The sequence below is a fragment of the Camelus dromedarius genome, chromosome 14 (genome assembly GCF_036321535.1).
Source record: "Camelus dromedarius isolate mCamDro1 chromosome 14, mCamDro1.pat, whole genome shotgun sequence".
NCBI classification, from domain to species: Eukaryota; Metazoa; Chordata; class Mammalia; order Artiodactyla; family Camelidae; genus Camelus; species Camelus dromedarius.
Window position 1 is genome coordinate 4,012,320 of NC_087449.1, and position 144,179 is coordinate 4,156,498.

The 144,179-nt window shown below is 39.3% G+C and overlaps 3 protein-coding genes and 1 long non-coding RNA gene across 10 annotated transcripts; 3 read left to right on the forward strand and 1 right to left on the reverse strand.

Annotated features, from left to right (window-relative positions):
• Positions 1-886: 886 nt before the first annotated feature.
• LOC105084527 (guanylate-binding protein 1) lies at positions 887-13,510 on the forward strand. Of its 2 annotated transcripts, XM_064493369.1 has the most exons (11): positions 887-1,045; positions 2,905-3,104; positions 4,960-5,087; positions 6,122-6,231; positions 6,827-7,023; positions 7,607-7,849; positions 8,703-8,983; positions 9,709-9,921; positions 10,697-10,799; positions 11,036-11,229; positions 12,358-13,510. In XM_064493369.1, exons 2-11 carry the CDS (start codon positions 2,915-2,917, stop codon positions 12,469-12,471), a joined length of 1,773 nt encoding a protein of 590 aa, XP_064349439.1. In that variant the 5' UTR covers positions 887-1,045; positions 2,905-2,914; the 3' UTR covers positions 12,472-13,510. The 2 variants fall into 2 exon arrangements, with proteins under 2 accessions (XP_064349439.1, XP_064349440.1); XM_064493370.1 differs by lacking the exon at positions 9,709-9,921.
• On the reverse strand, positions 6,815-25,406 carry LOC105084525 (uncharacterized). Its single transcript, XR_010383765.1, has 4 exons — positions 25,292-25,406; positions 23,318-23,407; positions 8,491-8,597; positions 6,815-7,887 (listed from the first exon to the last, which is right to left on the reverse strand). It is a non-coding gene; the product is annotated as an uncharacterized LOC105084525 (long non-coding RNA).
• On the forward strand, positions 25,401-83,069 carry KYAT3 (kynurenine aminotransferase 3). Of its 6 annotated transcripts, none has more exons than XM_010974665.3 (14): positions 25,407-25,461; positions 31,309-31,408; positions 50,885-50,943; positions 51,545-51,689; positions 54,870-55,019; positions 58,082-58,168; positions 58,941-59,066; positions 59,166-59,286; positions 64,070-64,146; positions 65,496-65,585; positions 69,658-69,844; positions 74,178-74,254; positions 74,522-74,608; positions 82,674-83,069. In XM_010974665.3, the coding sequence occupies exons 2-14, from the start codon at positions 31,310-31,312 to the stop codon at positions 82,734-82,736; spliced, it is 1,368 nt and encodes a 455-aa protein (XP_010972967.2). In that variant the 5' UTR covers positions 25,407-25,461; position 31,309; the 3' UTR covers positions 82,737-83,069. The 6 variants fall into 6 exon arrangements, with proteins under 6 accessions (XP_010972970.1, XP_010972967.2, XP_010972969.2 ...); XM_064493371.1 differs by lacking the exon at positions 25,407-25,461 and adding an exon at positions 44,670-44,787; XM_010974668.3 differs by lacking the exon at positions 31,309-31,408 and having other exon boundaries at positions 25,401-25,461.
• Positions 83,070-98,622: 15,553 nt separating this feature from the next.
• GTF2B (general transcription factor IIB) lies at positions 98,623-126,084 on the forward strand. The gene is made up of 7 exons (XM_031465536.2): positions 98,623-98,738; positions 102,792-102,898; positions 118,768-118,901; positions 121,213-121,359; positions 121,497-121,626; positions 122,624-122,905; positions 125,659-126,084. Exons 1-7 carry the CDS (start codon positions 98,722-98,724, stop codon positions 125,790-125,792), a joined length of 951 nt encoding a protein of 316 aa, XP_031321396.1. The 5' UTR covers positions 98,623-98,721; the 3' UTR covers positions 125,793-126,084.
• Positions 126,085-144,179: the final 18,095 nt, after the last annotated feature.

Consider the following 144,179-nt stretch of genomic DNA (forward strand, 5'->3'; position numbering starts at 1 on the left):
ATTTAAGGGTAAACAGGGTTTCAGATTCACACCCCACATCGATGACTTGCTTAGTGAATTTGAACAGGCATGCTGTTTACCCTCCCTCATTGTTTGTTTGTAGGCCTCACTGTTTGTAAGCCTCATTGTTTTCACTATAAGATGGAGACGACGCCACTTATTTTGCACAGTTGTAGTTAGGATTGAGCGAGGCATGTAATACATGTAACTCTTAGAGAACAGTCAACAAATAAAGCAGCTCCTTCTGTTGCTGTTTACCCCACAAACACAGAAAGGCAGTGCAGTGAACTGGTTTAACAAGAGGGTTTGGGATCAAGAATGATTTGGTGAGATCATTTACAGTACTGTGATTTGGGACAAGACATTAACTCTCTCTGTGCCTCAGTTTCTGTAAAATGGCGGGGAAATGTTTGTTATGAGATGTGAGTTACTGAACCCATGTAGCGCCGTCAGTGCTGAGCCTGGAACACGTGTGCGATACTTGGCGCCCCTTCCTGCCTGTGCACGGGGTATTCCGTTCCAGGTACTGTGTGTTCATGAATGTACAAGACATGTCCTTTTCCTCACCATATGCGTCAATGAGGAGCCAAGTTCACTGTAGGTGTGTCCATTATTTAAGGAAATTAAAACTAAAATTTAATATGCTTCCTCCTTCTGGCTTTCTCAAACTGACCCCCAATCCTGAAATACATTCCATTATATTTAAATATCTAATAGCCACTCTTTTAAACAGCAAATGGTTTCTAAGATCTCTTTAAAAAAAAAAAAAAGATAATGTGAAAGTTCTAGTTGAGAACTTGTGCCCAATCCATGTACCCTCCTATGAGCATAGCTTCCAAAAATTCCTTTTATGGTTGGTGAGTCATTGCTTTGTACTCAATGCTTTCAATTTCATTTTACTTGAAGTCTATAACAGAGCTTGCTTTACTGCTGACTGTCAGCACTCTAAAAGAAGTCAGGAGCGCTCCATGACTTTGGGTGGGTGAGATAAAAGGCTAACCACCTCGCGAGAGACAGAGAAGTCGCAGAACTGAGAAGAAAACAGGTAAGACCTCTCTGCTTTGTCCTCAGAGCAGCTCTCGCTCCAGGGCTGAAGGAGCTCTCCTTGGGGAAAGGAGCCCATGTTACAACTGGTGCGGGGTGGGAAGGGATTTATAAAGGTCAGCTAGTTTTCTAAAAAATGACCAGCATCAAGGTCGGCTGCAGCTGAGCGTGCCGTGCGCCACGAGGTCAGATGGAGCCCTGCTGTCTGCCCTGTGTCATCACTGTGCTGGTGTGGGATTAAGCACCTAGGACATGGGGCTTAACCTAAGAGCTTGAAATGCATGAGGACTGTCTTCTTCTTTGCTGGTGCTGTGTGAGCTGACTGGGAATATGATTAAATTACTGCTGTCTTTGATGGAACTCGCTCAATACTGATCTGCCTGCAGCTAAGGAACTGAAGGGGCTATAAATAAGTTATTTTCATGAGAAGGAAAGAATAGTAAATGAGAAGCAGGAAAACAACACTCACATTGCTAAAGACAAAGAAAAAACCCTGAAACCAAAGTGAAAGGTGTAGATTCATGAAGAGACCGCACTCCTCAATCGTGTATTTGAACTTCATTTCAAAGAACTGCTTTTAGAAATAGTGCGGGTTCACTAGGTCCAGCTTCTTGGTGCCAACTCACTCCCTACCCATTAGGCACTGAGTTCAGCCCCACTGCTTTGCTAAAAAGTTTCCTCCTTAAAGAATCCACGGTGGGGCAGCACTAAAGGCACCATCTTTGTTTCCTTTGTCCCTTCTGTGCTGTCAAGGAGCTTTGATCCTGCCTTCTGGAAACTCTTCCCCTCAACTCCTTGGCTAGGCGCCTGCTTCCTCATCACCCACTTGTCTGACAGCTTTCTCTCTTCTTTTCAGCTCCCTCCCGCCTCTCCCCTCCGCGACCCTCTCCCCTACCCTTCTTTCTCCTTTTCCTGCTTCTCCTTCTCCTCTACCAAAAGGGAAAAAAAGAAGAAACAGAAAACTTGGAAGTGTATGGCTGGAAAAATAGGTATGTCCTCTGAGCAACTTTCTCTCTTGCTCTCCTGATCTGCCTCCTGATCTTCTAATCTTTATTCCGTTGTCTTTTGTTCCATTACACCACACACACATATATGCGCAAACATGAGTTTTAGCAACGTGCAGTGATTAGAGTTGTGCAGTTTACCCCCCCTCAGCTGGAGGCTGATTTATTGGGAAGCTAATCAAGTCTAAGTGTCAGCACCCCTGCTCACACAAGCCCACACCAAGGCTTCGAAAGGGTCCCTAGCCTCGTGATTCACAAGGTCATACATTTTTATAAAATTTGCAATAGTAAGTGATATTGGTTCCACTTCCAAGATAGCAGTGTGAGAAGTTTTGGACTCTCATTCCAGCAAAAATAAGCATTAACTTGTAGGTGGGGGGTGGGGACACATTCAAAATCTCTGGAAATTGTTCAAAGACGTACATCAAATGATGGAACATTTATTCATGGAAGTCTTTATTGCTAGTAAGGGTTAGTGAATAAACACGACTGAATTTCTCACACATAGGTAGGATGTACAACAAATTCCTCTAAATCCAATTTTACTTTCCACTTAATGTCTACTATAAAATTTTTAATGAGAATCCTAAAGGAAAGTTTTCCATGATAAACTAAATGAAAGATTTTGTTCATAAATCACTGTGGTATCAATATTTTTAATGGACTAGTTTGATAATACTTCTGTAACTTTCTAAAATGATACAGATCTTTCCTCCTTCTACCTCAGGATTGACCCAAAACTTTTGGCCATGTTGGGGAATTTTATGACCTTCCTTCTGAATGCAAAGTAACCTGGTGGAAGTTCTTGATCCGTTTAGACTAAAAATTCTAATTCATCCCATCTCTTTTCTTGCAGACAAGGGAACATGGCTTCAGCGATCCACATGCCAGAACCCTTGTGCCTCATTGAGAACACTAATGGGCGACTGGTGGCTAATCCGAAAGCTCTGACCATCCTGTCTGCCATCACGCAGCCAGTGGTGGTGGTGGCCATCGTGGGCCTCTACCGCACAGGCAAATCCTACCTGATGAACAAGCTGGCTGGGAAGAGCAAGGGTAAGTGAGGACACCAGCAGAGTCTCCCTGAGTCCCTTCTGCCCACCCACACTCCCAGCATTCAGGACGGTGATAGGAAGAGAGGAAGTTAGAGATGGGGAGGAATATTGAAAGCTCACTTTCAAATCACAGTTATGCTCATATCTTCACTATGATCTGAAAGAATCAGCTCATGCCTCTTTGCATTTTGCATTTTGTCTTTTTTCTATCCTTTTTTTTAACTGTTGTAAGATATGCATAACATAAATTGACCACTGTAACCATTTTTAAGTTCTGTGGCATTGAGTAAATTCACACTGTTGTGCAAACATCACCACCATCCATCTCCATGAGTTTCCCTGAACAGAAACTCTGTACCCCAATAAACAATAACTCCAGCCCTTGACAACATCTTTCTACATGCTGTCTATAAATCTGACTGCCCTCGGAGTCTCATGTAAGAGGACTCATACATTATATTCCCTTTTGTGATGGCTTATCTCACTTAGCATCATATCTTCAAGGTTCATCAATGTTGTAGCATGTGTCAAATTCTCTTCCTTTTTAAGGCTGAATAATTGTATGTGCATATCAATTTGTTTATCCATTTATCTGTGAGTGGACATCTTGGTTACTTCCACCTTTTGGCTCTTATGAATAACATTGCTAAGAACATGGGGTTACAAGTATCTGTTCAAGTCCCTGCTTTCATGTACTTTGGGTATATACCAAGAAGTGGAATTGTTGGATCATATGATAATTCTATGTTTAATTTTTTAGAAATCACCATAACTTTTCCCCAGAAACATGACCATTTTACATTCCCACCAGAAATGCACAAGAGTCCTAATTTCTCTTATCAACATTTGGTATTTTCTCTTTTTTTGGCCGTCCTAATGGGTCTGAAGTATCTCACTGTGGTTTTCTAAATTAATAATTTTCTAATATTATCAAATATTCATTCAGTTTTACATTTTCCAATTTTCTTATACATATCTGTTAACTTTCAAGATTCACATAGGATCTACAATACACGTTTGGCTGCTCTGTCTTTTTTTTTAAGTACAGTTGATTCACAATATTGTTAGTTTCAGATATACAGCAAAGTGATTCAGTTATATATATATTTTCCAGGTTATTTCCCAGTATAGGTTATTACAAGAGAATTATGGTTCTGATTTGTGCTTCCCTAATGACTAGTGATGCTGAGTGTCTTTTCATGTGTTTATTAGTCTTTTGAATAATTTCTTTGGAGAATTGCTTATTTAGGTCCTTTGCTCATTTTTTAATTTGTTTGTTTTTTTAATTTGCTTTTTTGTTTTTTGTAGGAATTCTTTATATATTCTGGATATTGTTCCCTTAATGTATTCATGACTAGCAAATACTTTCTTCCCATTTGTTACCTATTTAACTGTGTTGATGGTGTCCTTTAATACACAAAAGTTTTAGTTTGATGAAGGACAACTTGTCTATTTTTATTGTTGCTTATGCTTTTGGTGTCATATCTAAGAAATCATTGCCAAATCCGATATTGTGAAGCATTTCACGTATGTTTCCTTTTAGTTTTATAGTTTTAGCTAATACATTCTAGGTCTTTGATCCATTTTGGTTAATTTTTGCAGAAAGAAAGCTTTCTGTCTTTCACCATTGAATCTAATGTTGCATACAGCACCTTTCTTGTGTTGAGTTAGTTTCCTTCTATTTCTAGTGTGTTGATTGATATCTTAACTTCCCTGCTTCTTTGATTTTAAGTAAGATAAATACTGGTTGTGATTTCAGTTCTCTCTCCTAAAGTTGATTTATTAACTTTTATCTCAATTTCCAGGACCTCCTGATATTAAAATTCCACCTCTTTTCTCCCCACGCCCCCTCTCAGGCTTCTCCCTGGGCTCCACGGTGCAGTCTCACACCAAGGGCATCTGGATGTGGTGTGTGCCTCACCCCCAGAAGCCAAACCGCACTCTAGTTCTGCTTGACACTGAGGGCCTGGGGGATGTGGAGAAGGTAAGCATTGAGGATTCAGTTTTGGAATAAGCCCCCCATCTCTGAATAGTCTCTACAAGATTTAATTTTTCTTTAAATAAAAGCTTGCACTCAATCATGTTTTTTTTTTTTTTTTCATTTCTGTGTATGTGCCATGAGACCAATCTTAACAACTATGGGTCAGGAAAATATTCATTAGGCAGAACCCTAGAAGCACAGCATAGTGGTCAGTAGAGAGTATTCTAATTATTAATGATAGGCTGGTTATAGGCTACGCCAGTGAACTCAGATGCATAAAGGTAGCACAAATAAAATCAGCGTAATGACTCTTATCCTGAAAAGAACTTTAGTTAAGGGATCAGGTTCTATCACATACCCCTGGCTTTAAATTTAAACTCTGTCAGTAACGCAGTGACCATCACAAGTTATTTGACCTCTTTTAAGCTCAGCTTTCTGATCTGTAAAACACATATAACAGATCTACATTTGCCTCATAGTATTATTTTCAATATTGCATAAGGTAAGTAGTGGGAAGTGTTAGGTGCATAATAATTGCTGAATGATTGATCCAAGTATTATTATTCTTATATTAAGACAATTTTCTGTAAAAATGAAGAGAAAAATTTAAATTTAAATTATACTTAAGGTCTTACAAAGTCTAACAACATTGACTATTTGTTTTGCAATTATCTATCAATCATCTTAAGAGGGTCTAGTCAGAATTAGTGTAAACGAAAAATCCCAATCAGAAAACTATTCAAAGTTCAAGCCCTGGGGGAGGATGTGGTTCAAGTGGTAGAGCGCATGCCTGGCATGCACAAGGCCCTGGGTTCAATCCCCAGTACCTCCTCTAAAAATAAATAAATAGATGAAACGAAGTTCAAGTCCTACTGAGAATCATTTTTGCTTAGATTTGGTTTCCTTTTATAGGTCATTAGTCTAAAAAAATAAATTAAAAAACCTCTAATTAAAGGAACATCCTTTTACTCCTGCTGATCTGGAAAGTGCCATGACAATGAAATATAATCTTGGCCCAAATGTGTTCTGATTCCCAGGGTGACAACCAGAATGACTCCTGGATCTTTGCCCTAGCAATATTGCTAAGCAGCACGTTTGTATACAATAGTATGGGAACCATTAACCAGCAGGCCATGGACCAACTACAGTATCCTTTTTGGGGTCCAGAACAGCATCACATTCAGAAGAGAGGACTGTATTTAAAAAAGATAGCTGCCTAACTGTGAATCCTGGAGAATCAGACCCAAAAAGAGAAACATAAAAAATAATTCAAGGGCAGGGAAAAAAGTCCTATGTACCCACTGAAGGATTGATACTTGGGTTAAGAACAAAGGTGGTAAGCCTAGCATTGCTCCCCAGGCGAAGAGCCCCCTCCAGATGTCCCTGGCAGCAAACTGGCAGTGCCAAAATAGCATGGGCCCTTTGGAGCATATCAAGGCTTTTTAAAAAGTTGAAGTATAGTTGACTTACAACATTGTTAGTTCCAGGTGTACAGCAACGATAGTCAGGTGTATATGTGGTTGTTTTCATATTATTTTCCATTGGGGGTGATTGCAGGACGTTGAATGTGGTTTCCTGTGTTTTACAGTAAATCCTTGTTGCCTGTCTACTTTATGTAGAATAGTTTGTATCCGTTAAAAAAAGAAAGGACAAACGCAAAACGACAGTTTTGAATATGTGGAACTACCGTAGGAGAGGCGACACTCTTCTTTTATGCTAGTTTTCCTGAATTTGCTGCTCAGCTATGTGACAGAGCTGACAGATAGAATCAGGGCAAAATCCTCCCCTGAGGAGGACGGGGTTGAGGATTCAGCTGACTTTGTGAGCTTCTTTCCAGACTTTGTGTGGACGCTGAGGGATTTCTCCCTAGACTTGGAAACAGATGGGCAGTGTATCACACCAGACGAGTACCTGGAGAATTCACTCAAGCTGAAGAAAGGTAACAAGGGGACTGAGAACTGGTAAATGAGGTCAGCACCCAAAACTATCATTCTTTAGTTTTCTATCCAGTTTTCTTGTATTTATGTTTTCTATTTCTTCTCGGGGGCCATTACTTAACCTGAGAACTCGTTTAATACCTGAACTAATACATTTGATTTTGAACTATTTTCTCTTGTTCTAAGAAAGAGTTGCTTTTTCTTTTACCTTTCCCTGTGCTGTGCCTAGATTGATATGATCTTCTTAGGGCTTGTAATGCTGTAATTAGCCAGATTATGGAGTAGAATGGTCATGTATTTGAAGAAATTAAATAAAAGCATGAACAGTGCATTAGTCCAGGGGTTGGCAGACTATGGCCCACAGTCAAATGATGGCCAATCCAGCCGGCCAGCTGTCTTTGTAAATAGGGTTTTACTGGAAAACAGCTATGCCCCTTCACTTATAGACTATCTAAGGCTGCCTTCATGCTGTGATGGCAGATAGAGTACTTGGAAAAAAGACCATCTGGCTTGCAAATGCCTAAAATATTCAGAAAAAGTGTGTACGCCCCTATATTAGGCAAATTCTCTTTTATCTTCTTCCAGGTACCAGTGAAAAAGATAAAATGTTTAATCTGCCTCGACTCTGTATCCGGAAGTTCTTCCCAAACAAGAAATGCTTTATCTTTGATCGACCCACTCAGAGGAAGCAGCTTAGCCGGCTTGAAGAACTGCGTGATGATGAGCTGGACTCTGAATTCGTGCACCAAGCTGCACTCTTCTGCGCCTACATCTTTAGCAATTCCAAAACTAAGACTCTGTCAGGAGGCATCAAGGTCAACGGACCACGTGAGTCCTCTTCCCAGTCTTCCCTCTCGCTGTTAAGACTAAAGGACAGTGTATAACATCCCCTTAGTTTTCAGCTTTGAAAAATGCAAACCTACTGCTATCAGCATATTAAGTTCTAGATGGCACCAACATTTCTAATAGACCTTATCACTCAGATTTCTTAGGTGAGAAAAGATAGGAAAGGCCAAAGGGAAAAAGCTCTAAGAGCTTAGTGTCCTAGACGCTGGACCTGCCCTGTCCAGTATGGCTGTCACTAGACAGGTGTGGCTATTGAAATTTAAATCTAAGTTAAAATGAAAGAAGTTTAGCATAATGATCACACAGCTGTATCTCAAGGGCTCATCTCTACACGTGGCTAGTGTCTACCCTACTGGATAGCACATACAGAGCACTTCCATCATCCCAGAAAGCTCTGCTGGTTAATGCTCTGCTACAAAAAGCAAGGAGGACTCCTTTAGAATTGTTCCCCACATATTCACCCAGGGTTTCCCATGGACTTACCACGGCTGATGATACAGACTTCAATGAGAGAGGTATGGTTTCTGTCCTAACAGTGCTTGGGAGTAAGGTGAATGCACTCAGTAAACACAGGCCTATGCTATCTACAACAGAGGTTCCCAGTCTTCGATGTGCATACATACCGCCTGAGGATCTTGCCAAAGAGGACGGTCTAATTTAGTTGAACTGGGGCAGAGGCTGAGAGTCTGCATTTTTAGCAAGTTTCCAGGTGATGCTGAGGACATGGATGCTGTTAAGGCAAACGGTTGGTAATAGACATGGTCAGGATCACACAGAATAGAATCTTTACTCATCCCACCTACAATAAACGTCATCATTTGTTCCTTATTCGTAGGTCTGGAGACCCTGGTGCTGACCTATGTCAGTGCCATCAGCAGTGGGGATCTTCCCTGCATGGAGAACGCAGTCCTGGCCTTGGCTGAGATCGAGAACTCGGCCGCAGTGCAAAAGGCCATTGCCCACTATGACCAGCAGATGGACCAGAAGGTGCAGCTGCCCACGGAAACCCTCCAGGAGCTCCTGGACCTGCACGGGGCCTGTGAGAGAGAGGCCATCACAGTCTTCATGAAGAACTCTTTTAAGGATGTGGACCAAGTGTTCCAGAAAAAATTAGCGGTATATTTGCTCTTCTGATTTATGAGAGGCAGGAGTTCCTTCAAAGATGTAGACCATTTATTTCAAAAGAAATTAGCAGTCATTTTTTTCTCAAGTTTATACAGATTAGGCTCTTGGAAAGCAAAGTACTACTAGAAAATGAAATGGGTGCTTATTTTGGCAAAAGCAATTTTACCCAGACTTTTAAATGGTGACAACCACTATTTGTTATTTAAAAAGAGGAACCAGTTTTATTATGGTAGACTTAATTATGATGGACTGAAAATTTATTTCTTTCATGAGTAATCTAATCTTCACTCTAATTTAATTACATGCATATAAGTAACCATCAGAGCTTCTGATCCAATTACATGCTCATTGTTATCAGGCTGACATGATATTGTAGACAAAAGCAAAGAAAACTGTAGTCTCATTTATCTTGAGCAGGCTTATGTTGAGCCCCATTTATTTCACATTTAATCACTGGTCCAATTCATAATGCGTAAGTTTATCCCCAAAGGCGTAGGGTAAAGCTAGTAATCTCTGCTCTGAACTCCACTTCCAAGCAGAAAGGGACTTGTAGAAAGTCAGGATCAGGAGGAAGGATACGGCCCGGCTGAGTGCCTGCAAGTTTCTCTAGGGGTCACAGAGCTTTTTCTGGTGGTGGGGAGGAGCCTTTCCAGAAATTCTGAGGTCAAGCTAACATCTTTTCCCTACTTTGCTTACTTCCTATTTTTACATTAAAGGCCCAGCTAAACAAAAAGCGAGATGACTTTTGTAAACAGAATCTTAAAGAATCATCAGACCGTTGCAAAGCATTACTTAAGGATATTTTCACTCCTCTAGAAGAAGGTGTAAAACAGGGGGTTTATTCTAAACCAGGAGGGTATCGTCTTTTCATGGAGAAGATACAGGAGCTGAAGAAACAGTATGACCAGGAGCCCAGGAAGGGAATACAGGTAACCGGGATTGGTTCTGGGAAGCTGCTGACACGCCTCCTTGAAACACCAATGGGACTAAGCATACTGCACATGGATGCGCACGTACAGGGCTGACAGCATTCCTGCTCTAATTCAGTAACCACGGACAGGGAGCCTGTTATACCAGATGCAGCCTATATGCTCACCCGAGAGAGTGCACTCAATTCACAATCAAGTTAGAAACTGGATTATCAGATTAATCAGCAGGTATTTCTTGTAGACCACTATTACAGCTGGATCTTTATGTCACAAGAGACAGAAACCCAATGATAGTTGCTTCAGCAAAAATGGTAATTCATCAGTTCAGCTATCAACCTGCTTGAAGGATCGATGTAGCCAAGATTTCAAATAATGTCATCGCATATCTCACTGTCTGTTGCTCCACTTAAGCCCACACTTCCCTCCCTCCCATTCTCCTCCTCACCCTCTTTCTTCTGATCCACTTTGTCCATGGTGGCTTCACTCTCCAGCGTGCTCACCCCATTGGGACCACAGCACCCACAGCCCCAAAATTAGAGTCCTCGGTCAAAAAGAACAGAGCATCTCAGTGTCTATCTAAGTCCCTGATAAAGGATTCTGCTCAGTAGGGGGCCAAGCCTGGCCAGCCTGGAGCTCGTGCTCACCCCAGTGACTGAGAATCTTGACCACCGGGCACACCAGGGCCAAGAGGAGCAACTCTTAGAGGGAAAGATGGTGGGCAAGTAAGTGCTCACAGCCATTTCCTACTGTTTACTCCATTTTCTCTGGGTCCTAGGCTGAAGCGGTTCTTCAGGAATACTTGAAGTCCAAGGAGTCTGTGACTGACGCAATTCTTCAGACAGACCAGACTCTCTCAGAGAAGGAAAAGTTGATTGAAGGTGAGGAGCGAATCAAGAGACCAGATAGCCCCAGAAGCCCATAAACTTCAAATAACTGGATGAACCTACAATCCTTGAACTATAGTGGGATGACATAAGATGCCTCTTACTTGCTGAAGTCATTTCCGCGCTGGGTATACGCAGTCAGTAGCAACAATGCCAGATCAGCGCACACGGAAGAAAGAAGCAATATGGTCACCCACATACATGTTTCTTTCTCCCTTTCCTCCTGACAGTGGAACGTGCGAAAGCGGAAGCAGCACAGGCTGCAACAAAAATGCTGGAGGAAATGCAAATAAAGAATCAGCAGATGATGGAACAAAAAGAAAAGAGTCATCAGGAACACGTGAGGCAGCTGACGGAGAAGATGGAGCAAGACAGGGCGCAGCTGCGGAAAGAGCAAGAGAGAACCCTCTCCCTTAAACTTGAGGTAATTAACTGCATCGCCGCAAGGTTCCTGTTACTCTGTCTTCTCTCCCCTCTCCCTGATCACAAATTTGCCGTGGCAGTGAGGACACGAACCCCAGAAGAAGGACCTCGCTTGCTCACCTGTACTTTTTAATCCCCATCTGCCTACCCAAACTGGCCCCTGCCAACGTCTGGTTATTAAAAGGTTTTGTGTTTTTGTTTTTGTTTTTGTTTTGCAGTTATGTCACACCCAGTCCGTTCTCAGTATATCCTTCGATCAGTGGTAGCTATTTCCTGCTACACATTATAAAAAACGCCTCATCTCTGATCTTGCTTAATCGTATATGAAGCAAAAACTGCCATGTCTCTGTTACCCAGGAGATGAAACAGAGGTTCAGAAAATAATAAACAACTTTTATAGGGTCACACAGCTTGGTGAGATGTCTGAACTATCTGCACCACTTAAGAGGAATCTTTTTAACTTTTTTTTTCTGTCACACCTAGTATGACTTTCAGCTCTCAGAGAACCTTTATAAGCAGAGGGGCTCCTTAACTCTCACACCTGTGTGTCAGTGTGTTACTCCTACGTGTTTTCTAGGTCCTGCTCCTAGTACGTGTTGAGCTGGGAATTATGTGCAGAAATCCACTATAGTCTTTATGGGGCCCTGATTCCCTTACCTTACCTGTATTTTGCTGTCCCTGCCACCAAGTTGTGGAAGCTTAGATCAAATTCCGTGATCTAAGATTCAGATACTTTATCAGATTTTGAAAATTATTTATTTCTCTATGTGTGTACGTGTGTGTATAAAATAGTCTAAATCCATAAACAGGATTTGAAGCTAAATATATCATTAAGATTGCACACAAAGGTGGTACACAATATTGGGAGAAAAATTAGGACTGGTAATTTAGGTTTATCAACATATTGAGAAACAGAAGACAAAAATCTTTCTTAACTAAACAAAGGAGACTCAGGAAAAGTGATCAAAGAGCTAGAAGGCCCAAGAGATTGTATAATAAAAAGTACAGTAGAGAAACTTTCAAGAAGAAATCAAATATTTTTTACAATCCATGAATGTGGATACTAGATAGAAGTTAAGAGACTTACTTAACACTATACTTTATTCAGTCTCCATTTGTACCTTTTTAGGAACAGGCCCGACTACTAAAAGAAGGATTCCGAAATGAGAACAAACAGCTTCAGAATGAAATACAGAAGCTCCAGCAGAAGATGGAAGAAAGACCAAGTTGTGTACTAATTTAAAGAACTGAAGAATAGCAGTCTCCTGGTCACTCTTAGCCAAGGCATTCCTCAAGCAGTTTAGAATCTAGAAAAAGTGTCACCACACTTGGTAATAATTAGGTCTTATATTTTTTAACACGAAAATTTCCGAAGTCATGCAGTAATAGGTGAAATCACGTCTATCTTCCTCACAGTATTGTAAACCGTGTAACGTGGATGCATCTCACCTCTTGCCAACCCTGGAGGTATCATAAGCTGGTACCACTCAGGAGCTTCTTCTTCTAGATGACCAGGTAAAGTCTCAGGTAAAAATCTTGGGACATAGTTGAGCATGAGTTTGGCCAAGTGCACAACAGGTTCCCATGTCAGGAACAACCATTCTAGCTTCTTAGTGAAGGCAATATATAGTGCACCATTGTTTCCGGACTGCTCAGGCTGTGGGTGATGGTGTCATTCCTGGGCACTGGGAATAGTCAGTGCTCACTAGTGGATTCCACGCTAAAGCAAATCACCTAATATAGAGCTCTCGAATCGCTACAGAATTTCCATAGGAAGATGGAAGAAACCATTGGCATGAGTAGGAGTTAGGTCATAAATAAAGGTGCTGGAGAAGCAACTTTCCCTTCTTACTCAGTTCACCCAGATTACAGTTTTAATGGGGCTCTTTAGAACTTTAGGTAAGTGACACTGGACTAAACATAGTAACAGGAAGGCGATTATGCATTGTGTGTTCCCAGCAATTTACAGTTTGCAAAGACGAACTTTAAATGGTGACAGATACCGTGTTAGGAAACTGAGCTAACTGAATTATGAGATTGTTTGTAACCCTGAAGTTTAGGCTGTCTTTTCCCAGTTCTTCACAGTCGTACTTGAAAGCCTGCTTATCTTCCCCCAAGAGAATATGGGTTCTTTTTTGACATTTTTGACCAGTAAAACAACACTCTCGGTATTACCTGGTATATATGGACTTTCTCACAATTGTTAAAATTCCTAAGTGGTTGCTGCTTCTTAAGGAGATTAAGAATTGTTTTCAAGCTGGAAATAAATTATGCTTCACTGAGCTTTATGTTTCTGATTTTTTATGTTTTCCACCAGAAAATAAGGTTTTAGTCTATATAGCCGTAAGGTTTGGCTAACTTTACGGTAAAAGACTGGATGGTAACTCTTCATGGCCTCTGTGAGCCATGCAGTTTCTGGCCCAACTAGTGAACTCTGCCACAAAGCAACCACAGACGATACGTAAATGGATGGGCATGGCTGTCTTCCAATAAAACATTGTTTTCAGAAACAGGTGGCACTCACAAGCCATAGTTTGCAGACACTTGCTTTATGGAAACATTAGTCAAAGTTCTATGCATCTGCCTTACGTTGCTTGCATTTGTAAGGAACATATGCATTAGATTGTCTATGTTAGCATCCTGAAAATATCATGCAGTGTTTCAAAATATTACATGAGGAGGGAAAAGCAGGGAAGCAGCTGATGCCACTAAATCGACATTAATAAACCTGCTTTTTCTGATTGCTTGGGACCTTTTATTCCATTGAATCCCCTTCCTTCCCATCGGGATGGAGAATGCCTGCTTCCACAGCTGGGCAAGTGTTGCTAAGCAGTGTTTCTTTACTTGTACTGCAATTTCACAGGGGACCAGGTGAGACCCACAGCCTGTTAGATGGAACATTGATGTAGATATGCCTTGAATTTTCCAAGCTGCCCTGCAACAAAGGCATAAACCAAATACATTTTTATTAGTTGAAGAAACTTCACGATAGAAAAGAATAACTCTGTCCTCAAGAGCAAATAGAGTTTCTTTATTAACCATTTGAAAATAAGAAAATTGAAACTAAATGAAACGAGGCAACTTCCTTCTTAGGTTGGTAGCGTGGGTCTATACTAGATCCCAAACCCTCTGATTTCTGGTTCGGTGCTTTCTCTATATCATCTCCAGAAACAAAATACAGCTCTCTCCCCGGGAAGGCACACTGCTTTCACCAACGGTCCTCAATCTAGCTGTACATTAAAGTACGTTTATTACAGGATCCGACAATATGCTGCCTGCAAGAGACTCACCTCTGCTTTAAGAACACCCACAGGCTAAAAGTGAAAAGATGAATAAAGATATACCACACAAATGGTAACCAAAAGAGAACAGGGGTAGCTGTATACATATCAGACAAAATAGACTTGAATTCAAAACAATCACAAAGGCAAAAAAGGTCATTATATAATGACAAAGAGATCCATTCATCAAAAGGACATAATACTTGTAAATATATATGCACTCAACATTAGAGTACCTAAATATATAAGGCAAGTATTAACAGATCAGAGGTGAGAAATAGACAGCAATACAGTAATACTAGGGGCCTTCAATACTCCACTTTTAACAATGAATAGATGGTCCAGACAGAAAATCAAAAAGGAAACAGCAGACTTGAATAACACTACAGATCAAATGGACCTAACAGACTTCTATAACATTCCACTCAACAGCAACAGAAAACATCTTCTTAAGTGCACACAGAACATTCTCCAAGAGAGGTATATATTAAGTCATATAACAAGTTTTAACAAATTTAATATGGAAATGACATCATGCATCTTTTTCTGACCACAGCAGCAGTACAGTTAACAGCATATGCATAGGTTTACTTTTGGCCTCTTATTTCCATCATCTGTATGTCTATATGCCAGCACTACCCTGTAGCTTTGTTACATATTTTGAGATTTGGAAGTGTAATGCTCCAACTCCAACTTTGCTTTCCTTTCTTAAGATTGCTTTGGCTATTCTGGGTCTTTTATAGTTTCATACGAATTTTAGAATAATTTTTCCTATTTCTCTAAAAAAATGCTCTTTGGGATTTTGATGGGGACAGCATTGAATCTGCAGATTGGGTAACACAAACATTTTAAACAACATTGTCTTCCAATCCATGGGATTGGACATGGAATGTCTTTCCCCTTATTTGCACCTCAAATTTCTTACATCAATGTATTATACTTTTCACTGTACACATTTTTTACCTCCTTGGTTAAGTTTACTCCTAAAATTTTTATTCCTCTTTGATGATATTGTAAATGGGATTGTTTTCTTAATTTTCTTCTCAGATTGTTCATTGTTAGTATATAGACATGAAACTGATTTTTGTAGGTTGATTTTTGTATCCTGTAACTCTGTTGACTTTTCTGCTAGTTCTAACAGTTTTTATGGAGTTTAGGTTTTCTACAAATAGGATCGTGTCATCTGTAAATAGAGATAATTTTATTCTTCCTTTCTGACTTAGATTTCTCTTATTTCTTGTTCTTGCCTAATTGCTCTAGCTAGGACTCCAGTACTATGTTGACCAGAAGTGATGAGAATGGGTAACCTTGTCTTATTTCCGATCTTAGAGAAAAAGATTTCAGCTTTTCATCCTTGAGTATGATGTTCACTGTAGGCTTGTCATTTTTGACCTGTATTACTTTCAGGAACCTTTATTTTTATACTTAATTTATTGAGTGTTTTATCATAAAAGAATGTTGAATTTTGTCAAATGCTTATATGTGCATATATTGAGATAATCATATCATTTTTATCCTTCATTCTGTTAATGTAGTGTATCATATTTACTGATCTGTGTATGGAGAACCATCCTTGCATTCCAGGTATAAACCAATATTTGACAAAGGTCCCAACAATATACAATGGAGAAAGGATAGTTTCTTCAACAAATGGTGCTGGGAAAACTACAATTCAATTGATTTTTAAAACACTGTCATTGTGTCCTGCAGCCTCAGTATGCAGATTTATTAAGATGTTCTGAATACAAGATTATTTTATGTTGTTGGGTGATGAAAAATATGGTATTGGAAAAACTGGATATCCATATGCAGAAAATAAAACCAGACCCCCACATACAAAAATAAACTCAAAATATATTAAGGGATTCAACATAAGATGTGAAAATGTAAAACTCTTAGAAGAAAATGGAGCAAAAGCTTTTTGACATTAGTCTTGGCATTGGTTACTTGGATATAACACCAAAAATACAGGCAGCAAAAGCAAAAATAGACAAGTGAGACTACATCAAATTAGGAAGCTTGTGTACAACAAAAGAAACAATCATCACTGGTAGAGTGTGTGCCTAGCATGCACAAAGTCCTGGGTTCAATTCCCAGTACAAACATTTAAACAAACAAACAAGCAAACCTGATTATATCTTCCTGCCAAAAATACACAAAAAACAAAAAACAATCAACAGAATGAAAAGGCAACCTGTAGAACGTGAGAAAATATTTGCAAGCCATATATCTGATAAAGGGTTAATTTCCAATATATAAGTAATTCCTACAACTCAAGAGCAAAAAAACAAATCACTTGATTAAAACTACAAAAAGGATGTGAACAGACATTTCTCTAAAGATTATATACAAATGGTCACCAAGTATGTGAAAAGACGTTCAACATCAATAATAATCAGGAAATGAAACTCAAGGCTACAATGAGCTATCACTTCACACCTATTAGACGGTTATTATTTTTTAAAAGCCTGAAAAGATTATGCATGTTGGCAAGGATGTAAAGAAATTGTAACTCTTATACACTATTAGTAGGAATATAAAATGGTGCAACAGCTATGGAAATAGTGTAGGCATTCCTCAAAAAAAATTAACAATAGAACTTCCATATGACCCAACAATCCCACTTCCAGGTACATATGCAAAAAAAGATTGAAATCAGGATCTTAAAGAGGTATCTGCATTCCTAGGTTTGTTGTAGCATTATTTACAGCAGCCAAGATATGGAAACACCCTAAGTGTCCATCAACAGATTAACAGACAAAGAAAATGTGATCTATACACACCAAGAAATATTATTCAGCCTTAAACAAGAAGGAAATTTTGCCATTTGCAACACGGATAAACCTGGAGGACATGATCTAAGTTTCAGTTGTGCTGCATGAGTAAGTTCCTGAGATCTGTGCAACATAACGCCTACAGTTTAAAAATATGGTATTGTGCACTTTGAAATGTGTTAAGAGAGTAGAAATCATTTTTGGTGTACTCACCACACACCAAAGGAAGGGGAGGACTTGGAAGGTGTAGGATATGTCTATTGCTTTGATTGTGGTGATGGTATCATGAGTGTTTGCATGTGTCCAAGCTCATCAAACTGTACACATTAAATGTATGCAGTTCTTTGTATATTCATTATACCTCAATAAAGCCACTTAAAAAAATCTGGAAAACAATTCTTTAGATCCAGACAGTCTTTCCTGACTGGTGAATTTTACCAAGCATTTAAAAAGAAATAACACCCATTCAAAATGGAAGAGGAATGGTTTCCCAGCTCACTCTACAAGCGTAGCACTATTGTGATACCACAATCAGACAGAAACAGCACAGAAAAAGCAAACTACGGACTATTATCCTATGAAAATGTATGCAAAAATCCTCAACAAAACACTAGCAAGTCAAATCCAGCAATATATAAAGCACCTCAGTGAAGTGGGGTTTATTCTGTGAATCCAAGAGTAGTTCAAAAATCAATTAATGTAATTCACCATACTAACAGTCTGAAGAAAAAAAAACTTAATTATATAAATAGATGCAGATAAATCTTGACAAAATATAACAGCTATCTTGATAAAACTCCCAGCAAACTAGGAGCAAAAGTGAACTTCTAGCTAATAAAAAGCAGCTACAAACAAAACCTATAGCTAACATTATATTTAATGATGAAAAACTGAATGCTTGGCTCCTATCTCAGGAACAAAGCAAGGATGTCTGTTCTCACCACTCCTGTTTGACGTTATACTGAAAGTCTTAAGCAACACGACAAGAAAAGGAAATAAAAGGCACATAGATCGTAAAGGATAAAATAAAATATCCTTTTTATCATATAGCATGATCATACCTACAGAAACTCCTAGGGAGTCTACCTCTTAGAACAAATAAGTGAGTTTAACAAGGTTGTGACACACAAGATCAACACACAAAAATCAATCTTCAACTGCATTTCTATATACAAGCAATGAACAGGAGACCAAAATTTGAAAAGCAGTACCATTTACCATAGCTACCCCAAAATTGAAATACTTAAGATATAAATCTAACAAAACATGGACAGGATCTCTATGTTGAAAACCATTCTAAGACCAAGAGATTATAAGATATATCCATGAATCTCCTTAGATTCCATCGTAGTTTCTACAATGATGCTTCCCCTCACTGTAGAGTAGAAAGTTTAATACCCATTTTCTAGAGTTAACCCTGACAAAAGCATGTGCTCAACATTGGTTAAATTCCACTGAGCAATAAAAATACATCCATTGTTGTGTTGGGCTTTTATCCAAATAGAAAGAGGCAAAAATAAGGGCTGGAACTCAGAACCCAAATAATTTGCCTATCATATACAAACACACATATCTCTTCCCATCTGCCGAGAGTTCCTTGACAGAGAGGCAGTCATAAAACACAAGACAGGCAAACTCACCCAGTTTTTATTACACAGATTTTTTTTTACAACCTAACTCCAGAACAACTCCCCTAGAAAGTCAGATGAGGCTACCTGGAAGACAGCAATTGTTCACGCTAAAGGGATTCATTCATTCAAAATACATTTGTTGAGTACCTACCATGTACTCTGCCAAGGACTGGGAAACACAGGCGAAGTCCCTCTCTTCAGAAGCTAACAATCTAGTGGTCAATACAGAAATTAGACAAATAAATACATAAAATTAAATGCCCAGGAAGTAGAGGATTTCTATGATTTAGGAAGGAGCTGATCTTATCCCCCTATACCAAGATATCTCAGATGACGCCTCCATATGTCTTAACTATGTTTTGCCCTATCAATTAGCAAATTAAAAAAAAATCCAAATTGGGAGAGAGAGATAGGAAGAGAGACAAACTAAGGAAGCAAAAGGTGGATTACCTAACCCTAAAACATAACTTTACCAGTGTTAATCATCTGAGTGGATTGGTAAGTGAAAGAAATGGAGAAGGCAATGAGCTCCATCTAGCGGCCATCATTTAAATTTTTCTTCACAGTAATTTATCACTACCAGATATGGCCTGGGTCGGTTTGTTCATTGCCTCTCTCCCTCAGCAGAACATCAGATCCTGAGGGGCAGAAATGTTGTCTTTTTTTTATCATGGAATCAGCAGAATCTATAAAGGTGTCAGGCACATAGTAAATCCTCCATACAATAAATATTTATCACACTGTTTATCATCCCAACTGCATCCCTGACACTTTTCCCTGAAAGTTTACCATGTGATTATTAAATGTCATGTTGCATGTTTCTGGAATTTTATAGCTATTTATAGTCTTGTACCATTTAGAAAGGCATCTTCTCCCTCCTTCTCTCCACAAAGTATTTCATCATTATTCCTTCTTTACAGACCTAAAGTATCTGGTGCTGATTTATGTTCCTGCCACTGCTCTGGAGATCTACCTGGTATGAAGCCTGCGGTAATGACTTTGGACCAGCAGCAGTGCCAAACGGACACTGCACACTAAGACAATTTGGCAAGCAAAGGGAAGTTGCCATAGACATCTTCCAGGAGCTGAGAACCTGCCTAAAATCCCTAAGAGACAGGCTTCTGAAAGCTTAAAAGCTCCATCATAAATGTGAGCTAGGAATTCCAGAGGCAAAGTCAGATTGAAAAAGGAAACACAACACCTTGCTGAGAAGAGCAATTTCTACCAGGTTCTAATGCACTGATACTTAGTGGTATAGCAGCGTTTTCTAACACCATTTAGCCAGAAGCCACAGACCTAATTCTTGTCTTGAAGGGCCCAGTACTAGTCAAAGTTTCCACAAGGACAATTTTTATTGCTGTATCTTACATGTAGCCTTCATGTTCTGAATGGATTTTTTCCTACCAAACTGATTTGTAAAGTCAAAATTCATTTTCTCCTTTTAAAAACTGTTCCACGACACTGAAAACTTTCTCATCTTGAGTAATCAATGGTAATAGTTCAACTGCTACAAATCTAGCCAAATGTGTATGTGAAAAGATAGGCAGACAGAGAGATAAATAGCTACTCAGCTACCCTGGGCAACGTTTCTGTGGGCAAATGTACAATTTCTATTATTGTCTTTGAAATACTTAAACTAATGTTTGTACAGCTATTATAATCTGGCTGGAAAGCATTAATATATACACATACTCAAAATATTGCACGAAAATATTGCATTTAAAATAGCTACATGAGGCTGAAAACTAAACATAACTCTTTTTTGACAAATATAATTGTTTACAATATGATGATTCCATAAATGTATATGTATACATTGTAGAATGATTACCAAGATCAAGAAAATTAACACATCCATTACCTCACAGTTAACAGTTAATTCTTTTCTCTCTCTCTCTCTCTCTCTCTCTCTGTGTGTCTGTGTGTGTGTGTGTGTGTGTGTGTGTGTGTGGAAAATGCTTAAGATCTACTTTCAAGAACGTAACCCTTGACAGCAGGAAAGTAAGACAGAAGAGGCTTCGGAACTTACAAACCTGGGCTTAGCTGTCTGTTTTCCTGGAGCAGGTCCTGCTTGGTACTGCTTGAGAATTATGAGTGAAGAAAGAACATAATTCTGCCTGCCTGCCTCTCAGTACTTACAAGTACTAGAAAGCCTCTTGAGAAGCATTTCCAGATAAAAAGACATTGCTAATATCTTCCACTTTGATCTCCTCTCGGTCACTCTGTTGTCACCTGGAAGGCCACGTAAAAGTGAAGTGAGATGCCTCTGGTAAGCAAACTAGAGGCGGCGGCGGTAAACCATCACAGCCGTACTATGATTGCATTTCCAAAAACCTATGTAAAAGAACTAAACAAAATTGAGGCTGATTTCTTTCTCACGCAAATTTAGTAGGTCTAGGGCTAAGGTGGTAGCTGCATGCCATCAGGGCTCAGGCACCTTCTCTCCCATCCTACTGCGCTACCATCTTCAACTTGAAGATTCCACCTGGTGGTTCGAGAGGGCTGCAGCCAACGTGTTCGCACTTGAATGGTAAGGAAACCACAAACCATGGGAGCAATAAGGGCACAGGATCTCTTTGAGACATTTCCTGGAAGCAGCATATATAGCTGCCACTCAGATCCCATTGGCCAGAACTTAGTCATCTGGTCCACCCAGCGAAAATAGAGGCTGGAAATGCAGTCTTTATACCAAACACCCATACACTCTGCTGAAATTTGGGGGTTCTGTTGCTAAAGAAGAGACTACTAAATACTGGGGCACAACCAGCAGCCCCATCCTAAAGATTCTTTCTCCTTTTTTTCTTAAGGAACAATTGTATAGTACTTAGAACTGGGCACAATTCTAAGGTTTTTGAAGCCTACTAAGTCTTTTAATGCTCAAAATAGCATTATAAGTAACATTCTATTATCCACATTTCACAGATAAGGAATTGGAAGCACAGAGAAATGAAGTACCTTGCCCAAGGTTGCACAGCTGGAAAACTGCAGAACTGAGATTTGAACCAGGCAGTTTGCTGTACCTGCCTTCTGTCTTCTGTATTTCAGAGTATTTCTAGTCCTCTCTGTGCAGCAATGGAAAAGGCTTTATCTACATAAGGGAGATAACGTCTTTTTATTCAGAAAACAAATGGGAACGAGGTATAAGAAAAGTATACGCATCAGCCATTCATTCCAGGGCGTTACTTGGACTTCTCTTCTGAACACCAACATGAGTATAAATGACATAAGATTTCACACATGAACAAAGTATCTGAATGCCCAGCATTTGGTCCTTCAGTCATTTAATGAACCAATAACGACAAGAGATGGCAAATCAAACACATCTATATTCTCTCTCTACCTAAGCCCCACTGAAATAACAGTGGGGAGGTTCCTTTAAGCTACAACCCCATGAGAGCAAAAACAAGGGGAAAGACAGTGAATCTAAAATAAGATTCTAGACATTAGAAAGCAAACAGGCAGGTAGAAATCAACAGCAGATTCAAATAAGCTGAATCCTAGACCAGTCACAAAGACGGCCAAAAAGGCAATTAGATTTTACCACCAAAGAAACCCCAAAGGTTCAAGACAAGACACAAGAGGCTCATATAAAGGCCTTTCTAAGAAACCGCTGGATCCCAGATCCCCACCCCAGGTTTGCACACCCCACCAATTGGTCCCCCTTCACCTCAGCAAGAGATTGGCAGTTTATACTCTGAAGAGGGTAATCAGAGAGTGTCTGAATTAGGAGAGACCAAGTGGAGGTGATGGTGGATGGTTAAGAGTGAATCTGCGATCCTCAGCCCTCTTTCCCTCCCTTGCTGCACCCTAGCCCAGTCAGCATCAGCTGTCCCTCTGACAACCTCCTAACAGACCTTCCTGCTTCTACTCTTGCCCACCTACAGGGCTCTTCTCCAAAGCAAACAGGGAACATTTTAAAAAATGTGATTAAGATTACATTATTCCTCTGCCTAAGATTTCCAGCAGCTCTTTCAGAATAAAATCTTAAAGATTTTATTCCTGGATCACTGTGCTGTAGACACACTGGTCTCTCTCTTGTTCCTTGCATGCCAAGTTTGTTTCCAAACCAGGGCCTTTTCAACTGCCATTTTCCTTTCCAGAATCATTTTTTGCAAGGTTGCCTCTTCATCATTCGATTCTGGGTTCAAATGTTACCTCTTCAAAAAAAAAAGCCTTTCCTGCTATCCTACTGAAACTGTCTGTGGTCTCCACCCCTCATTGCTTCTTTCAGAGCACCTATCACCATCTGAGGTCATTGTATATAAATATACTGGTCTATTGCCCGTTTCTTCCTCTTTCAGGTTTGAGACACACACTTTCTGAGCCTCATTTTCCCCAGAAGCCTCCGCACCTATGTTCTCTACTCGAGTAATTTCTAAATATGAGAAAAAGAAAAGCAGTACCTGGCATCAGGAAGTCAGCTGACATTTACCCTTTAAGGCTTCAGTGTTGTTAGGAACTAGCCGCGCTGTTCCCCTGCAAAATACAACAATCTGACAGAACACCAACATCAGTCACTCTCTGATTATGATGAAGTGAGACAACAGAGAGTATCACGTAATAATCTTGTCTAAACACAGATGAAAAACAAGGTCTTTGCAAACTAAACACCAAACTTCCTCCTCTCCTAGCTAGGAAAGCTGTTACTTTTTTATCAATTACAAAATCAGTCTGGCAATGTCCCTCCGTACTTCTACATGAGATGTGTTATGTTATGATACCCAATCTAATAATTACCCCCACTTCCTGAGAGCACCCAGAACAGCGTGAATCTCCCTTTCCTTGAACTCGCCCCCAAAATCGCCTCATACAAGCCCAAATCCTGTAAGTCTCTTCTAACACGCTGTTCTTTGAAAGGACCCGCGGTTCCCCGAGGAGTGTGCTCTCCATCTTTGCAGCGAGCAATAAACTCAACTTTTTGTCTACAGATGTGTTCTCAGTGGCCTTTTGGCGGGAGAGTATTGACAAACGAACGCGCCTCACGGCGGCTCACAAGCTAGGGGTAGGTCCCCTATTGTACACAATCATTGCTCCATTCAGAGGTCTTCTGAACCTCCCTATACCTACTTGGAGTGTATTCCTTCAACCAAAGGCTATCTTTGTCTTTTCTCCAGGACTTGAATGACAATGCTATGCCCCTCCCGCATTCTATCCTCCGATCTTCATAAAAGAGGAAAGGAAGAAAATCTGATTACAAATTTTTTTTTTTTTTGCTTCTTTTCCCTTTTTCAGTTTTATTAGGTAGAATTAGTACAGTTCAATTGCACATACACATTATATTGCATGTAAATACATATATACAGCATATTGCACTTGGTTTTACTTTAACATATGTAGATTATTATTTCTAAGAACAGATTAAAGCTTTAGCTTTTTAAACTTACATAGTTATCGAAGGAATAAAGCCAACTACAAAATCTGATTACAAATTCTTAACAGAAGCTCTCCTGTAGCTAACTTCACCCTCAGGAAAGGAGTAATTCACCCTATTCCGTTTTCTCTTACCCAGTTTTCCCTCTTCACTTTTAAAGTGCCCTTTGTTTTCCTCCTCAGTTTCATTCCCCCTTTCACTCTCAGTTCTCTGATCAAACTCGTTTTACTGTTCAGGAATGTAAAGTTCCTCTCCACTTTTTTTCTCACCGCCACCATAAGGTGATAAATGCAAATACAAACTCTCCCACACACTCTACTTCTAACATTTTTCTTTCTTTCTTTCTTTTTGGATGTTTAGGGCAGCTTTATTCATAATCGCCAAAACTTAGAAGCAGGCATCAATCACAACATTTGCTGCTTATTATTTACTCATTCTTTGTAGATTGCTTTAAATAAGATTGAATATTTCATTCACTTATTATTGTATTGTTTAATTATTTTCATTTTATCAGGCGGGGGGTGGGGTGGGTGGGCAGTAATTAGGTTTATGCATTTTTAGAGGTGGTTCTGGGGATTGAACCCAGGACCTCCTGCATGCTAAGCATGTGCTCTAAGACTTGAGCTATACCCTCCCTCTCTAACATTTTTCTAAACACAGCCCTCCCCTCGCCTAAGCCTTGCGAACCCACAGCTTGCCTTTTCTTCCAAATCAGTCCTCACCCTATAACCCGCCCCAGTCCGATTGGTCACATACACCCTGTTAGAGATCTGGACCTAAATTTCACACTCGATCCCCAGCCCAGGCCCCGCCCTACCCCACCCCCTTACCCAGGCCCCCTCTATCCCACCGCCCTGATCTGATTCCGCACCTCCACCTGCTGGGTCCAATCCCGGAGCCCGGCTCTCCACACGACCAATGGCGCCCGAGTCCAGACCCCACGGCCAATCCCCAGCTCCAACCCAGCGCCCTCCATCCCGCCCCTTTTGTCTCCTCGGCCCCTCACCCTTCATCGCCTCTTCCCTGCGCAGCCCCGTTGCGTCCAGTCAGCGATCCCCGCGACGCCTCAGCCAATCTGCGTCCAGGCTCCGCCCCGACGTCGGAAGCGCGCCTCACCAGGTTCTCGAGCCCTCGCGAGAGTAGAGCCCCGGGAAGTGAGGCGTTCGCTGGAGCAAGGTGAGCGGGCTGCGTTGGGGGGCGCTCGGGCCTGGGTGACGGCGGCGTGCGGAGCCCTGCGGAGCGAGGCCGGGAGGGACGGAGAGGAGTTGGCTAGGGTGGGCTGGCCGGGCTGCGCGCCTGGCGGGGCTGGATTTCCTTCAGGGCTCGGACTCGCCTTCCCGAGCGGAGGCGGGGGAGCGGGGCTGGGCGGCTGACCCCCGGCCCTGGCCCCCGCAGGGCGGGCTGCCGAGGCTCAGCGCCGGCCTTTCAGTTTCCTCCGGAGGGGGCATGGCGCTGGGGTGACCGGCCTTCCAGGGTAAGACGCCTGCCGCTGGGCTTCGCCTGCCCCTCGTGCTCTTGGTTTTGCAAATGGGGCGTTTTGTAAACGGCGTGGGAGGCTGACACGACTCCAGGGCACCCTTAACCCGCATTCCTCACGGAGGATACGGTGGCTGCTGACTGGCCGCTTACATGAATGCTGGTGGAATCCACAGTTTTCAGATAGGAGAGAAAAGCGGTGCAGTCTGTTGCTTTGGGAGCCCCCCACTCGGTGCGGAAATTCAGGGGTCTCGCCGGCGCGGCTCCTCCGCGGCTACCTGAGAGCGGAGCTGGGGCAGCTCGCCCCTTCCACACCCGGCCACTCGTCAGCCGGTGCTTTTAACCCACGTGATGCTGAACCCCAACTCCTGCCTAGTCAGCCATACCCCTTCCCTCTGCCGAAGTTTACAATCAATCACACGAATCCCAGTTCTACAAAACGGCGGTTCCAGGACCAAGTCTCCTTGAAGTCTTGTGCCGGCTCAATATGCTGTTTTTTCCCGTTCTTATCCTACCATATTGCTTTTAGGCGTGTTATTCCCGCTGTACTTCCGCAGCCAGGACCTTGTTCATCTCCTGCATGCCCTCTGTTGGAGCAGTAAGCCTTAGGAGCAGGCTAGAAGGGGACCAACCAGAGCATGAACTGGAAAGAGTCTTTCCGCTGGTCAGACTCTGAACCTGGGTTGTGCGTTAATTAGCACTGGCCCTTTTTGCGGTCACCTCATGTTAATCTTCATTGCTTGCAGTTAACCTGAACATTCTGGACTTTGTGAAATTAACTAAATCTCTGCCTACCTCTCCTTCCTGTATGCCAAGTGGTTATAAATTGATCACTTGGATTTAAGTCCAGCGCTTCAAACTATAATTCAACTCCACGGCTTTACTCACTTTTTCTGCCTCCAGCAATTTATCAGCTTTCTCAGCTTCAGGTCACCCCAACTATGTCACGCATATCTTCTGTATCTTTATTTTTAAAGTCTACTTCAATGATAATAGTTTAATTTTCTGTTCATCATGTGTATGTGACTCTGGAGTTTATCTTATGTATAATATGCCATAATCAGGTTTACTAGATCACCCTGATTGACAATTTCCTGATTTTCTTCATAAAACATTGTTTTTAAAAATAAATGCGAAAAACACAGTGGAAATATCGTTTAGAACTAAAAGCCATATACCTTTTGATTTTCTCCAACTTTTCAGTGACACTCAAATTTATTCGTTTAGTTTAGCGGTGAGTATACATAGGGAATGTTAATTGCTGTGGAAAAATGCTGCTCAAAAAGGGTTTATTTAAAGTACAAAAGGAAAAAAACTTCAGAGCTTCTGAATACGTATCTATCAGGCTGCTTAGATTTCTTTGGAGCCGTTTTTCACCCATGCCCCTACAGTTCCTTCCAGAATGAGATTACCTAGTGAGAGTAATTAGTGAGAGGAAAAGAGCGCAGATCTGAGCACTGAATTCTGTCATTGAAGGTTGGGGGAGAGGCAGGAGGAAAACAGACTGTCGTATGTCAAAAGCCAAGGGAATGTGATGTTTCTGGAAGTAGACAGGGCTTGACAAGCAGAGCTAAAGCTGCAGAGAACTCAAGGAAAGTGAGAATTGCAAAATGTTCACTGGATTTAACAGCATGAAGGTCAAAGTGGGCTTGCTGAGAGCTGCCTCTGTGGAATAATGGGTACAAAAATCAGATGGCACCGGGTTAAGGAGTGTAGGTTGAGGAGAAAGACAGTTAATAAAATATCTTTTTAAATTGAAGAGAGTTAAGGAAAGCTGAGTAAACAGAAGAGAGGCGTAATAATGAAGCAAGGTTTCTGTGGAGGTAAGAGAAATGACATCTAAGTCATGGGAGGAGGGATTATCCTTTTGTAACAGGGTCGCTTCCTTTATTACCTTTATTATAATAGGAAGGAAGAAAAAAGGAATATTTTAGGTTTGATTTTTTTTAGATGTGGCTAAGTTTTGAGTTCCCATCTGATGGCTTCTGGTTTCTATGTGATAGAAAGCAGTCATTTGCTAAAGAGGGTTTTAGGTTAGAGGAGTGTGGGAAAGAAAGAATTATTTCGTACTATGGGATAGAAATATTGCCTATTCTCTGTGGCTTTCGGCTGGGCCTGAGAATTAAACTGACGTAAGATAGGTTAACGGGAGAAAACCACACATTTAATATAAATTCTCTGTGACACAGGAGCTTTCACAAGGAAATAAAGCCCCAAAGAAGTGGCAAAATCAAATGCTTTTATGCTGAGTTGAACAAAGAGGCAATTGTGGAAAAGTAACCAAAAAATACAGGGAGACTAAAGGAAGATGAGAATTATTTTCACAAGGTCTGTTTGCAGCATTCCCTCAGCTTCAACTCCCTGTCTAGTGTCTAAGAATGTCCCCCCGGCAACCGCCCCCGATACAGGAAAGGCATCTTTCATATGGGAATTTTATCTCCTGTTTTCAGGAAGAAAGGGGCAGATTAGATCGCTCTTCTTGCCTCTGCTGTTTTTCAGGTGCCTTTAGCTCAAAATAATCCTTAGGCCAAAGTGGCATATTTTGAGGTGGCATATTCTTCCATCCTTTACCTATAGAATATAGTAGAAATGCTGGAGAGTGTTGGAGGTCCGTTTGAGATTAATGACCATGAACTTGTGGTGACACCAGTGCTATCCTTTGTGACTGTCTTCAGCAGCCCACACCTTCATGGGCTGTAGGAAAAAAAGACACTGTAATTGAGTTAGTTCATCCAGGGCTGGGGCTTTATAGATAGTGAAAGGCAGACACAGGGAGCTAGGGCATCGTCAAGAACATTATTGAAGTGGTGGAACTGGCATCTAAATTGGAAAATACAGAAAGGTGAGGCAGCCTTCTAGAGATCTTGTAACAGTCGGAATAATCAGGCAAGGATAATTGATTGGATAGGTAGTTTATGGCCGAAGAGCAGAATGCTTCAGTGAATTATTTTGGGATTAGACCACGCTGAGGTAGTAGCAAGGTACAGGGTGTGACTGTAGGAGAGAGTGGCTAGGGTGGAATATTTGAGAAGAGCAGTGGGCGCGGGGGTATCAGTTGTTGGGGGGGTCATCTCTGAAGACATTGGGATTACCTGGGATGGTCACAGTACTTGGAGCTGAGAAGAAAACTGTGTGCCTAATGACAGAATAATGAATGACAAGGAGTCATGAGCAGTTCGGAAGCTAACATCAGGGAGGCAGGTGAGGGAAGTAATAGTCTGGGGATGGTAAAATAGCAAGAAAGAGGCAAGTCGACACCAAGGGGTATAGAAATGGTATCTTAAGGGAGTAATAAGGGTTGAGTTCAGGCTAGAAGGTGCAGGGAATACTCAGAGAACATAAAGGTAAATGGGATTTGCTGATTATGGTGCAGCTGTTCCAAAAGACTAGGAAGTTTGGCAAATGGAAGAGCTGGGTCAGTGGTCAGACAATATGTTGCTTATGGAGGTGATGTGCTGTGTAGAAAGCGGGAGAGGAGGTGGGATTTAGTTTTCGGAATTTCCAGGTGAAAACTGGTAGTTAATGTCAACTCCTTAAGGAGAATAGGTACTGAGGTCTGGTGGCCAGAGGACATGGCTCACCCAACCTGGAGTGAAATCTCCCAAGACCTGCAGTCTGAGCTCACACATGACCAGCCAGTGACTTAATAGTACTTTCTGAGATTACCTTCAAACCAAGGATTCATTTATTCATCTGTTTTGAAATAGGGGGAAACTAAGGCCAAGCAAGAGTTAGGGACTTGTCTGAGGATAGAAACTTTTTTCAGTATCAAGAATAAGGACTTACGGGGGAAGGTATAGCTCAAGTGGTAGAGCGCATGCTTAGCATGCACAAGGTCCTGGGTTCAATCCCCGGTACTTCATCTAAAAAATAGATAAGTAAACCTAATTACCTCCCCCCAAAAAAATTTTAAAAATAAAAAAATAAACTTTTTTTTTTAAGAGTAAGGGTTAGAATCCAGTTATACTGACTCTTAGTCCTTTGTTTCCTCCCCGTTTGTCTCAATAAGGTAGAAGACTTTTCTCTCACCTTTCTGCTTACAAGAAAGCATTTTACTCACACTTTCCTTAATACCAAAGAAATTCCGTTGAACTTAAATAAATGCGCATGTATTTGCTGGAAAAAGATGTCCTGAATCAAAGAACTCCATGATACTGAATGAAGATTGTTCAGCATAGTTACTGTTGTTTGGGTAATATCTTTCCTCAAAACTCTTCCTCCTGCCTAATCCAGTTACTATTTTATTCATGAACAGAATTATTCATGACCCAAGAACAGGTATTTCTTGATTTAAGAAAACCTGGTCTTTGACTTGAAAGACATAAAACACGAGGTGATTATCCAATGAGGGAATGGGTGATCAGCCAAACAATCAAACAAAAAGTGCTTTGTAGAGGATTAGCATAGGCTGATAGAAGAGGCTGTCATTTTGGCTGAGGTTTTATTGACAAGGTCGGGGTTTTATATTTCACTTTTTAAGAAACATCCAGTATATTATTTTTCACAGCCAAAGCTCTCTGTAGCCTTAACATTTTGGTAACTTAAAGAAATTTGTAATTAGCTTCAGTGTCCCTTTGAGTCCATAAAGTGTCTTTTTTTTTTCCCTAAAAGTTTGATTATGAGAGATAAGGGAAGTGCCATCCACTGATAGAACATTCTTGGAGTAAAACTTTATGGGGCGGGAAGGGTATAGCTCAGTGATAGAGTGCATACCTAGCATGTATGAGGTCATGGGCTCGGTCCCCGGGACGTCAGTTAAGTAAAAAATAACAGTAATAAATAAATAAGCGTAATTACCCACCCCCCAAAATTTAAAAGATTAAAAAAAAAACCTTATGGGAAGTTTCTGCTGGCCTGAATGCTTCCACTTCTGAGTGCCAGTATAATAACAGAATTTCATTTTGCTTTGATCTCCCTATGTTTACCCATGATTGATAATGATTTCCTTACAGGTAGAGAAATTACACAGAATGTGTGCCGTTAGATTCCTGGGATCTGTTGAAATGGCTTGCCAGCTATCTTATTGAACTGTTTCTCAGAAGTACCATCTGAGAAAGTAACGCAAAGTTCATTCATGTATTCTTTACGCTTATCAGGGACCTACTGTAATCCTCTTCAAACAACTTCCTAAATAACTTGTTTCTAACAACTTTAATTTACCATTACAAATTGTGCTTTTACTAGTGACTTCTCCAGATGATTCCGAAATTTAACTAGTTCTTAGATTGAAATATTCTGGATTTTATGGCTACTAGAAATGAAACTTGTACTTATGTTAGTTTATTGCTTTTGACTAAATTAGAGCTTTATTTTTTGAATTCACGATAATGTTAAAGATCTCTAGTTTAAAATGGGCACTTGCATAAATTTGTGTAAGGATTCTGTTAGAATGATTCTAGTGATAAGAGATTATATCATAGAAGACTCAGCTATCAAAAATTTTTATTTCTATTTTACACAAGCTTACTGTGTATCTGCTAGCTAAGTGTCTAATAGTGATATAAGTATATATTTCCTCCATTTAAATTTTTTGCTTTTATCCCATAGCATGTTTTTGGCCCTGGGGAGACTCTGCACCCGTGGCAGTAGAGCTAAGTTCTTGAAGACAATTTATGCTTCAAAAATCCTTGGACTCTCTACTTCTGCTGTAGGTATTGCTTAATCACTTCCAGGTAAAACATCACACATATTCTTCAATGACACAGGACACGATTTTTCAGCTACTTCATGAGTACTTTATTAGAATGAGTATTTCTGTTACATAAGCTGAAGTCATCTCTCGGCAGCAGTTAGCACTGGCATTCACTGGGCAGCTGCTTGCCTGTCTGTGTATCAGGTACGGTGCAGGGCATTGTATTCATTATCGCACTGAATTTTTTAATTTTTTTTATTGAAATGTAGTTGAATTACAGTATTAATGTTAATTTTGGGTGTACAGCCTAGTGATTCAGTTTTTTTGCAGATTATATCCCATTATAGATTATTACAAGATATTGGGTATAATTCCCTGTACTGTGTAGTAAATCCTTGTTGAGTTTCTATTGTATATGTAGTTGTTTGTATCTGTTAATCCCACACTCCTAATTTGTACCTCCCAACCCTCTTTGGTGACCATAAATTTGTTTTCTATGTCTGTGAGTCTGTTTCTATTTTGTGTATACATTCATTTGTATTGTTTTTTTAGAGTCTACCTTTTAAGTGTTATGTAGTAGTTTTTTTTTTCCTGTCTGACATTTTACTAAGCATAGTATTCTCTAGGTCCATCCACATTGCTGCAAATGGCAATGTTTCATTCCTTTTTTATATCTGAGGGTAATATTCCATTGTATATATACCATATCTTAAGCCAGTCATCTGTTGATGGGCACTTGACTTGCTTCCATGTTTTGGCTATTGTAAATAGTTACACTGTGAACCTTGAGGAGCATGTATTTTTTTTAATTAGTTTTCATTTTTTTTGCAGATATATACCCAGGAGTAGAATTGCTGGAAAATAAGTAGTTCTATTTTTAGTTTTTTGAAGAACCTTAAATACTGTTTTCCATAGTGGCTGCACCAAATTACATTTCCATCAACAGTGTGCAAGGATTCCCTTTCTCCACACCCTCTCCAGCATTTATTATTTGTAGCTATTTTTGATGGGAGCCATTCTGACCACTGTGAGGTGATAGCTCACTGGGGTTTTGCTTTGCATTTCTCAGATAATTAGTGACGTTGAGCATGTTTTCATGTGTCTACTAACCTTCTGTATGTCGTATTTGGAAAAGTATCTATTCAGGTCTTCTGCCCAATTTTCAATTGGGTTTTTGGTTCTTTGGTACTGTGTTATATGATCTGTTTGTACATTTTGGATATTAACTCTTTGTTGGTTGCATCATTTGCAAATATTTTCTCCCGTTCTATGGGTTGTCTTTTTATTTCATTGATGGTGTCTTTGCTGTGCAAAAACTAAGTTTGGTTAGGTCCCATTTGTTTTATTTTTTCCTTTATTTCTTTTGCCTTGGGAGACCAATCTAAGAAAATATTGCTATGATTTATGTCAGAGTGTTTCACATATGTCCCCTTCTAGAAGTTTAATGATATCATGTCTTACATTTAGGTCTTTAAACCATTTTGAGTTTATTTTTGTATATGGTGTAAAGGAATGTTCTAATCTCGTTGTTTTATATGTGGCTGTCCAGTTTTCCCGCCACCACTTACTGAAGAGACTGTCTCTTCTCCATGTGTATTCTTGCCTCCTTTGTCGTGGATTAATTGACCATGGTGGGTGGGTTTATTGCTGGGCTCTCTCGTCTGTTCCATTGATCTGTGTCTTTTTTGTACCAATCCCATACTGTTTTGGTTACTGTAACTTTGTAGTATAGTCTGAAGTCTGGGAGGGTTATGCCTCCAGCTTTGTTCTTTTTTTCCCCCTCAGATTGTGTTGGCAGTTGTGGGTCCTTTGTGGTTCCATATAAATTTTAGGATTATTCTAGTTCTGTGAAAAATGTCCTGGATATTTTGATAGGGGTTGCATTAAATCTGTAGATTGCTTTGGGTAGTATGGCCCTTTTAACAGAATTAATTCTTCCAATGCAAAAGCACAGGTTATCTTTCTATTTCCTTGAGTCATCTTCACTTTCCTTTATCTATGTTTCATAGTTTTCAACATATAGATCTTTCATCTCCTTGGTTAAATTTCTTGCTAGTTTTTTTTTTTTTAATGGTATTTTTTTTTACCTTAACTTTCTGATATCATTCTTAATGTATAGAAAAGCAATAGATTTGTGTGTATTAATCTTGTATCCTGCAACCTTGCTGAATTAATTTATTAGTTCTAATAGTTTTTGTGTGCAGACTTTAAAGTTCTGTACATAGAGTATTGTGTCCTCTGCAGATAGTCACAGTTTGACCTCTTCCCTTCCAGTTTGGATACTTTTTGTTTCTTTTTCTTTTTCTGATTGCTGTGTTTAGGATTTCCAATACTATGTTAAATAGAAGCAGCAAGAGTGGGCATCCTTGTCTTGTTCCTGAAGTTAGCGGGAAAGCTTTCAGATTTTCACCATTGAATATTCTGTGGGCTGTAGGTTTTTCATAAATGGCCTTTATTATGTTGAGATATGTTCCCTCTATACCCACTTCAACAAGAGTTTTATTTTGTTTGTAATTTTTATTTTTTACGCTTTTGGGGGATTTTTTGAGGAAGTAATCAGGTCTATTTATTTATTTATTATTAGTTGGGTTTTGTTTTTTGTTTTTTAGTGGAGGTACTGGGGGTTGAACCCGTGACCTCATGAGTGCTAAGCACACACTCTACCATTGAGCTACATACTCCCTGACAAGAGTTTTCATCATGAGTGAATGTTGAATTTTGTCAAATACTTTTTCTGCATCTATTGAGATGATCATTTGATTTCTGTCTTTCCTTTTTATGTGACTGTAAGTGCAGGCGCTGTGACTTCCAGTTATAGGAAATACAGCAGATTGAGGACCAGGTTATGTGACATCATGGAAAACCAAAAACTCCAGAATGTGGGTCATAACTGCAGGATAGATGCCTTACTTGGTTTTTTTCAACTAATCAGTAGCATTAGGGCAAAGTGGGGAGGTAGTGTTTCAGAGCAACTGCACTGAGATGGAAAGAGGCTTAAGAACCACAACCACCAATGTGATGTGTGGACCTTGTTTAGGAACTTGATTAAATCAACAGAAATGTAAAAAGATATTTTGAAAGACTTTCAGAGAAATGTGACTGAATTGGGTATTAGATGATACCAAGGAACTGTTAGTGAGTGATAATGACATTGAAGTTATATAAGAAAATATCCACTTTGTTTTAGAGCTAGATGCCAAGTATATAGTGGTGAAATAACTTAAGGTCTCAGATTTGCTTTAAAATTACTGAGCAATAAAAAAAGAGAGAGAAAGAAAAGGAAAAGCAGGAGAGATGAAGCAAATGAGGCAAAATCTTGGTATCATTATTGAATCTGGGTAACGTGTGTGTGAGTGTTTTATATTATGCTGAGTCATATGAAATTGTCATTTTTGTAGGTTAAATAGGTGAATATTGACAGTTTCATATTGTTCAGCATAACCTCTCAACCTTTATATATAGGTATGAAATTTTCATAAAAACCATCGTCAACTTCTCCTTCTACATGTAAATGCTCTGATTTCTACCTCATAATCGTCTTGAGTCCTACCTCTCCTCTTTATTACCATCTTGAATGTCTTAGTTCAGGTCCTACATGCAGAGAAGTTGACTGAAGCCACAAAAGTGGGTGCAGTCACCCAGGATGAGCAGATAAAGCCATGGTACTAAATTAAGGCTGGTGTGTGCTGAATTATTATCTGTGGAACTCTGTTAGTATGCGCATGTCCAGGATCCATCCTGAGAGATTCTGGCTCTGTAAGTCTGGGGTGTTTTTTATAAATCGAAAAAGACTTGCCCGAACAAGCCAGACTACTTACTGTAAACCTGTTTGCACTAGAAATTCCATCTCATCCACACCATTGTTAACATTGTAGAAAGCTTACTGTGAAATTTATCTCTGGAAGGTAATGCGATAGGAGATGGGTTAGACTTTGTGTGGATCATTTTCTTTTTTTTACAAAAACAGTTTATTTTTTCTTTGTAGTTTCTTCTGTAATTTCATTTTTGCTTCTGTAATTTTAAATAATGGTTTAAATATTAAGAAAATATTATTGCTATACAGTAAGAAAAGAAACAAGGGGAACCCAGGATGAAAATCACTTTCTGTCCCCTATTTTAGTATGTAGATCTTAAAGGCCTAGAAACCAGGAGATAAGGTTTATATTATCCTCTGATGCTGGAAAGCCAGGGAATGAATTAATAGATGAGAGAGAGACAGAGAGAAAGATGGAAAGAAGGAAGGGGGGAAACAAGGAGAGAAGGAAGAAGTAATTGTTGATGAGGGGTCTCCTGGAGCACCAACCCCTACTCCCTGATGTGTCACCCTTTGTTAGACTGACTGGTCTTCATTTAAAGTTGAGTCATTCAGATGGCAATTTGTAGCCCTTTGGTTTTCAACTCTTCTTCCATTAATAATCTATTGTCTACTTCTTTTCCAGATAGCTTCCCTAGGTAGGACTTCTCAGGGGAACTATTCTGTGTGGTACGATAGTGATGTATATGCGTCACACACTTGTCAAGACCTGTAGAAGGTAGAACACCAAGAGAGGAACACTTATGTAAACAATGGACTCTGGGTGATAATAGTGTGTCAATGTTGTAACACGTGTAACACATGTACCACTCTGATGGGGCACGTCGTTGTTGGGGTGTCAGAGGAGTATGTGGGAACTCTGTATTTTATACCTGATTTTGCTGTGAAACTAACACTGCTCTTAAAACGTCTGTTTTTTTAAAAAAGGATTTCAAAAATTTATGTGCCCACTACAGAAACAAAAACACTTAACTTTATAGGAAGTAAGACAAAAACTTTCCCATTTTTAGTCTGTCCTTATCTAAGGACGTCACAGCTCTTTCGTTTTTTGGGTCTTTTTTTTTTTTTTTTATGTGAGCACATTCTCTACTGTACTTTCAGTTCATATGCAACATCTTACCCCCATTGGAGTTAAATTACTCTTCCTACTTGTATCTAAGAATTTTTTCTAGTTCCTGACTGAGCAGTAGTTTTGAGTAGATGGTATGTACTTTTCCACTGTGACGTTAGCTCACTTAGTCGTCATTACAGTTGCGTCAGGTAGGCATTCATTTTTCTTTTTAACGAACGAGGAATCTGAGTTTCAGAGAAATCACGTAACCCGCCTGCCATCACAGGTAGTAGTTTTGATCCTTAATTTTGAACTAAGGTCTGTCTGGCTTGAAAGCTCTTTACACAACCTTGGAAATTCGAATTATAATGTAGGCATTTGTTAGAGCACAGAGCTTGGCAGGTCAGTGGGGCATTGTGCACAGGCTTGCCCAGATTTAGCTTTGTAACTCTTCCTGGATTAAGTGACCAGCAGAAACTACCTGTCTCTCAGTCTCAAAATTTCCATGGTTTGTCCTGGTTGGTGCAGCCTCCATAAGGTTAGATTGTGTCAAACCCTAATCCAGTCAGCTGTGTGGGGAAATGGGAGGGGAGGATGGGATTGAACAGTCTAGGTGGGCAGAGGGGCTCACCCCTGTCAGTATGGGAGGGGGCAATACACCCACTCACTCCTGTAGGATCTTTGATTGGATCCAACTTTCAGAGACTAAATCAGGCATTGACCCCGTTCCCTTGTATGCCAGCTATCTACTTGCCTATTCTATCAGCTCCCAGGTTTAGAGAAACCCTTGTTTCCAACATTAAAAAACAAAGTAAATTTTAAGGATCTCATTGGCTTTACTCAGTGATGCATGAATCGGGCAGCATCCAATCAGCAGATGGAAAGGAGCTCCGAGGAGCTGTACAACTGAAAAGGAGCAGGGACAAGGAAGTTATACAAGCAAAAAGCAGATTGGTTGTGGCAGTGATGCTGGAAAAACGGGTGTGGGGCATGAGGAGGGCTGTGTCCCAGGCTTCGGTTGAGCCCTTGGAACATGCCCGCCAAGTATGGGTCCTTGGCGTTGTGCAGCAAAAATTTCAAGAGCAAGCCACAGTTGAGTAAAGGTAGATTTATTTAGAGATATACATCAAAAAGCAAGAGAAAGGCCATGAGGTGTGGGGGTTGGGTGCTCAGATTAAAGTAAAAGTAGGTACATGCTCCATAGTCAGAGTGTGGGCAGTCTCCAAAGAGGAGGAAGAGAGAGAGGGCCCTGAGGGGCAATGTTGCCAGTTTTTATGGGCTCGGTAGCTCCACACCTACAAGTGGGAGGACTGTTCTAACAACCCTGGGGAAGAGGCTGGGATTCCCAGGAACTGGGCCACCACCTGCTCTTTGACCTTCATGGTGCCTGTGGGCATGTGATTTATCATGCTGATATGTTACCAGGAGTGTATGAGGCTCAAGGTCCACTAGAAGTCATACCTCCTGCCATTTTAATCCTCAAGGCCTAGTTGGAGTTGAACTTTCTACCATTTTGGTATAATTACTGTTATTCATTGAATAGCTGTGCCCTGCCCCCTTCCTGTCTCAGCTGTGCCCTGCCCCCTTCCATATCTCACTTTTCTTTCCAGGGTGGCAGAGGCCTGTTAGGCTGATTTCTTCACTTGTGTTGACCAAGTGAGTCCTGATTGACTAGGTTAAGATTTGCTTCTGGGAGAGGCTGGCACTGTATTTAAGTTAGGTCTCATTTTGCTGAAGTGGGGCTTGGCATACGTGACTCCATTTGGAGCCTGTTGTTTTTAATACCGATAGCCTTGTTTCTCTACATGTATAGTTGAAACATAGGTTTCCAGAAAAATGTAAAATCATGAGTCATACAAGTATAAAGATGTGTTAAAGACTTATTATATTCATATGGGAGAATAATCAAACGTTACAACCAGTTCAAAGGAAAAGTCAAAAGGCACAAGTTTGTATGTAGTAGAGGAATTGAATTGAAAATGAAGGCAAAGCTATTTTCCTGAGGGTGTAAGGAAGTCAATCAAAAGTCAATGCTCTAGAAGGAGCATTTGCATGCTGGTCAGTTACCTTTAATCTACAAAGGTGCAGAACAGCTCAAGGCCCAATTCTGGCTGCTCCGATTGGCTCTGTAAGGTGGTGCTGTAGCCACTGCACACAGATTTTTTCTACAATATATTATCTCAGAAGGAATCCAAACTCCTTTTTCACTCATTTGGTTAGTCAACAAATACCAGTAGCTACAACATATCAGGCACAATTAATTGTAAAATAAATACCTAAATATGTGTTACTTACTTGGATGTTTTCTCATATATTTTTTAGTGTCCCTTGCTTTGCACTTCCGCTCAGTTCATCCATTACAGCAACATTCTGTCATTTTCCTCTGCTATCTAGTGGCAAAAGTATGTAATTTGTCTATTTTTTCAATGGATACCTTAGAAAACACCTAATGTCTGTGAAATAATTGTTAATGTCTGCTAGCTTGAGCAGCATTTTGTCCAAAGAGAGAAAGAGAACATGATGTCACCATACCCTGTAAGCTCTTTTTTTTTTTAATTTTTAAAATTTTAATAAATTTTTTTTTACAGCATTACAGGTTCAGAGCAAAATAGCAGAACCTGAGTTCCCGTGAGCCCCCTGGCCCCACACATGCATAGCTTCCCCCACTGTCAACATCCCTCCGCTGAGTAGTGTCCTTGTTAGGAACAATGAACCTACCTTGATACATCCTTGTTGCCCAAAGTCCATGTGTTACGGAAATGACAGGCCAGCCAAGAAATAAGCACCACTCAGAGGGTTGGAGTACTCAGATTTATTACGCTGGCGGGCTCAGAGGGGCTTCTGCTCCGAAGCTCTGAGCACCTCCAAGACGTGCACATGAGGTTTTATAGGGTTAATTACAAGTATGGGGCTATTAGCCAATAAGGTTCAAACACAAAAAGCAAGGAATCAGTACACTGGAGCTTATCAATTCGGAACAGATCACGTTACTGACACTTGTTGAGCTTGGATTTACGAGTTAGCTTGTTAGCCCAGTAAACTGACACTAAACTTCAGGTTTACGAGTTAGCCCGGCAGAACTTATATCAGTAAACCAACACTTATCACACTTAGATTTGTGACTTAGCTCGTTAGCCCATCTGGGCTTTTCCTTCACACATGGTTCACATTAGGGTTCAGTCTCGGTATTGTACGTTTTACGGGTTTTGACAAATGTGTAATTACATGAATCCACCTTCATAATACCATGCAGAAGAGTTTCACTGCCCTAAAAATCCTGTCTTCTACCCATTCATCCTTCTTCCCCCAAGTTCTGTAAACCGCTGATCTTTTACTGTCTGCCTGATTTTGCCTTTTCCAGAACGTGTATAATTGAAATCATATACCATATGTGGCCTTTTCAGATTGGCTTCTTTCACTTAGTAATATTAACATCTTTTTCTCCATGTCTTGTCTTGGCTTGATAGCGCATTTCTTTTTAGTACTGAATGATACTCCATTGTTTGGATGTACCACAGTTTATTTATCCATTCGCTTATCCTGTCTTCTTCCACATTTTGGCAACTATGACTAAAGCTGCTATAAACATCCATGTGCTGGATTTTATATGGACATAATTTTTCACTTCCTTTGGGTAAATACCAAGGAGAATGAGTGCTAGATTGTATAGTAAGACTATCTTTAGTTCTATAAGAAATACCCAGCAGCTTTTTAAAATCAGCTTTATAAAGGTACAATAAACTACATCTACTTAGAGTATACAACTCAATAATTATTTTTAAATGTATATACCATGAAACCACTGCCACAATCAACATACAGAATGTTCCCATCACCCCTAAAAGATGCCTCCTGTTCGTTTGCAGTCCATCCCTCACTCTCCTGATGGGATCATGTAGTATGTACTGTTTTGTGTATGGTTTCTTTCACACGCAAAATGCCTTTAAATTGACCCTTGTTGTGGTGTAGTTCATTCCTTTTTATTGCTGAGTTAGCATCCCATTGTACTGATACATCCTTTGTTTACCCATTCATTCACCTGTTGATGGACTTTTGTGTTGTTTCCAGTTTGGGGCTGTTTTGAATAAAGTTCTTATGAACATTTCTGTAGATGCCATTGTGTGGACTTAGGTCTTCTTTGCTCTTGGGTAAATACGTAACAGTGGAATTGTTGGACTGTGTGGTAGATTTATGTTTGTTTTTTTAAGTAACTTCTGGGCAGTTGTCCAAAGCGGTTGTACCATTTTACATTCCGGCAGGGTAGTGCAACCCTTCCAGATGCCTCACATCCTTGTCAACACTCCAGTGTCTATAATTCTAGCCATTCTGATGGGTATCTAGTGGCACCTCATTGTGGTTTTAATTTTCATTTCCCTGATGACTAATGATGCTGAGCATCTTTTATGTACTTTTTGGCCATTCGTGTATCTTCTGTGGAGTGGCTGTCAGATTTTTTTGCCTATTTTTAACTAGGTTGTTTGCCTTCTTATCAAGTTGTAAAAGTTTATACATTATAAATAAACTTCTTTTGTAAGATACATGTTGCAAATACTTTCTCTCATGTTATGGCTCATCTCGTAACTATTTAAGAGATATTTGAGCCTACTGAATATTGTAGGAGAGGGGAAAAATACAATTTTTCCTCTACCCTCCTAGGGTTTCTGGCTGAGGCCCCGAAAATTAGACTGACGAAAGACAGATTAAACAAGAGTTAAGCAGTTTATCAATATGTGCGTTGCACATGCACACAGGGGAACTCAGTGGGGTGGTTAGAGCTTGGGCTTATCAAGCATCTGAACAAAGAACAGTACATTTGCAGAGAAGTGACCAGACAAAGAAAAAATTTAGCAATAAAAGAGGAGGGTTATATTGACCAGGTTTCTTGTGCAGAGTCCTCTGGTGCTACCTCAGCTGGTAAGAGTCTAGAACTGTCTCTGGTGTTAGGAATTGTCCTGCCCTTCCAGGTAGAAAGCAGGGCGAGAGGCAGAGGTTTTCCTGTGTCTGCTTCTTCACAATTGCCTTTGGCTCAAAGTGATCATTATGTCAAACTGGAATGGCTTGGGGTGGCATATCTAATTTCCTATAGTATCATAACAGATTTTATGGATTTTTTTTTCAGTCAAGCAATAATAAACATACTGTGAGTGTTCGCCATGTGCCACTGTACTTTGCATATGCTTTACATCATATCCCACTTAATCTTTGTAACTGTCCTCTATTGTAATACTGTTTTATGTAGACTGCAAGTCCGCTGTGGCTTTGCCGCAGATTACAGCTCCACTCTGTGTGGTTTTTTATTGCAGAATCTGGGCTAAAGGAGTAACCCCCACCTGAGACATGGTCTTCTCACCGTGGAGGCTGAACCAAAACATTCAGACGCTTCTTAAAGCTTCTCCTGGACCTAGTCTGTGTTACATTCATTCACTTTCCACTGCCCAGAGCAAATCCCATGGCCAGTGTCAAAATTACTCCTTCTAAAAAGGAGGGGTAATTACATGGAATCGTGTAATGTACATCAGATGAGAATAAACCTGGAGTGTTTCAGACCCAGAAAGAAAACAGGCTCAAGGAGAATAGGGAATTTTAGTCTGTTCGGCTCACTGTTGTATCCCAAGCAGAAAAGTGCCTTGCACAAGATTAAGGATTCAATACGTATTTGCTACATGTGTGCATGAAGCCAGTGTGGTCAGAGGGTAAGGGAGACGTGAGATTGCAGTCACTAGCAATCCACGGGTTGGCATATAAGGGGAAGCTTAATTTCACCCTGCCTTAGAATTTGGTTCTCCATCAGCTCTTCCCCTGGCAATCATTCCAGATGGAGGAGTTTGATGCTGCGTGCCCTCAGCTCTGCTGTACGTGCGGGGGGTCTGCACCTCTCTCTCTCTCAGCCTTCCCATTTAGATGGACTTGTGGGGACTGCTGTGCCCTGGAACCCCTCCCCTTTTCTAAGGATAGCAGTTCCTCCTGTTTTTTCTGGAAATGCTCTTTTCCCCGTTTCAGCCTTATGTTTCAGTAGGCCCTAGTATATTTAGAAAGATATTATCCAGGGCATTGACAGGTTCTAGCTTAGCACACCTGGAGGGGCTGGGGAGGGGCTGGAGTCAGGTCTGTACCATTTTTTGATTGAGTAGTAAGTACATCAAAAAAAAAAAAGCATCAAAAAAAGTAAAAAGCATCATTTGACAGCATCTCTACTTCTCTCATGACCTTGCTCCACACTGCCCTAATATCTTTCATCATAGTCTTAATATATTAATATAGTACTTGTTAAATTGGGGGGAAATGCCACAGTTGATTAACCAATGCTAGGCCATTCAGAGCTCTTCCCTAGAATTTTTGAAAATAGAACCAGAGAAAGCAACTCTCGGGCCCTCTGTGTTGGTGAAATTAGGAGGCACAGCTGTGTTTTGTCTCCTGTGGAGAAAAGTGGATTGAGGCTGCACAGAAAGTAGATGAAGCAGAGACCTGGTAAGGTTCAAGTTTCTGGTTTCAAGTTACCCTTGAGGCTGGCTCCACTTCTTACCTTCCCATGGAGACATGAGCTTTCTAATAAATTCCTCTTCTCTCTGTTCAGATTGAGTTTCTGTCTGTGCAGCTAAGAGATCTGAGTCGTATAGTTTTGGAGCTTCAGAGGCATCCATGTGCTTGTCTGTTTCTTAGCCTTCAAGCTAGGAAAGAGTGTAACAGAGTTTGGTTTTAGTCAGGTTGGGGAACAGTCAGGTTTCTTGCCAGCTCTCAAACTGGCAATGTATCAATAAATTACCTTTCCAAAGGGAAAGATGCACGAAGTTTCTTTTTAAAATAGATCTGTATTCAAATTTTAAAAGACACTTAGGAAGTGGTGTAAGTGTTAAGGAATGAAGGAAAATGACACTAAGAGTCTGTGGTTGCTAGAACATCAAATATCAAATTATATGTATGTATATACACACTCACAAATATATCTTTTTTTAACATTTTTCATTGATTTATAATCATTTTACAATGTTCTGTCAAATTCCAGTGTAGAGCACAATTTTTTAGTTATACATGAACATACATATATTCATTGTCACATTTTTTTCTCTGTGAGCTACCATAAGATCTTGTGTATATTTCCCTGTTCTATACAGTATAATCTTATCTATTCTACAATTTTGAAATCCTGCCTATTCCTTCCCACCCTCTGCTCCCTTGGCAACCACAAGTTTATATTCTATGTCTATGAGTCTGTTTCTGTTTTATATTTATGCTTTGTTTGTTTTTTTGTTTTGTTTTGTTTTGTTTTAGATTCCACATATGAGCGATCTCATATGGTATTTTTCTTTCTCTTTCTGGCTTACTTCACTTAGAATGACATTCTCCAGGAGCATCCATGTTGCTGCAAATGGCGTTATGTTGTCATTTTTTATGGCTGAGTAGTATTCCATTGTATAAATATACCACTTCTTCTTTATCCCATCATCTGTCGATGGACATTTAGGCTGTTTCCATGTCTTGGCTATTGTAAATAGTGCTGCTATGAACATTAGGGTGCAGGTGTCATTTTGAAGTAGGGTTCCTTCTGGATATATGCCCAGGAGCAGGATTCCTGGGTCATAGGGTAAGTCTATTCCTAGTCTTTTGAGGAATCTCCATACTGTTTTCCACAGTGGCTGCACCAAACTGCATTCCCACCAGCAGTGAAGGAGGGTTCCCCTTTCTCCACAGCCTCTCCAGCATTTACCAGCCTTTGATTGATTTTTTTCTATGTTTTTTTTATCTCTATTTTATTTCCTTCCTAATCTTAATAATTTCCTTCCTTCTGCTGCCTTTTGGGGTTTTTTGTTCTTCTTTTTCTAGTTCTCTCAGCTGGTGGGTTAAATTGTTTGAGATTGTTCTTTTTTTAGGAAGGCCTGTATCATTATAAACTTCCCTCTTAGCACTGCCTTTGCTGGGTCCCATAAGTTTTGTGTGGTTGTGCTATCATTTTCATTTGTCTCAAGGTATTTTTTAAACAAATATATCTTACATATGTGTATATATATATACAAATTCCATGTGTGTGTATATATATTTATCCATAAAATTAAGCAAAAGTTATTATGTTTGGTTAGTTTAAATAAAACATTGAGGATATTTGTCATCTTTCTTGTGATAGTTAATACTTGTATTACAAGTGGACCTTCACCTTTCACATCAGACTTTAAAACTGAAGGAAACAGAGCAGGGACCACATAATTAAATACACAGTAGAAATATACCTACCTACAAATGCAGAAATAACATGCCTAAATAATGGGGGAATGGGTGAATAAGGTATGATATATAAACAACTTGAAATATTGCCTATTAATTAAAAGTGAAATTGTATGGTAAGAAAATTTATAAAATGTTTAAGATACTCTGTTAATGTTGCCGAGTCCAAACTCTTTCTGCTCACCGCACGACAGGCCAATAAATTGGGAGACGAGGTGTTGGGGCAAGGAATAGTGACTTTATTTGGAAAGCTGGCAGACCAAGAGGATGGCCGACTAATGTATTGGAGAACCGTCCTGCTCCAGTCTGAAAGTAGGCTCCTTTTATACAAAAAAACGGGAGGGAGTGTTGTTGGTTGTTGCAAACTTTTTGGTGCAGGAATTCTTTGTTTCTGCAGCCGTCCATGTGGGCTAGGTCATGGTGCTCCTGCAAAACCTCCAACAAAACAAAGGTTATTCTCTATTTTGCAACTTGCCATCTCTGCTTGAGTGCAGAAGAGCTGACATCCTTAAAGGTCAGAGCCTGGAGAATAATAGGCTCTCCTGTCTATTTCAGGCTAAAGGCAATATTGTTTCACAGAAAGTGCAGAGCTGGCAAGACTAAGCCTAGAAAACAGGGCACAGTGGTCAAAGGAACAGATGCAATACCGAGTCAGATTTGTTCTCCTCTATTACATTAAGAGAAAAGACAGTTAAGAAAAAGTACACGTGATTACAAGTGTAAATACCTAAGTCACAGATCTAAAAGACAGTGGACGTGTAGGCTACCCCAGCAGCCTAGCGCCATGCCATAGTGTAGGCTACCCCAGCAGCCTAGCGCCATGCCACAGGGCTGCCCACTACACGGGTGCTCACTCTCTGCTCCAGCCTAGTCTTGAAGTACTTGAGTCCATCTGCTTCTCTTGCCTGGTTATTGTTTCCACCTTTCCAGCCGTTAGTTTTATTATTTCTGTTTCTGGCCTTTTCTTGCACTCTTAATTTTTTCTACACTTGACTCATGTTAACAGCCTTGATTTCCCCAACTTCAGGCCACCATTTGGGAAGACTTTCTACACTTGTCCTATATCATCTAAATGCATCAAGTTGTAAAGGCAGGGCCCTCCCATTGTATACAATTGAAACGAGTGTTTTGGGGTCTTAGGATAATGGGTAATACTTTTTTTCTTTCCAAACTTTCCTATTCCAGTTCCATTGCAATAAACATTTTTTTTAAGTTGAAATCTAGTTGACACACAATATTGTGTTAGTTTCGGGTGTACTACATAGTGATTTGACGTTTGTATATGTTATGAAATAATCACAACGATAAGTCTAGTAACTGTCTGTCCCCATACAAAGTTACTGTAATATTATTGACCATATTCCATAAGGAATATGTATGTATATTATATCCTTGTGACTTACTTATTACATAACTGGAGATTTGTTCCTCTTAATCCCCTTCACCTATTTCACCACTCCCTTTCTGGCAACCACTCATTTGTTCTCTGAGTTTTTGTTTTCATTTTGTTATGTTTGTTTTGTTTCTTAGATTCCACATATAAGTCAGATCATGTGGTTTTTGTCTTTCTCTGTCTGACTTACTTTATTTAGCATGATACTTTCAAGATCCATAATATTACAAATGGCAAGATTTAATTTTTTATGGCTCAGTATATTCAACTGTACCTATATTTATATCTATATACCACATTTTCTTCATCCCTCAGTCTATCAGTGGGAAATTACCTTGGCATCATTGTAAATAATGATGTAGTAACATTGGAGTGCATTTATCTCTCAAATTAGTGTTTTTCTTTTCTTTGGTTAAATACCTGGAGATGAAATTGCTGGATCATATGGCAATTTTAAAGACTTAATGTTTTTGCTCATCTCTGCCAAGAGTGGCACCTAGTGGTGATTCTGTAGAACTGCACTTTTCAGCTTTACGTGGCAGCAAAAGATGCTGCTCGTTATTTCAGTAGCAGTTTTGCATTGATGCTGTAGCAGTGTTATGTGTGCCAGGCATTAATCTACCTGAGAACAGAAGCCACCTGAGGGAGTTAGCTGTCTAAGAATTATACATGCCCTATAGATGTTCCATTGTGCACCTGGGCTCATACTTAATTCCCCACGGGATTTGAGGTTTACTTTATTTTCCTACTACTGGATCTACTCTGGACAATAATTCTTAGACAGTGAGCATTTGCACCTGCTGCTGAATCATGATGTCTTGGGACACTGTAGGGTGACATACATTTTTCCTACTGTATTTGTTTCCTTGGGCAACCTTAACAAAGTAGCACAAACTAAGTGGCTCAAACAACAAAAATGTATTACCTCACAGTTTAGGAGGCTAGAAGTCCAAGATTGAGGTGTTGGCAGGGTTGGCTCCTTCCGTGGGCTGTGAGAAAGACTGTCCCATGCTTCTGCCCCGGCGTCTGGTGCTTGGTTGATAATCTTTGGTGCTCTTTGACTTGCAGGCGCACTTGCTCCTTGACTTGCAGATGCACTGCCCTGATCTCTACCTTCATCTTTTTTTTTATTTCCATCATCTTTTACTTTTAACTTTTTGTTTAGAAAAAATTATGTATTCACAAGAAATTACAAAGATAGTACAGAGGTCGTTTCTACCCCACCCAGTCTCCACCAATGGTTACATCCTGCGTAACCATAATACAATATCAAAACCAAGAAATTGACATTGTACAGTGCATTATACAATGTCCATTGTATATGTGGAGTTATCACAAGTACAGATTCTTGCAATCACCTCTGCAATCAAGATACAGAGCTTTTCCATAGCGACAAAGATCTACTCTAGTCCACATTTTACAAGTTTGAATGAAGTATAGAAGCCTTACCTCCCTTCAAGTCCTTTTGCACTGTCCCATTTATAACATAATTACCTTTAATATTTTCACCACATATTAAACAACATCACACAATGTTATACTTTTTGCTTCAAATGTCAAATGTAATATAGAAAAGTTCAGAGGAGAGGGAAAGTCTATTGCATTTATCCATATTTTTATCAAATTTGGGAAATTTTCAGCCATTACTTTTATGACCACCTTTTCATTCCCACCCCCCCTCTTTTCTCCTTCTGGGACACCGGTGACTCAGTAGCCACAACTTCTTCAATGGGTGATTTGAGCAGGATTTCCTTCAAAGAGGACGTGGGTGGGCAGGCACTACGTGGTTTTTGTTTTGTTTTGTTTGTCTCTATTTTACGACTTCTGCCTGTTCTGCCTTCATCTTCATCGGCATTCTCCCTGTATGCCAGTCTGTCTTCAAATTTCCCTTTTGATATAGCCACCATTCACATTGGATTTAGGGCCCACCCTAATGACCTCAGTTTAGCTAATGACATCTGCAATGAACTTAATTCCAAATAAGATCACATTCTGAGGTACTGGATGATAAGACTGCAGCTTAAGAAGTGGGGCGGGGTTGGGGGTACACTTCAACCCATAATAGCCACCTATCCTGTTACACGTGCAGACATCATTTCTGCCATGTTGGTGTCACACTTAGCCATGAAACTGCTTAAGCCAATAAAATGTGAGGAGAAACGATGTATAGACATCTAGGCAGAAACTTTTAAGAATTTTTTTCTTCTGCCATGAAACTGGCAGTATTCCAGATAGAGGCTTTTTCATCAGCCTGTCTCAGAGTGACAGTGACGGGAGCCAAAGCAGCAGTTGACCTTCAGTGGACATGCAGCATGAAAAAGAATTAAACCTTAATGATTTTAAGCAACTAAGACTTTGGGGTCATGTGTTACTGAAGCATTAACCTAAGGTAACTGACACCATAAGTTGACTTCTAATGTATGTTTTTTTTTAATTCATTCATCAGATATTTATTACAAACTTGCTAAGTGCCAGGCATAGTACTATGTGTTGGATACTGTAATGGTTAATTTTATGTGTCAACTTGGCTAGTCCACGATACCCAGATATTTGGTCAAACACCAGTCTAGATGTCTCTGGGAAGGTATTTTTCAGGTGAGATTAATGCTTCAGTCAGTAGACTTTAAGTAAAGCAAATTACCCTCCTTAATGAGGGTGGGCTTGATTCAGTCGGTTAGAGGCCATAAGCGAAGAAAGACCAAGGTTCCCCCAGGAGGAGGGAATTCTGCCTCGAGACCGCCTGCGGACGCCAGCTGCCACAGTCAGCTCTTCCCTAGGTCTCCAGCCTGCTGGCACGCTGCAGATTTCAAACTTGGCCAGCTCCCACAAAGCTCATGAGCCGGTTCCTTAAAAATAAATATATATATATATATATATATATATATATATATACACACACACACATGCACACAGACACACAGACACACATCCTATCGGTCTGTTTCTTCGGAGAAATCTAGTTAATACACACATCAGTGAACAGTGAGCAAGCTGGAAACAGTCCTTGTAGTGTTTATAGTCTAGGACGATTACAGACAAATAAACAGGAAAAAAAAAGTTATGTAGTAAGTACTGGAAATGCTGCATGGCGTAGGAGCACATAGGATGAGCATCTGACCTTGACGTGGGGAATCAGAGAAGACTGTCTGGAGGGATGAGGTCTAATTTGAGAACTGAAGGTGGCAGGTGGAATAGGAGTTAGCCGAGTGAAGAGACAAGGTGGTGGAGACCCAGGATTAGATCAAATATATATAGAACATGCATTCTTAACGGAGGTGCAGTTGACCCCAAGGGGGAGAAACTGGTGCTTGGCAGGTGAAATAAATCATAGTTAGTATAATGTTTTGTGATCATCCAGTACTCAACTTTACCTGACAAAATCTTGTTTCTTAATATTTAATGAGGGAGAGGGGAAGAGATGATTAGGAAAAAATGCCTAAAACAGTCTCCATGGGCCAGGATGGGGGTAGGAGGGTGTGGTAACCAAAAACAAAAGGCTGAGAAACTGGTATGGAAGGGCCATTGGTTAGAGGAAGTATCACATGTGGAGCCTGTGGGAGAAGGCGCTATAATATTTGAAATACCAGAACGGTTGAGGCATACAGTGGGAAGGAAGAGGCAGGGAGGGTAGTGAGAGAAGATGCTGTTCTAGACATACACTTAAAAGAAAGTTAAATCTGAAAATGCATTTGGATCTCAATTACCTAAATATTTTAGGTAAAATTATACTTTGTGTCTAAATTATCTACTGTAGACTGTGCTCACTTTTATACATGAATCTCCACTTTGTAGTCACAGACTGAATCATCGTTTCAAACATTTTTTTAGAGAAGACAAAGGACAATTACTAAAATACCGTTTTCTCTATCTTTCTGGGAGTTTTCAGTTGTATAATTGTAGTCTCTAAAATAGCATTATGTTCAGGTGGATACTTAATCATGACATTGTCCTGGAAGGCACGTTAACCTCTGGAGAATTTGCATGTGATTTACTTCACGGGAGTTTCAAAGATTAAAAATATGACGGTGAAATTGTATTTTTCTTGGTTCCATTATTGGAAATAGAACGAGAACAATGGTCTGTTTAATAACCATTATCATTGTCTTCCTCTTAGATTGAATTAAAATTACTTTAATATTCTATTAGGAAAATCTTCGTAGAGATGCTGCCAGTCATTTTTTTTTTAATTTCCAACAGCAACTTATTAACACTGAACTCAAAGCTAATTCAATGCTTTTGGGAGATTTGTAAACTTAATTTTAGAAGCTAAAGAATGAAAAAATTGTGTGCTGTGCCATGATTTTAACCTTTAATATTTTTCTGCCCCACTGTAGCTTGTTTGATGTAAGTAGATCTGACCTAAATGTCTAATACACTTTTTTAAATTTAAGTGTAGTCAGTTATACTTTGTCCATTTCTGGTGTGCAGAACAATGTCCCAGTCATGCATATATCGACATATATTCATTTTCATATTCTTTTTCATTAAAGGTTATTACAAGATACTGAACATAGTTCCCTGTGCTATAAAGTAGGGCCTTGCTGTTTATCTATTTTATATATAGTGGTTACCATTTTCAAATCTCAGACTCCCAAATGTAATACACTTTTTAAGAGGCAACATCCTAGTAATCTTTTTTAGAAAGTCTTATTATGTGAGGGACAGTATGTGGAAATAATACTGAGTATGTGTTCTGAAGTCACACTGCCTGGGTTCAAATCCGGAGTTGAATCTGAGTTAAATGGTACTAGCTTTCGTGATCTTGGGCAGATGTGTAAAGATGTGTGATTTTATCCAGTCTGATAGAACCACCACATAAGGTTGCTGTAAATATTAAATGAGTTAATTCTTTAAAACAGTTAGAACAGTGCCTAGTACGTACTCACTACCCAGTAACGTTACCCTACTGTGTTACTTGGAACTCCTTATTGAGTAGTTTTAAAACCATTTGTTTAGAAACCATTTGTTTTTGAATTAAAGGAATTTAAAAACCCTTTCAATATTTTTATCTTTCAGAAAATGTCTTCGAAACTCAAAAATGCGAAACGAATTGAAGGCCTTGATAAGAATGTGTGGTAAGTACCTTAGAATAAACAATAATAATGGGGTGAGGTTTTTTTTTTTCTTCGAAGTGTTTATATCCTTAGTTGGGAATTTTTAGCCTAGCTATTGTATATAAACAATACCACTTATTTTAATTTATCCATTAAATGGAAATGGAAGGAAGTAATGGTTCTTACACTGATTTATTCATTTAGCAAATGTGCCACGCCCTTTGCTAGGCACTGGAAAGGGGCAGAGAAAAGGACAGATTGGGTGGGCGCCCTCCTGGAACTTAACCTTCTAAACCAAGAACTTCTCCTCTCTAATGGGTGATAACAGAACATAGCAGTGGATGGTTAAGAAAAAATACACATACAATTAAAATACGAGTATCCTGGAATTGAAATTTGTAAGAAACATTCAGTTCATCAGTTCAGCCATCATTTTACTGGGTAAAGTCCCTTTGCAGATGATAAAATTTTTGTTAGGAGCTCTTTCTTTTTTTTTTTTTTTTTTTTTTTTTTGATCTGTAACACTTAACTAGGTCTTATTTTTCAGTTTTCTAAGACTATGCAGTAAAAAGGATAACTTTGTAATTTTAGCACCTACTAATATTAGTATTTTTAACCTTAGGATCGAATTTACCAAGTTGGCTGCAGACCCCTCTGTTGTGAATCTTGGCCAAGGCCTTCCAGATATATCCCCTCCTAATTACGTAAAGGAAGAATTGTCAAAGGTCGCAGCAATTGATAGTCTGAACCAGTATACACGGGGCTTTGTAAGTATTTGAGACCCTGTGGGGCGTGAGCTTGTATTTTATGGTGTGTGAATGTACTTCTGTACCACTTCTGTGTGATTGGCTTTCTGGAACCAACTGTCCCAACCTTATACCCAGAGCGACCCCACCCTTGCCCTTGTCTCCCAGGATGAGCTGTGCCCTGCTTCCAGCTTCTCCACAGTCCTGCCTCGGCCCCTGCTTTACTGTACTTCCAGGATGTGTTCCTCTGGCAACAAGGGAGGGAGAATATTCTCTTGAGACATGTTTTCTCTCCCATTAACGTTTGTGCAGCCTCAGCACTGGCCTCTTAATATCCATTTCCACCTAATAACTTTCTTCCTCTCTACCTCAGCCCAACCTCCATCCTTCTGTGATGAAATGCCTAGAACATCAAGAGAGACTTCCTAGATTCTACTAAAATAAAACCCACCACAACTTATTAAGTGAACAGACACAGAGTTGCAGGACACAAGGCCAATATATAAAAATCAGTTGTGTTTCTGTATGTTAAAAAAGACCAGTTAAAAAGTAAAAAATTTTCAAGTGCTATTTACATTAGTATCCAAACACATAAAATTTAGAACTGATTTTTTTAAAGATGTGCAAGGTATGTACACTGAAAACTACAACACTTGCTGAGAGAAATTAAACAATACCTAAATAAATGGAGTAATGTATGATGTTCATGGACTGGAAGACTAAATATGGGTAAGGTGTCAGTTCTCCCTAAATTGATCCATAGGAGAGTTTGGCAGGCTGCGATCCATGGGCCAAATCCAGCCCACCCCTGGTTTTGTACATAAGACTTTATTAGAACATAACTGTGCCCATTTGTCTATTTTCCAATTTTTGTGAATAGATATGAGTGTGTGTATGTGTGTGTGTGTGTTTATATGGATGCAATCACTGGGAATGGTGTTGCACCACCACTAGGTTGTGGACGTTGGTCACTTCGGGGGGTGGGAGGTAAAAGATTTTGAGGAGAGAGAATTTTCTTTATGTATCTTTGCCTAGTTTTACTTACTACGTGAAGCGTGAGTTACACTTGTAATCAAAAGTTTTTTAAACACAGATCCTTATTCTAAGGAAAGAAATATAGTGTTTACAGTTGCTTTCAGATCACCCTTTGCTAGAATTTGTTAAACCTGGTACTAAAATGAAATTCAAAGGAAATTTTGGATTTCTGGGAGGGGTGACAACTTTCTCTTGCTCTTTCCACAATTCATGTGCATTTTTTTTACCTTAAACTTAAGTGGTCTTTCTCTCGCTATTATTTTTTAGTTTACTGGCTGTGTTATATCACCTTTTCTATTATTAATTATAACCAGTTTCTCTAACATGATAATATCTCCTAATTTCAGAATATGAAAAATGTGCTTTGGTTTTATTTTTATTGATTTTAACTGGAAGGAGGGGTGGAGGGGATCTGGGACATACTAGCCAATATTCTGAAAAGAATAAAAATATGACAAATAAGTGCATCTTTGACAAAAAAATTCCTCGTTTCTTCATATAAACTGGGAAGACAACTTGAAGGAGCCAAAGACCCTTTACCTCCCAAACCTAGGGTATATCCAACCAGCTCCACCTTCTCCTGCATCCTAACCCAGTTTATTTCTCCAGAGCCCAGATGCTTTCCAAACAAAGGCACGTGACCTGCACTCCGACACTCATTCGCAAGTGACAGAAAATCAGGGTGGTTCCCAAAAGCAAAAAGAAGTAGATGATGGATAAAAAAGAAAGGGAGGGAGGGAGGGAGGGAGGAAGGAAGGAAGGAAGGAAGGAAGATTGACTTCAATACTAAATGAGAAAGTAGGGGAAAAGAAAGAGGAGAGAAGCAAACAGAACATGGAAAGAAGGTTGAGGAAGAGCTAATCAAGGGTTCATACGACTCCCCACGTGTCTCAGACTCTGGACCTTTACAGCCCTTCCTTCCCCTCGTGAAAAGTGTCTTCCTAGATGACTGCTGCTCTCTTGCTGTCACTGTGAGCTGCATTCCACGTCGTCCTAACGTTTGCTGTCACATCAACACTACTGTGTGTCTCTTGGGTGAATTTGTTTTTGCCCTCTCTCTATAGTCCATTGGTTGGCATGACTTTCTCTTGGGCGACTTGGAAGAACAGATTCAGAGGGTATACATTTAATGCAGGAGTTTCGGCTTATTTTAACTAGGGGGAAAAATCCAACTCTATTCAATATGATTTAATTACTGTTAAAAATGAAAGAGTTAAATGTGTTTTGATTGCTATTAAAAACACATGCTGTCATATAAAAGGACCAGCACTGACTATGTCAGATGGCTGTGAAGGATTAATGTAGTCAGTCAATCTAGCAAATATTATTAATGTAGTGGGGAAAGCTGTTAGTAGTAGAAAATGCCAGAAATACTAAATAAAAATCCCATTCAAAAACAGTTATTTGATGGTAAAGCTTAGTTGCATGAAAGTTATTAAAGTGTGAATGTTCTTTTTCTTTCCAAAAAAGTCCCAAAAACCTCTGACAGGTTTATTTAAAATGTGGACTGTTAGATTACAATATTGGAATATTGGGGGGAAAAAAAGAGTAAAAATCCCCCTTTTTGTTGGACATCTGATTAATTTACTTTAGTTTTAGATGCATTGTCACTGCAAAGACAAGAGATTTCTCCTGTGGCAGTATTTATAGTTTTAAATACATCGTGTGAAAGGCAGTATGACTTGTGCAGGACACTGGAACTCCTCTTATAATTTCCTATACATATGCAGTTCCTTTTTTGCAACTTGGCTCTGACCTGTTAGTGAAAAATGGATTAGGCTTTTGTACTTTTTGTAGGTTGCATGACAATTATCAATGTGAATAGGATAAAATAAATGCATGTAAAATAGAAAAAAAAACATACTGTCAAATATATTTGGCATTGAAGTCAGTTTTTATTAAAAGCAAATATACCTTGAGATTTTGTATTCCAGAATCAGTCATTTCATAGGAAGTTTTTAATCACTAGCAAATCCTCATGACCATTCATGTAGGAATCCCTGGAAAGTAGGGGAAATTTTGTTTTAATTTATTGCCATTTAAAAATATAAATTGGATATTATAAAACCTAAATGTTAAAAATTCTTACATTTTAGAGCCAAAAGGCCTCAAAGAAGTAGGCCCAATAATTAAATTCAAGGCTTTTTTCTTCTTTTCACTCAACAGGGTCATCCATCGCTTGTGAAAGCTCTGTCCTGCCTATATGAAAAGTTTTATCAAAATCGAATCAATCCAGACAAAGAAATCCTTGTGACAGTGGGAGCATATGGCTCTCTTTTTAATGCCATTCAAGGATTAATTGATGAGGGAGATGAAGTAAGTATATTAACATTGTCATGTTGCCTGTATTAATCATTATCATTTGTCCTGCTTTTACTTATTTTATACTTTTATTTTTAATTGTTTTTGAAGTATAATGCATGTACAGTCACGCTCACAAATCGTAAGCACAACTCAGTAAATTTTTACTTGAATGTGTGCACTTGTGTCTGCGTGTAACTACAGACCAGATGAACATGTAGGCACGGCCAGCACGCGGGAGGCTCCCCTTGCCCCTTCCTAGTCTGTGCTCTCCCAGAGGCAGCCACTCCCCTGTGTTCTGTCACCTGAGCTTCGTTTTGCCTGCTCTTTAACTTGATACTTGTCCGTGAGATTCATCCATTTTGTTGCATGTCATTTATTCTTACTTTTACAGGCTGTTTAGGGCAGGCTAGCTATGATGGGGGAGAATGAATCTTCGTTTTCTCTACTAAAATAGCCTTTAATCTGAACTCAGTCAGCAGGTGCTGGATCACTGTCTTTTCGTGCCCTGTATTGCCAGCAGCACCATGTGAGGGATGTATAGCAGGACTGCTATGGTTTATTTAGTGCTGTGATGTAAGACCCACCTTGGCACTGAGTTCAGTCAGTTCTGTCCCTAATTCCCCATTGTCATTCCAACACACTGTTGCACTATTTCCTCACCTCCTTCATTTATTCAGAAGTTATGGAGGATATGCTTGACACTGTGGTTTCTCTGTGGAAGGGATTCCCTGTCTAGTAGAGGAGATAGGCTTGTAAACATATGAAGAGGAACGCAGTGCGGTAGGCGGTGTAAATTACACAGTGATAAGAGGAAGAAGTGATCAGCTCCGCTCATGTAGGCCTGAAAAGCTCCAGAGAGTGGTTGCTTCAGCTGGGTCTGAAGAATGAAGATTTGCCCTGATCTGTTTGAGCTCTCCTAGTGCTTTATCTGTACCTCTTGTGTAAGAGAGACCACTGTTCCTTTGTGTTACGCTGTCCTTTACCATCTTGAATTCCCTCTACAATCAGCTACTTAAGGACACATGTTAAGGAAGTCCAGTCATACTTTCATGCACGTAATCTCCGCTAGTCCTATAAAATAGTTGAAAGTTTTGTCTCAGACTTGGGTGGTGGTAATCCTTTGTTGCTTCCTCTTTCTTGCTCTCTGTTGGTGTGTCCCAGCGCCCGGCCCTTGGCGTTCTTTCTTCCCTCATTTCCTTATCTAATATTTTGAAACAGCACACATCACTTTCTATCATACTGGCCTATTATCTTCCTTACAGTATTTACTACTGTCTGAAATTATTTGATTTGCTTCCTTGTTTTCTCATTTATTGTAAGTTTGTCTCTGTAGAATGTAAGTTCCAGGAGAACTGTAGAGCCAGCACCTAAGACGGTGCGTGCTCAGTAAATACCCTTCACAAAGAGGGGAATGATTTCCATTGTAAAAGTAAAGAAGTTACAGGGGAGGGTGTCAAGTATATTCCTTAGTTTCACCTCGCCGCCCCTCCAATTTATTTTCCTTCATTGGGCTCTCACCTCATATCAGGCAGTGTTTCTCACCAGCGTCAGCATTACAGAGACTGGTCATCTCAGTCCCTGAGAGTTTCACAGTCGAATTGAGGACTTGAGGAAAGGATCCATTCCTGGCTCATTTCTTTGTCCTCCACAATACTCGACACCCAACGAAGCGCACTGTGTAGTAACTACTCAGTGGAGTTGGTGGCTAGTACACACAAGAGGGGCCTTAGAGAAGGGCCTCCTTTGTCTCCAGTGAGGAAGGCCTTGAGCAGGTATTTCACATCATTGGAAATGCAAACAGTACAAAATGCAAATTCAGAATGATAATTACATACCGTGAATTTAACCACAAGTTAAATGAGGCAATTTAGTGTGGATGTGTAAAACTATAAATTGTTGCCAGATCTGATCTATGAAGAGCAATTTGTATATATATATAGTCACACACACACACACAGCACTATACATGGCAGCACTGTATATAGAGGTGTGTGGTACTGTGCATACATACATATATACATGGTGCTATACCATAAAGGTGTTTCTGCCCATTAGCCTAGCAATAGCAATCATGTGAATTTATTCACCAGATGATTTAAAAATGGAGAAACTATGCGTAGTCACAAATGGTCATAGCATTGTTATTCATACACACAAACTATAACAAAATTATTATAGAATTCAATAGATTCTCAAATAGCCATTAAAATAATAAATATTAAAACTATATAATATTGACTTTGTGCAATCTTGCTACATTTTTTAAAAAATGAAAAATTGAATTACACAACGGCTATAAATTATGTGTTCAAACTCTCCTTATAGGAAAGCAAAAAGTCAGAGATGGTAGGCCCAGGCTGGCATACCACAGGGGGAATACTGACTGGACCGGCTAGTCTGGCACACTGACCTGAAAGCCAGGCCATGAGTGACTGAGAGAGAGCCTGGAGGGGCAGAGGGGGAGGGGTATATCTCAACGGGTTAGGAAAAAAGAATCCAGAATAAGTCAGCAGGAGGGAAATTGTGGGTATCAGACAATAGCAATAGCACCCTGTCTCCCCGCAGCCACACTTTGTTTTGGAATGCTTTTGAGTAAAAAGCCTCTTCACTCTCAGGATAATACTTATAAATCAGTACTCCGTAACAGAGAGCATTGGGCACAGTGTTCTCTTTCCTTATGGTCTTGCTCTGCCACCGATAATTTAATTTCTAATTTGAAATGTAAAGAAACTCGGTGCTTTGGGCTGGAATGTCCCTTTGAGAATGTGGTGAGAGCTATGACTCCTTTCCCCAGAAAGATGTATGTGTGCATGTAGAAAATTTTACATACAACTTCAAGGGTCCCCACGGCAAGCCTCTCTGTAGATCCCCTTAAGAGGTCAAGGAACTCCAGTTAAGGCTCTCAGCAGGTTTATCCCTGAGGGCGTCTTCACCTGGATGTGCCCAGACAAGGCCCGCTGTCTTCACTGCTGCTTCCTAGCACATACTACAGTGCCTCGCGCGTGGCAGGTGCACAGTATTTGTTAAATGGATTAGTGATTGATGTGTCGTGTTCTTACTTGGTTTTATTCCAGGTCATAGTGATAGTGCCTTTCTATGACTGCTATGAGCCCATGGTGAGAATGGCTGGAGCAACGCCAGTTTTTATTCCCTTAAGAGCTGTAAGTTTGCCCGCATGACTCACGTGTTTTAAGAAGTCTTGAAAGTACCAATTACTTGGTTGCCAATGAAGTTTCTACTTTGATTATATGTTTGGATTTACTATGTATCTCTACTGTGACTGAAGGTAACCAACAACTTTGTGGGGGGAGCTTTTAGTACATTATGTTACGTTTACCGCACATCTACATTGTATGTAATACTGTTTTGGTTCTGTGTCTCCCCCACCAACTGTGAGCACCACCAGGGCAGAGACCATTTCTGACTCACTTTTATAGCACTGCTCCCCAGTGACTAGCAGTGCAGGGTATATGCTGGGTGCTCAATAAATGCTTGTTGAATTCTGAGCGAAGTGACTTTTTAAATTCTGCTTTTGTCTTTAGAAATACAATAAAATATCATTGTCTTTTTAAAAACTGTATCAAAATACGTAATACACTAAGGTGAATCACAGAACCTTCTCTTAGCCTTGTAGTATGTGACACATTGACCACATTGACAGCTGGCTCCGTAGAAGGAATATAGGCATGTTAACAGCTGTTAATGTTGACAGTTCATGTTTCCATTTGACGGTTATGAGCATGAGAATCAAGTTCTCTTGAGCTCTCAAGGCAGAAGTAAAGCTTAGTTATTTCTGTTTCTTTCCTTTGTTAGTTATTCAGTTACCTTTGCCATGCTTTTCTCTACTTTCTTTTTCCTTATTAGGTTATTGATCTGTAAGGCAGCAAACATGAATTAATTGAATTAAATCGTATCTTCATTCTTCATGCTTAGAAACCTGTTGATGGCAAAAAATGGTCTAGTTCTGACTGGACATTAGATCCTGAAGAACTGGCAAGCAAATTTAATTCTAAAACCAAGGCTATAATCCTAAATACTCCACATAACCCCCTTGGCAAGGTGAGTCTGTTACCTCCTTATGCAGTCTTGTGGTCCCTCACTTTCTCACGTGTTGAACAATGATTGGCCCTGCTCTTTTGTTCCCTTTAATTTGTGCAGGTGTTCACCAACTCGGAGCTCCAAGTGATTGCTGACCTTTGCATCAAATACGACACGCTGTGCATCAGCGATGAGGTTTATGAATGGCTCGTGTATACTGGAAACAAGCATTTAAAAATAGGTACCGGTTCTTATATAGAATCGCAGATCTAAGTGTGTTTGGGCACTTGTTTAATGTGTGACTGTTTAATGTGTGACTGGAAAGTCTCCCAGAACAGCTTTAAAGAAGTCTTCGTGATGGGAAAATGTCTGTATGAGCACTTAAAGTGGGATTTGAGTGAATGATGCTGGAGTGAATGAATGAACAGACTGAAACAAACTGTACAAGCTAGAGGGAGAGATTTTGGATCACACTACAAAGCTATGAAACCAGAAAAATGGTACCTCTGCCTGTATCCTTAGCTTTTCCCCAGAAATCTGGCTGTTACTCAGCACATGAGACATGGGCTTGCTTGTTCCTAAACTGGTTTGTCCCTGTTGAGCAAGTTGCCAAAACGCCAGGTCAACAGGAGGAAGCTGCAGGGACAGGAGGGGTACTACTGTGCGGCCCTTGCCCGGGATTTCACTGCACTACCGGGCCATCTCACAGATGCCACAGTATCTTCTAGAAGGGGTGATCCAGACCTTGATGTCAACTCTAGGTTTGTAAACTGGGCTGCAACCTTTGTGTCTTTGCACTTGCCCTTCCTCTACCTGGAAATGCATTTCCACCAAATACCCACAAGGCTCAGTCTCTCACCTCCCTCGGATCTCTATTCGTAGGTTGAATTTCGTTGACCACAACATTTAAGATGGTTGTATCTCTCCTTCCAGCATTTGTTTTGTCCTTTTTTTCTGTATAACAAATACCAGGATCTGTATATTTGACTTTTAACCTACAAGAAAGTAGGTATTTTCTTTTGTTTTGGTCTCTTCTCAATGTCCTGTTCCCCGAATAGGGTTTTGTGCGTGGTAGACCATCAGAAAGTCATTGTTGAATAAATGAATAGGAAGTATGAAAAGGAAAAGGGAAGGATAACTAAAATCAGCGTGGCAGAAACCAATACATTTTAAAAAGAGTGCTCTTGTATGTAAATAGTTGCACATATCATAATTACCCCTGTGGTGCATTACAAATGACAGAGACAGAGAGGAGAAAGCAGCTGCTCAAGGTGATCAGCAAAGGAGTGGGCCGCAGAGGTCACTTCAGCCGTCTTGTCGATCTGTGTCTCAGGTCATTTGAACTATTCCCCAGTTGAGAATCAGACTGACATGGACAGTTAACTTTTTCAGTAATTTTTTTAGATTAAGCAGAGAGAGAAAGAGGCATCTACCTAATGAATAAGTATAATTTTATACTCAGCATTTTATGTATTTTACAAATGTTCGTGTCTGTGCAATAATGACTGAAAGCTTTCAAATTTTAGTGAACTCAGTGTAGCAATTTTCTTTCCAAAAGGCTTGAAATTTGTTTAAACCCTATGTTGTAAGCCCTTCATGGCAAAGTGTAAACAATATTATTTGCTAAAGATATCAAGACATGTATCTTTAACTCAGATTTTTTAGTTGTTAGAATAACTCATAAAGTTAAAACAAGAAAAAATGAATTCACTATTTTATTATTTAGAGAGTGCAAAAGCACGAAAATGTATTCTGTTAAACACAGCAGCCTTCGTTACATGAAGGATGCAAAATGGCTACTCCATCATCTGCAGAGAGGCAGGTCTCGAGTCTGACACCGTAAGGCTTGCTGGCCACACATCATGCAGTTGGCGTCATCTCCATGTTGTCACAGGGGCAGTTTTCCCTGGTGTGGTTTTCACTCTTCATCATGTCTCTAATCTTCATCATGTCTCTAATCTTCATCTGACTTATACTGAAGCCTAAATTGCCAGTGAATAACTGTTACAGCTGCCGTGGCCGATTTAAGGATCCTGGGTCATAGAGGGGACGTGCAAAGACCAGTTGCCGTTTGATATAGTTGCAAGCTGAACTTACCAGTACTGGACACTGGATATAGTTTTTTGAAATCATCAGACCTGCAAAGATTTTTTTTCCCTCTAGGTTACTGAATTCACACGCAGTGCTATGGTCATCTGCTCTGCCTGTTTATATTCTGTAGCTCCCCAAATCTCTGAGATGGAGAGGACATGAATATCTAGATGTTTTTAAATTACTTATGGCCCTTTTTGTTGAAATAATAGAATTTGTTCTTATTGGATCAGATTTTTGATTCAAATGATGTCTCCAGGTAAATGACATGTAAGATGACATTTCAGTCAACAAAAGAAACTTCTCTTCTGGAAGAGACGGATACTGATACACTGGTATTTATGTACTAATCCATTGATGTATGGAAAATTAGTATAAAATTCCTTGTAAATTATCCAGCTGATTAGCTTAGTCTTTGAAGAAAAGACATTACTCTTTATTTATTTATTTTTTAGAGTTAACACTTTTTATGTGTTTTTAAAAATTATTTATTTATTCTGGGGGTGGGGGGTAATTAGGTTTCCTTATTTATTTAAACAGAGGTGCTGAGGATTGAACCCAGGACCTTGTGCATGCTAAACAAGCACTCTAGCACTGAGCTCTACCCTCCCCTCCAAAACATCTGCTTCTATATGGCCGAAAGAGACATCAAGAAATTAGTTAGCTCACCTTTTAAATACTATACTTAGATTTGATATTTTATGTTTGGAACCTACATTTGATGTGTATGTAGTTTTTATTTCCTTCATATGTAACTTATATTGAAAACATGTTAGAGGATTGTATTAGTGTCTCTGGGTAATCCTTATTTTAGGAAAATTTATTTTTAGATATTCTTACTAGTAGGCCTTCCTGATTTGGATATGTATTTTTATTTTAAAGGAAGTGATACTCTGAATTAAACATAGTTCTCTGGTCAAATAGGAAAGTGGGACATGTGTTGTATTCTTTGGAAATACCTTGGAAGACTAGAAATGTCTCAACTTGAAAAGATGTAATTATTTACATCAAATGTTAGAATATTCCTTCTTCCTCTCGCCTCTCTCTGAATATTTTCTTCATCTCTCGTTTTGGGTTTCCTTATACTCCACAGAAAATACAGTGATAACTTTCCTCATTTATATAGTTTTCCCACCTTTACAAATATTGGCAGGTATTTCATGATAGACTGAAATGTATATGCATCCATTTTGAACTTCCTTTAGCCACCTTACATTTTAGTAGGCACTTTGTTTGCTTAGGAGAAGATTACTTCAAGAAGACAGTAGCTTAGACCCTCCCCAGAAACGGGTATTTGTTTTCCCTTTGTGCATACTAATATTCCTAGAACAATGCAAGAGAATCTGTTGTACCTCTAAAAAACCAGGTGAAAACCTTGTGGGATTGTGTATGAAGAATTTCACAACGAAATCCCTTGAGGACTCCATCGAGCAGTGTTGTGGGTAGCGTCCCCGGAAGACTAACAGGAGCAAGGTACCAGTGCCCAACAGAGTTCACAAACTCTTGCATTTTATACCTCCATGACTTCGATACCTGAATCCTCTTTGGGCAAAACACCTTTCTTCCTCTTCTCTGCTGGGCAGAGGCCCCTGTGGTTGTCCAGGCCTCGCCTCAGGCGTCCCTGGCTGCAGAGGGTTACCCTGACACCTCCTCCTGCACACTGCAGCTGCTGCTCCGCTTGTCCCCTGCCCCCGCTAGACAGTAAGCCCCTCATCTTTGTTTTCTCTAGACCTAGCTTAGTCCCTGGCTCCTGATCATTGCTAATAAATGTTTAATGAGTGACTGAGTAAGTGAACGAATGATTTTTATTAAAGATGTCAGTCAACTTGAAAACTTTTACATAGTTGTTTCTCATTATTCGTGGAATTTTTATTTGTGAGTTCATCTGCTCACTAAAATGTATTTGTAACCCCCAGATGAGTAGAGTGCTCCAGTCACAGACATGTGCAGGGGAGGGAGACATTAGAGTTGCCCCATGTGCGTGTTCCCAGTTGAGGTCAGCAAGGCAATGCTCTGCCTTCTTATGGCAGCTCATTCTGTAAGCACATGTCCTTTTCACAGTGGTTTTGCTGTTTAAAGTGGCCCCCAAATATAGTGCTGAAGTGCTGTCTAATGTTTCTAAGGGCAGGAAGGCTGTGGTTTGCATCGCAGAGAAAATACATGTGTTAGGTAAGCTCCACTCAGGCGCAAATTCTAGGGTTACTGGCCATGGGAACATTAGTGGGTGATACCTAACAGATACGGAGCTCCTTTGAGGGTGAAAAAAAAAGTTTCAAACTTGATTGTGGTGATGGTCACATAACTCTATGGCTCTTATATACACTAAATGAATGAACTATACATCATAGGATTTCTGACTCAGTAAGTCGTTAGCAGAACACACACACACACTCTCACACGTGCATGCAGATCGCTGGCCCTTCGCCAGAGTTTCTGATGATCCAAGAATTTCCATTTTTTGCAAGTTCCCCAGTGATAACTGATACTGCTGATGTGGGAACCACATTTTAAGAACCATTGCCTTAGGAATCCTATAGAAATAGACTTGGAAAAGGAGCAGAGTAGAGGCGAGCTATACAGTAGCCAGGACCACAACCAGAACCAGAGCCGCAGAGTGATGGCGTTGGACACCCAGCTGCTGCTGACACCGAGCACGCTGGGTGCTCTGGCTCCTGTGACCACGGCGCTGAGCCGGCCCAGAGTGCTGCCTGCGGACACCTCTGCCGCTCCTGCCCTGGGAAGTAGTTTTGCCACTTAAATGTTTTCAAGCATGGTAGCATTTTCAACTGTGTTTGGGTTAAAAAATTATCTCCATGGAGATAACACTACTGACCACACCTTTAGGCATTTATGTTTTTAGGTTAGACTGACTGTAGACTGATTGGAAAGCAATTATTTAACCTTTTTTTTTTCTTTCTTTTTTTCCTGTTCAGCCACTTTTCCAGGAATGTGGGAGAGAACAGTAACGATCGGGAGTGCTGGAAAGACTTTCAGTGTAACTGGCTGGAAGGTGAGAGGAGCGAGAATTTGATTGTTTGAAACAGGCGTGCATTTTATTTCTTGTAGAGTTGTGTGTGTGTGTGTTTTAAATGCATATGTATTTAGTTTCACAGATTTTTCTACTCACTGCTGTTTTCCTTATTTACTCATCCAGTTTTCTGGTTGGCCTTTACCCTTTTTGAGACCTAATCATTCCTTTAAAAGTAAGAAAAAAATTAGGTGATTTTTTAATAAATAACCAACTAATGATACTTTTTTCTTTGCAAAGAATGTTCAGATTACTGCATGTTAATATAAAAGGAGAAAAAATAATAGCTAACATTTTGGCATTTACTGTGTGCCAGGTTCTAAGAGCTTCATACATACTGATTCCTTTTATTCTCGTAACCGTATTATGTGGTAGGTATAGTTTATTATTCCCATTTCACAGACAAAACTAAAGTACAAAGAAGCTGAGTAACTTGCCTAAGGTTACACTGCTAATAAATTTAAATTCCAGCTGGGACAGGCAGTCTAGCCTCAGAATCCATGCACTTAACCACTGCACTATGTAATACAGCCAGAAAATTTATTCACCACATGATATCACTTATATGTGGAATCTAAAAAAAGAAAGATACTATGAACTCATCTACAAAAGAGACTCTCAGACTTAGTAAACAATCTTATGGTTACTGGGGAAAGGGTGTGGGAGGGGATAAATTTGGGAGTTTGATATTTACAAATGTTAGCCACTATATATAAAAATAGATTAAAAAAAAGTTTAGCACAGGGAACTATGCTCAATATCTTGTAATAACCTTTAATGGAAAAAATATGAAAACGAATATATGTATGTATATGCAAGACTGGAACATTGTACTGTATACCAGAAATTGTTGACCCATTGTAATTGACAGTACTTCAGTTTAAAAAAAGGACAAAAAACCTTATCTTCCCAGCTTCACCTCTCCTGAATTTGGGTAAGAAGCAGGGAGTTTCAAAATTACAGCTGAATCCCTTACAGCCCTCATTCAGGCATACTTTTACCTGTATCTAATTCAAACAAGCTTTGTTCCTGGTTATGAGACCTCCAGAATATCAGAAGCTGCAACATCGCAGTGGAGGAGAAGATAATCTATTGTGGGCACTATTTCCCTTCTGAAGGCAGAGTTTAGTGACTCCAGTTGGAAACTATTCCACAAAAAGAACAGGGCTGAAATAATTCTACCTACTAAAACTACATGCCCTACTTTCATGGTGTGAGCATTTTGGAATTGCATATATTTATTAATTGCATTAAGCTTAGCTCGTCTGTCAGATTTGGTACTTAGAATTAGACTCATTTTTGAAATCTGCTTTTACCGTTTTCTTTCCCAGCTTGGCTGGTCCATTGGTCCTAAACATTTGATAAAACATTTACAGACAGTTCAACAAAACACCATTTATACGTGTGCAACTCCTTTACAGGTAGGTGTTGCAGTCACTTGGGGTTGAGCAAAGTCTTTGGGTGGTGTTATTTTTATTATGTGTACTTGAATTGCCTTAATTCTTCTCTTCATGTCCTTTTTGAGCAGGAATTCTAGTATAATTTGAGAATTTAGGCCAAACACATATTCACTGCTATCAAGAATAGTTTTTTTGTTTGTTTTTAATACATGAAGCTTTAACTTTGAACACTCATATATTGCTGGTGGGATCACAGAGGACTGCAAACTCTGGAGGACAGTGACAGCCCCAAGCAAAGTTGTAGATGTCCGTGCTCATGAAGCTCATGAAGGGAATTTACCCGAAAGCTGTCAACTGCACATGTCAGAAGCTTCGTGTGTACATGGCCATTTCATTTTCATTGCAGAAGTTAGGGGATAGTCCGTCTATGGATAATCGATTTAATAAACCATGATTTGTTTAAACATTTAAATATTATATGACTGTATTAGTATCCTGTTTCTCTGTACCAGCTTACCACAAACTTAGTGGCTTAAAACAACACAAAATTTGATCTTAAAATTCTGGAAGTCAGCAGTCCAAAATGGGTCTTAGGGAGCTAAAATCAAGGTGTTGGCCTTGCTGCATTCCTTCTGGAGGCTTTGAGGGAGACTCCACTACCAGTCTTTTCCGGCATCTAGGGGCTGCTTGCATTCCTTGGCTTGTGGTCACATCACTCCGACCTCTGCCTCTGTCAAGACATATCCCCCCTGTGACACCAACTCGCCCACCACCTTCTTTCTCTTATAAGGAATCTTTTTACTACATTAGGCCCACAGATAATCCAGGAGAATCTCTCCATCTCGATCCTTAACATTATACCATGCAGGGTAACATATTTACAGGTTCTTGGTTTTAAGACATGGATATCTTTGGGGGCCATTATTCTGTCTCATCATCATGGCTGTTTAAAATAAAAGGAAAGGGAAAGTGAAAAAAAAGAATGAGGAAGCTCTATACTTACTGATGTGGGAAGATTTCCAGGATATATTGTAAAGTAAAAAAAGCAAGATATGGAAAGAGCAGTGTATATTTATGCTGCATTTTGTATAAGAAAGGGGAAAGACTATTCACTTACATTTTCTTAAAGGATCTCTGGAAGGGTCCATAAGAAACCTTTTGTGGGGGTAAGAGGGATGTATGAAATTAGTAGACAGTGATGGGTAGGTTATAAGACTTTAATGTATGTCTTTTTATATTTCTTTTTTTTTTAATGTCTATAAAATAGGGATCTATGTACGATCATTCTGTAAATAATCAGAACACTGGGAAAAAAATTGGAAGGCAGGTAAGCAGCCAAAACAGTCAAATATATTGGCTACAGTAAACCTTTTTGCTTCCTGCGAAAAATAACTGCTGAATTAAGAAAAATTTCTAATTTAAAATTATTTTTCCAGTGGTTCTCTAAAGTGATACCATGATAAAGGCTAGCCTAACACTGGTTTTATTATATATTAAACCCATTTCATTTTCTCAAAATAAAACTGCACTTACTCAACAAATATTAACTAAGTATCAGAGACACATCAGACAAAACTCCTGCCCTTGTACGTCTTATGACCTAGTGGGGGAGCACAGGTAATAAACAAATTAATGTTTTAGTAATACAATATGTCAGATGTTGGTAGGTGAAGAAGAATGTAAGAGAGGAAGGATACAAAGTGCTAATGGGGAAAATACACAGTGTTAAAAGAAGTAATCTTTGAAAGCCTCACTGAGAAGGTGACATTTGCACAGAGAACTGAAGGAGGTTAAGCCGTCACTTGGTTATGAGAGAACAAGTGCAAAGGCCCTGGCAGGTGGCGTGGCTGTCATGTTTATACCACTGAGAAGCACAGAGGCTGGGACGGGATGATCAAGGAAAAAGAGTAGGAGGAAATAAATCAGAGAAGCAGCTGGGGGTAAGATCGAGTAGGGACATGTGTGTCACTATAAAGACCGGGTGAGATAGGAAACCCCTGGAGAATTTTGAGCACAGGAGTGACATGACCTAACTTGTGTCGTCAGAGGGACGCTAGCTGCTTTGTCGAGTTAGATGGAAGACTGTCAAAGTGATCTAGGAGAGAGAGACAGCAGTGGACTGAACCAGAATGGGGGTGGCAGAAGTCGTGGGAAGTGCTTGGGCCTGCATTTATTTTGAAGTTAGAGCTGACAGGATTGGCCAATGGACCACATGTGGGATATGAGGAAAGGAGAGGAGTGCAGAATAATTCTATGGTGGTGACAGATGTTTACATCTCCTGGGCTTTGAATTTTCTAGGGCAGTATCTCCTACCGTAGGGAATGGCCAGTTACTGAGAAAAAGGAAGATTCAACTAAGAATCTGGCGTATCTTTTTCCGAACTCTTATTTTCCATTTTGGCTAAGTGCCTTGTTTTTCTGTTTGTTTGTTTGTTTAATTTATTTATTTACTTATTTACTTTTTATTTTGGGGGAGAGGTAATTAGGTTTATTTATTTGATGGGGACCCTGGGGATTGAACCCAGGGAGGGCCTCATGCGTGCTAAGCATGCGCTCCACCACTGAGCTGTACCCTCCCCACCTAAATGCCTGGTTTTTTTTCCCATGCCCTCAGACAACTGTGTTTGGAAACTGGAGCCACAGATTCCGAGGCTGAAGCAGCTGATCCGTATTTATTCAAGATTGTTTTAGTTCTGGGGAACTATTACTGTTTCTGTTTTCCTGCTGAGTTCTTTTGGCATGCGGTCCTCTCTGGGGTCCTGTCCTCTCTCAGGGTCATCTCTTGCCACACTCTCCTGCTACTCGTTAGCCACACCGGACTTCTGGGTTCCTCCAGCAGAACAAATTATGTCCTGACCTTTTCCTGTTTTTGTTTTCTTTCTCTCCCCTCCCCCATGTCCACGCAGATTCAGGCTAATTGGAAGCTCTGTAAAGGCAAGGGCCGTGTTTATCGTGTACGTCATTACATTCCCAGCATTTATCACCAGTGCCAGGTGCACTGTAGGTACTCAGTATATACTTACTCCATAAGTATTTATTCATTTTTGTCCTTTAGTTCTTGATATCTCTGGATTCTGATCAATTTCCTTAAGATTTGACAACTTCGCTCTACCCCTCTATCTTAACTATTCCAGGTTCTTGATTATTTGTTTGGATCTCCTTGTTTGCTCTGAGAGCCAGTATTCTAGGTCGTCCCAGTTCAACTACCAAACTTATGCCCTCCTGCTTGTACAGATCCTTGTTGTTTTGTATGCCCTGATTTGGACTCCTTTACCTGTTCCTGACCTGTTGCCTTCTGAGACACCTGCCTGATCTAAACAACACTGGCTCTTTTCATTTTGCCCAATTTCTCTCCTTTCTCTTCTGACTTTCCTGAAGAATGGTAGAGAAGCAATTCCACATGTCCCCAGAAACTTGTTTCTAATCCCTGTGGGACTTACACTGCCTTCCCGGAATGTGAATGATTAGAGCAGGGATTTGTACACTTACAGGGAATGACACGGTGGGTCAGCTTTCATTTCCACTACGTCCTTCAAGGTAATGGGGAAGTGCTGGCTAGTTCATCATTTCTCTGGTAATCTTTCAGACTTAGAGCTAGCAAGTTATTCTACAGCTAACCTCAAGAGGAAATAACAATGTCTTTTCACTTCCAAGGAAGCTGTCTTTGTATAATACATTTGGTCCTCCTTGCTCACAGGTTCTGCATTCATGGATTCAACCAAAGACTGTGGATCCCCCACTGGTTGAATCTGCAGAAGCAGAATCTATGGGACTTGAGCATCCGTGGATTTTGGTATCTGTAAGGATCCTGGAACCAGTCCTCTGAGAATACCAAGGGACAACTGTACCTCTGATTCAGTTTGGATTTTCATGGTCCGTTCTCAGTTCTTCACATTAGAATTCATCGTTCACACGTAACTGATTCCTCCATTAATCTATAGAATTTAACATAGGTTCACAGAAATTCAGCTGTGATTCCCTGAAAGACTTTTTGCCAATAATGCTACTCAGTCTGTATTTATTATACCAATAAATTCAGCAGTAAATAACATTATCATATTTTCTTTTTATATTTTTCAATCTTGACATACAGGAAGCCTTGGCTCAAGCTTTTTGGATTGACATTAAGCGCATGGATGACCCAGAGTGTTACTTTAATTCTTTGCCAAAAGAGTTAGAAGTAAAAAGAGATCGGATGGTACGTTTACTTGAAAGTGTTGGCCTGACACCCATAGTTCCTGATGGAGGATACTTCATCATCGCTGATGTGTCTTTGCTAGGTTTGTAAAGGTTTTTATTATTTCAAATATACAGAAACCTAGGTATGGAATTATAGATTGGTGTCAAAGCCATATCAGCATTTCATTTATGGAAAAATGGATTTCCACAATGTCAGTGTTGTTTACAGTCATCTTGACAATTAGGTCCTTGACCTTAAATGCGACTGTTGTTCCATGATTATGGAGTTATTGGTTCTGAGTTTTCTGTTAAACGTAGAATTTGCTGTCATCTAGTTCTGGTGTGTAACTTATAACAGGTACATGAAGTAATACATGTTCTTTGTGTTCCTTTTAGTACAATTTTACGTTCCTTTTTACTTAAAAAAACATGATTTCTAGACTGTTGATGCAACTGAGGAATACTTGTCACTAGAGTATACTGAAATGAAGCATATTGATTGAGGGTCTACTATATGCCAAGCACTTTCAAATACTCTTTTGAAAAAAAGCATTGTTAGCTCCATGTTTAAAGACACGAAGACTTACAAAATCTTACATAACTTGCCTAAAGTCACATAGCAAGATTGCAAATAGTTTTGTCTCCAAAAAGCAGTGGTCTACACTTACCTGAAGCTGTTACGTGAAATTCTGACATGCCACACAAATCTAAAGTTAGAAGCATGATAATGTTTTATGTTTAACATCTTTCTTCCAAAAAAACTGTAGTGTTAATCGTAGTAAATTTAAAAGCATAATTTATTCTGACAGAAATCTTAGAAATTACAGCTATTTGGAACAGTTTTAAATGTTAAGATTCTATTACAGTGAAGTGATGTGCTACTGAACATGAAAAATGTTCTATATATACCAAATTTTATACATTTTATAAAGCTAGAAACTTTCAATTTTGTAACAAAACAGCGATTATTATTTCTTCATTTGTTGTGAGAGAAGCAGAGGCCATGTGTTTGTCAGGAGAGCTGTATTTGTCAGGCTCCCAAGCTCCATTCTTATGTAAAACCCCTTGAAATGTTCTACACTCTAAGGTTTGGAAAGCACTTTTACTATATTGAGCCTAAATGTGCAGCTCATTTCATGAAATGATAAAAAGAAATAGCACAGCTTCCATCACTTACCTTTTTGCTTTTGAATTGGAAATTCACAAGATTTTCAACATAAATTATTTTGTTTAAAAGAAAATTATTTTGTGGGTGGGTGGGACTAGCTCAGTGGTAGAGCGCATGGTTAGCATGCATAAGGTCCTGGGTTCAATCACCAGTACCTCCATTAAAAAAAAAGAAGGAAATTATTATACTTTATCTGCTTCCAGCAAGAATTTCAGCTGATTAATATTTAAAGTCTTTGACACAAAAATCTGTAAATAGAAATGTTAAAATATCAATGTATCATGGAGCAGGGGGAAGCAAATATTTTAGTCACCTAGGTTCATATGGTAGTTGACCCTTGAGCAATGCAGGGGTCAGGGGCACTGGCTCTCTGTACAGTTGAAAATCTGTGTATAACACATTGTTGAGCTCCGTTATCAGTGATCCCACTTTATATGCAGCCCCACCTTACCTGAGTTTCCACGTGGATTCATCCAACTATGGATTGTGCAGTGCTGTAGTATTTACTGTTGAAAAAAATCTGTGTATAAGTGGACTCAAGCAGTTCAAACCTGTATTGTTCAAGGGTCAACTGTATTGTAGTTAGCATTAACTTGAGCCCAAACCTCAGGGCAGCAAAGGCAAATAGAAAAATAGAATTAGTTACGTAATTCTTGGGTGAATGTAAATGTAACAGCTTTTTAGGTAAGAATAAATCTTCCCTGGAACTAAACTTTTTCAGAGTAGGTTCTAAAAGGGATTCACCATATTTGACATCAAGCATCAAAAGGACAGTAATGCAACTTTTGCTTGGATGATTGTATTAAGCTCTTAAGTAGTTTCCCATTCTATCCTCAGTTGATCCAGCCTGAAAGCAATACTGGTTTAGGTCCTAGATCTTAAACTAATGTAGTTGTAATAGGAGCAGAAAGGATTTTTGTTAGAAAACCTTTTGTGATGATGGAAAGGATGCCCATTCTTTATGATGCTCCCTCACCTGTAGGGGGAAAATGTTAATGTCTCTAAGACCCTTCTACATCTGAAGACAAGTTCGTTTTATTTTACTCTTTCATCTGTTCAGATTAATTTGAATGTAGAAATTCTTCCATATACTAGAGGTTTGTCCCACCATTTGCTAAAGACAAAAGCAAAAAAAGAAAACTTTCATTTGAAGGTAGCTTGAAAATAAAGATGAACTGTAAAATTCATGAACATAGTAATTCCGCGTGTAACTCATAGCAATGGCTAAATGGTTAATATTTTTTCAGTATTTATGATTTAGCCGGTATTACACTAAGAGCTTTACAAATATCACATTCTCACAAAAGCCCTATGAAATTGGTACTATTATATCTTCGTTGATACTTGAGAAAGATGAGATAGAAAATTAATAAATTTACTGAGGTTAATCAAATAATAAGTAGCAGAACTGATCTCTGAACCCAGAGATCCATGTCTTAACCAGTGAACTTATCTTTTTTCTGCTAAACTAAGCAACTTTCCCAACCAATGAGCTTCATCCTAGAACTAAAAAGGAAAACATCTGATTTAGAAGACAAGAAACAAACAAGAAGATTATTACAATTGTTCTAGTGAGATAATAAGGTCCAAAATTATGGAGAAGATGGTAAGAATACAACCACCAATTTTAATTTTCATAGGTTACTTAAATAAGCTAGTGTTATTATAAAATGGTTCAAACTCCTACCTTTGATAAAGAAGTATTTTGTTTAGTTCCTTTGAGGGTGTCTGACTCAAGCATTCAAAAGAAATAGATTCCAACTTTCTCTTCACTATAAAATCTTTAGAATTGGATTTATTCTCTTCTTTTTTTTTTTTTTGAATACCATGGCAATAAATTTCTCTTTTCTAATCTTTACAAGAATAAATGAGTAGTAAAGCCAGTGCCAATTACAGGTAGTTGATAACCTCCTGTTCTTCTTCCTACAGCCACGAGTAATCACTCCTTTCTCCAGGTTTCCTTTGCATATACTACCACTGAGTACTAGTAGTCACATGGCAGGCGAGAATTCTACCACTGAGCCACCCATGCAGTACTAGTAGTTTCACATCATTTACAATTAGTCTCTAACCATTCTACGTTGTCATTTTTGTCAGAGCCCAACCTGAATTAAACACACATACAGATAACTTGAAATAGTAATCGTCATTTGTAAAGTGAGGATTGTTGCGTCTCTCAGAATTGTAGGACAAATAAATGAGAGAATCATGTAACCTGCTTAACAAATAGGAGGTACTAAATAAATGGTAGAATATTATTAGCATTATCTTATGGAAATTTTATATTCTTAAAGCACAGGGGAAAATGGAAATAAAATCATTAAGGAAAACCATAGTAAGACATAAAAAAAAATGCAAGTTAAACTTTCTTCAATGTCAAGAATTTTACACTGTTAATTTAAAGAGCCAGTGATATTTAGTGAATGAAAGAAAGAAGATAACTGCCTCAATTTATTTTGAGCAATAAATTGTAAAATTTCATTGATTATAGTAACCATCAGTGTTAGTTGCTTTAGGGCATTCAAACAGATCTAAGTGTACAAATCAGTAAAACTGAAATAATATGAAATGTAGATTGCTGAAACTGAATGCCAGAGAAACAGCTAGCCTAGAATTTAAAGCAAGATTAGAGCAAGAGATAAATACAGGAATACATATTTGAAGTTTTTCACCAAATTAAAAAAAATTTAAGCATAATATTTGGAAGAGGAAACAATAAAAATATCACTTGGAAGAACTACACAGACATTCTCTCTTCATAAATAATATATAATATTCATTCATTCATTCCATAAAATGCTTCTCATTACTTGTATACTAGACATGATCTAGGAGTTGTGGATAATGATAGGTTGCATTGCCCTTGTGGAGCTTACAACCTAATAAATAATGAATTACTATTTGGGGGTATAATTATTATGGACGAACACTCTGTAAATTTAAGTTTTATTTCCATAATAATGATCGTAGAGACATATTATTTCTAAATGGAAAGGCAGCACTCCTTCCTTCCCCTTTCCTACTCTCTTCCAGTGCTAAAAGGTACATACACAAGCATGATCAACCAGATGTGTATTTGAGTACTGCCTCAAAGTGTCTGTAAAGCTCACCTGTGAATCCCTTACTTCCCACCACACCATGCAGGGTGAGTCTCCAGCAGATTCTGTGGATATCTTCCGAGGAAAGTTTGAATCTTCATAGACAAATGAGATACATGTTGCCTCAGACATAATATACAGGCCGTTCAAGTTTTACTGTTGTTTTAGATGCAGACTTCTCTGATATGAAGGACAGCAGTGAACCTTATGACTATAAATTTGTGAAATGGATGACTAAAAATAAGGTAATATTTTATTGGCCTTTGCAGTATTGTGCTGTGTTATACTTAATTTATGAAGGAATCCTGCTGATCTGCTTTAAACAATGATAACTAGTTTTGTTACATGATTGTCTACTCGTAGCTATTTGTAGGATTTTAAAAACATTTTTCTTTTAGACATTGTTAATATTTAGAAGTAACTATTTCTAATGTTTGTGGTCCTAAAATTAATATTTAAAATGTAAGTAATTTTCCTATTTTTCCTATTTTATCTTCCTATTTATTTTTCAGAAACTGTCAGCCATCCCAGTTTCAGCCTTCTGTAATGCAGAGACCAAATCACAGTTTGAGAAATTTGTGCGATTTTGTTTCATTAAAGTAAGTTCCCTGGTGTACTCAAAAACATATTTATAATACCCTTCCTTTTGATTTATAAAGCACCATATTTTTCAATTGCTAGACATGATGTGCTCATACGCAGTTTTTAAATTTTGGGCTTGCTGCCATAAACAGTTTTTAAATTTTGGCCTGATGCAGTAAAATTAACCTACCAGAACAAAAGTCAGCACTTTCTGAAGTTGAGCTTACTGGATTATAACATAATCAGACTCCTTGCTTGTAATGTTACAATGTCCTGAATAAAACCAAACATTACTACACATGTGAAGACACAAGAAAATGTAACCCTTAATGGGAAAAAGAAAAAAAAAAAAGCAGTCAATAAAAACAGATCTCGAGGTGATCCAGATAAAGGAATTAGCAGACAGGGACTTTAAAGCAAATATTATAAGCATGTCCAAGAAGTTAATGGACAATATGGTCACAGTGAGTGACCAGATTAAAACTATAAAAAAGAACCAAGTGGAAATTCAGGAATTTAAAAATTCAGTATCTGATATGAAAAATGGGGCTTAGCATACATAAGATGAAGGTGAGAATAAAAGGGTCCACTTGACTACAGATCCATAGAAATTGTCCAATCTGAAAAAAGAGTGAAAAGTTGTTTTTGAAAAATGAATAAAAGCCTCAGGTCTATAAGTCAATGTCAGCTAATAATATACATGTAATTGGGATTACCCCTCTCCTCTCAAAAAATAAAAGAGAATGTGGCAGAAAAAATATCTTAAGAAATAATGGCCAAAATTTCTTCATATTTGGTGAAAAGCAATTTAGAGATCTAAAAATTCGGTGAACTACACAGGATATAAAGAAAATTTCACCTTGACACAGACCAAAGGTAATGAAAGGAACCAGAGAAAAACTATACCTTGCATGCATAGGAGCAAAGATATGAATGTTAACTAACTTCTTACCAGAAACAGTGGAGACCAACTTACAATGAAATGACACCGTCAAAGTGCTGAAATAAAAAATTTATCAGCCCAGAATTCTGTATCCAGGAAAATATCCTTTAAAACTAAAAACAAAATAAACATCCAAGATTAATGAAAGCTAAGAGAATTCAGCACCATCAGATCTGTTCTTAAAAAAAAAAATCTGAATATATTATTGTTTTTAAGATGTTACCACTACTGAAAACAGTCTTACCAAGATTAAGGCACTCTGTATACCAACACACTCACCTGTAACTAGTCAGATTGGTGTAAATGCTGTTTTCAACTTTTAGAGACAAGCTTATAGACAAACCTAGTGGAGGCTTATCCAGAATAGGATATACATATTAACAGTCTAACAATGTCAACATTTAATTGACTGAAATGTAGAAGAAAGGGTAAGGCCATCCTCTTATAGTGGATCTAGAAATAGAGGTACAAATATATTATTTGAAGTTACAAACAGAACTAATAATAGAAAGAAGTACCATAAGACCTCTAGTTTTGTTTTTTTTTTTAACATTTTCTAATTGATTTATAATCATTTTACAATGTTCTGTCAAATTCCAGTGTAGAGCATAATTTTTCAGTTATACATGAACATACATACATTCATTGTCACATTTTTTTCTCTGTGAGCTACCATAAGATCTTGTATATATTTCCCTGTGCTACACAGTATAATCTTGTTTATCTATTCTACATTTTGAAATCCCAGTTTATCCCTTCCCACCCCCCACCCACTTGGCAACTACAAGTTTGTATTCTATGTCTATGAGTCTGTTTCTGTTTTGTATTTATGTTTTGTTTGTTTGTTTGCTTGTTTAGATTCCACATATAAGCAATCTCATACGGTATTTTTCTTTCTCTTTCTGGCTTACTTCTCTTAGAATGACATTCTCCAGGAGCATCCATGTTGCTGCAAATGGCGTTATGTTGTCGGGTTTTATGGCTGAGTAGTATTCCATTGTATAAATATACCACTTCTTCTTTATCCAGTCATCTGTCGATGGACATTTAGGCTGTTTCCATGTCTTGGCTATTGTAGATAGTTCTGCTATGAACATTGGGGTGCAGGTGTCATTTTGAAGTAGGGTTCCTTCTGGATATATGCCCAGGAGCAGGATTCCTGGGTCACAGGGTAAGTCTATTCCTAGTCTTTTGAGGAATCTCCATACTGTTTTCCACAGTGGCTGCACCAAACTGCATTCCCACCAGCAGTGTAGGAGGGTTCCCTTTTCTCCATAGCCTCACCAGCATTTATCATTTGTGGATTTTTGAATGATAGCCATTCTGACTGGTGTGAGGTGATGCCTCATTGCAGTTTTGATTTGCATTTCTCTGATAATTAGTGATATTGAGCATTATTTCATGTGCCTATTGATCATTTGTATGTCTTCCTTGGAGAATTGCTTCTTTAAGTCTTTTGCCCATTTTTGATTGGGTTGTTTTTTACTTATTAAGTCGTATGAGCTGCTTATACATTCTGGAGATCAAGCCTTTGTCGGTTTCATTTGCAAAAACTTTCTCCCATTCCCTAGGTTGTCTTTTTGTTTTACTTATGATTTCCTTTGCTGTGCATAAGCTTGTAAGTTTCATTAGGTCCCATTTGTTTATTCTTGCTTTTATTTCTATTGCTTGCGTAGACTGCCCTAGGAGAGCATTTTTGAGGTGTATGTCAGATAATGTTTTGCCTATATTTTCTTCTAGGAGGTTTATTGTATCTTGTCTTATGTTTAAGTCTTTGATCCATTTTGAGTTGATTTTTGTGTATGGTGTAAGGGAGTGTTCTAGCTTCACTGATTTACATGCTGCTGTCCAGTTTTCCCAGCACCATTTGCTGAAGAGACTGTCTTTATTCCATTGTATATTCTTGCCTCCTTTGTCAAAGATGAGTTGACCAAAAGTTTGTGGGTTCATTTCTGGGCTCTCTATTCTGTTCCATTGGTCCATATGTCTGTTTTTGTACCAATATCATGCTGTCTTGATGACTGTAGCTCTATAGTATTGTCTGAAGTCTGGGAGAGTTATTCCTCCAGCCTCTTTCTTTCTCTTCAGTCATGCTTTGGCAATTCTAGGTCATTGGTGGTTCCATATAAATTTTATTATGATTTTTTCTAGTTCTGTGAAATATGTCCTGGGTAATTGGATAGGGATTGCATTAAATCTGTAGATTGCCTTGGGCAGTGTGACCATTTTAACAATATTGATTCTTCCAATCCAAGAGCATGGGATATCTTTCCATTTTTTAAAGTCTTCTTTAATTTCCTTCATCAATGGTTTATAGTTTTCTGTGTATAATTCTTTCACCTCCTTGGTTAGATTTATTCCCAGATATTTTATTACTTTGGGTGCTATTTTAAAGGGGATTGTTTCTTTACTTTCTTCTTCTGTTGATTTATCGTTAGTGTAAAGAAATGCAACTGATTTTTGAACGTTAATTTTGTAACCTGCTACCTTGCTGAATTCTTCAATCAGCTCTAGTAGCTTTTGTGTGGACCTTTTAGGGTTTTCTATATATAGTATCATGTCATCTGCATATAGTGACCCTTTTACCTCTTATTTTCCAATCTGGATCCCTTTTATTTCTCTCTTGTCTGATTGCTGTGGCTAGGACTTCCAGGACTATGTTGAATAGGAGTGGTGACAGTGGGCATCCTTGTCTTGTCCCAGATTTTAGTGGGAAGCTATTGGGTTTTTCACCGTTGAGTACTATGCTGGCTGTAGGTTTGTCATATATAGCTGTTATGATGTTGAGATATGTTCCCTCTGTACCCACTTTGGTGAGAGTTTTTATCATAAATATGTGTTGAATTTTATCAAATGCTTTTTCTGCATCGATTTAGATGATCATGTGGTTTTTGTCCTTTCTCTTGTTGATGTGATGTATTACACTGATTGATTTGCGTGTGTTGAACCACCCTTGAGCCCCTGGGATGAACCTCACTTGGTCATGATGTATAATCTTTTTTATGTGTTGTTGGATTCTACTTGCTAAAATTTTGGTGAGGATTTTTACATCTATGTTCATCAGTGATATTGGCCTATAATTCTCTTTTTTGTTAGTGTCTTTGCCTGGTTTTGGTATAAGACCTCCAGTTTTAAAGTAGTAGACACAGCTTTTCCCCATTCTTTTCTTGGAAATTATTTTTACAAAACAGCTAGGAGAATAGAAAACAAATTCACAAATGCCCCAGTAAAGGAGGAAGAGTTGCCACATACAGTGAAGGTAATGGTAGAGGGAAGACACCAGGAAAGTCTCCTGCTTCTGCATCTTCAAATTAGAGCCAGAGCCAGTGGGTAGCCTCCTCATTATCGAGAGCAACAGGACATCTCAGCATGCTGGCAGCGGGAGCTTCCCCAGAGCCACGTGGCAGCACTGAAGAGGCAGAGCAGGAACACGCAGTCATGCCATTCAGGTCCTGTGCAAGCCAGGCTGGAAAGGAGGCTGGTTAGGTTATAGATTTGCTCCTCACCCCCATCATTTTGTTAAAGCTGTGTTAAGGCAACATGAAGGCAAGACATTAAATTGGAGGTAGCCAGTAAAATTAGTTGAGAAGAACTAAAATCTAAAAGAACTCTCCCTCACTGAATTCTCCACTAATCACATTAAACTGCACTGCGAGCTAGAGAAAATTTCTACTCCTTCCCGGTGCTCCCCTGGCTCCCCCCTTACACAAGTCTGCAAACACATCTTCAGGTCATAGACAAAGCCAGCAGGGAGCTTCCTCACTACCCAGAACAATAGGAGGTGTAGGTGTGCTGGCAGTGAGTATTAAAAGGAGCCATCTGTGAATCTATAAATAAGATACTATAAGGGAAGAAGGTACAGTGGAAAACAAATGTCAGACAATATTCAACAACAACAAAAAATTTTGCCATAGAGCAAATAAAATTTGTGGTATTTCAAATTCAAAACTTTTAAAACAAGATTACAGTGGAGATTTTTTAAAGTTCAGGGAAGATAGAGTAAAATAATATAGGAAGATGAAATGGCAGCTGTCAGAGCTCAGGTGAGAAATTAAAGGGAAAAATTAAGCTGTTGGTAACTGTGATGACATTGGATTCAGGACAGAGAACACTGAATACTCCTGTAAGCGCACTGAGGATTGAGAAAGGTAAGCAAAAGCAAGTGGAAAGGAACAAAGAGTTTTAAAATGTTGGAGAGAAAAATGGCAGCCATGTAAGACAGACGGAGCACCAAGCGTCCCCGAGGGAAGTGAGGAGCAGAACAAGTGGAACTGGGGAAAGACTGTTACAGCTTTTATTTTGAGAATGCTTTCCATTTAAAACAAAAGATAAATCTAAAAATTGGAAGCGAATGCCTCGTCTCAGGAAAAACTGTCACAGAATAACACTGATATGCCTTGTTTAATATACTGGATTTTAAAGAAATGATTCTTTGGCATCTAAACAAAATGATCAAGTCCTCCACGGAGGCAGGAGGGGAGGATCAGGGTGGATTTGCGTCCTTTTTGGCAGCAGTCCGTATTGGAAAATAACAAGCAACACCAGGAAGTCCCTAGGGAAAGTTGACACACCCAACCCAACCTCTTGGAAAGGCTAAAGATAAAAAGATGGCAAAACACGCCAAGAAAATGGAAATTGAAAGAAAGCAGGTTGAATTTAGGGCAAAATAAACCAAAAAGCAGCACTTTACAGTGGCTGTGGGTAAAACCCTTAGTAGCTGTCAAAGACATAAAAGGATCTTCCACCTCACTCATGATAAGAGAAATGACAAACACACTGCAGTGAAGTTTTATCTTATCTGTTAGGTGGAAACAACCAAAACAACTGAAAAGTTTTGTAAGACCCTCTCATACATTGATTTGAAAACAGCAGTGGAATTTGTAACTTCTCTGCAGTGGTTGGTTTGAAATTGTTCATCCAGATGGAAATGGCCATATCTTTTGACCCAGAAATTGTGCTTCTAGGATTTTTTTCCTGTGGATTCACTTGCACATTTACTGTCTTGTGTTCAAGGATTTTCAGTGAAGCGTTGTTTGTAATATCAAAGGATTATAAACAACCAAAATACTCACCAATGAAGGCTGCTTGAAAAAATTGTGGGACATTCACATTCATAGAATTCTGAGTGAAGCAGCTCCATGTAGTGATAGAGCAGGAGCTAAAAGCAAGGGGCAGACTGGTTTGCGAGGAACACTGTCATTTGTATAAAAAGGAAAAGGGAGGCATATATATACACACACACATTCTATGTCTATTCTGTTTGTTTCTATGTCTATCTAAACATGTTGAAATCACCAGAGTTTTTTCCAGCTTTCACCCTTTCCATATTTGTCACTCCCTTCTCTGACAGTAGAAAAAAAAAAAAAAAACCTGACTCACATCATGTAGCCACTCCTTTTAATCAGTACCTCTGTGTGTGACCAGTCTCCTGTCAGTGCCGCTGCCCCTCCACCCACCACCCCTGACAGGCACCCTTTACCTGACTCAGACTCAGACACTTTGCACCAGGCTGCTGCCACTGCCCCTCATGGTCACCAGCCTCACCTACCCTGGGCTTCAGCACCCTGTGCCGACCTGCTGCTGTCACTCTCCTGCAGAGACACCCTCCTCTCTAAGTCTCCAGCACCACATGCAAGGCTACCACTATCACCGACTGCAGAGAAGCCCTCCTCTTCCCTTGCGGGCTCCATCGTGCCATGCCCATCTGTGCGGGCAGATACCTGCCTCATCCCATCCAGGCTCCACGCTGCCTGGAACCACCCCGCCACACAGATGCCTCGCTTACCTTCCTAAGACCCTGACGCTGTTCCTGGTCAGTGCCACCAGTGCTGCCACCGCCACCCCCCACCACCCACATTGGAAAGTCCCCCCACTCCACGCTGGCTGCAGCATCCTGCACCAGGCTGCCAGGGCTCCTCCTGCCCCCATCCATGGACACCTGTCTCATTCAGCCCCACCTAATGGCTTTTGAACTAGACAATTCTGTAGAGGGAAGCGAAAGGAAAAGGAGAAGTAGAGAAAGCAGAAGAAGTTATCCATCAATTTAATTTTATACCATATGCAGGTATTACCTATTCAAAAAAAATGAATGTTATCAATACAGTTACCCTCAAACAGTGTAGCGCTTATAACTAAGAGACTTCAGTAGGATGGGGCAGTTTTATGAATGAACAAATTTCTCCTCGTTGAAAGCAGAGAATGGTGGACACTGAAGTTGAAAAATAAAAAATTAGAAATGTACATTAGTTAGAATTAAAACCAGAAATTGCCATAAAGGGTTGTCTTGGGGGATGCTGGGAGTAGCAGGAAGAGATGGGGAGGGAAGAAGCAGTTATTTTTCAGTGTAAACTCTTCTGTACTCTTTGTCCTTTTTCTATAATTGTGTACTAATTCATTCTTTTGTTCTTGGTCAGCCTGACGTCCTCTATGTGTTGGGAGCTAAGGGAGGAGTATTCTTTTGTTGTCTAGAAGCCTTTTTGAATGAGGTCTGTGATTTTGCACACTTCCCACCCAAATGGATGAAATAATAAATTTGGATTCCATCGGCACGTCCTCCAGACTGTCCACCTGCAGCAGTGTCTTTCATGAGTCTGGGTCTTTGGCACTGCAGGCCACTGGGGCTGCCCCAGGTGGTTATGAGTGATGAGAGCGCCCACACACTGATGGGCATGGTTTTAGATGGGATCATGTTAAACTGTATTCAGTCTGAGCTGTATATACAACTTGTCAGTCATTCTCTTGGTGATGCTCTTTGACCCCATGCGGGTTAATTTGTAGATTCCTTTGGTGTCAGGATAGTAGTAATAAAGTGCCCTGCCCTGGCAGCCGGCGTCACAAACCAGTATGATGTAGTGATTGCTGTGACGCTTCTCTAGCTCTCCTGATGGTGAATTCCTTGTGAGATTCATTCCCTTTCCCAGCCAGACAGCAGTGGGGTACAGCATTATAAATAACTGTTTGTCTGATTTGCTCCTGTGTTCCTTGAATAGCTTGAGATCTGTGTATTTGGCCACTAAGGTAAGGGATTGTGAACGCCATTTCCCGGTCTCTGTGCTCCTGCTGAGGTTGTGGTGTTTAAATCTTTACTTCATCTTAAATTTATTTTGACATGTAATGATGATTATTTCATTAATTTACAGAAAGATAGTACACTGGATGCTGCTGAAGCAATCATCAAGGCATGGAAAAGACAGGCGTCTTGATACGTGCAGACTGCGTTGTTTCTGTCAGATGACCTAGTATGGAGTCACTCGGTGCGGCCCCTTGCTGGTTATCGCAGAATAAAACTTTCAGCACAAATGAAATTTAAAGGAACATTTCCATTGTTTTTCCAAAGAAGTTAACCCCACTCCTAACAATATTCAAATCTGATTTTTTTTTTCAGTTGAGATATATTAAAGCACCTTTCACTTTATGAGTGAGTGTAATGGATAAGTGTAATGTAGTGGATAAGAACTGAGAGATGCTGGTTGGGGCTTAACTTCTCTGTGCTTCAGTTTCCTCAAAAGGGGAATAAAAGTGGCACTTCATATGAAGCTTTTGAGTTAACTGTTTATGAGGATGTAATGGACTAATGTACGTAAAGGCTGGCAAACAATAAGCACTCCACTGTTAGCCAGTTTCACTTCTCTGTCACTATAAAAACTCAACCAGTTACACCCCACACCCCAGCTCTGTGTCTTTGCTTTGTCTCCCTGCCTGTAGTTCCCATCCCTGCATTTACTAGTGGCTTTGAACTCTGCTCAGAGTTTTGCCTGTCTATCGCAGGCACCACCATCATCTGGGGTGGCTTCAAGGGGCACATGGATTACTTAGGCCTTAGGTGCTTTGACCTCCTCACCTCTGGTGATGGTCACCTGCACTCCACGCTCCACCTTAGCTGCCCACTCCCTCGGGCATACCCCGAACCTTCCACCCCTCCAGGCTGTTCCAACTTTGAGATAATAAATTAGTCATTTCACACTATAAACATCTATTCCTACTAAGTAAGTAAGTACCCCCCCACACTACTTCCCTCTCTGTTACTCTCAAAATATCACTTCTTTAAACTCACTATAATTTCAAATCCACTATTTCTCATGGCCCTCTTATGTCAGCATCAACTAGGGTCTTTGTTGAAAACAGATTTGGGTTTCCTCACCCCAGATCTACTGAATACTAACTTCAGGGGCTGGCTCTTCCCGGGTGGGTCTTAGACGCACTGAAATTGGAAGATCACCGTGTTGGTCCTAGGACCCTCTGCTGTAACTCCCGTCCGTCTCTATCTTCACTCCCTTCCACATCCAGCTTAGATTTCATCATCCACAGCTACAGACGGGATATTTTGCTGCCTTAAATAACTTGCTCATTGTTGCATCTCACCTACCTGGTCAGAAAATAATTCAGCCCTGGGGCTGACGCTCCGTGCTTGCACGTGGGTGCTGAGCGCTGCCGTGGCGAAGTGCTCAGTTGGGCAGGTGCCGACAGCCGTGAAGGCCTGGCACTGACCTTAACCAGACTCCATCCTTCTGTGTCCCCCTCGTGCGCTTGGTCAGCCTTCCACCACAAAGCAATTCCTAATACTCTCCCGTTCTCCTTAGTAAAAATATCCAGCCTTCCCCATTCTCCTTACAACTCAGAGCCCACCACTGCCAGCATGATTAAATGACCTCATCTGCTTCTGTGAAAAACGAAATGAAAAAAATAGAAGCCACCAGACCAGCACTCCCAACTGAGATTCTGCTAATGGGTCTAAGACATGTACATAAGCATCCATGCTTCATTTCCTTTGCGGGGGGGGGGGGGGAGGACTGATGGTTAAACAGCACTAGGCGGAGCCATCCAGAAGGAGGGCCAGGGCCTCAAGAGCCAACTTGCAGAGCAGTACAAATTCCATGTAAAAACTTAGCCTGTCCGCTCTTTTGGGGAACTTGGTAAAAATTTTCACCGGGGTGTAAAAATCCACTCTCTGCAGCCTTGGACCTTTTCAGTGCTAATCCCACCGCCTGTGCTCCGGATCCCGTTTCTTCTCACATTCTCAGGGCGCTGGCTCAGGCCAGGCTCTTGCATCTTCAGCCTCTACTGGCTCCCTTCAAAACTGTTTCCCTCACAGTACCTGCAAAGAGTAAGCTGGAGTTCTCAGTAGACAAGGAATCTGGTGCTGTGATCACTGATGCTTCACATGCAAGCCCCAACCCTGGGGTTCTAGAACTTCTGTACCCGCTGGAATAGAGCTGCCACATTCTGGTCCAACAGTCAGCCCTAGGACTGATCCATAGGGAACCCCAGTTCTGGGTCATCCAAGGGACAGAGGTTACCATCTTTTCCACTTGGCTGGGATGAGGAGGACTGACTTGGGGAAGAGGAAGGCATGGATTTTAAATATGGTATCTGTGGATGAATACTGCATATTGGACCAGGGATAATTTTAATGTTTGGCCTAACAACCCTGGGACTTCAGAGGTCAAGGCCAGACCTAAGGCTTCCAGATGCCTAACTAGATTGCCAGGCCTAGCCATGGTTAGAGACAGTGTAATTGCTACAGTAGGAAACCCAAAAAGATTGGACAGAGAATTTTGCAAGAACCTAAGCCTCAGCCATGGCATCCGCCCTGACAGATGTGTGCAGCTCACATCTAGCTCCTCGCCCCAAGTCTTGGGCTGATTCTCCTGGCGATCACTGTTGTTGCTCCTTCTGCTCAAAGTATTTAGCCCCCAACTGGTAAATCACATCTTTGCACTCATCTTGGTTGAAATTTCTAGCCTCCTCCTCCGTCGCTGAAAACTGGGTTCTTGGTCTTCTCAAAAAGAGACTTAAACCTATTTTTCCTTTTTCCTGCTGTTGAGAGTACATTCCTCAAACTCTTTTCTTAAGGGGACCCCAAGTCCTGGAGGTTCTTGCGTCCTTTCACAGGACCACTCTGGCTTCTGCGTTGAGCATGGACTGTAGAGGCAGCAAAGGTCGAGGGATGGAGACCGTTACAGCAATTCAGGTGGACGATCACAGTGGTGGCAGTGGAAGGGTGAGAGATGATCGGATTCTAGATCTGCTTTGAAGGTAGAGCCAACAGGATTTGTTAAAAGAGTTATATAGAGGGTATGAGAGACAATGAGGACTCAAGGATGGGTTTGATGTTTGGCCTGAGCAACTGGAAGGACTGAGTGCTATCACCGAGGTGGAGGAGTCGCCAGGAGGAGCAGGCTTGGAGAAAGCCTGGAATTCTGAACGTAAGTTTGAGATCCCATGTTCAGCTTGCCGGAGATGTTGGGTAGGCAGGAGGATAATCAAGTATGGAGCTGAGGAGAGAGGCTGGGAATATGTATGTGTATATATATATATATATATATATATATATACACACACGCACACACACACACATACATTTGAGAGTCTGTGGCATCTTGATATTTAAAGATGCAAGACTGGGTAAGAGCACCAAATATGTCAGTATTAGCAACAAAAGGGGACTGAGGACTTAGCTCTGGGTTTTTGAGAAATTTTACTGCAAAGTGAGCTAACTCTTGGAAAATTTGTTTTCATTTGATGATTCTACTTTCACACACACACACACAAATACACACACACACATATCTCAGCCTCAACGCTATAATCTGGATTCCACACCCAATATTGCTCTAAGTTCTCTAATAGCCTGCATGTTCTTAGATTTAAGGGAAACGTCTCAGTCCCATCTGACTTTCCCTCTTAGTGATCACCACTGCTGGCCGCCCTGGCTTCTTCAGCCCTGTTTTTGCTGTCGTTCCTGTGGCACTGCCGTCCCTGAACTGCCTCCTCTTCTCTGACTGCCCCTCCTTCATTTCCCTTGCCTGTTTCTTGGATACTGGTATTTTCTTTCTCACTAAATAACTTAATTTACTCTCTAAATGGTCATGACTTCTGAGTCTGTAACAGCCTAGCCCTATCTGTTGAATTTCAGACCCATATATCCAATACTACAATTGTCATCTCATGAAGACATTTTATAGGCAAACTCTATCCATTTGGGTTCCTCACTGAGGGAATGGTGCCACCAATCCAGTTGCTCAAAGTCAGAAAACCTTGAAGTCATTCAAGGTTTCTCCTACCTTTCTCCCTGCAACCCATTATTCCTGTAGCCCAAACAAGCTTTATAAAATGCAAATGTAATCCTTACATATACTAGTTAAGAATATTTCTCTTGCAACTTACCGAAAGCCTAACCCATATGGGTTTAAATCAAATAGGAATTGTCTGTCTCAACTGAACATTTTAGGCATAGTCTAGTTTCAGTTACAGCTTGATCCAAGACTCGCTCAGATTGTAACAGGTCACCACGCTCCACCTCGTAGCTCGCCCCTCCACCCCCGTGATAGAAACAAGGCTGCAGCAGTTTACAAGAGTTATGTGGTGTCACTAGCAAATTCAGCTAAAGAGGACACTTTCTGAAGCTCTGGCAAATGGCGTATTCTGTCTTATGTTTCATTCCTGAGCTACCTGCTGAGGACCAGAGGACTGGACATGCTAAGTGACTTAAGCTAGTCCAAGGTCAACTCCACACGAACTACATTGGCTGAGAAGAGGGACAGAATTCTGAAGAAGGGAGCAAATGAAGGAGAAAACATCTTAAGCGACTTAAGACCTTTTAATTACTCTCCATTTCTCTTAACATAAATGAGTTTTGGTGGTGGTGGCATATTGGGTTTTTGTTTGTTTTGTTTTGTTTTTTGGTGTTTGGGGTTTTTAGAGGATCATTTCCTGATGCAAACTCTTCTTGATTAAGGAAAGAATCAGTCCATTTACTTATTCAGGTGAGGGAGTTGCCCTGGAGGCCATTTCTCCTCAGTCACCCACACCCTCCTCATCAGGGTTTACAGTGCCCTGTATGATATGGTCTCTCTCTTACTCCTCCAGTCTTAGCTTTCCCATTTTTTCCTACTCAAATATCCAGTCATACTGAACTCATTTCAGTTTCTAAATGAGCCCTTTTCTCTCTGCTTTTTAGCAGATGTCATTTCCTGATGTTCAAACTTGCTTAGTGTAGGTGGTGTATTGGTGTATATTGGTGGTGCTTCATTTTATGTGTCAACTTAATGGCACTGTGGTGTCCAGATATGTGGTCAAACATTATTCTGGATAATCTGTAAGGGTGTTTTGGAAGAGATTAAATTTAAATCAGTAGACTTTCAGTAAAACAAATTGCCCTCCATGGTGTGAGTGGGCCTCATCCAAACAGTTGAAGTTCTTAACAGAACAAAAGCCTGGCCTCCCTGGAGCAAGAGGAAATTCTGCTAACAGAGGGCTGTCAGGCTTGAACTGCAACATTGGCTCTTCCTGGGTCTGCAGCTTGAAGGTCCACCCTGAAGATTTTGGACTTGCCAGCCTCCATAATCGGGTGAGCCAATCTCTTAAATCTCTTTCTGGATATGTATATGTAAACACACACACACACACACACACACACACACACACACACACACAGACACACACACACACATTCTGCTGTCTCCATATCTCTGGAGAATTCTGACTAATGCAAGTGGATTAGCAAAAATGAAGATAAATTGTCTGCAAATTCCCAAAGTTATGTAAGACGTCATTCTATGACATTATACTACACAATAATAAGAGATACGGGCTTCACACAGTAAGCAATAATGAATATTTGAAGATTTTTATGGAAGGTAGAAATATGGAGAAAACTATGGTTTGGCCATCCAAAATCCAGTAATACTCCACCTTCTTCTGTGACTGCTTCTACTATGGAGGTTAGAAGCCAAAATAGCCACTTCCTCAGCTTCCCTTGCAACTGGTCAAAAGTATCTGAGAAGAGCTTCCCCTCGTGGAAAAAGATCAAAGGCAAAGCCATTCTGAGACTTTACTGTCTTTTTTGTCCTCTTCTCCCTTCTACATTCTTCCTACCTGGAATGTAGAAGTAAGGTCTGGAGGTGCAGCAGCCGTCTTGCATTCAGGCAGCAATTGGTGTCACAGTGCAGGCCTACATAATAAGGATGGCAGAGCAGGAAGATGAAGGGACACACCCTGGAAGCAATTTGGAGCCACTATACCCTCAGAATTTTTAATGCATGAGACAAACCCTTATTTTTTAAGCTACTATAACAGAGTTTTTTGTTATTTATAGATGAATGCATTACTACTTGATATAGAGGATATGGTACAAAGATGAAATTTTTCTTCTAGAAGATAAATTGATCTGATGAAAAGGCCTGGAGGAGAGAGAGAGAGAGGCCAGTCTGAAGGCTCTTGCAGGAGCCCAGGGAAAAGCTGGTAAGGGCTTGAAGGATTTAGTATGAGAGGAAGGTAAAGCATCGCAAATATTTGTCAAATGCGTACAATATGCCCCATCATTCTCTTAATGAAAACAATTCTATAACCACACAATTACCAAATACTTTAAATCAAAAATCGTTCCCAGAGAAAACAAGAAGTCTCCTTGGTCTCAGATGGATAAACCCAAGGGTAAAACAAAACAAAACAAAAACCTCAATCCTATTCCTCAGACATGAGGATTTCATTTTATTGCTGCTCTGAGAATTCATCTAATTGCTCAGTCATGCCAATTACATAGGAAGTTCACCTGCTGACAAACAGCTATCTTGGGATACATCAGAATAAATTGTAGAAATAATTGGATTTTCTAATCAATATTAACTTGATCATATTATGCATTTGCTACTTTCTTTGACATTTAATACAGCATCTTTTTTCTTATAATATGTAAAACTTTTCATTTGTAGCAAAATCTCACGGTAAAAGAGATGAATAATAATTCTGTCCTTTTGTCGGAGAATGGTTTTCCTGAAGAATTATTTTTGTAAATCTGCTACCCCTCTCATCAATTATCCATTAAAAGTATAAACATCATATTTTAGTTGAAACCTGAAGAGCTGTAGCTTCTAACATCAGAACCCCATTTTCTGTGTAAACTACTGAGATAACTTATTATAACACTGCTTTTATAATTATTCTTGAAGCATTCTGCTGACCAATATATGCATGAAAGAGTACAAAACGCATGAAAATCATCCAATTTGCTGAAGTTTTGTCTCTCTGGAATGCCCTGGTAAAACGCTAGTCTTTCTGGGAAGTGACCATTTTGAAGGAAATCTGACTCATGACACTTTGCTGGTGAAAGTCCATCACTGCCTCAGAGGAAAAGCCAAAATTGTCACTCTGGCCTCGGAGCCCTGCATGACCCGAGCCTGCCCCTCCCTAACCTCATCTCTTACTCCTCGGCCCTTCCCTGCATGCGCTCCTTGCTGACCGCTGAACACCAGGCCTCCTTCAGACAAGGTCCTCTGACCTGAGGTTCCCTCTGCCTGGAATACTTTCCACCCAGCATCTACCTGGCTACGTCCGATCTTTACGCAAATGTCACCTCAGGAGAACTTATCTGACCTCCCATTTAATATTGTGAATCCTGCCTCTCCCCATCCCCTTTCCCTGCCTCATTTTTCTCCTTAGCACTTACCATCGATCTTACAATGTTTCCCTCATTTTATTTATCATTTGTATCCCCTCCTAACCTATGTTCCCTGAGTCTCCGGATTTTTCATGTTTGTTTACCGCTGTATCCGCAGCACCTAAAGCAGAATCTGGCATAAAGTAGCATTGGATAAATGACTTCCTGCAAATGGAACTTGGCCCTCAGAATGCTACTGGTGGTTGGTTCTTAACATTGTTTTGTTTTTAACCTTGTGTCTCTCTTTGGTCCCTAAGATTGTTCCTAAAACAGCAGGTATGATAGCATATCTGAGTCACTTCAGCCAGGCTTCTGAATCACCCGTGCTGAAGGCTTCAGCTAATCAATAATGTGGGACTTTGATCTGTGGAAACCCAATCCCAGGATACAGGACTCAAAGTCGCACTTGGCTCCTGGCTCCAAGACATTTAGATTCAATAGAGTAGAAATCTGCAAGCATTTTTAAGCCAGGCAGTGCATATGTACACATGCATATGCACACATGTGTGTGCATACACATACACACACACACATACACACACAAAAGCTTGAAATTATATTTGTCTCCCTCTTGCCTGGTAAATAAGTATTTCTAATCAGGGTTTGGTTCAGTCTAAAACAATGCTGATAACGATATCTCAGCCCCTGCCTTTCAAACATGGGGAAATGGATGTGAACTGGTGCAACATTCCTGGAGGGCGATTTCACAATATCCATCAAAGTATTCTATGAGCACATCGCCCTTTGATGCCCTGATTCTGTGGCTAGGTATTTACACTTTGAACACACAAACTTTCAGCCACAAATATGAACAAGCATGTTCATGGCGGCATTGTCTGTAACATCACAAAACTAGAAACAGCCAGTTCCTCCGTTATTGGCAGTATAGTTAAATAAATTATGGTGTCTAGCCAAAGAATCCAGTTTATCTTTGTCACCTGAGGAAAAAAAAAAGAATAGACTATTGAATATGATCTGTTTATGCCAATAAAACAAAAATACATTAACAGATGATTATACCCAGGTACACTATGGATGCATTTTACATGAATTTGAATTATGCAAAAATTGACCGCTGGACCATAACAAAATATTAACACAGTCTTTCTTGTGCTCAGAATTTTAAATAATTTTCATTTCCTCAAATAAAAATTTTGTTTGAAAAAATACATAACTTCAAGGCTGGCAGGCCCTGTGCGTATACAATTGCAAGATGGCAGTGTCACCTGAGCTGTAAACTGCGCCACCATTTGGCCAAGGTGCTGAGGTCGAAGGAGCCTGGGGAGTCTCAGGTGCATTGTTCTTAGCCTTTTGTTCAGGAAATGGGACTAGCTGTGCACAGCGCTCGACAAATGGTCTTAAGAAGCAACATAATCTTTCTCTTTCCTTGTTTCATAATCAATTAAATGAAAAAGTACATTTCCATATTAATAGATCCAAATACTTCTGAGTTCCAATTAAAAGTACTCAGAGGGGTGATCTATCACAGAAAGCAAGCCATAACTAAATTCTTACTAAGTTCAAGTGTAGTTCATATCATTTTACTCTGGAACAGTTTCATGAAAATTTGAGAGAATCAAACAAGTCTGGTTATTTTAGATGTAGAGAATCATGACCATTTAGTTCAGTGGGAAATTCTTAGGATCTCCGTTGTAAAATGAAACTACTGACCTTGGGTGTGTGGGGAATTTTTTTCTTAACTTCCGCATCACAGAAAAGAAAGCTAAAAGATAGATCCAATCCCTCATTCGCAAGATAGACAATAATGTCAGACTCCAGCCTGAGTTGAACCTAACTGGAAAAGGACAGATGATAGTCCAAAGACAGGTTAGGAGTGAGCATTTTGATGAGAATGCTACAAAATTAGCTTGAGGGCTCAAAACACTGGGTAGGAAGGGACAAATGCAAAAAGTGACCGGGGCTTTGTATGCAGCTGTTTTTCTGCATCTGGATGCCAATGCCATACAATAAAGTCATTAAACACTGGAAGACTGCTAGCCCATTGTAGGTTTTGTGGTTTTAATAGAAAAGCTACTTTCAAGTTAACTTTGATGTTTTTTAACTTGAAAAAAAACCCATCCCAATACAAGTGGTCTAAGTACCTGATGGTGCACCAAACATCACCTCTACTAAACTGTATATGGAAACTGCTTACCTTACTGGTATTCAGAACACTCATTAAGAGTGGGCACACTGTTAATACTCAGATAATACTACTACTAGTAACGGTAGCTCGTGACGTCTGGAGATGAGACACTGAGCAGACACTACACATGTTGGCTAAGCTCAGTGGTAGGACAGTGGGTGGCAAACGCTTTACTTCACAAAAGTGTAGGGCAGGGTCCTTTCATCCGGTCATTGTGAAAGCAAACTCCTAGGTAGGAAAGGTCAGAAAATAGTGAGAATGAGCAGGTATAATGGACAACTTTGTAAACGAGAGACAGCACTAGAGGGAAAAAAGGAAAAGCTAGCCATGATGGGAACACCCTCTTTGTAAACCTCACTAACCTGGTTTAATTATTGTAAAGAAGAGTCAGAATAATCATATTGTAAAACATATTATGTCATTCATTCAATCAACCAATAACTCACATAAACTACAATTATTGCAAAAGGTTAGTCAAAAAGGTCCAAAGAAGAAATTAGGATGCTTCAGCCCTCAGTGAGCTCGACACAGTTTATTTTCAAGCACCTGTAGGAGCAGATTCAACCCTGGGAAAGCACTGCTTAAAGGTCCTTGGTACATGCACTGGTTTTACCTCTTAAATTGCACTAAGACTTTTGGGGCTGTCTGTATATCATTCTCCTATTTCAAAGGTAAATGTTGTTTCTGTTTCATAACATTATAACCAAAATTACAATTTTCCTGTTTTCAGCATCTATCTTGCTTCCAATATTATATTTAAAAACATTGCAGTGGACATCTTCATGAACATAGTATCCCATATTTTAAATCATTTCCTTACTTCAGTTCTCAGAAGTGGGATTACAGGCACAAGATGCTTTCACATCTAATTCTTCTTGGAGTATTGCCAAACTGCTTAACTGCTTTCTAAAAGGGTTGTGTCGATTTACAGTCCTATGAGCAACGCATGACAGTAATGAGAGCGATTTTACATTCTCATCACATGGTCATACTTTATCATTTGTATACAGAACTTTGATTTAACATACAAATAATATGAGATTATTTTTAAATTGGTAGTTATTTTACACCAATAAGGTTTTTAGCATGTGATTTTCATGGAAACAGTAAGCATCTAATGTTAAAATTCTAGAATTTTAACATTAAGAAAGTGCCTAGTAACAGGTTACATGAATATGAATGTGTCTCATGTTCTCATTTTCCCCCAGTAGCTCACTATCTGAAAACCATTAATAGGACTTTAAAGACAAATCTTATTTACACTAAAGTAAATGAACCTAAAAACATTTTAAATTAAATTCTCATATATCATTCAATTTCCCCATTTTTTATTACAAAATGAGAATGTTTTTATTTTGAGAAAAAATATTAGCTTCAAGACATATAATAAAACAACACTAAATAGTGCAGCATAACTTTTGGAGTCACATACTTAATGCCAAATGATGTCTTTTTGGAAAAAAATATTGATTTGAAAAGTCACAAGCTACTAATGGGAACCCTTTAGAGTTCTTTTGTTTTGTTTTGTTTTTAGCAGAGTCATTTATTTATTTACTTATTTTATTGAGTTATAGTCAGTTTACAATGTTGTGTCAGTTTCTTGGTGTACAGTGCACGCAATGCTTCAGTCATACACGAATATACATACATTCATTGTCATATTCTTTTTCATTGTGAGCTACTACAAGATATTGAATAGATTTCCCTGGGCTATACAGTATGAACTTGTTTATCTATTTTATATATACCAGTCAGTATCTGCAATTCTCAAACTCCCAGTCTATCCCTTCCCACCCCCCTCCCCCCGGGCAACTACAAAGCTGTATTCTATGTCTGTGAGTCTGTTTCTGTTTTATATATAAGTTCATTTGTCTCTTTTTTTTAGATCCCACATATGAGTGATATTTATGGTATTTTTCTTTCTCTTTCTGGCTTACTTCACTTAGCATAACATTCCCCAGGGACGTCCATGTTGCTGCAAATGGCATTATGTTGTCATTTTTATGGCTGAATAGTATTCCATTGTATAAATATACCACAACTTCTTTATCCAGTCGTCTGTCAATGGACATTTAGGTTGTTTCCATGTCTTGGCTATTGTATATAGTGCTGCTATGAACATTGGGGTGCAGGTGTCTTTTTGAATTAGGGTTCCTTCTGGATATATTCCCAGCAGTGGGATTGCTGGGTCATATGGTAGGTCTGTTTTTAGTCTTTTGAGAAATCTCCATATTGTTTTCTAAAATGGCTGCACCAAATTAGCAGAGTACTTTAGAAGTTTAAAAGAAAACTACTGCCCACTGACTGAACATGAAATTAAAAAGTGAGTTAACTTCTATTGGGGGGGGTAATTAGGTTTTTTTGTTTGTTTGTTTGTTTAGTTTTTAATGGTGATTGAACCCAGGACCTGGTGCATGCTAAGTATGTGCTCTACCACTGAGCTATACCCTGCCCCGAAAAAGTGAGTTAATTTCTAGCACCCTTCCTCCCTGATTCTATAAGAAATAATGATGTTAATATTTTCTACGTTATTGATTATTAATGTTTTCAAACTATATTCTACTTTCTAACACTTGCCAAAAGCTGCTGGCTTTTCCCAGTGCAGAAAAAGATTTATTCTCAAATGAACAACAAGCTGCCAATACTGAGGAATCAAAGATTTCAAATAAATCAACAAACAGACAAATGCAAAAGTTAAATTCAGGATCACATATGCGAGTAGATTTAGCAATGGGATGGGAGCCAGGCACATTTCAGTTGAGGCAGCACGTGAACTGACAAGCACAAGTGTCCTTATGTGGACAGCTGGCCAGAACATTTTAGAGTCCAGCTGCCCCATGAAATCAAGCCCACATGATAGCTGCAGGTACACTGCTTGCTGAATCCACTTCCTGATCTTAAAGTTTGTAAACTGAATTTCTGTATACTGAGTTTCTATTAGGAGGCATACTGCATGGACTCTGGAGCCAAATTGCTAGGGTTCAAACCCCGCTCTGCCATTTACTAGCTGTGTGACTTCAGGCAAGTTACTTAACCATTCTGTGCCTCAATTTCTCCATCCATAAATCGGGGACAATAATCGTATCCAACTCAACAGAGTTGTTGGGAAGATTAAATGAGTTAATATATGCAAAGCTTTAAACATCATACTCAGCACATATTAAGCACTATATGAGTGTTTACTATGATTATTAATATCATGACTCTTAATTTTTATTACTACTTCTACCTGAATTTAATAAAGCTTTATGCCTTTGTTAAAGAAGCAGAAGAATGAATGCTTCTATAAATACACTGTGTATTTCCCAGGGCACAGTAATTTGGTATTAAAACTATAATCTTTTAGTAACAGTTACATAGTAGGCATGCGCAGAAGCAAGGCAATTTTAAAGTCAGTTATTCCTGACTTTGAATTCTACTGCCACTCACTTATTTCGTAACCCTGGGCAATTTACCTACTCAACCTCTAAGACTTAAAAGGAGAATAGTAATAACTGTCTGACAAGATAACTAAGAATTAGATAAAATAATGATCATGAAATACCTGACAGGTGGCCTCACGCAAAAGGACCTCAGGCCTACTTTCCTGAACTCACCTAGTCCTTGCAACTCACCATGTCCTTTCCCTCTCTGGCTCCCTGCCACCTTCAGCTGGGCCCTTTTCTGCCCAGTGCAGCCAAACTACCAAGAAGCAGGCCCAGGACAATCACCAACAGAAAACTTAGTGTGTGAGGACATCACTGACAATGTAGGAAGTATTATAACACTATATAAAAACGGTTTAAAAGTCCATGTTTTTTAGAAACGCAGACTAAAGCATGTATGGGTCAAGGTGATACACGGGATCGGTTTTTAACTTACTTCAGCAAAGGGAGAAAAAAGGGAAGAAAAGGACACACGAAACAAATGTGGCAAAATCATGATAATTGTTGAATCAGGATATTACATGAGGATTCATTATATTATTTTCTCTAATATTTAGTGTGTTTGTAAATCTTCATATATGATAAAACACTCCAAAATTTAAAATAAAAAACCCTCACATCTCTAGAAGTAATACATATGGCCCCTTAGGCACCAGGCACAGGAGGTTTGTCTCATATTCTAGGCATTTCTTCTCATTTCCAAAAAAGCCCAAGACAGAGCTGGTCATAAATTTCAGTGAATCCTCTGTTCTTCCTAGTCCAACAGAATATGTCATATGACATATTTCAAATATTCCATGATTTCCAATCAAATATTTGTCAAACCTTGCTTAAGTTAGGAAATTGTCATCTTCTGCAATATCACCATACAGGCACTTTTATAACAGACACTTATATATCAGTCTTCCCAAAAGTGATGCCACAGGATAAATCTAATGAACCTCCAAAATATTACACCAAGGAGAAGAAGCCAGATTTAAAAGACAACATATCATATGATTCCATTTACATGAAAAATCAAAAAAAGGCAAATCTATAGAGACAGAAAGCAGATGAGTGATTCTCAGGCTGGAAGTGGAATGTACATTTACTGTACATGAGCATGAGTGAGCTTACTGTGATGATGGAGATGTGTTAAACCTGGGTTGTGGGGATGGTTGTACAACATGCTAAAATTGCTAAATAGCATTGACTTCTAAACAGGTGAATTCTATGTATGTAATTATACCTCAATAAATTAAAAAAATATATATATATATCCAGGTGATCACAAACTTTAAAAAAATCATTTACTAGGTATGTAAAGCACTCATACTTTAGAAGAACTATAACCTACCACGTTGTCATTTCACAGTAGTGATATAAATGTTTAAAATTTTAAGTTAAAAAAGATGTGTTAGTGCAAATGATTGATTTAAATAAATAATTTTAACTAATTAATTCACATAATTCAGTTAAATAAAAATGATGATACTAACAAATCAGAAGTTTTGGTAAATGCTAGTCTGGATCATTGATTTCTAGGTGACAAAACCTCAGCTCTATGTGTTTCAATCTCAGAATCAGATACGAAGATTAATTGAGATAACGTTGAAGAAAATGCTTTTTTAAATTTCCAATGCTATACAAACAACAAAAAAAAAGGAATGGCCTACCTAAGCTGCTTCTATTTTAATATAAAAGGAATCCTAACTAGGTTATGACAGATAAGAGACTCTTCACATGGGGCAGAAGTAATTTAACCATTGCCCGGCTTCCTTCCTCTGGTGTTTCAATTTCTCTGATGGTTTCTTCCCTCCACAAACATTATTGAATGCCTACCACAGACCATAGGTGGTGGATCCTTATCTTGATTCTCAAGAGGTGCACAGTTGCCTTCCTCCTCTTTTCCCTTTTCTCCTCCCAAGCCAGGGTGCTCTACTATGAAAACTTTCTGCTGGATTGGGGTAGAGCACCCCCAAGCCCTTCCTTGGTTGCATTTGGCATACTTGAAATAAACTGGCATCTTGAAACTTTACCACGTATTAAGGGAGAAAACAGAAAACCCCCCACAAAAGTACAGTCGAGTTTTTAAATTACAGATTGGAAGACCAAAAAACAAAAAAAAAAAGCTCTCCCATTCCCATCTAGATTTCCGTTCCTAAACTCCTGCCTCTTATATCTCTTGTTCTTTCTAAGGAAGCGAGTCTTCCCCACCTTCAAGAAAACAAGGAGTATTTCGTGGCACTTAAGTCCCATGCCTAAATGAACAAAGCAGCCACTATATTATATGTTCTCACCCCCATAGAAACTCACAGCATCCTTTTCCCTCCGATTCCCATAGGGCCAAGGGAGGTTTGCTTTCATCTAAGTATTGATAGCGTCGTGGTGGTTATTACCATTCTGACACTAGTTTGGTTAACTAATAAACCTAGGAACCTTTTGCGGCATTTAAACGTTCTGCTAAGGTCTCCATATTTCAGCTACCAGCCAAATTTGCAAAGACCATGAAACCAACAGTCAGGGTAGGGCCCACATCACTTCCTCACAGCGCTCTCACATGATTTTGTTTCATCTCCTGCCAATTCTAAAAGGGTATGCAAGGCAGATACTATCACCCCTTGCTCCAAAATGCGAAAGGCGGAGAGACATAGCATGCCTAAGAAGACACAGCTTGCTCGCTGATGACAGAGCCTGAATTGACACCTGTTCGGGCTGACCTCAGTGAATTTCTCTTTATTCCAAATACCTTAGTGGAATCAGCCCTCTAGCCCAGTAACAACTGCACTCAAACTGGAGTTAAGTGACTCCCGGAGGGGTGAGGGGGCGTCCTAAGTGATGAGGGCTTTGCCCCCTCCACGAAGCAAGGCTCGTCTTTATGTTTTAATTCAGTCAAGTTGAAGGTATCTCCGGTGTAGCCCGTTTGCAGGGTGCCCTTGAGGGTTTTCCAGGGTAGTTTCGTCGACTGACCCAGAAGCTTAGCAAATAACCGAAACGGAACAGGGACGAAGAAAACGCAAAGCACGTGGCGTAAGGAACGCGCTATTCTTGGCCCTTCTCCCGACCCGTAGCCACGCCCTATTACGACTGCGTGTGTGACTCGTTTATAAAAGCCCGTCTCGAAGCGTCTCGTCGCCAGTCTCTTCCTGTTCGCTTTGCGGTTGGTGGTGGTTGTTTCTGGAGCCGCAGCGGCTGTGAAGATGGCGTCTACCAGCCGGTTAGTACGTCCGGCCGAGCCGGGCCAGCTGAGGGGCGGGCCGAGAGTGCGGGGCTTGCTGGGCGGCCACCTCCGCTGCCGCGTCGGGCGAAACGCCCCGGAGGTGCGGGGAGAGGCGGCGGGACCGGCTGGCCGACCCGGACAAAGGCGCTTCCAGACGCGGGGCTGTCAGGGGTGTCGCCGGGGGAGCTGAGCCGTCGGCGTTTCCCCTCCAGCGTCTTCGGTCTTTTCTCACCCAGACACCACCCTGCGGGGGATGCGGTGTTCCCGGCCCCTGGCCTCACGTCTTTGGCGGATCTTTCAACCGTTTTTTTTCCTGCGCTTGTTTTTCCACCTATGGCTCAACCAGCCCTAAGGTCCATGAGTCGTCCTTTCCAAAGAGCGGGCAGGGGTTAGTTTTAGGCCCCTATCGATCTGACAGCTAGAAAGGTAGGGACGTCAGCAGTGGTAAGCCTGATGGAAACTGACTGCCACCCCGGAGGCCTTTTGAAGTGGAAGTTAGGGCATTTCTGAAGAACTGACAAGTTCCCTTCTGAGAGATTTCCTTAAAAATGTCTTCTGCTTACTCCTGAAGATCTTGCGTGCAAAAATGATATGCTGGGAAGTCACTCTTCCATATATTTTTAAAATGTGGTGTTCTCATAGCTGTAGAAGATGCATACAGTGCCATTTGAGACAGCCTTAATCCTGGGACGTGAAAAATGCTTGCAGACCCTAATTATATCTCTCATGACCACTATGAGGTAGATACTAGAATTTTTGCGTAAGTGTAAACTGAGTCACGCCAGTGTTGACTTTTCCAAGGCTAGTGTTAAGAGTGTGGAGTCTCAGATGTCTATTTCCTGTTATCACACTTGGGCTGGAGTTAACTCATAGCATATTAAAAGTATCAGTTTAGATTCTGGTAGCTTCTGGAAGGCATGGCAACTCTGGAGTAATTTTTCTGGACTTGTTACCTGTGGAATTGAGTTCCCAGTGAAAACCATTATCACAAAATAGTAAGCTGGAGATGTCCAGGCCCTTTTTGGTAACTGCTAGGCTTCCTACTGTATGCTGCTGGGTTTAAAAAGGTGGCGGCGAGGGTAGGCAGCTTTACCTGAAACAACCTGAAAACAGGTAATAAAGCCAAAGACAACTTGTTTACTGATTGTAATTCTATGATTGGATGCTCAGTCATTCTGCCTGGGTGTGGCTCTGTCAGGTAAGGCTTCCTAGTAGGCAAATGGAGAACTAGTTTCTCTAAGACACTTAACTATGGCCTGTAGTCTGTCGTGGCAATAGATCTGAAGGGTAAACGTGGTCATATTTGAGCACAGCTTTTGTATGTCATAGAGCAGGGTATGGGATCTGTAAGAAATGTAATTGTTATTTGTGTGGTAAATTCACCTGACAGTCTTTACCGAAATAATACATTTCTTTTGTGTGCCTTTAATTTCTTCATTTGTTAAAAAAAAAAAACCTTTGAAATAAGTTTTTTCTAGGCATGTCCAGCTCTTAAATATATGTCACTACAGTTGTCCATCTCTTGAGGTTTTTCTACCAGTGAGAACAAAAGTAAATACATTTCTGTCCTTAACTTCCTTTTTTTCCCCTCCCTGAGGAAGATGCACAGTTGTTAGACCATGAAACTGCCTGGTGTTTTCACAGAGAAGAACACAAAAGAACACAGATCTGAACTCCACCACTTACTAGTTCTAGGAAAATCATTCTCTGAGAATAATCTTTAAAATGCAGATAATGCTTAATTTGTAGGGTTCCTGTGAAGACTAACCATTTATGGATAGTACTGGACATGTAGTAGGCACCGAATGAATGATAGCTGTAAAATGAAATTTGGGCTTTTCTGGCTCCTTAGGCAGCCTAAATTGTTGTAGTGTCAATGGTGGTGGTTTACTCCATCCCTTCCCTCTTTCTCTCCCAGACTTCCCCCACCACTCCACTGTTGTAGTTCCTCTTTTGTATTGCCCTTGTGGGTCATTTCTTTAAAAGTTGACTTCTTGAGCACAGTTTCATTTTGCTTTGGCTAGGTAACGCATGCAAATCGTACAAAAGCGAGAAGAAAGTGAAAAGCAGTTTCCTTCCTTCCCTAGCTCCTAGTCATCTAATTCTTCTCCAGAGTAGCCAAGGTAACCAGTTTCTTGGTGTTTTCTTCCTTCCCAAAAGTGGTCTAATATAAACGCTGTACGCTACCTTGTTTTCTACCTTTTTTCATGAAGTTAGCACATATTTTAAGTGTACGGTTAAATTACAAAGTGAGCACATACACCTAGCTACCGCCCAGGTGAAGAAATCAAATACCACTAGCACCCTGGAAGCCTCTTTCATGCTCTCAATCATTAACTCTTCCCAAAGATAACCACATCCTGACTTCTAACACCATAGACTTATTTTGCTTGATTTAAACTTTACATATAAATGGCATATGTATTCCTCCGTGTGTCATTTCTTTTGATCAGTATTTTGAACTTCCTTCATGTTATTACATATAACTGTAGTTCATACTTTTTTCAGTTTTGTATAAAATCCCTACCTTACTCTTTCCGCTTAGCATATCTTTGAGATGTTTCCAAGTCATTTTTATATGTATATACACGCACACAATATTTTGTCTACATTTTAGCAGTGCAAAATATATTAGTCCTCTGTATACTGTGTGCCACATGGCTGCCCATTTTACGCATTTGTAATTACTGTTACCCTGCTAACATTTTATTTATTTTGACACCGTTTAAAAATAATGTATACTAATTTCTTAATAGTTTGTCATAATTTATTAAAATACTTTTAGTAGGAATTTTATGGAATAAGCATACCATCTTTCCCCTATTTTCCCAGCGAAAAGATTCAAGATGGATTCTGGTTAGCCTGAATATGTGAATTTGGGGAACGTGGATTATTTTATCAGTTTTTCAGTGGGAATCACCTTCTTTGTTGAAAGTTAACATTCTGAATTGTATTTGCTGGTTTGAGAAGCTTTATTCAAAGCCACAAATACTTATTTACATACTTTAAGGATGGTTGATGTTGTCTTTTACATGTTTATTTGTGATGGCCACGACATAACCTTGTTCAGTATTACTTCAGGTGAACTTTTAAAAAGTGCTTGTTTTTGGTGATACCGACATTTGTGATTGTAAAGTCATACAGAAATAATTATTAAATCTGTTAAATTTCTTTGTTGCTTTTTAAAACTGATTCTGTCAGGTCATTTAGGGCTGATGTGTTTTCCCCAAACTGCCTTATTTTCAAAATAAAATAATCTGAGCAAATTACTATCACAGATAGATTAAAAAGTAGCTTTTGAAACCATTTCTTAGGGGAAGGGTACGGCTCGGTGATAGAGTGCGTGCTTAGCATGCACAAGGTCCTAGGTTCAATCCCCAGTACCTCCATTAAAAATAAATAAATCTAATTAACACCAACCCCTCCCAAAAAAATAAATACATAAAAAGCACCATGAAACCATTTCTTGAATGCTAACAAACTCAGTCCTGGACTAAAAAATGAAATCCTCAGGTCGTTAAGTCAGCAGAGCCACATCTGCCACCCTCCTTTATGTACCTGCTAGGTTCAGTGTACTCTTCTAAGTTTGTTAGTGAGAGATACAACAGGTAGGGGAACACAGACTTGATGTGTATTCTCTGACCAGAGAAATAAGTGGCAAGAGTCAGGAACGCAGATATGTGTGTGCAAATGTTGGCACATTATTATGGTAGCTAGTCGTTTCTATGCTAATTAGGATCTGTAAACATTTTGGTAGCCTACATGTTAAAAAGAAGAACACTTGTTTTCCATTTAAGTTTTTAAAGTGTTCCGTGTCTGCAAACCAGTAACTGTTCTTAAAAAAAAAGTTCCAGTGGGATCTGTTAATTACTAGCTAGGACTTAAAGTAGCCTGACTGGGAAGTTTATTTTGAAAATTTAACTTAAATGTGTTATAAATATGTAATATTTGGGAAGTGTTCAAAATCCTCCTTTTTTCTGCCCGAAGACTAGTATGTTGTTGTATTTTGGTTAGGAGGATATTAAAAAAAAATTTTTTTTTTCCATTTAGTTTGGATGCTCTTCCAAGAGTCACATGTCCAAACCATCCAGATGCGATCTTAGTGGAGGACTACAGAGCTGGTGATATGATCTGTCCTGAATGTGGCCTGGTTGTAGGTGAGTGGGTATTACGGTTTTAACTGAAATCACTATTTAGGGTATTTTGCCTTTGTGTATTTTCCAAACTCTTTTAGTGAATACATTTTGACTTTTTTCCCTACAAGTAATTCACATTTATTGTAAAACAAAAAGAATTAGAAAAGAGTAAAATCAAAGACACCACATTTTATTGTTTATATAAATGCATTTATTTCATGATGTAGAATAAGAGGGAATATCTAAAACTGACATCGGTGATCCAAAAGAAAAGGCTCTTAGTCTCCTGGGTCCTTACGCCTAATTAAGTATTTGATGTACACTCATGCATATGAAATAATGAATAAATGTCATCTAACTTTGGTGGCTTTTATATATTTACACATGATTTATTTCGGAGTAATAAATGTATCTGTCTGTACTGAGTCTCATCCAAGGCCCTTTAGTCGGCAAAAGAGATTTGTTTTAATTTTCATTTGCTCATATGGAATTGTTCATATTTAGGAATTTCTGTTATAAAATTGTTATTGCCAAAAATAGTACTTCTTAAAATTTCACTTTTACTCCTGTTTGCTCACTAATCTAGATATGCAGCATTACTTTAGAATAAAGATGGTCTGTTAAAAAAAATGTTCTCATGAGTGGGTTGCAGCCAGCACCTGAGGCAAGGAGTAGTACTTAGCCACTTGAAATACTCAGGAATGAAACTGCCAGTAGGACTGTGGGAGGTATAAGAGAAGCACTGGTGGTGGTATACTGTGAAAGGATCTGACTTGGAGGACATCTGTAGTGTTACTCCAAGTAAGCTGCTTGCCTCAGACCTCCAGTGGGAGTTTTAAATTGTACAGAGTTGTTAATATGAATTTGAATCCGTTTGCAGTTACATTCTGCTCAATAAGCAATATAAACAGCTAATGTACTTACTAGATGCTAGGCACTGTTCTAGGTGACTTACATGCCCTGGTGATCATTAGATAAACCTGTGATGTGAGAACCAACATCTTCATCTTAGAGATGAGGAAACTGAAGTTTAAGTAGTCTGGCAGTCTAGCTCCAGTGTCTGCATGGGAACCAAATTTCTATCATGCCGTTGTTTTTCATAAAAAAATGAGTTCAATCTGAGATTGGCAAACTATGACCCGTCGCATATTTTTAATATTGCCTGCATGCTAGGAAAGGCTTTTTTAATGGTTGAAAAAATCAAAATAATAGTATTTTGGGACACATGAAAATATTATCAAATTCAAACTTCAGTACCCATAAATAAAGTTTTATTGGAACATAGCCAGACTCACTTGCTGATATACTGTCTGGCTGCTCTTATATTACAGTAGCAGAACTTAGTGGTTGCAGCAAAACCATATGTGGTGCTCTCAGCACATCCTGCTGCTCCCTGTGCCGAAGTCAGTGATGCAGTTATAAATCCACAGCATTCTCAGGGCCAAGCGTGGCTCCATACTGCAGTATTTTACTTACTCTGTTACCACTGCATGCCTGTCATGTCAAAATAAGGGGAAAAAGTGAACTTTGAATGTCATGCTTTTAAGGCACAGTGGAGTGTAGGTGGTTACTGAATTAGTTGGTGAAGTATTGTGTTTATTACGCAGTGATAGATGTGCCAAAAGAATACGACAGATGTTGACATTAGCAGATTAAGCACTCATCACAGTGCCACTAACTCAGGAAAACAATGGTCAGAAAATTTAGAGTGTAAAGGGAAATACCTCATCACAGCAGAGTTTCTTCACAAAAATTAAAGAATAAAAATAGGGCCGCAGCTAAAGTAAGTTTGAGTGGTTCATTTGCAGGCCAAGCAGGGAAAGCCATTTACCAATGATGAGTTAATTCGTGTTTGATTGCAGTAGCTAAAGAAATGTGTCCAGAGAAAATAAACTTATTGAAGACTATCAGCCTCTCAGCAGAAACAGCCATTTGAAGAGTTGAAGACATTGGGACTGATATCAGTAGTCAATTAAAGGTCAGGGTGATTTATTTCAAGTATTTTTCTAGACTCTGGATGACTAGACAGGTGTTACTGATACCAGTGAGTTGTTTATTCAAGGAGTCAGTGCAGAGTTTGAAGTGACTATGGAACAACTACAGGAGAAACTACTTCCAAATAAGTTGCAAGAACACTGATTCACTGCAACCTGAAGTGGAATCTGCCAGGGTGTATTAAAAATACTACGTGGAGCAGAAGTCTTAGTTGGACAAATTTACAAAGAATGTGAAAATGTAAGAATTTTAAAGCCTGTAGTTACTCACTGTGTTATTCATCAGGTACATTGTGGGAAAGGTTTGAATCTATCACGTGTTACTGATGCAGTAGAGTCAGTTGTGAACTTCATTCACTCTCATGGACTTAATTGTCATCAGATCTGTAAATTTTTGTCAGAAGCTGAGTATCCTGACTTGCCCTACCGCACAATAAATTGGTAGCTTAGCAGTGGCAAAGTTTTCTTGTGTGTGTGTTTTTTTTGTTTGTTTTTAGGTCAGGGCCAAGGTTGAAATTTTTCTGAACCAGTGCTGCCTTCAACCACTATTATTGAACTGGCTGAGGAAGTTGGGTTTTCCTGCAGACTTGCTAATATTTCTTAATGAATTCAACCTGGAACTGCAAGGCAAAATAATGCCTGTATATTGATTACACTGTAGTAAAGCCCATTTGACAACAACTTAACACTATTTGAATCACAAGTAATATCAGATTGCTTTAATATATTTTATATACCTTCATTGCTGTCAGAAGTTAAAACAAGAACTAAAGATTTTCGTTGCCACGCAAATCTGCAGTGGATGTTTGCCAAATTCAAACTATATTTTAATCAGTGTTTTTCAGACCTGGATGCAAATGGAAAGGAAATTTTCATATTTCAAAAACATTTAACTGCAATTAAGGAGCTTCCACTTAACCTTCAATTGGAAGTGATTAATCTACAATGTAATCACATGTTAAAAGGCAAATATCAGATGAATGTAATAAAATTCTATAAATGCCTTCCAAGCAATGAATATGCTCAATTAAAATCATATGCTTGCAGATTAATACCAGTATTTGATAGTACTTGTCTGTGTGAAAAAGACATTTCTAAAAATGGAATACATAAAATCTTAACACAGCATTGACAGATGAACATTTGTAATTGATTTTGATGATAGGGAACACTAACTTTGAACCCCAAATAAGTGAAATGTTATCCTCCAAATGAGAATTCTGTTTTTCTCAGTAGTAGAAATAGATTACAACAAATTATACTGTTTATTATATTTTTTAATTTCATCCATTAAAAAACTAGTGGATTTTTCTTTTTCTATATAAATACCTTTGTAATATTCTCAGTTTGCTCTCTTGACCCATAAAGCCAAAAATATTTACTGTGGCCCTTTACAGAAAATGCTGACCTTTAAGTTAAATGAGAGCATTCTAATTCTCTCAAAAGTACTAAGATCAAACGGATATGTAAAAGTGAGACAGAGACAGAAGACTGAAGATAATTTTAGATTCATGGCTCTCCTAAGCTCTGTAGCCGTTTAAAAAGAAGTAGTGCAAAAATCCTGCATTATATTTCCAGTCCTTCCATCACCTTCATTTCCACTTTGACTAGCAGGGTAGTTGGGTAAAAATAAGCAACTGGAGAAGGAAGATACAATTCACAAGTTTTCTGTGCTTTTTTGTGCTTGGAATCACTAATTTTTACTTGCATTTTTCTGCTATATCAAACCAAAGGAAGTTAACTTTCTTTTTGTTTTGCTTTATTATTAGTCTTGAGCACTATTAAAACAACTGTATTCTAACGAAACCTACTGGCTTAGATTTTAAGGCCTGAAAATTTAAAAAATATATAAACTTTTCTTCGTTTCTATATAAACAAATATGTTCGTGATGCTGGTTTTCTGACATAAAATATAACAAATGTTTGTTTTAGAACACACAGTGGCCTGACTCACAGATATTTGTGGTTAAATGTGTAATATGATGTCCTGCAAGTGAAGAATCTGTTCCATAACCAGACAAGGGCAGGAGGGCAAGAGTCTGCTAAGAAAATTCTATTTTGCTGAAGATACCATCAGTCAAATTATGTTGAAAATAGTTCAACTGAACATGATACTCCAGAAGTCTAAATTTTTAAGACACGTAACATGTACATATATACAAAGCATATGTCATTGTCATATATCAGTAATAAATTTAGGTTTGCATCATCATGCTGGTTTAAAGGCATATGGTCTTTGTTGCCAGCTCAATTCAACCTTTAATACTATGGAGATAGGGAAGAAACTAAGCTGGGCAGATATTCTGCAGTCCACTAAGGGCATATAAAAGTGTTGTGGCTTTTTTCATATTTGAGATACTGATATTCATACAGATTTATATCTAGACAACATCATCGTGTTTTTCCTAGTAAGCTTGGTGTACGTTGTTTGTACTTGGCCATAACATTTTACACTGTAAGTTTTTAGGTTATAGCATTTATTGAATAAGCAATTTGAATAGCCGCCTGTTTAAATAATCACCAGACAACTTTAGAAACTGAAACTCTTTTAGAATTGTTTTTGAAGAACTCTGTACTTGATTTTTAGTATGTTCTTGAAACAGTGCAGCCCATTGTCACTAACTCCCCTTAATTTTAAACTCAAGACTAGATGCTGCCCAGCTGTCTTCACAGCTGTGTATTACCCCTTTCAACTGAATCAGCAAGTAGGAGAGCCCATTACTGTCATCTTTTTAAGTGAAATAATTCATAATACAAAAAGTGTATTTTATATGATATAAAATATCTTTTCTCCAGTTCCTGATAACACTTTTCTCACTGTCCTTCAAACCTTCATTCATAGGCTTCTTGAGGCCCACCACTCAGTCTCAAAACTGGTACAACATGAACTTTCTTAAGGCAACATCAACATCATACTTTGAGGAACCAATTTCCTTCTTTTCTTTTCTTTCTTTCCTCATCTTTCTCTTTCTCTCTTTTTCTCCCTCCCTATCTCCCTCTCCCCTCTTTCTACCCCCCCTTTCTCTCTCCCTCCCTATTTCTGTTTCAGTTAGATAACACACCACCTCAAAACTTAGTGGCTTGTAACAAACATTTTATTTTGCTCATAATTTTCTGGGCCATTGTTTCTCTTCCCTGGCACTGGCTGGACCTGGGGGATTCACTTCGGTAATGGCTTCTTCATCTGCGTTTCCGGTGCTTTGTGCTCCCTTGACCTCCCCACATGAGTCTGTCTTCCTCTGAAGCGTCTCCATAGTTGTGTTAATCATATTTCACACATGGTGGTTGGTTTCTAAGAGAGATATCCCAAGAGCAAGTGTTTGGAGAGAAATGGAAGCTGGACTCAAGTAGTTAAGGGCTATGCCTAGAACAGGATCACTGCTCCATTCTAGTTAAAGCAGTCCTAGGACCCACCTGGATGGGACGGGGAGGAGGAATAGGCGCCACCTCAGTGTGAGGGTGACAGGGTCATTTTGCAGAAGAACATGTGGGTGGGAGATATTATTGCTGCCATCTTTGGAAAATACAATTTGTTACATGTTTGATGCTTTTGTTTAATTTTCCCCCAGTATTTAAATGGTTGTGTAGTATTCAGTCTGTCCTATAATTTAGGTTGTTTCCAATTTCTTGTTTTTGTTTAATTTTTATTTATAGGTTATTTCCAATTTTATGGCTATTTTTAGTACTATTTTAACATGTAATATTTGTTTAATTGATTTTCCGCTATGAATTATAGGGTTATTGTTTTAGACATATGAAGTATTATGATTTGTCATTGGTGGTCCCATCAGTGACCGTTGAGATATTGGTAGTGATCTCTAAAATAGGGCCAATTTTTAAATCAACACTGTGTCATTTCTACCATGAAACTACTGGCTCTAACAGTACTATTTGTGGGTTTTTTTCCCCCTGAATCCTGTGTGATTGTGTCATTTTAAAGGTTGAGCATTAGGTGGCAGTATAATCATATGTAAATTATCAGTTTGTTCATAAATTTGACCTTGTGTGTTGTTTATACATGATTTATAGGCTGCAGAGTGTTAGGTTAGTAAGCAGTTATAATAGCTATTAAAACATGAAACTGGTTATCAAGACTTTTATAAATTAGGATTTCAACAATGAGGTATTGTATAGAACTGTTTCTAGTTAAAGCCACATTTTGTGTACAATTTAAAACTAATTCTCTCTCTCTTTTTTTTTTCCTAATGGAGGTACTGGAGATTGAACCCAGGACCTCATGCATGCTAAGCACACCCTCTACCACTGAGCTGTGCCGCTTCCCTCCCCCAAAACTAGTTCTGTCGTTCTTAAAAGTAATATAAGGAAAATACTAGAAAATAGTTTAGATGAATTTGAAAGAGAAAAATGAGTCAATTTGACCATCCCCTCCTGAACTCAATCCAGATATTGTTTATACCAGTGAATCTGAGACATGGAGGTGAATGTGCATGAGGAATCAGCTGAGAAATTTGTTCACAAGGATTCCAGGCCCCACTTCCAGAAACCGTAGCTCAGGTCACACATTGGTAATGGGTTAAGAACAGATCTGTACTACTAACTTTATGATTTGCCACATTCTTTGAGATCTTTGTACTTCTAGTTTTCATCTTTTTTTTCATCAGTTTTCTTTGTCTCCAGACCTAGGCTGCAGATTCCTGTAGGGCAGGTACCTCTGTGTGTCCGTAGTTCCCAGTATAACTTGGAGTCAGTGACCCTGGAGTCTAGGCTTGGCCCTACTAGTTAGTTAGTCATGTTAACTATAGTCAAGTTAAGTAATTTCTCCAAGCTTAACTTTCTTTATAAGCAAAATAAACAACCTCCCCTCAGAAGGGCCATGTACCAAGCATCTCAGATTTTTTAGAAATTTTTAAGAATCAAATGAGATAATGTATGAAATATATAGTATAATTTTATATGAGATTTCAGTGATACATATTTTGGGGTTGTAAGTACTCCTTTTTCTTAACCTTGTAGAAGAGGGTGATTCTGAGTGGGAGACGCCGTCCTTCACAGCAAGTCCATTGCAGGATGTGTCTGAGTAATTGTCATGTGTCTGGTATACTTAATGTTGCAGCTATAGTATTTAAACATTATTGGGTTACCATCTTTAAATTTACGTGAGTAGTGTTCCCTAAAAGGAAAATACTCATATTTAGTTTAATGGGCCAAGTTATATTTTTAAATTAAGGAATATTTGTATTCACTTGCAAATTCTTGCTTTGTTAGCTCCTGTAAGTACCCAGGGACAGCCTTCTTGCCTAATTCAGAATTTTTAATTTAGACACTACTTTTCTTTTAAGCATTGAAGACCTACTAATGTTACTTGGTTGACACAGTCACTCTTTGAGGTAGTTCTTTTCATTCTACAGAAAGGGAAACTGAGGTATGTATGGAGTGTTTGGGTAATTAGTTCAAGATTCCACAACTAGTAAGTGACAAAGCTACTTAAATCCAGATCTGTAGGACTTAAAAGCCTTTGGTCTTTGTACTGTGTATTTCTGTTAAACGCTGTGCTGATCAGGGAGAGCGACAGAAAGATGAGCAAGCCCTGGAGCAGCTCTGTCTGGTGTGTGGAAGGGAGAAGGGTAAATTAATACCACAGAGCATGGCAGAAGTTCTAGTACATATCTTCCAAGTTTGGTGAGAACATGTCAGAAGGAAGCAAGGACTCCTGGGGAAATTAATGTTGAATTTACGTTGAGACGTGGTCATGAAGAGTTAGTAAGGGTTTATGGAGGTAAAGTCATTCCAGGTAGAGGGAAAAGGAAATGTGTTCCGTGGGATAGAAGCCTGGAAGCCTTAGTATATGAATGGCTAACGCGTTGTGACTGGGTTAGGATATGTCTATCAGAGCTGCAGCTCCTTAGCTTAGATGCTGCTGCTGCAGACCTCCCTGCCTGTATTTGAGGAAAAGCAAGGTGTATTCAGATATTCAGGGATGGAACTTACAATGTATTTTCTTTTACAAATTATTTTCCGAACAGTTTTTTGTTTTGTTTTTTTTTTTGCTTTTTGTTTGTGTTCTTTAAGGGTCTTAACATCATGGTTAAAGTAGGCTTTTATGGGTTGGTCTGAGAAATTAACCATGAGATGGTTTGTTTCAGGAGGATAAGTCATTTTGCGTTTGTACTCAGTTTACATTATGGGAACATAAACTGATTTGAAGACTGGCTATATTATTAATAGTTTTTCTTTATAAAGTATCTCTTGGTCAAAGTTGACTTCAAAATTATCTTGAATGCAAGATTTCTTATAAGAATGTATTTTAACCCTAGACTGAAAATTAGGATTTTTTGAAATACCTTAAGAAGGAATGGTAGAAAGGGTTAAATGACTGAGGTGGGTGCAGAAGCTAGTGATATATTTCATTTTCAGCATTAGATTTAACAAATAATGTGTTGGCTTAAACAGTTTTCCAAAGCACCTTGATTTTTTTAAATTAAAAAAATTCAGTGCTTTTAGTTTATCCATCTTGAATAATACATTTTGATTATTGATGTTTTAGACTTCTCATGTATGATAATATGAAAATGTAGTTTTACACTAAGTGGGTTTAGATAAATCTAGCCTATGAAGACAAGTATTTTGGGGATTATTGTTCCAAGACTCTTGCCTACTACAGGTTGTATGCCAAAATGCTTACTTAAATAAGAACAATTTCCAGAAAGATGGCAGAAATAATTAAAATTCTGGGCAGTTCCTCTTAATATTCCCTTTTTAAAAAAGTTCTTTATTTATTTACAGTAAGAAACAGAGAACAAAATCCTGATAGTCTAAGCCAGGTTGGAAAATCAGGCTATCCTCCAGTATTGGCTTTCTGGCTGCTTTTGGTACATTGGAGTTTCCCCATGCACTATTAAGATTGCTAACTTAAGCTCTTGTGGTTTTAATATTGTGCTACAAAGTACCTTTGGTTGTATTTACAGTTTATAGCTTGCACCGTAAGGAGGTTAAGTGTCTGTTTACTTTAGACAATAAGGCAAAGAACCTTGTTTCAACTGGACATTCTTTCCAGTCTCTCTCTCCCTACCCCATTATTCCTTGTAGTTTGTGCTACAAGGAATACCTATTCACCAACTCTTTCATACTAAGACTCCCCCAATTTTCAACTGGGCGTGTGGCTGCCCAGCCAGCCTGTATTTCCCAGCTTCCCTTGCAGTTAGGTATGGCCATGTGATTAAGTTCTAAACAATGGGTTGTAATAGAAGAGGTATGTGCAACTCTAGATCCCGCCCTAAGGGATGTGCTTTCTCTTTCTCCCCTTCCCGCTGGCTAGAATGAGGGAACTACCAACAGCCACCATATGCTACAGAACGCAGGTCATGGTGAAGGTGGCTTATCAAAAAGATAGGAGAAGCCTGAGAGTCCCACTGATCAAAACTATTAACTGTGGACTGTTAACCTGAGAACGTTCTGTTTTGTTTAAGTCACTGTTGTTTTTGCTTTGATTACAAACCTACCTGTTCCTTCCTCATACATTTTTAGAATCATACTGGGAGTTTATTTTTGTTTGGGTTATCTGTTGTCTGCCAGGGGTTTGTGAGTACCCAGAGAGACTGACAGCCGGCGTTGGTGGATTGGAACCGGTTTTCCAACATCACTGCCACCACTGGACTTGGATTGACAATTCTTTATTACAGGGCAAATAAACATAAAAATCAACATGAGGCTTATGGATACAAACAGCAGTGAAGAAGAACAGTGATCCTGTGGACTTAACAGGAAATTCTGCCCCTGACACAGTTTACTAAAAAAATTACACAAAATAACTGAGTCTTGTGATCAGTGAAATAAAGCTTCCTTAATGTCTCTATTAATTGTGATCAGAAAGAAGTAAGATAGCACAAGGAGACAAACACAGTAAAAGTGTTTTGGTTCGCAATTAGCTGACATAACAATCTAGAAAGTTGAATCAGTAAAGCAGAAAACACACCCGAGAATGTGGAGGTGAGTGTTGGAAAGTGATAGAGGTGAGAGAGCCACTGTGGTACTACTTGACCATCCAGGTAAATATGAGAAAGTATTACAGTTACAATAGAAGAAAACCTTACATTCCTCTCAGAAGCCCCCTGGGGTTGCAAAGCAAGACCCCCACCTACTAAGGAATGTATCATTTTAACATTTTTAAACAGTTTTTTAAATAAAAATTTGCAAGCAGCCAACTGGTAAAAATATTACTTTGAAAGGATCAAAAATTTTATTGACAGATTGCTTCTCTGTGACAAATGCTAAAATACAGTGAAGTTAACTCTAAGTCCTCAGTTTGTTGTGTAACACAAAAATGAAGTCATAGAACAGTCTTTTTAAAATGAACTTATACAAAAATCTACAAAAATGTGGAGCTGTGAATTCTGTTTGCTGATGGTCATGTGAAACAGTGCTGATGACTCTTCACTGATAATTCTGTTTCTTCTCCTTTGGGCTACATGTTACAGTTTTATTTCCCCACTCCCTTTGAAGTTAAGCATCACCCTTTCACTGGCTTTGGCCAATGGCATGTGACTGGAAATGTTGCTATTAGAAACCATTAAGGCAGTGCATGATTCACATTCCCATTTCCCTAGCACATGACTGGCATGTCTCCAGGGGTAGGGATTCCATCATCTTGAATAAGGATGGCATGGAAAGCAGTCCTTTTCCCCTGTAGACATGTAGTATGAATAAGAAAGAAATCTTCATTTTAAACCACCCATCTTCTGAAACTTTCTATTACCCACGAATAACTTAGTTTATCTTAGCACATAAGTACTAGAAGAATAAAAACCCACAGACAACTTACAGTTAGCTTTTATGAGGTAAGAAAAACACTATGGTCTGCTAAGATGACAGACACTTAATAAACTCAGCACTTACTCTTCGTACAAGATGCTCTGAATTACAGAAGAACGGTGCTTTAATAGAAGACTTTTTAGTTCAGCTGTTACTTTCATGCATAATGTTGAAATATTGGAGACGTTTCTGTTTTAAATCAAAGGCATTGTTTTGAAACTTCCAACAAGTGCTTTAGATATAAAATAGAAATGGGAGTTAAGCATTGGAAGGGGAACATGTTCTTTCCACTGATGGAATTCTATATCTGGATTATTCAGATCAAGTTTTAAAAATTAATACTCTATTAAAAGTGGCTGAATATAAGCATGTAAAATATTACAGCAATTACTTGTTAGAAAATGAGATTTTTAACCAAAGAAAAAGGTCTAAATGTGGCATACGTGTAATCTGAAAGATCTTGAGAAAGAGCATGTTCTCTTGTCCAGGAAGATTGATAAAAATTGTTGAAAAAACCTATACACTCCTTCCAAAGTGTATAGGTTTACAGTTTAATTCAAAATCAACTATTTTGATGGGAGTGAACTTTAATTTTTAAGTTATTAAGGAATTATTGCAGACAGTAAAGTGCGTAGATCCCAGATGTACGGTTTGAGTTTTGACATTGCATGTGCTGGTGTGCCCTGCACAGCGGTCAAGATGTCTAGACCAGTTCTGTCGCCTCAGAAGTTCCCTCCTGCTGCGGAGTCAGTCACTGCTGCCCCCACCCCCACTCCCACCCAACAGCCGCCACTGTACTGATTTCTATCCTCCTATTTTGTCTGTTTTTGAACTTTCTATTAATAGAATCATATAGTATGTTCTTTTTTGTGACTGACTTTTTTGGCTTCAAGTAGTGTTTTTGAAATGCGTTTCTATTACTGCATTAGTAGTTGATTTGCTGAGGGGTAGTCCATTGTTTCCATATTCCTTTTGATGGACATCTGGGTGTTTCCAGCTTTTAGCTAATATGAGTAATGCTGCTATGCACATTCCTGTATGAGACTTTTGTAGGCAAATCCTTCGGAGTGGAAATCATAAGGTAGGTAGGTGCCGAAGTGGTTGAACCATTTTAAAACTGGTGTGAATGATTTTGGCGATTAATCTTAATTTCTCCTTGAAAAATAAAGAGATGAAACTCATTCTCTTTAGAATATAGTAATATGTCTTAGTGAATGAATACTCTTTAGGCACCACTCAGATATACGGATTGAGAACTGTACACGTGTGTAATACCTGAATATACACACTGCATCGGTTTACCTCTCCGGATGGGGAGCTTGATCAGAGTGTTAGCGATCATACGCTACAGGCGGAGGCAGGACGAGTGCTGTTTCATATGGCGTAGTAGTGCTATTGGCTATTAAAAACCTTATATATAGACTTTATACCTGGTGTTAATTTTACAGAAACCAGCGTGTGGTTAAGAAAGGAACTGGTAAAACTTGGCATGTTTCTCTGCTTCTAGAACATTAAAGGATGTGTGAGGTGGTGTCTGTGCACACACATGCTAATTGGCAAGCTGCTCCCTTGTCCCCGGTTGATTATACCCAAACTTTGTGACTGTCTTGTGCGCTTACTCCTTGAAAAGATTCTAGATTGCAGTTTCCTTCTAGAGTAACTTTAAAAAATGCTGCCGCATTTAGATTTTGTTCAAGAAAATCCTTTCTGAATTCTCACCTTTTTTTTTTTTTCCCTGAATGGTCTGCCCTGTTTCTTGTTACTCATGCACTTAATCTGATGGTCTAGTTGTAGTTTCATGATGTGCTATTTGAGTTATTTTGGAAATTTTGTTTCTTACAAATGCTATGTTTTGAGCAATAAAGTGTGAAAAGAGAGAAAGGCTCTTAAGACAAACCACAGATTGTTGAATGAGTCATGTAGATCATTCCCACGTATGTGGAAAAATTACATCACTGCCCAGTTCTGAGTTTTCTATTTATACTGTCCTAGGCCAGCTTCCCTGCCCCCCCACCCACCCAAATCCAACTTGGCTTTTTTGAGGCAGCACAAAGTAAGCAGTAAAAGAAACTCATGGTAAGTTACTTTTGGAACAAAGGAAAATGCTGTGAAATGAAGTATCTTGGCTAACTAATACTTTAGAGTTCTAGAGAGACTTACAAGATGTGAGTTAGTAAAGATAAAGTATTCTCTTAGTGTATTCATTGTGTTAATTAAAATATCAAAAGTTAATGATGACTATTCAGCCATAAAAAGAATAAAATACTGCCATTTGCAGCAACATGGATGGACCTGGAGATGGTCATTCTGAGTAAAGTAAGCCAGAAAGGAAGAAAAATACCATATATCACTTACATGTGGAATCTAAAAAAAGGACACAAATGAAGTTATTTTTTACAAAATAGAAACAGACTCACAGACATAGAAAACAAACTTATGGTTACCAGGGGGAAAGAGGGTGGGAAGGGATAAACTGGGAGTTTGAGATTTGCAAAAATTTTTTTTAAATGGAGGTACTGGGGATTGAACCCAGCACCCTTGTGCGTGCTAAGCATGCACTTTACCAATGAGCTATACCCTACCCCCCAAGATTTGCAAATACTAACTTCTATATATAAAGTAGATAAATAAGTTTATACTTTATAGCACAGAGAACTATATTCAGCATCTTGTAGTGACCTATAATGAAAAAGAGTATGAAAATGAATGTATGTATATTCATGTATGACTGAAGCATTGTGCTGTACACCAGAAATTGACACAACATTGTAAACTGACTATACTTCAATTTAAAAAGTTGATGATGACATTTTTTTTTTTTAACTTAAAATTTAGCAAGTAACTCTAGATTTGAAGGCCACAGTATTTTGTGTTGTTCACATTTGTATTTTTATTTCAGTGACCAGGAAAGTTAGAACCACTTTTCTTCCTTTGAAAACATGGAGTGTAGAGATAGCATGATACCACTTTAGTGGATGGATGCTATTTCAGGGGCTAAACTTCGTCTAAAAATCTTGTTTTGGTGTTTTGATAGAATTTTAGTGAAAAGAACTTATCATGGAACAGGCACAATATAATCTAATTTTAATCTTAGAAAAAAACGTATTTGTACACATGAGGGAAAGGGCAGAAAGAATATATACCAGAATGTTTTCAGTGGCTGTCTCTGGGTGTTGGGAACACAGGTGATTTTGTTTTGCTTATAGAGCTATTTTTTGTAGGCAGCTGTTCTTTATAAAAAGGAAGAAAAATCAATCTTTTTAGAGTGGGCTCTGAGACGTGGGCCTTGCTTAGTACTGTAGTGAGGCTCCGTGCACAACTACAGATTTTGTTACTTTCTGGTATGTTTTAAAAATCGCTATTAATTTATATAATTAGAATTGCTTCTGAAGTTTAGTGATGTTTGTTACTATGAGGAGGAAGCAGAGAAATCCATCGTGATCATCCCATCCGTTTCACTTCTTATTTGGGCCACCTGCTCAATCTCTGATCCACTGAAGTTGCCGTATAACTGATCTCCCTGCTTCTGCTCTCCTTGGCCATTCTCATTGCTTATAGGTATGGCAGATGGGGACCCTGCCTCCATGTCAGTTCCCCAGTGACATGGACACATGATAGTCCAAGATCATCTGGTTAATCCCAAACGGTTTGAGTGTCCAGAGAAAAACAGGTTTTTCCAAAACAATCAGAAATGAGTGATTCTGTTGTGTATTTACCTACTTTGTTAAATGAAACACTGAGGTCAGATTGTGATCACTGTGCTCTTGTTTGTGAGCATTTTAGTTTATGTACCATGCATCAAATCGTTTGCGACTTGGCATAGTTTACACTGAGTTCCTTCCTTCTGTTCCCTCCCTGCTTCCTTGGCTGTGCTGCTGACCATGCACCCGCAGCAGCTTTCCGATACTTCTGTTTTACAGCTGCTGCTCTTCTTACTCAGAGCGAATGCCAGAATGTCAGAGTATTTGTCACCTTGCTTTTTCTTTATAGCAGTAAATAGCTAAAGTCAAGCAACTCACTCTAAACTGCTTTTTAAGCACTTCTTGTATACTGTACCTGTATTAGCTTATTTAATCTTTCCAATCTTTAAAATGAGGAAACGTCCAAGGCTAAGCAACAACTGGTGGCGTCCCCTGTCAGCCGTTGTGCTGCTTGCCTCTGAGAGTCGGGCTTCTTTTAGTTGCTGGAGTAATTGATTTCTGCCATTCCGTGTTCCTTTCTGCTCATTGTGTAAAGATGAAAATAGCCTGACTCTTGCTTTCAGCTTTATCACACTGGTGGAAAAGCTCACGTTCGCAATGCAGTATAGAACAGACTCTGGAATCCCATTCAGATTTCAGTTCCACCTGTGTGATCTTGAGAAATTAATCTTATTTCTGATGTGGCAATAAAAGTGATACCTACCTTTATCAGTGCCCCACAGATGCAAGTGTTCGTTGCTAACTTTTGTCTATGATGAAGTTATTACCAGCCGTTGAGCGTCCCCCCAAAGCAGTAATGTACACCGGATCTCTCCATGTCTCGTTTCTTGGCGAGATGTATTTAGCCACTGCCTCTTTGCCTAAAAGGAAAAGCTTGCCTACCTTTCTGCTTACTGATTCTAGGCTTCAAGTTTATTCTGTATAAATTGTTTGCCCCAAAATACTCTTTCATCAAATAGTTACTAAAACATAAGCTTAGGCTTAGTTCTTTGCAAAGCATTGCCCATAAAAGCTTTGTAATTTTTTTCTAATGCTAAATTGTGTTTTAATACCATTGTGAACAGCTTTCTATTTTTTTTCTATGCCTGTTGCACATTTTGTGCAAATTTTGGTTCTTCATTGTTATATTACTTTATCTTTGCGGCACATGAATAGCTTTATCTTGCTATTTGTCCTTATTTTGACTAATTCTTTCTTCCAGAAGTCAGAATATGATTAATCAGAGCAGTGTTTAAAGAGGGTTATAATTGGGACTGGCACAATAGTTAAAGAAATGCTTTGGGACAAATGTCTGAGACAAGATACTTAACACTGAAGCCCAGATGTTCGTGTTGAGGTGTCCTGGGAATAAAAGGGCTGAGTCGGGCATTAGACAGTGTTCAATAAATCCTGTCTTGACGACTTAGATTTGTGCTTGTATTCTTAGGTGACCGGGTTATCGACGTGGGATCTGAGTGGAGAACTTTCAGCAACGATAAAGCAACAAAAGATCCATCTCGAGTTGGAGACGCTCAGAATCCTCTTCTGAGTGATGGAGATTTGTCCACTATGATCGGCAAGGTAATACATCCACTTGGGAGGAAGTACCAAGTGTGCACTGACCGAAGGCCTGGGAGTTCGGAAACTACAGAAGCGTCAGTCATTGCCCCAGGGCGGAGTCGTGACCTGAGAATCACATTTGCCAGTAATACCATTGTGAAGGATGTGCATTTCTTCCATCCTAAGGGGGAGACCAACAGATTTAAGCCGCAGAATCCTTACATCTCAGGCCCTTGTTTTCATGAAGCAGTTTCACACACAAAAATGAGTGTCGTATGGTCCTTAAGAGTTCGTATTGCCGTGTTCTTGAATGCTGGGGATGTCTCCTCTTTCCCTCCATACCACCTCAGGTAAATCTCAGTGTAGACAGTTTTCTAATACTGCTGAATGGATGACTTTCCTCAGCTTCACTGTCCTCATCAGTAAAGTGAGGATAACACTTCATAGAGGTGTTGAGGGTCAGTGGGAGTGCACGTGAAGCGTCGTGACACGGGTAGTGTGTGGTGTGTGCTCAGTTAATTGCTGCTGCTCGCACATAAGGCAGCAGCAGAATCTTCCTGGCAATCTGGCCTTTTTTTTTTTCCCTGTTACCTGAACTGGAAGTCGCAGTGGCAGTATTCCAGAGGACTCATCAAGGAAGTGTGTGCTATTTTAGAGCTTAATCTGTACTACTGCAGTGTCTATTTTTAAGAAAGTATTAAAAAGCAGGTCATTATTTTTTCATGCTCTATAAACTACATATTAAATTTGAAAAATACAGGCTAGATGAAAAAGTTTGTAATGTTGAGAAATATTTTAAGTAGGTGGTTTCTGCATTTGCTTTAGCTTTCCAGGCTGAAAAAAAATTATACTGAGGACATTTAAAAATGTTTTAAGATTGCAGCTAACTGACACTAACTTTTATTAATGCTTAATTTTTTTCAATAGGAAATACATGATTCGAAAACAAAAATGTAAAAAGAACACAGTAATTTTTCCTCACCCTTAACCCTCAAACTCTCAGTTCCTACTGCAGCCCCCTTTCCCTGTCAGAAACAGGTAACCACTATTACTAGGTTCTCCTGTGTGCTTTGAAAGTATTTATGCCTGTGTGGCAAAGATTTGTCTATATGTCAATTTTTGAGATGCTGCATTTGTCATGCTAAACTTCTGTGTATTTGGGGATATTTCTGGACTTCTATCCTTTCTCTGACCTGGTCTAGTTAGTCAGATGCCACACCACTCTGTTCTTATATCTGGGAGCATTAATCCTCATTTATTGCCCCTTTTCAGCATTTTCTTTACTAGTCTTTTCCATTTAAAGTTTAGGATCATTTTATGTAGTTAAAAAAAAACCCTCAAAACCTGGTTATTATTGTCACTGAGATATTGGTTAGATTTATTTGGTAATTGACTTCTAGAGAATTGACTTCTTAATGAAGAACCTTCCTGTCCAAAGACTTGGCATCCGTTTCCATTTCCTTAGGTCATGTGTGTCCCTCAACGGATGTTTTAAAATTTTTCTCCATGAAGATCTTGCGTGTTTCTTAAGTTGACCCCTCAATATTTTGTCTTTTTTGTTGCTGTTGTTGTTGGAGCTTTTTGTTTCTCTAACTGGTTGGTTACACACATGTAGGCTGCTGATTTCTGTTTGTTAATTTTGACCTTGCCGCGCTAATGAATTCTTACTGTTTACAGTAGTCTCAGGGATTTTCTTGAGTGTTCTGCGTATATACAATACTACCTGCAAGTAGTTTATCACTTCCTTCTCAGATTTATACTTTAAATCTTTTGCCGAATTTTAATATAATAATATAATTGTTATGTAATTACATTATGTAACTGTAATTACATAATACTGGCTAGTTTTTCTAGCACAGTGTTGGGAAATTGTGCTGGTAGGAAGCACCTTTGTCTTCTGTCTCTGGTGGTGGTGCTGCTAATCCCTCCACTAATCATTTTGCTGGGCTTGGGCTTGGGCGAGTGGCTTTCTAGTAAGAAGTACCTATTGTGTTTCATGAGTTTATCAGAAAATGGATTTTGAGTTTTGTTTTCTTAGCCTTTTTTAGCACATTTGGAGCTCAGCGTGTGATTTTTCTCCTTAGTTCTGTTAATATGATGGTTTATATTAGACTTTCTACTAATATTTTTATATTTGAAGTATTTGCTACAAACCTCTTTGAACCCATCTTAAGCTAGTACTTTTTCTGAAAATTGAGGAATAGAGAGGATGCTCGGGGTAGATTTCTTGGGCAATGTGGAGTCAGATGGTATAAGTTCAGTTTTGCTAGAAATTGATCATTTGGGTTTTCAAAATTTTTTTGCATGAGGTTACAAAACTTTTGTTTTATAGGGAACAGGAGCTGCAAGTTTTGATGAATTTGGTAATTCTAAGTACCAGAATCGGAGAACGATGAGTAGTTCCGATCGGGCAATGATGAATGCCTTCAAGGAAATCACCACCATGGCAGACAGAATCAACCTCCCTCGGAATATAGTTGTAAGTTCTTGTCTGTCTGTATTTAAGCCATACTGGCATTGGCTTCACTAGCATAATTTAGTGAATACATGAAATTTTGATCTTGCAACTAATTAAATGGCCTAGAGTTAAACAAACTTAGTTTCTCTGCTTTGAAGGATCGAACAAATAATTTATTCAAGCAAGTGTATGAACAGAAGAGCCTGAAGGGAAGAGCTAATGATGCCATAGCTTCCGCTTGTCTCTATATTGCCTGCAGACAGGAAGGGGTGCCCAGGACATTTAAAGGTAAGTTTTTACTTGCATAGATTTAAGTGTTAATCTGTTTTGTAGTAAACAGACCAAAGGCAAGCAGCTGTGACACTGAGTGGCTAAGTCATGTCTTCCTGGTTACATGCAGTAATCCACCTCAGCGACTTTCCAAGTGTTACGTTACCTCCTTCCTTGACAAAAATAAATTCCATGATTTAATTGACCATGTTCTTTTCAGGCTGTTTTCTTTCCCATGTGAAGTCATTTTAGTGCATGTAAGCCCTGTGTTCTTTGCTAGTAAGATCTTCTGACTGTCCTTGGGGGCTTCGAGGCCTGGCGTGAGAAGCCAGAGTTGGCCTTTGGCGTGGTCCGTACGCCGGAGGCGCAGGGATGGGTTCTGCTCCTAGCACAGGTCTCTGCATGAGAGGGAGTCGAGCCTTAGAAAGCGTCCGTGGCGTTTTTTCTCCTGAGTTGGACAGTTTGCATGTTCATGCTTAAGTCAGAGGCTTTGAGAGAGCCAGAATTTTTAATCCAGTTTGCAGTTCACCCATAAATACGTGACAGCGCAGCCACAGTGTCGCTGTGACACTTCCACATTTTAGCTTAAGACTGTGACTACCCTTCGTTCATCCACAGATACTTCTTTGTCACATTTTCTTGTGCCAAAGTAAAGAGGCAGTGCCCGTTATCGTCATCATTTGATTATTACGAGTAAAACTAGGCTTTGTTAGATTTATTCTGAAAGTGGTAGTTGAATTTTTAGAATAACGGAGTCAGATGTTTGATCCCATTTTGCTGTCGCCTAAAATCGCAGGGCTTACACACACATATGACATCTTTAGCTTCAGAAGCGTTCTTTAGCTTGAGTCTTTTCTCTCATCTTCTTGATACTCTCCTTAAAGCAGATTAACATAAATATCAAAGAAGTTTTTGATTGGTTGAAGAGACTTACTTGATGAATTGAAACTTGAGAGAAGTTACTGGACTGTGTGCCTTCTGTGGATTGATTTACCTACATTTCTTTTTCTTTTAGAAATATGCGCTGTATCACGAATTTCTAAGAAAGAAATCGGTCGATGTTTTAAGCTTATTTTGAAAGCTTTAGAAACCAGCGTGGATTTGATTACAACCGGGGACTTCATGTCCAGGTTTTGCTCCAACCTTTGTCTCCCTAAGCAAGTGCAGATGGCGGCCACGCACATAGCCCGCAAGGCCGTGGAGCTGGACTTGGTTCCTGGCCGGAGCCCGATATCTGTGGCGGCGGCGGCTATTTACATGGCCTCGCAGGCGTCCGCGGAGAAGAGGACCCAGAAAGGTAGTGCTCGTCATCTGGGAGGGCGGGCCGAGGGGCGAGGGCTGCGGGCCGCGTGTGATTGCGTCTGCGCTCCCGGCGCGAAGCCGGCAGGCACGCCGCTCTCTGTCGGACTTCTCACAGCATCAGACAGATTGACGGTTTATGTCAACCATGCATCGTCAAATGATGGTTAGCGCTTCTTAAGTAGTCAACTATTTTTTAATTAAGGTATGTGTGTTGTTTTTTTAGACATTTTTTTGCACACTTAATAGACCATGGTATAGTATAAACCTTAAGTTTTATATGTGCTGGGACCCCAAAAAATTCCTCTGACTTGCTTTATTGCAGTGTTGGCTTTATTGCAGTGGTCTGGAACTGAACCTCCAGGTAGTCTGGTAAATATCCAGAACCCACATTTAGGAGGTAGTTCCTTAGCATCAGAACTTAAGAAAGTACAGTATTTTGCTTTTAAGTGGCTCATAAATAAAAATATTTGGAGGCATAACCCTGTGTACAGACTTAACGTTTTTGTGATTAATTTTAGGTTGTATATTTTTCATTTTTAGAAGTTTTTATGTGTTCCCTCTAAATATTCCTGGTTATTTTGAATAGTCGCTTTTTTTCCTCTCAAATTTTACCTTTTTAACTCTTGAGAGGATGTGGTCGTGCTTTGTTTCTCATTGCCTGGCACGGCGCCCTCAGGATAGGCACGCTGTAGATGTGTGCTGACCATCGAGTTTCACCTTCCTGTGGAACCTATTCTCTTTCTTCCTCCATGTGCCGTCCACAGCTCCCTCATGAAAATGCTGACACAGGTGGTTCAGACTCTGCAGCTGTTTTTGAATTTGCTCTTGTAGGAGAACTTTCAGACAGAGGTATTTAGTGAATGTCCTTGCAAGCATGTATTCATTAATTACTTCTGTGGTCCTCACGAAGATGTATAAAGAAAAAGGAGAAGTCGGTTCTAAATTTAAAAAGTGAGGCAGTGAACTTACTTGCTGCAGTGACTGTAACACCCTGTTCACAGCGGCCTTTTACCTTCGCTTAGGCCGTATGTTTCTGTATTAATAAAAGTAATGAATTATATAGAAGAATGATTAGAAAGAAGCACCCATCCATTAGGTATGTAAGTGTGCCATTGTCCATTCTCTTTGGCCTTCACGTTTATTTTTTAAGGAAATTGTGAGTCTCCTGGGAAAATTTTGAGAAGTTGTGGCTGGGCAGGTCGTCCTTACCTTCATTCCAAGTTGTAAAGTTTATTCTAATCAACACAAAAATGTTGAGCTTGGCACTTTGCTACTGTTTGTGTTTTGCATGAAGTTTTGTTTTGTTTTTTTTAATTTAAGGTCCTTTCCTTCCCTGCCCAGCAGCCAGCAGACATTCACGTAGTTGACATTCATTGGTACCTATATCTAGAAAAATTGTAATGCAGCATGAGACAAGGAAATTTTAAATTAGCTAATTATGCACTGATGGAGGTGTCCATGCTAAAAAGCCGTAAAGTCTCATCGATTTGAATTGGCTGTGAAAAGGTGGCAAAATGAATTTGTATTAAAGAGTGTGTGTGTTTTAAAAATCTATTTTGATTAAGTATAACTAACCAAATAATTAAATGGCTCTCCTTTGGGACTTCTAATAAAGAAAAGTGACACCTAGTGACTTTACAGAGAGTAAGTAGATCCTAGGGTTCTGTAACGGGCTGTAGGAATAACTCATGAGCTCAATATATGTGCTCAAGCATGCGTTTATTGTAATAGTGAAAACCTGCATCATGCCGTAATATATAGCTGCTCCATCTCACACGTATTAAGTAGAAAAAGAGGTTGTAGAACAGTACTTACAGTGTGACCCCATTTTGCTTTTTTTAAGGTTTGCAGCTGTTCTGTTTACAAGTATACATTGAACACAGTGAAATACAGGCTGGTGTATGAAGCCTAGTTAGTGGTAGTGTAACTGTGTGTCATTTTGATGATTACATTATTGTAAACAAATTACATTGAAAAATTAATACGATAAAATTCTTGGTCATAATATTAGTAAGAAATACAATATATAAATTGAAAATATGATTGCTTACAATTTGAAAATGAGAGTGAACTCACTGGAACCTAACGGAAGAACCTCTTAATAGAAATTTGCTAGGGGAGATGTTGCAGGGTCAGTGTTTTTTCTTTTCTGGTATGGGAGTCTTTTTTTTTTTTTAATAGCTTTATTGTGATATGGCTCCTGTACAGTACAATTTGATGAATTTTGATAGATGTATATACACCAGCGAAACCACTGCCACAGTCAAGATAGCTATCATTTCCATCACTCCCCAAGAGGTGCAATTTTCGAATTCGTTGCAGGGGAACTTTTAAACACAGAAATAATAAAGTGAATTTCTTTACAAGAATGTACTCATGGATTACTTCTGTGATCCTCAAAAGGATTTCTTGTGAAGAAAACAAGTCAGTGCTAAATACAATGACCAGTATAATAGTTATCACACGTCGTGCTATGCCCTGAGCACTGTTCAAAATGTTTTACGTACAAAACCTTTTAATACCGACGTGCAGCCTTTGAGATGGTGAGTACTAACCCCACTGCGTTGTCACTGTAGCCCTTCTTTCTGCTTTTCAGAATGTATTTCCATTATCAGTTTTTAAGAATCAGCATTTTTGTCCTGTTTTTCACTGAGCCGCGTTATCCCACCATGTCCTGCAGATGGGAATGCAGGTAGGAGCAGGGAGGTGGGTGGAAGTTCGACTGATGTTTTGCTGTCTGTCTTCTAGAAATTGGAGACATTGCTGGTGTTGCCGATGTCACAATCAGACAGTCCTACAGACTCATCTACCCTCGGGCCCCGGATCTGTTTCCTACAGACTTCAAATTTGACACCCCCGTGGACAAACTCCCACAGCTTTAAACCGAGGCAGCTAACGTCAGACTCCTCTGCACACGGAACCCTGCCTGCCTGTTGCACACGGCCCGCACGCCGTGCCGGGCAGGGCCTGCGTGAGGGGGAACGAGAGACGTGGTACGCATTCCAGGCCCAAATGTTGACCGCTTGGCATTCTGTATGTATATACTAGTGAAACATATTTAATGATTTAAATTTCTTATTGAACTTGCTTTCTTTTGTAGTAATCTAGGAAACTGTATTTTGGAAGATATTTGAAATTATATAATTCTTGAATAAAACGTTTTTCAAAACTAAAGTTTTTGTTATAATTACGTGTTACATGTAATTGATAATTTATAATATATAACTACAAATAATGCATATTATTGCAGCTAATAAAGCTGATAGAGGTCTTTGTTTTTTGTTATTTTTTTCATATATTTTTTATTTTAATAAAGTTATGGAAATAATAAAGGCTTTTGAGACCCACTGTTGAACCTACTTTAGTTTGCAGTCTGAAAGTGGGGGGGTATGCATGGTTTATTACTATATCCATTAAAAAGCAAGAAGGGATGAACTGGGCCTTGCAAGGCCCTGGCCTAAGAGAGATGTTCGAGTACATGTCTCCCTCAGTGAGCTTGCTGAGCAGAAGGTGACGCTCGTAAATAATAAGCAGCAGGACCATTTCCGTTTTCAGACGCTTACATTTCTCATTATAGAAGTTGCATATCTGCAGTTCTTCGTTATTTTTTCTTGGAGTACTGTCAGTGTGAAAATACTTTAAATGGAGGTCATTTAGCCTGAGAACGTCCAGGAGCTTGTTGTAACACGCGGCTCCCCCAGGGGCTGTGAAGGGCAGGCATTCTTCACGTCGCTCTTCCAGGAGCCCTGATGCAAGGTCTCGACCTCTGGGCAATGTAAGTGAAGACGTAGCTGGTACAGGGGACTTGAATCCATGCTGAACATCGCCACGGATAGCACTTCCTTTAGAACGGTGTCACGGTTCTTACACACCTGTAAAGAGGTTAGCTCTAGATTAAAGAAAGTCTCCTGCTGGGGCCTTGGCAGCCACATTCAGCCTGGTCCACAGAGCGACCTTCTCCTCTAGAAAATCCGCCCTCCGCGGTCATTTCTGTTGACCATGGAAGGAAGGTGGGTGTTAGGCCGTGAAGACATGTTACTTCTCTCTCGCACAAAGTGTAGGCCATGCAAACAGTATCACTGAAAGCTGAGGGAAAACATGAGAGCAATAAGCACAGAAGCATTATAACCAAGTGCAGGGCGGTAAGGCTAGTGGCGAACGCTACACTCTGCAGGCAGGTGGAGCCCGTCCTCCCCACAGTGAGACCAAAGAAGAAGTCCTAGGTTAGTGCCTCCTCCTGGGGCACCAAGCCTCTCCATCTTTCCAGGTATAGACAGAGCGTCAGGCCTCCCGTCGTAAGTTTCCCCGGTTTTTAGTGATTGACGCAGATCTCCCCGTTCAGCGATGACTTTCTGTAAGCTGCGACCAGTTAAGTAGATCTTAAAAGTTACTCTTGCAATTATCAAAGGTTAGTATGTGCCCACTATGGAACATTTGGAAAACGCACAGTGAAAACGCCTGTAAGCCACCCAGGAATAACCACCGGCACGGTGGTGGTGTTTCTTCCCAGTGGTCTGCTGTGCTTTAAAGAAGGACAGTTGCAGCTTAGGTGTAACTGTTACACCATGTTGTGGTATGACAACATGTTTAGTCTTTCCATTTTCCTGGCTGCAAAAGTATATAGTAGATAACTAGAAAAATGCAGATCAGCATAAAGGTGGGAGAGGGACCTCGCCCCTGCCACGGATGTACCAACATTTTGGTCTTTCTTTAAAATGTATATTTAACAAACTTGGATCGATAGAACTGATTTTGAAGACTGATCTGTGGGCAGAAGTATATTTGCTTTTTTTAGAGAATGGAGCTTATAGTCTTACCTCCTGAGGTGTGGAAAAACTCCCCATACACAGGTGGACACCAACCTCGTTGAGAGCTGATCATACATAGAGTTTGAAGCCAGCTTCTGTGTGGGGCCTACATCCTAGCAAGTTTGGCGCATTAGCCGTGCAAGGCAATTTCTCTGACGAGGAGGTGGTGGATCCATCCTGTGCACGCTGGCATCTTTAAACAGTTGAAATCTTGGCTAATGTGGCCCCTTGCATGTGGGTATTCAAAACAAAGCCTGGCTTACTGAAAGTCAGTTTCACTGACAGTCACTATGCGTTCAAGTATTTGTAAGTTTCATGGAATCTTGAGTTTGCTCTGGTCCAGTGTCCCCATTTTGTGGATCAAAAGAGAAGCCTAGAGAAGCCAAAAGATGCAAGGTCACTTGGCAGCAACTGGACCGACTCAGGTCTCTTGATCACTCAATCCAGTGCCCTTTTCCACTTCAGTGTTCTATTTAAGCTTATTTCACAGGAGGCTGCCTCAGGACTGACTTCAGTTGCTTTTGAATTAGAACTCTTCAGTTAGTGAATTAACAGTTATTCAGTGTAATACTTGTATCTGGGTCTTTGGGGAAAGCTCTTCAGAGTTCGAGTTTGAACTACCTTAATATCCACCCAGATGACAAGGAGTTAATAGCTAGAAATTATTCTTTTAGCTCTTCCTTCAAATGAAATGGCTTCTTAAATTAGATGCCTCTTGATAGTAAGCCTTTGTGTTCAGAGCAACAAATGCACTTTTCCCAGGGTTGCCGTTGGTTTCTGAGCTCATTTTGTATCACAGGTGCAGGATTTACTCTAATTATCAAAACGAACAGCTGGGGGATGGGCCAGCCTGCTACCCACCTGGTCCTGCTCCAGCCAGGAGGCCTCTGTGCCCCATGCCACTGTTTCCAATTGTCAATGGCCCTGACTTTTCCTACTGCTGGAGTTTTAATCTCATCTGCCAATTGTGGAGCGATGAAGGATTCCCTGGCCCCCTAAACGCCTCACTCCCCCCTCCCAGGTATCTACACATACTTCTTCTTTCATCGGGATCTCAAGATCTTAAGGTGTCACTGCAAAACCGCCATTCAGCTGATCTCTGCACCATGGGGACCTCAGAATCTCTCACAAGCACGAACTTCCAATTGTAATCCCCACTGGCATTTCTCTGGCCGGGGGGGACTTTCAACTGCCATTCTGAGAGGCGGAAGCTGGTACTTAGTGAAAGAGAAGGGGAAAGGTGACCATAAAGCTGCTCGTTTCTCCTGCAGAGGAGCACAACAATTGCATGCCGTCTCTCATCTGTGCCTGTGGCTGGTACAGCCATTATTTGAAACGATCAATGTTTTGAAACATCTGGGAAAGACGGAAGATCGCTGGTCTGGCAAAGTACTTATCAAGAGTAAGAAAAACAAGCAAAAGTGATGTCATGTTAAATTTAAGACTGCCAAAAGATATTTTGTTTTCAATTGACATATATGACAAAGTTAAAAACCACAAAAGAACTGGGTTTCAGTGTTCTTAGAGGCATTAGAAAGGCTAGCTTGTTCCATGCTGTTCCAAAAGGCAGGTCTAGGGTGGAAGAGTCATGCAGCTCCCAGCTGAGCACGTGAGTCCTGATGAAGACTTCACTGAGGGTGCTTACGCAGAGACTTGCCTGATCTCTCAGAGATTTCTCTGGAAAGACCTTACTGCCTCTCCGGTTCCTTCTAGCTCTAAGATGGCTACGAGATACCAGAAAACTTAACGATGGACTCAACTTTCAACGCCCTCCCACACTGCTACAACTGAACAAATGTTATCTGCTATGCAAACAAGTTTTCTCCCCATTTTAATCTGTCAGTGCGGCAGAGGTCTGCTCTTCAGTGCACAATAGGGGCCCGGGTTTGGGCCCTGATACCACGTTTTAGCTCTGTGACTTTGAGTCTGCCATCATATTGGACATGGTGCATATTCCATGATAGCTCTAAAAGGCATTTTATGGGTCTTCTAATAGCATGGACATCCAACTCTGTAGGTTAGGGGCTTCCACGGAAGACAGGAGTAGCTCCAGTGACTGACAAACTGGGCCCCTGGCCTGCTTCTGCTCTGACCTTCTTGCTATGTGTTGGAGTAACATTGAAGATTCTTGTTTGAAAAGAAAGATTGAAAATGAATGACCTACTGTATCATCTCCTTCATTTTGCAGATGAGAACATTAGTGACATGTTCACGGTATCACCTGTGAGGTGGGATGACGCGTCCAAGGTCGCAGCAGTAGTTAGCAGCAAAATAAGGACCAGCCCTAGGTCTCCTGCTGCCTCCATGTGCCGACTCTCCCAGTGGCTGCACGTCTCAAGCGACAGCTTATACGCGGACGTTCTGTGCAGGTTAGGAAGAACTAAACTGAAACAAGGGATGACTTACAGTGGCTGTCAGGGGGTCACCGTTGTTGTGTTGGAGCCCAACTGCAATTCATATCAACAACTAATCTTAGGCTGAGTCTCAACCACTCACAGAAACTTTGTAATATTTTATATTTCTCTTTGGACAGAATAATGTAAATGTCTTTGTACAGAGCAAAGCAAGCCATTCCCTCATCCTCCACGACGAAGACTCTGGAGGCACAAGATGACACACGAGGTGAAGCAGATGCCCTGCACCGACGCAGAGAGTGAGTGTGAGATGGAGATGTGCTCAAAGCCCAGGGCAGTCAGAGAGGAGGAGACATTCTTTCCACCTGGGTGCAAAGAGCGGCGCGCAAAGTGGCAGAAAGGACTTCTTAACTGGAAAGGCTCTTGGGGGTTAAGTGGCACCCACACTGGCGGGGAGACATCCCCGCCGTGGGGTTGGTACACGGCCCCTTGTGGGCTGCATGTCGTCAGCCCTAGTCCTGTGCTCACTCGCCCACTTTTCTCTGTCCTAACTGCCATCTCCCACTCTGGGCCTTTATCATCCCCAGCAGCTGCTGAGGAGGCTCCAAGCCACTGCTCCAGCTTTCGCCTCGAACCCTCCAATCCAGCCTCCACACGGCAAATCTAATCCCATCTCTCCTGGCTGAAGAGGCTTCAGTGGCTCTGAGACAGAGGGAACTGATCAGAAAGCTAATGAAACTTAAGGTGCAGGCGCACAGGCCCCTTCCAAGGCTTTGAGCTTAATTTTGTAGCTATAAATACAAACTCATGGATTCCTTAAAGAGGGCCCCCCAAATTTGTACACTTCTGGCCCCACAAAATTTAGATCTGCCCATATGATAAACAACCCTTTCTGAACAGAGCCCACAGTGCCCGCATAATATGAGCCTTTCCTTCCTCTTTACCCACCTGCTCTGTACACATGCTCCGGCTGCACTGAACTGTCGTTTCCTCAAAAGTGCCATGTTCCTTCATCTGTGGGCAAATTCAAATATTCCTTTCTCATCTGGAACCCTTCCTGGCACACTCTGCTTGGCTAATTCGTCTCCATGCATCGGCCTAAATACCAAGACCTCTGAGACGCCTCCACGGACTCCCCACCCTGGGGTCTCTGATGTGCTCCCGGAGCATTCTCTGTACACAGAGACCCTAGAGGGGTCCTGAGCATGCCACAGCGTGACTGCCGCCTGGCTCTGTGCACCCGACTGGGTTGTCAGCTCCACTGAGACAGCGATGTCATCTTTCCTTTTGTCTGAAGCAAGCACGATGCCTGGTGACCAGTAACATGGGATCAATATATATAATTAAATGAATAAACATCAGACTTTGATTTCAAACACTGGTCAAGCAATATATAGAGGCTGAACACTCCTCCCTTGGACAAAATAGCAATTTTCTTATACTTTTGATAGTATGAAATTTAACCGTGAAGAAAATTCTTTGAACTTTTAGCTTCCCTTTGAAAATTCGCTGTTCACAAAAATAGGACAAACGATCCTAAAATTTTGTGTGGAGCCACATGAGACCCCCGAACAGCCAAAGCAAGCTTAAGAAAGAAGAGCAAAGTTAGAGGCCCCCTGCTCCTTAACTTCAAACTATATTAGAAAGTTAGAGTAATCAAAACAGTATGTTTTTTGGGGGGGTATAAAAACAGACATGCAGATCAATGGAATATAATAGCGATCTCAGAAATAAACCCATGCATAAATGGCCGATTAATTTATGCCAAAGGAGCTGAGAATATAAAGGACAGTCCTTTAATAAATGGTGCTGAGAAAACAGGACAGCCATCTACAAATGAATAAAACTAGAACACTATCTTACACCATACACAAAACTTAATTCAAAATGGATTAAAGACTTGGACCTAAGACCTGAAACCATAAAACTTCTGGAAGAAAACATGAGCAGTAAGTTCCTTGGCACTGGTCTTGGCAATGATATTGTGGATTTGATATCAAAAGCAAAGGCAACAAAAATAAAAATAAACAAACAGGGCTACATCAAACTAAAAAGCTTCTGCACAGCAAAGGAGACCATCAACAAAATGAAAAGGCAACCTTCAGAATGGGGGAAAGTATGTGCAAATCATGTATCTAATAAGGGGTTAATATCCAAAATGTGTGAAGAACTACAACTCAACAGCAAAAAAAAAAAATTCGATTAAAAAGTGGACCGAGGACTTGAATAGATATTTCTCTAAAGAAGAGAGACAGATGGCCAACAGGTACATGAAAAGATGCTCAGCATCACTGTTCATCAAAGAAATGCCAATCAAAACCACAATGAGGTATCACCTCACGCCTGTTAGAATGGCTATTATCAGAAAGACGACAAATCCCAAGTGTTGACAAGGCTGTGAAGAAAAGTGAACCCTCACGCACTATCAGTGGGAATGTAAATTGGTGCAGCCACTATGGAAAACAGTATGGAGTTTCCTCAAAAACTTAAAATAGAACTACCTTGTGATCCAGCAATTCCAATTCTGAGTATTTATCTGAAGGAAATAAAACCACTAACTCAAAAGGATGTGTGCACCCACATGTTCATTGCAGCACTATTCACAATCGTCAAGACATGGAAGCAATCTAAATGTCCATCGACAGATGGCTGGCTAAAGCAGCTGTACCATGTAGACACAATGGACTATCACTCAGCCATAAAAGAGAAGGGACTCTCGCCACTTGCAACAACATGGATGGACCTTGAGGGCGTTATGCTCAGTGAGATAGATCAGAAACAGAAAGACAAACACTGTACCATCTCACTTACATGTGGAATCTAAAAACACAGAAAACCAAAATGAGCTCATCGATTCAGAAAGCAGATTGTTGGGGGATGGAAAATGGGCGAAATGGGTGAAGGCAATCAAAAGGTACAAACTTCCTGTTATAAAATAAGTAAGTCATGGGGATGTTATGTACAGATGGTGACTGTAGTTAATAATACTGTATAGCATATTTGGAAGTTTCTAAGGGAATAGATCTTAAAAGTTGTCAGGAGGGAGGGAATAGCTCAGTGGTAGAGCGGACGCTCAGTATTCGTGAGGTCCTGGGTTCAATCCCCAGCCACCTCCGTTGGAAAAAAAGTTCCCGTCACGAGAAAAAGTATTTGGTAACCGTGTATGGTGACGTTAACTAGAATCACCGTGGTGAAGCACACTGTAATTCAGACTGCCCTTTTCCTCACAGGCCTCACTTCAAGTCTCCAATTTGGAGCGTCAGGCTCAAGTAACGACTTTTAAAAGGCCAAGATCAAACACTCTCATGAGAGATGAGAATAACATAACACCATTTTAAATCTTAAAAACCAAAGCAAGCGGGGAGGGTATAGCTCTAAGGATAAATAAATGTAATTACCTGCCTCCACCAGAAAAAAAAGCAACATAAAATAACAATTACCAAAATATATTTCTGATGACAGGTTATCAAGTAATTGTAACCACCTCCACAAAATAAGACATGTCTGACAAACAATTCTCCCTTCCTCCGCAATTTGCCTGAATTTTTTCCAGGCCAGCCTTAAACCTACTTTTCCCCATCCTAAGTTAGGCCAGCAAGCAGTATATGCCAACTGCATGCTGTGTAAGATGATTTCATTTTATCTGACCTGAAATTACCTCTTTCTTTTTCAGCCTTACATTTAACGCATTCATTTAACAAATACTAGACACCAACTAATATTGTCTGGTACTGTTTCGGGCACTGAGGATGTAGTGTTGAACAAGGCAAGGCCTCTGCTCTCATTCTAGATGGAGAAACAAATACATAAACAAATGAGAAAAAATCAGATTATTATTAGCACAAAGCAGATAACTAAAATATAATAAATAATATGGTAATATGATAAATATGGCACTGTGATAATGACAATATATAGTTACTTTCATAAAGGTGATAGGAAAAGGGCTCTTTGAATAGGATATTTTAAAAAACTTTTTATTATGGAAATTTTCAAACATTCAAAAAAGAAAGAATATTGTAAAGCTGTCTTCCTCCCAACCCCCATGTATCCATTACGTAGCCTGGTCAGTTAGTACCATTACGCAATTCTTGTTTTATCTACACTCTTGCTTTTTGCTTAAGTATTTTAAAGCAACTACTAGAAGCCATATCATTTCATCCATAAATATCTACTGGTAAAGAATTAAAAAAAAAAACAACCCTATAAACCACAAAATTATCATAGCCAACTAAATTACAATGTGATATGTTGTCCATACCCATGGGTCCTCATTTGGTCTCAGAATTACCTATGATTTTTTTTTTTCCAAATTAGAATCAAAGTTCATACATCACATCTCTTGAATCTTTAAAGAAATCTATAATCAATTCCCTCCTTTTTTTCCCCTAAGTCATTTGTTTGCTAAAGAGCTTAGGTCATTTGTATTTTGCACCTCCTGGTGTATCCTCATGACGCTATTCAGCATATTACCCCTGTATGACCCATAAACTGATAGTTAGAACCAGAGATTGGATTAGATTTAGGTTTAAACTGGGAGGGGGGCGGGGGCGGCGGCGACGAAGGGAACAAGATGGCGCCTTTCGCTTTCTATCGCATCAAACCAGAACGCAGACCTTTTGTATTTGTTCTGATTTCTGTGATACTAAGATTGAGCAATGAGTTCAAGAGCTGCCAGGCTGACTCATCTGTTACAAAAATTCCGTGGGGTTGTTTTGCTTAGTAGTTTTAGCAACTATTGCCAAATTGCTGCCAAGATCCATTATTTCAACAGGGGTTGCAAAGAGCAGGTTGTCTAATTCTGAAATTGTTTCTGCATTTATTAGCTTTGACTCTTGTACACAAAAGAAGAACACGTCCCTAGCAACTGTTTGGTTACCCTGAAACGTAGTACGGTACCCGGAAGACAGGTGGATGTTGATTCTTTCCTTTAATTTGTAAGGTTTCAGAGCATGGGATTGGAGCCTTATCGATCGACCTCTGAACCCCACAGCCCAGGCCCATACTATGAACGTCCAGCAATTTTGTAACACGCCACCGCCCAGAGTGCCAAGGGGCTTTACTTCCTACCTGTGTCGCTAGGCTACAGCACAAACAGCTCGAGGGACCAATGAGGCAGGAAGTAGCCCAGCATGCGAAGGAAAAGCAGGTACCAAGAAGGCATCAAGGGTTCCTTAGAAATCAAATTGTCCCTTACTAACTTTGTCTAAAAGCGCCCTGGAGTTGATGAGTTCAGATGATGGATGAGAATTAAAGCTACACCTCTTCTTCACAGTGCTGAGACGCTGGACATCCCTGGAAGTTTGCTAAGTGCTTTACAAGCAGTTTGGGGATCAGAGATAAGATTACCAGGATTAAGCTTTTTCACATCAATTTCAAACTTTGAAAAGGTAAACGCAGTTATTATTTCCATAGAAACATAACTCTTTTGTTGCTAATAACATTCTTAAATATTTCACGCATGCCACAGACTGCGCGAATCAGAGAAGGCAACAAGTTGTCATTTGCATATTGTTTAGCTTTGGTTAGTTTGCATTTTTCATTATTTTTATTGTATTGTGTTATATCCATATTTCACAAGTAAAAGACCAACTTGAAAGTGGTTCACTGAAATGTAAAAGCAAGAAAAAGCAAATGCTGCCATTCAGCACAATGCTGTAAATGTCAAAAAGACTAAACCGGGTTCCACTGAGAATCTAAAATGTGAACCTGTACACTAGGAGGAGTGAATCTGTGAGTGATGCCTTTGCATAAACAGCTAAAAAGAAAACAGAAATTAGGAACTATGTCAACAGTCCCTGAAAACTGTTCGCCTGGCTCCCACTGAGGCCTTGAAGGCAGTGGCAGGAGGCTTTTAAGCTTTTACATAATTTCCAGATAAAGTATAGCAATCTCTTTGGTAAACTGACTCAGATTTTTCTAAAACAAGAAAGAAAAATACTGCTTTCTAGTATGAAATTGAATCACCAAATGCAGACCCTCAAAAACGAGGGTCTTTAATAGCAGAAGAAAAACGAAAGTATGAAATGAGGATAAATTGAAGAAGAATACTGTGATTCTCTGTTATAAATCAGGGTAAACCCACGATTTTGAGAAAGGTTTATTTCTTAGCTCCATCAACTGAGAGGGTCTACATATCATGACTTCACAACAGCAATCAGATTTTATTTTCTGTGTATTCTTTCTCCACTAAAAAAAGAAAACAAAAACAAAAACAAAAAAATGAAGCTAATACCAGGTTTGCAGGGAAAATATAAAGTGGGCCTGGAACATCTTATAGCACAAGAAAGCAAGGAGGTACTCAGAGACCAATGGAGCCAAATTCTGGGACAATTTAAGCATCCAAGAAAAAAGAAATAACAATGGATTATAATACAATAGTTTAAAAAAATTCATGCATCCATAGTAATACTCATAAAAAAAGGTGAGGGAAGGAGAAAAAAGGGAAAGCTTTAAAAAAAAAAAAAAAAAACCAAGAGTGGCAGATAAGGGATGTAGATGAAATACTAGAGTTTGAAAATTATTTTGCAACTTCCAATGTAATAATTTGTTTAGGTGAGGATCAGGAGGCAGGTTGTTGGGAAATAGAATGTTTAAGTGATCTCGAGTATTATCTGAGATTGTCTATTAGTTACAAAGGTAAAAATATGTCTTTACAAAGAGGGATCTGATGCTCACCACCTTAACCATGTGACCAAACTTAGATCAATGATAGTGGAAACATCTGAGATTACAAATCTGCTCATGTGATTCAGGAAGTGCGTAATACCATCGTGGTGGGTAGCGTTCTTGGAAGAGGGGAGTTTTACCTTTATTTTGTCTTCATCTTCCTTTGAGGGGAGTTGGCTATCGACTGGTCTGATTTAAAAGCATCTTAAACAAAACGTTTGTAGTGTAACAGAAAAGCCAATGGGCAAGGAGGGGATGGTTCTAGCTCTGCTACCCGGCAGCTGTGTGAGCTGGGGCAACTTACGTTACTCCACCAACTTCATAGGGGTAGTCTTGAAGATTAAACGAGATCATATATGGGAGACTGTTTAAATTTTAAATGTTATTATTATATTTCTAAGAAGAGAAAAAAATGGTAATACTAGTGTCACAAGCAGGCAATGGTTTCAGGTCAGAGATCTGATTAATACAGGTTGACAAGCAAGTGAGTAAAGTAGATCTGAGTAGAAAGGAGAAAAAAGGCAAGGTCTGAAAATTCAGTGAAAATAAACTGCCCTAGAAAGCCTGGGGCCAAGATGGCAGTGATCTTGAAATCTTGGATTTCTGGCTTTCTGTTTGTATGTTCATGACCAGGGGATACACGGTGCTGATTATTTGAAGGGAGGAGGAGGGGTGCTTTATGAATCACTCTGCATAATTACATTACCTTGACAGTAACAAGCAGGTATTTAATTTATACAAATACCTACTTGGCATGAACACACACGAGAGAGAGAAATAAATTTGTAACCAGTCTTGTTTCTTATTCTACTCCATCTCTTACTAAATCCGTCTCTCAGTGTGACCATGATAAGGGAGCCAAGTTAACTGTCCTTCAGCTGGTCTCAATTTCATGTGCTTTTCATATGTGTACTTCTCATTTTGCTTAGTGATCCTAACACTTAAAAATCTGAGATACAGAAGTGTATATACATATACCTACACACATATTTTTTGGGGGGAGGTGTACAACATAGTTCCTAAATGCAAGCCTATCACTTAAGCCTATGCTCAACGTAAGAGTGGCAGTGTGCAACAGGCACATGAAAAGATGCTCAACATCACTAATTATCAGAGAAGTGCAAGTCAAAACTACAATGAGGTATAACCTCACACCAGTCAGAATGGCCGTCATTCAAAAGTCCACAAATGATAAATGCTGGGGAGGGTGTGGAGGAAAGGGAACCCTCCTACCCTGTCAGTGGGAATGCAGTTTGGTGCAGCCATTATGGAAAACAGTATGGAGATTCCTCAAAAGACTAAAAATAGACTTACTATGTGATCCAGCAATCCTACTCCTGCGTATATATCCAGAAGGAACTCAATTTTGAAAAGACACCTGCACCCCAGTGTTCATAGCAGCACTATATACAATAGCCAATTCATGGAAGCAACCTAAATGTCCATCGACAGATGACTGAATAGAGAAGCTGTGGTATATTTATACAATGGAATACTACTCAGCCATAAAAAGAATAAAATAATGCCATTTGCAGCAACAAGGATGTCCCTGGAGAATGTCATTCTAAGTGAAGTAAGCCAGAAAGAGAAAGAAAAATACCATAGGATATCATTTATATGTAGAATCTAAAAAAAAAAAAAAGAAAAAAAGACACTAATGAACTCATTTATAAAACAGAAACAGACTTGCAGACATAGTAAACAATCTTATGGTTTCCGGGGGAAAGAGGGGTGAGAAGGGATAAATTTGGGAGTTCGAGATTTCCAAATACAAACTTCTATGTATAAAAATAAATAAAGAACCAGTTTCTTCTGCATAGCACAGGGAACTATACTCAATATCTTGTAATAACCTTTAACGAAACAGAATATGAAAACAAAAATATGTATGTATATGTAGGACTGGGACACTGTGCTGTACACCAATGACTGACACATTGTAATGGACTATACTTCAATTAAAACAAAACAGAGTGGCAATGTGTTTTGATGCCAGAGGACGAATTGACTATGTTGACCCAGAGACAGTATTTGTCTCCAAAGTATAGGAAAATAAAGTTACAGCAAAATGAGCAAGCAATCAAAATTGGAATGAGAAAAATGTCAAGTAAGAAATAAAAAGGCATCTAAATTGGAAACAAGGAAGTAAAATTGCCATTATTCACAGATTATATGCTCTTATATAAAGAAAACTCTAAAGATTCAACCATAAAACTATTAGAAATAATTAACAAATTCAGTAAAGTTGCAGGGTGTAAAATAAACATTCAAAAATCAGTTGCATTTCTACACACTAACAATGAGACATCTAAAAAAATAAAGCAAACTATCCCATTCACATTAGCATCAAAACCAGTAAAATACCTAGGAGCAAATTTACCCAAGGAAGTGAAAGATCCATACAAAGAAAACTACAAGACTTTGATGAAAGAAATTGAAAACACAAATGGAAAGATATCCTATGCTCATGGATCAGAAGAATTAATATTGCTAAAATATCTATATTACCTAAAGCCTTCTACGGATTCAATGCAATTCCTATCAAAATTTCAATGACATTTTCCACAGAAATAGAAAAAAAACCCAGTCCATATGATCCAGCATTCCCACTCTTGGGCATATATCCAGAGGGGAACTTAATTCAAAAATATACATGCACCTGAATGTTCATAAAAGCACTATTTACAGTAGCCAAGACATGGAAACAACCTAAATGTCCATCGACAGATGACTGGATAGAGAAGCTGTGGTATATTTATACAATGGAATACTACTCAGCCATAAAAAGAATAAAATAATGCCATTTGCAGCAACAAGGATGTCCCTGGAGAATGTCATTCTAAGCAAAGTAAGCCAGAAGGAGAAAGAAAAGTACTATATGATATCACTTATATATGGAATCTTAAAAAAAAAAAAAAAAGACAAACGAACTTATTTACAAAACAGAAACAGACTCACAGACATAGCAAACAAGGGAGGAAGGTGGGAAGTGATAAACTGGGAGTTCAAGATTTGCAGATACTGACTAACATATATAAAGTAGATAAACAACAAGGTCATACTGTACAGCACAGGGAAATATATTTAATACCATGTAGAAACTTATGGTGAAAAAGAATATGAAAATGAATATATGTATGTCCATGTATGACTGAAGCATTGTGCTGTACACCAGAAATTGACACAACACTGTAAACTGATTATACTTCAATAAAAATATATATTTACCAAAAAAATCCTAAAAATGTGTTTGGAGCCACAGAAGATCTTGAATAGCCAAAGCAATCCTGAGAAAGAAAACAGCATGGTACTAGCATAAAAATTAACACATAGAACAGAAAAGAGCCCAGAAATAAACTCTCTGCATTTTGGGTCAATTAATATTTGACAAGGGCACCAAGAACACTCACCGGGGAAAGGATAGCTTCTTCAATAAATGGTGTTCGGAGAACTGTACAGCCACACGCAGAAAAATGAAACTGGACCCCTAGACCCCTACCGCACACTGCTCACAATAACTCAAAACAGATTATAGTCTTAAACATAAGACCTAATACCATGAATCTCCAAGAATAAAACAGGAAAGAAGGCCCTTGCCATTGGTCTAGGCAATGATTTTTAAGATATGGTACCAAAAGCACAAGCTACAAAAGCGAAAATAAGTGAGACTACATCAAATTAAAAAGCTTCTTCACAGCCAAAGAGACAATCAACAAAATGAAAAGGCAGGTTACAAAATGAGAGAAAATGTTTGCCATATATCAGATAGGGATTTAATATCCCCAACTCAATAATAAAAAACCAAATAGTCTGATTAAAAAAATGGGCAGAGACACTAAATAGGCATTTTTCTAAAGAAGCCATCCACATGGTCAACAGGTACGTGAAAAGATGCTCAGCATCACTATAATCATCAGAGAAATGCAAATCAAAACCACAATGAGATGTCACTCCACACCTGTTAATGGTTACCATCAAGAAGACAGGGGAGAGGTTTTGGTAAGCATGTAGAGGTAGGGAACCCTTGTGCACTGTTGGTGAGAATGTAAACTGGCTTAGCCATTATGGAAAACAGTATGGAGATTCTTCAAAAAATTAAAAATGGAACTACCTATGTTCCAGCAATCCAAATCCTGGATATATATCTGATGAAGATGAAAACAAGATATGGAAGAGATAAATGTACCCCCTTGCTGACTCTAGTATTTCTCTCAATAGCCAAAGTATGGAAAAAACCTAAGTGTCTGTCAATGAATGAATGGAAAAAAAAGATGTGGTGTATATACACAATGGAATGTAGCTCAGCCATGAGAAAGGAAATCCTGCCATTTGCAACAACATGGATGGACCTTGAGGGCACTATGCTAACTGAGATAACAAGACAGAGAAAGGCAATTGCTATATGTTATTGTTTATATGTGGAATCTAAAAAAGCTCATCTAAAAACAGAGATGGGGTGGTTACCAGGGACTTGCTTAAAAAAAAAAAAAAGCAACATTTTATCACACGTGCTTGGGTTAGTTTTTAACTTTCAAAAATGATATCATGCTTGTATATAGTCTTTAATCAGCTTCTTTCAGATATTTTGCTCTTTGTATTGTTTGCTGTAGCTGCAGCTGGTTTTCATTGCTCTATAATATTTCATGGTGTGATTTCATGGTGATAATCATACTATATTTTATTAAACCCTTCTTTTCCACTGATGAGCATTTGGGTTTCAAGTTTTTGCTATTACAGATAGCGCTGTGAACATTCTTGCTCATGACTTGGTGCGTATGTAAAAAGTTTCTTCAGGATATAGTGAGTACTCAAGTGGAATTGCTGGGTACCAAGGTATACAAATATTCAACTTTACAAGATAATATCAAATTGTTCTTCCGGAGTGGTTACTTCTTTATACGGGTCACAGCAATTTACATGAGATCTCATTGCTCCACTCCAACTCCACCAGTTGATACAGTCCAAATTGAAAAGTTCTGCCAGTTGAATGTGTACAGTTGTTTCATATGGCCCTGATTCTGCAGTCTGACTACAGCTGAGATCGAGCATGTGCATTGTCCCAGTGAAATGTTTGTTTACATCTTTCAAATTTTTCCACTTTCTTTTCCTTGCTGAGTTTCAGGAATTTGAAATATATCTTAGCTATCATTCTTTCTTTGTTACATGTGATAGAAATAATTTTCCAATTTGTGCCTGTCTTTCCCCTTTATGATGTCTGTTGATAAACAGAAACTCTAAATTTTATTATAGGTGAATTTATAAAATTTTCTTGCATTTTAGGGCTTTTTCTTCCCGTATCTAATTTTTAAATGTTTTAAGTCTTACTTTTGACATTGTAATTCATCTGAATTTTTAGTGTATGGTGTAACACAGAAATTCTACTTCTTTTTCCCTTTCCACATGAATATTTTTCCTAGTACTTTTAATGGAACATGTTCTTTTTCCCACTAAATTATCATGTTGCTTCTTTTATATGCGAAAATTTTAGATATGCGTGCGTCTGATCCTTGGCTCTCTTGCTGCATTTGTAACTTGTACCAATCCTACAATAATTGCTACAGCTTTTTAATTCTTGGTATCTGGTAGGACAGATTCGCTCTCCTCCTCTTTGCTCTTCAGGAGTTTCAGAACTATTTTCTACTATTATTGACGTTTTGCTCTTCTATATAAATTCTAGAATGGGCTTGTAAAGTTCCATAAAAAACTGTTGAGATTCTGCTTGGAGATGCATTAAGTTTACAGAGCAATTTGAGAACTGACATCACATCGTAAGATGGGGTATTTCTACATTTACTTAGGGTCTACTTTAATGTCCCATTATAGAATTAAAAAACAAAACAAAACAGGTCTTGCACATCTTTTGTTCGATTTATTTCTAGGTAACTTAGTTTTGTTGTTTTTGTAAAAGTTGTTGTAAAAATATTACGTATTCTAATTATTTGATCATAGTCCATAGACATGTCACTGACTTTTCTGTGCTTTCATCTTACAACCAGAATCTTGGATAAACTATGATTGCTGGCAGATTGTAGTCTTTTGCGTCTTCTAGGTAGATAATCGTATCATCTGCAAGTAATAACCATTTTATATCCTCCCTTTCAATCCATGTATTATTGAGAGTAGCAGAGATCAGTTTTGAAAAGAAGTAGTACTAACAGGCATCCTAGTCCTAGTCCCCAATTTTAAAGGGAATGTTTCCTCATATGGGATGAGGCTATTGATTTTAGTTACTTGTGTTTTTTGTTTTCCTATAGATACCACTTACCAGTTTAAGGAACCGCCTCCCCGCCCCTGCACTGCTTTAAAGCAGGAATGTGATCAGCTTTTTCTAAATTTATTACTTTTTCTCTTTTAATCTGTTAATAAAGCAAATGGCAATGACAGATTTTTCTAATATTAAGCCATCCTTACATTACTAGGATAAGCCAAATTTGCTAATGTCTTTTACAAACATCACGGAATCTGATTTGGTAATATTTTGCATAGTATTTTTATATTAATATTCATGAGTGAAATTTGCTAGTAACCTACTCTTGTATATTTTGTTATCTGGATTATACTGACTTCATAGAATGAGCTAGAAGATACAGATTTTCCCCATTATCTCAAAAGCTTTCTATGTGGTTGAAATAATTTCTTCCTTAAAAGTTTGGAAGGATTCACTTGTAAAGGAATCTGGACCCAATGTTTTCTTCGTGGACTTTGAACTCCTGCTTTGATTTCTTTAACAGTTATGAGATTATTCAGGCTAACTTCTTCCCCAGTTAGTTTCCTTATACTTTCCAAAGATTAGCCCCACTATTTTAAGTTTTCAAATTAAGTTGTTTACTGTTGATAGCATTTTCTTTCAATGAAAAAAAACTTTGCTGTGTTTGCATTTTCATTTATAATAGATAGCATTTATGCCTTCTCTCACTTTTCATCTATTCAGAGCTGTGTCTGTTTTGTTAGCATTTTCAAGGAACAAGCTTTTGGTTTTTGTTTCTATTATATTGATTATTTTTACTGTTTACTTTCAGTTTATTGTTTTTTTCCCCTAACTTCTTAAACTGAACAATCAATTTTAACTTTCCTTTTTCTAGCAAACATTTAGTTTATAAAGTTCCCTGGAAGAACCAATTTTGCCACGTCTTCTCAAGTTTTGGTATGTAATGTTTTTACTATTACTCAGTTACCTAAGTATTATTTCTTCATTTTCTCCATTATTTAAAGGGCATATTTTTTCTCAATTATGAATATATACATATTTAATCTTTCCGTTCTAACCAGTTAGAACATATAATCGGTATAACTATACTTTGTAATTTTCGGCAGTTTGTGGCTCAATTTTTATAAATGCTCTGTATGTACTTGAAAAGAACTTGAAATGTCTTAATTGTTATATGCAGACATCTGTATGTCCACTGGACTGAGCTCATTGTTTTTTTCAAGCATTCTG

Coding starts and splice junctions, on each gene's coding strand:
- LOC105084527 (XM_064493369.1), top strand. CDS start 2,915: ATGGCTTCAGCGATCCACATGCCAGAACCCTTGTGCCTCATTGAGAAC. Junction 3,105..4,959: donor GCTGGCTGGGAAGAGCAAGG/GTAAGTGAGGAC, acceptor GCCCCCTCTCAG/GCTTCTCCCTGGGCTCCACG. Junction 7,850..8,702: donor CATCAAGGTCAACGGACCAC/GTGAGTCCTCTT, acceptor CCTTATTCGTAG/GTCTGGAGACCCTGGTGCTG.
- KYAT3 (XM_010974665.3), top strand. CDS start 31,310: ATGTTTTTGGCCCTGGGGAGACTCTGCACCCGTGGCAGTAGAGCTAAG. Junction 31,409..50,884: donor TTGGACTCTCTACTTCTGCT/GTAGGTATTGCT, acceptor TTTATCTTTCAG/AAAATGTCTTCGAAACTCAA. Junction 74,609..82,673: donor TGCGATTTTGTTTCATTAAA/GTAAGTTCCCTG, acceptor ATTAATTTACAG/AAAGATAGTACACTGGATGC.
- GTF2B (XM_031465536.2), top strand. Junction 102,899..118,767: donor TGAATGTGGCCTGGTTGTAG/GTGAGTGGGTAT, acceptor TTGTATTCTTAG/GTGACCGGGTTATCGACGTG. Junction 121,627..122,623: donor GGTGCCCAGGACATTTAAAG/GTAAGTTTTTAC, acceptor TTTTTCTTTTAG/AAATATGCGCTGTATCACGA.